The sequence below is a fragment of the Anomaloglossus baeobatrachus genome, chromosome 2, assembly GCF_048569485.1.
Source record: "Anomaloglossus baeobatrachus isolate aAnoBae1 chromosome 2, aAnoBae1.hap1, whole genome shotgun sequence".
Lineage (NCBI taxonomy): Eukaryota > Metazoa > Chordata > Amphibia > Anura > Aromobatidae > Anomaloglossus > Anomaloglossus baeobatrachus.
Genome location: NC_134354.1, coordinates 250,871,371 through 251,015,549, shown reverse-complemented (window position 1 = coordinate 251,015,549; position 144,179 = coordinate 250,871,371). Strand labels below are relative to the sequence as shown.

General features: G+C 49.7%; 1 protein-coding gene across 3 annotated transcripts; it reads left to right on the top strand.

Annotated features, from left to right (window-relative positions):
* Nucleotides 1-59,315: 59,315 nt before the first annotated feature.
* Nucleotides 59,316-131,674, top strand: LOC142289785 (histone H3-like centromeric protein A). Of its 3 annotated transcripts, XM_075333715.1 has the most exons (7): nt 59,316-59,383; nt 70,019-70,150; nt 70,431-70,484; nt 95,163-95,321; nt 95,633-95,760; nt 95,851-95,928; nt 130,591-131,674. In XM_075333715.1, the coding sequence occupies exons 4-7, from the start codon at nt 95,174-95,176 to the stop codon at nt 130,723-130,725; spliced, it is 489 nt and encodes a 162-aa protein (XP_075189830.1). In that variant the 5' UTR covers nt 59,316-59,383; nt 70,019-70,150; nt 70,431-70,484; nt 95,163-95,173; the 3' UTR covers nt 130,726-131,674. The 3 variants fall into 3 exon arrangements, with proteins under 3 accessions (XP_075189830.1, XP_075189831.1, XP_075189832.1); XM_075333716.1 differs by lacking the exon at nt 70,431-70,484; XM_075333717.1 differs by lacking the exons at nt 59,316-59,383; nt 70,431-70,484 and having other exon boundaries at nt 70,024-70,045; nt 70,088-70,150.
* The last annotated feature ends 12,505 nt before the right edge of the window (nt 131,675-144,179 follow it).

The following is a 144,179-nucleotide window of genomic DNA, read 5'->3' as shown; positions in this document are numbered from 1 at the left end:
CGTGCACACAGGGAGTACTCGGTCCCTGAAGCCAGGACCGGCACAAACGAACTAGCTTATTAACTGATTGAGGGCAGGATCAGAGGTCCTGTCACAACCTAAGTCCCGAAAAGAGACAACCACCCACAGGGAGGGATAGGGCATCTGCCAGGGCCCAGGAGATCCCACGGGTCAGCGGGCACGGCTCCCATCAGTAGTACCGGGAGCGGACTCCCACGTTCCAGACTGGGAAGTTCAACACACACAACACATTGCAGAGGAAGGAGCCAGAGACCAGCAGCCCGGGTGGGGGAAACGGAGTACACCCGGCCGCGGCGGCCGGCCACCAGCACCTTGGTTAATTACTGGACTTGTCTGATTTCTTTAACCGTGAGTAAGCTGAGACTCCCTGGTCTGACCAGGCTCTCTGGCCCCTGCCATTACTGTCCCCTGCACCAAGTCCCGGGGCAACTATCCCTACCCACAAAGGGGTTAACAACCAGCTGCCATCCCATCGCCCCGGGTGTCCCGCATCAGCAGCGGTGGTGCCACGTCTCACCACACACCGTGGGTGGGGTCACGGACAATTCACTACAACCCCCGTACAAATACGTCCCCCCTTTCATTCGGAGTGTCCACGCAACCCCCGGGTCCGGAGGATCCCTCGAGCCACACACCGGGTCCGGATCCGAGCAGCCCGGCTGCTACTGACGTGGGGGCGGCACATAGACATGTTCATTTCATCGTACTCCCGACGCGATAGCATCGGTCCTATTTATAGTATACAGTGGAACCTTGGTTAACGAGAACAATCCATTCAGGGAGTGTGCTTGTTAACCAAGTTACTTGTTCAGCAAAGCAAGATTTCCCATAGGAAATCATTGCAATGCAGACAATTCGTTCCAAAACTCCTTAAATGTCCCATCCTGGTGCCCTATAGTGCCACACACGTACAAACAAACACACACAAACATGCACAAACACACAAACACACACAGATTATGCTCACCTTACCTTCCGTTCCCTCGCCGGTCTCCTAGAACTTGCAGTTCGCCCGTAGAAGACGTATATCGGGTAACCAAGGCGACCGATGCCTGACCTTCCGCACTCAGCGCGCTGACGTCAAAGGCAGGAGCCGCTTGCCTCTGATTGGCCAGCGCGCTGCCTTTGAGTAGCGCCTGTGTGACGCCCTGGACTAGCCAGGTTGTCACAAGTAGGCCTTTACACACACACCCCCCCTAGTAAGGTCACAGCAGGCAAACTACAAAACCCTTGTCACCTCCCTCCGGGTTTGATCTTCACACCAGGGGGGCAGAGCCAGGCGGTTGGCTCCACCAACCGAGGAGTTCACAGGCCCTGAGGCAGGAAAAACAGTTCAGTTCCCGGTGGGGAGCAGAGTAGTTGAAGTTGAGCTTTGACAGTGGAGTGAAGTGGAGTCAAGTTCAAGGGCAGACCTGTGTCCAGGCCTGCCATAGTCTACACCAGGTGTCTGGGTTGGAGCCCAGTCACCTCTGGCAAGGAGGCAAATGGTGGTGGCCGCCTGCAGGAGCTAGGATTACAGCCGGTGGAACCGTAAGGACCGGGGACGGGCGGTGGCCCACCGGTACCGAACCGGGGAACCGATTGGATGGAAACCGGAGCACCAGGAGGTGTACTCAGACCCAGTACGAGTCCCAGAACCAACCGGGCTGAGTCAATCAACTGATTGAGGACTGGACGTTAAGACCTTTCCCACCTAAGGCCTGACTGAAGACAACAGCCCAACCATTAGGGTAACGCCACCGCCCAGGCATAGAGACCCAAGGGGCCAGCGTCTGCGGGCAAAAAGGGCTCACCCGGCACAAACCAAGCTGGGGAGCGGACTACCGTTGCTCAGGCATAAGAGTCAACAGTTTCTACATAAGCGAGGTGCAGGAGAAAGACGGAAACCACCAACCTGTTAAGGGGAAAACTGCAGCCGGCTGCGGGCACTGTTCACCATCTTGTTTGGTTTACCAGAGACTACAGCGTGTTTGTAATGGTGAGTACAACAGTGCCTTCGGGCCGCGCACCGCACCGTGACGCACCGCACCGACACCCCAGCACGCTCCCAATTCCCCGCCTCAGCACCTCCCTCGGGCCCCCGGACCATTATTCCCCTACCCACGGAGGGGTCAACACCAAGCTGCGCAACACCATCCCCGGGAGCCTAGTCAATGGCAGCGGTGGTGTCCATCCATTCACCACAACGACGAGCACGGGTCCAAGCGGCTCGGCAGCCGGCCGAGCCCCGGGGCGGTACACCTGACAGGGGAAGTTCCTCCCTCATCGCGATGGTTACCAGATACACATCCTGTGGAGGGAGGACCTTCCCCTGTCAGCCGCTACTCAAAGACAGCACGCTGGCCAATCAGAGGCAAGCGGCTCCTGCCCTTGACGTCAGCGCGCTGGGAGCTGAAGGTCCAGCATCGGTCGCCTTGGTTACCCTATACATGCAAATTCCAGGAAGCCAGCGAGGGAACGGAAGGTAAGGTGAGCATAATATGTGTGTGTGCGTGCGTGTTTGTTTGTGTCTGTTTGTGCGTGCTTGTGTTTGTATGCATGGACTGCAAGAGTGGGTTAGAGCGCAGTGGATGTACGGAACCGGAAGTGTGTGCAGTGAGTATTTTGCTCGTACAGCGAGGTGTTCTCGTAAACCGAGTTTCAAATTTACAGAATGCCTTGCTCGTTAGGTGAAATACTCAGTAACTGGGTTACTCATTAAGCGAGGTTCCACTGTATATAAATACATTTTATATATATATATATAGTCATGGCCAAAAGTTTTGAGAATGACACCAAAATTATAATTTCACATGATCTGTTGCCCTCTGGTTTTTAATTGTGTTTGTCTGATGTTTACATCACATACAGAAATATAATTGCAATCATATTATGAGTACCAAAAGGTTATATTGACAGAATGAGTTAATGCAGCAAGTCAATATTTGCAGTGTTGATCCTTCTTCTTCAGGACCTCTGCAATTCTCCCTGGCATGCTCTCAATCAACTTCTGGACCAAATCCTGACTGATAGCTGTCCATTCTTGCATAAGCAATGCTTGCATTTTGCCAGAATTTGTTGATTTTTGTTTGTCCACCCGTCTTTTGATGATTGCCCACAAGTTCTCAATGGGATTAAGATCTGGGGAGTTTCCAGGCCATGGACCCAAAATCTCTATGTTTTGTTCCATGAGCCATTTAGTGATCACCTTTGCTTTATGGCAAGGTGCTCTATCATGCTGGAAAAGGCATTGTTGGGCGCCAAACTGCTCTTGGACAGTTGGGAGAAGTTGCTCTTGGAGGACATTCTGGTACCATTCTTTATTCATGGCTGTGTTTTTAGGCAAGACTGTGAGTGAGCCGATTCCCTTGGCTGAGAAGCAACCCCACAAATGAATCGTTTCAGGATGCTTAACAGTTGGCATGAGACAAGACTGATGGTAGCGCTCACCTCTTCTTCTCCTAATAAGCTGTTTTCCAGATGTCCCAAACAATCGAAAAGGGGATTCATCTGAGAAAATGACTTTACCCCAGTCCTCAGCAGTCCACTCTCTGTACCTTTTGCAGAATATCAGTCGGTCCCTGATGTTTTTTCTGGAGAGAAGTGGCTTCTTTGCTGCCCTCCTTGAAACCAGGCCTTGCTCAAGCAGTCTCCGCCTCACAGTGCGTGCAGAAGCACTCACACCAGCCTGCTGCCATTGCTGAGCTAGCTCGGCACTGCTGGTAGTCCCGCAGCTGAAACAGTTTTAAGATACAGTCCTGGCGTTTGCTGGTCCTTCTTGGGCGCCCTGGAGCCTTTTTGGCAACAATGGAAGCTCTCTCCTTGAAGTTCTTGATGATGCGATAATTGTTGACTGAGGTGCAATCTTTGTAGCTGCGATACTCTTCCCTGTTAGGCCATTTTTGTGCAGAGCAATGATGGCTGCACGTGTTTCTTTAGAGATAACCATGGTTAACTGAAGAGAAACAATGATACCAAGCACCAGCCTCCTTTTAACCCCATAGCGACGGCCTAACATCTGAAGACGTCGGAAAAACAGGGTACTTATTCTGTTCCGACGTCTTGAGACGTCAGGCCGGAAAAAGCTTGTAGCGCCCCCAGTGACGGAAAATCTCGGGGGTTTCAGCTACCGGAGGTAGCTGAGACCCCCAAGATTATGAATCGGGGTGTTTTTTTTGGACCCCGATAATGTGATCGCCGGTATACACCGTATACCGCCGGTCACATTAAAAAAAAAAAATGGCAAATAATACTAATTTCTTTCTCATCTGACATGATCAAACATGTCGGATGATAAAGAAATATAAGCCCCTAGTGCCCCCAAAGCCCCCGGTACCGGAGAAATCAACCCCCACCCCCCCCACCCCCACCGGACATCCAAGATGGCGCCGACGCGCGCTGAAAACTGCTGCTGCCGCCGCCGGTGCATTCATTTCCCTCCGATCTGAAATGATCAATCATTTCAGATCGGAGGGAAATGTCCTACCCCTGACCCCTCCACCGGTACACCGGAGCTGTCTGGTCCCCCGGAGCCCCCTCCGGTTCTCCAGAGCCCTCCCTCCGGTCCACCGGGGTCTGATCCGCTATATCTCGGTATCTCCCACCCGATCTGGGATCCCCCATTCCCCCACCGCCCCCGCACAGTACTTCAATAAAGAATCGTTGGGCCCCCCTTCTCCGGGAAAATGGCGGGCGCATGCGCAGTGTGCTTGGCATAATCTGCCTCCTGCACCCGGCAACAAAAAAAAAAAATCTGATTTGCTGTTGTGATTTGAATACTGTGATAGATCCTATCACAGTAGTCAAAATGCCAATATTTGATAAATATGGCAGCACTTAGGTCTGCCTTTCTCCTCTCTCCCTTGTAGTTGATCTGGGAGAGAAGAGAGAGAGACTACGTGCTGCCATATAGAGAGAAAAAGTTATCAATTCACAAAGATCATCATAATCAATTCCCAATTTTTCTGATCACCCCCCTGTGATCATTCCCCCTCCATCAATCCGTCATCCTTCGCTGCGTCATTCCCCTAAATATTTTTTTTTATAATCTTTATAAAAAAATTTAGGGTTTATATATTAAAAAAAAAAAAAAAAAAAATACTAGTGTTAGGTTTAGGTTTATTTTTTGTTAGCAAGGGATAAAAACAAAAACCATGGCCCGCAGAATGTTTACGGCAGAGCAAGCGTACTCGCTGCTTGCCTCCGGCAGTTCTGGGTCAGTGAGCGAATCGGCCTCAGAAAGAGAGTTTTCGGATAGCGGTGACGATTCGGCTTCCTCCACGGGGTCCCACACCCCGCCAGTCGCCACTGCTGAAGCGTCAGGGGCAGGACCTAGTTCTGCAGTCCCCCATGCTCTCTGGTACCCCGACCCGTCTTTTACCCCACAAATTCCCCCTTTCATAGGAGACCCTGGCATCAAAATAAATGTCACCAATTTTGCCCCACTGGATTTTTTCCAAATTTTTGTTACCCAGCAAGTACTTGAGCTCATCACCCACCACACCAACTTATACGCCCGCCAATATATTGCCCAAAAGCTAACATCTGTCCATTCCCGTTCCTGGATCCCCACAAGCGTCCCGGAAATAAAAAAAATTTTAGGCATTACCCTCAACATGGAAATAGTGAAAAAACCCAGTTTACGCTCCTATTGGGCAACTAAATCTGTCCACGCCACCCCTGTATTTGCAGCCATAATGTCCCGAACCCGATATGAGACCCTATTGAGATTCCTCCATTTTAGTGATAATTCCCAAGTCCCCCCAAGAACTGACCCCAATTATGACCGCCTTAATAAATTGAAACCCCTAATATCCCTCCTGAAAGAGTCCTTCCTAACTTCCTACAGCCCAGAGGAGAATGTTTCGGTTGACGAGTCTCTAATGAGCTACAAGGGCCGCCTCTCATTCCGTCAGTTTATTCCCTCCAAAAGAGCCAAGTATGGCATCAAATTATATAAAGTGTGTGAAAGCACCAGCGGGTACACGTGTAACTTTATCATTTATGAGGGTAGGGACCGCCAAATAAGCCCACCCAACTGTCCCCAGACAATTAGCATCCCAGGAAAAATTGTCTGGGAGCTAATGACGCCATTTCTTGGTAAAGGTTACCACGTGTACACCGACAACTACTACACCAGTATCCCCCTATACCAATCCCTCCATGCTGCAAATACAGGGGCCTGTGGGACAATAAGGAAAAACCGTGTTGGTTTGCCGGCACAGTTAGTGTCCAGACGTGTAGAGAAGGGGGCGTCATTCGCACTGGCAAGTGACAAACTGCTTGCCGTAAAGTGGAATGACCGCAAGGACGTCTACATGCTCACCACCCTGCATGAGGACACCACTGTGTCGGTCAGAGAGAGGGGAGCCACCAGGGACAAACAAAAACCCTTCTGTGTGACACAATACAACAGGTTTATGGGTGGCGTGGACCTGTCTGACCAGGTGCTCCAACCATACCTGGTAAAGCGGAAAACGAGGGCCTGGTACAAAAAGGTAGCAATCTACCTGATACATATTGCTACCTACAACAGTTTTGTACTGTATAAAAAATCACAAGGGGCCCTCACATTTGCAATACCAGGAAAAAATTATTGAGTCCCTCATGTTTGACTCAGCGGCACCAGAGGCAGCCTTCGAGTCAGAGAATGCCCGGAGACTAACGGAACGGCATTTTATGCGTCTCATGCCTCCTACTCCCACCCAAAACCGTCCTAAAAAAAGGTGCCGGGTCTGCAGCAAACAGGGCAATAGGAGCGAATCTAGATATTACTGTCCCATGTGCCCTTCCCAGCCAGGACTTTGTGTTACCCCTTGCTTCGAAATCTACCACACATCCCACAATTATTAGACATCATACACTATTCCCAAATTGTGTGGTAGGGTTTTTCTTTCACATTTATATTTTCTGTGTCGTGAGCCCCTGTGTTACTTGTCAAATAAAATTTACTATTTTCATCAGTAAAACACATTTTACCCCATTTCACAAATAATTCCAGGACTTGATCACTCACATACCGAAGTGTTATGCAGACAAATTCTCGTTATATGCCCACGTATGCGTACTCCAGAATGTGGACCCCGCAAATGTTCTTGAAACATCTGATCATCTAACAAATAATTCCAAGATTTGATCACTCAAAGTTTTAGCACCAGTCATCTTAGTCTGGCTGCATTACAACTATGTCTTGGTGATACGGGCATGATAATTTTATTGGAGGATCTGAAGCTGTTCTGTAATATTACACCTTGGGCTTTACTGCATGGTTCTTGCCGAACCTTCTGTACTGGACAATACTTTTATAACCCTGTAGGGGACTGGTTGTTTTGTGCATATAGCGGTTCCGACCTTGGCAGGTAGGAGCCTGTTATGATGTACCATGTCGGCTGGCACAATTGTCCCTCATATAGGGATTGATGGTGCTAAACAGACATTGTACGACCAGTCTCTGAAAAATTAACATGTCCTTCTAGCCCTCCTGGTGTTCCTTCATCTCTGGAACAAGCACAAGTCTGCCATATAATTGGCGGTATTTTCCTCCACATTTTGCCCTTCACTCCAAGATAAAATGTATAAAAAATCCATTTATGTTGGTTTTCAGTTGTTCTGATAACACATAGGCTCTGCAAATCAAATAATCCAAAATTTGAAAAGTGCACCTTCCCTTCCAAGTCCTGCCGTTTGCCCAAACAGACGTTTTTGACTACATGTTGGGTATCGCTGGACTCGTAAGAAAGTGGGTAACAAAATGAGGGGTCCACGTTTTGGTGTTACATTTTGTAAAAGTGGAAAATTTGGTGCTAAAGCATCACTTTTGTGAAAAAGAAGAAAATTTTCAATATGACAACCTATTGTTATAAAATTCTGTGAAGTACCTGTGGGTTCAAAATGCACACTATACCCCTAGATAAAATCCTTGAGGGGTATAGATTCCAGAATGGGCTCAGTTGTGGGGGAGCTCTACTGTTTAGCCACTTCAGGGGGTCTCCAAACACAACATGGTGTGCGCTCATGATTCCTGCCAATTTTGCAGTCAAATGGCGCTCCTTTCATTCCGCACCCTGCCGTGTACCCAGACAGTTGATTTCCGCCACATATGATGTATCGGCGAACTCAGGAGAAATTGCACAATACATTTTATGGTGTTTTTTTTCCTTTTACCCTTGTGAAAAAAAGCTACATGGTTGAAGTAACAATTTTGTGTTAAAATTTAATTTTTTTATTTTCATGGCTCAACGCTATAAAATTCTGTGAAGCCCCTGGGGGTTCAGGGTACTCACCAAACATCTAAATAAATTCCTTGAGGGGCCTAGTTTCCAAAATGGGGTCAGTTGTGGGGGGTTCTGCTGTTTAGGTACCTTAGGGGCCCTACAAATGCAACATGGTGCCCACAATCTATTTCAGCCAAATTTGCTTTCCAAACTTCAAATATTGCTCCTTGTGTTCCCAGCCCTCCCATTTGTCCAAACAGAGGTTTCTGACCACTTATGGGGTATCACCGCGCTCATACGAAAGTGGGTAACAAACGTTGGGGTCCAATTTTTGGAATTACCTCTTGAAAAAGTAAGAAAATTAATGATAAAGCAACATTTTTGAGAAAAAAATGAAAATGTTCAATATGACAACGTAACGTTATCAAAATCTGTGAAGTACCTGTGGGTCCAAAATGCTCACTATACCCCTAGATAGAAGCCTTGAGGGGTCTAGTTTCCAGAATGGCGTCACTTGTGAGGGGTTTCTGCTGTTTAGGTACCTTAGCGGACATGTAAATGCAACATGGTGCCCACAATCTATTTCAGCCAAATTTGCTTTCCAAACTTCAAATATTGCTCCTTGTGTTCCCAGCCCTCCCATTTGTCCAAACAGAGGTTTCTGACCACTTATGGGGTATCACCGCGCTCATAAGAAAGTGGGTAACAAACATTGGGGTCCAATTTTTGGAATTACCTCTTGAAAAAGTAAGAAAATTAATGCTAAAGCAACATTTTTGAGAAAAAAGTGAAAATGTTCAATATGACAACGTAACGTTATCAAAATCTGTGAAGTACCTGTGGGTCCAAAATGCTCACTATACCCCTAGATAGAAGCCTTGAGGGGTCTAGTTTCCAGAATGGTGTCACTTGTGAGGGGTTTCTGCTGTTTAGGTACCTTAGCGGACATGTAAATGCAACATGGTGCCCACAATCTATTTCAGCCAAATTTGCTTTCCAAACTTCAAATATTGCTCCTTGTGTTCCCAGCCCTCCCATTTGTCCAAACAGAGGTTTCTGACCACTTATGGGGAATCACCGCGCTCATATGAAAGTGGGTAACAAACGTTGGGGTCCAATTTTTGGAATTACCTCTTGAAAAAGTAAGAAAATTAATGATAAAGCAACATTTTTGAGAAAAAAATGAAAATGTTCAATATGACAACGTAACGTTATCAAAATCTGTGAAGTACCTGTGGGTCCAAAATGCTCATTTGTCCAAACAGAGGTTTCTGACCACATGTGGGGTATCACCGCGCTCATAAGAAAGTGGGTAACAAGTTTTGGGGTCCATTTTGTTGTGTTATTTCTTCTAAAATTGATTACATTTGGGGTAAAGCAACATTTTTAGGTAAAATTTTATGCTTTTTTCATTCCACATTGCTTTAGTTCCTGTGAAGCACCTAAAGGGTTAATAAACTTCTTTAATGTGGTTTTGAGTACTTTGAGGGGTGCAGTTTTTAGAATGGTGTCACTTTTGGGTATTTTCTGTCATCTAGGCCTCTCAAAATCACTTCAAATGTGATGTGGTCCCTAAAAAAATGGTTTTGTAAATTTTGATGTAAAAATGAGAAATTGCTGATGAACTTTGAACCCTTCTAACTTCCTAACAAAAAATATTTTTTTTTCCAAAATTGTGCTGATGTAAAGTAGACAAGTGGGAAATGTTGTTATTTATTAACTATTTTGTGTCACAGATCTCTCTGGTTTAACGGAAAAAAAATTCAAAAGTTGAAAATTTCAAAATTTTCAAAAATTTTGCCAAAATTCATATTTTTTCACAAATAAACGCAAAAAATTTTGTCCAAAATTTGGTACTAAAATGAAGTCCAATATGTCACGAAAAAACAATCTCAGAATCAGTGGGATCCGTTGAAGCGTTCCAGAGCTATAACCTGATAAAGTGACACTGGTCAGAATTGCAAAATTTGGTCTGGTCATTAAGGTGAAAATTAGCTCCGTCACTAAGGGGTTAAAGTGTCCAGTGGTGTCATTCTTACTTAATCATGACTGATTGATCGCCAGCCCTGTCCTCATCAACACCCACACCTGTGTTAATGGAACAATCACTAAAACAATGTTAGCTGCTCCTTTTAAGGCAGGAATGCAATGATATTGAAATGTGTTTTGGGAGTTGAAGTTCATTTTCTTAGCCAATATTGACTTTGCAAGTAATTGCTGTTAAGCTGATCACTCTTTATGACATTCTGGAGTATATGCAAATTGCCATTAGAAAAACTTAAGCAGTAGACTTTTTGTAAAAATTAATATTTGTAGTATTCTCAAAACTTTTGGCCATGACTGTATATGTGTATATATATATATATATATATATATATATATATAAAAAAGGTTTTAAAAACATAAAAAATAAACAAACAAACCTAAAAGTTCACCTTACCCCCCTTTCGCCCCATTGAAAATAAAACACTTAAAATAATAAAGTATATACAAATATTTGTTATTGCTGTTTTCAGAAATGCCCTATCTATCAAAATATAAAATAAATTGATCTGATTGGTACACAGCATTTCGAGGAAAAAAAATTCCAAACGCCAAAATTACGATTTTTGGTTGCCGCAAAAATGTTTAAAAATGCAATAACAGGCGATCAAAACATAGCAGCTACAGAAAGCTATATAATAAAAATGTCAGCTCAAGATGCAGAAAATAAGTAGTCACTGAGCCCCAGATCCGAAAAAATGAGAACGCTACGGGTCACGGAAAATGGCGACAAAAGCGCTTATTTTGGACAAACTTCAGAATTTTGTTCACCCCTTAGATAAAAGTAAAGGTATACATATTGAGTATCTACGAACTCGTACTGACCTGAGACATCACACCGACACATCAGTTTTACCACATAGCGAACATTATGAATAAAAGACCCCAAACACAATTGTGCAATTGCACTTTTTTGCAATTTCAGCGCACTTGGAATTTTTTTTTTTGTTTTCCGGTACACTATATGGTAAAACTAATCATTTCATTCAAAAGTACAACTTGTCCTGCAAAAAATAAGCCCTCATATGGCAATTTTGACAGAAAAATAACAAATTATGGCTCTTGGAGTAAGAAGAGGGAAAAAACAAGTATGAAAAGCAGACAATCGCCTGAGGGTGATGGAGGTTAAAGCACCACTCTAGTGCTGAAAAAACACGCAAACAAAAAACTCACTGAAATGATGCATTAATTAATGTTTTTTGACAGATATGCATGTCCTGGAATGTATACCGAAATAGTCCTCAATATAGTCAAAAGCACTGAACATGTAATAAACTTCACAATTTTCAACCTTACTAAGTCGAAAAATAAACCAGTGACTACCTCAATAAATTAAAATGAAATATTTTTATTAAATACAATTAAAAACCAATTAATTCCGGTCTTTCTATCAATCCACACTCGACAGTAAGGGGTACTTTGCACACTACGACATCGCAGCTGCGATGTCGGTGGGGTCAAATCGAAAGTGACGCACATCCGGCCTTGCTGTCGATATCGTAGTGTGTATATCCTTTTTGATACGATTAATGAGCGCAAAAGCGTCGTAATCGTATCATCGGTGTAGTGTCTGACATTTTCATAATGTCGCGGCAGCGATAGGTACGATGTTGTTCCTGGTTCCTGCGGCAGCACACATCGCTGTGTGAGAAGCCGCAGGAGCGAGGAACATCAGCTTACCTGCGTCCTGCGGCTCACGCCGGCAATGCGGAAGGACGGAGGTGGGCGGGATGTTTACGTCCCGCTCATCTCCGCCCCTCCGCTTCTATTGGCTGCCTGCCGTGTGACGTCGCTGTGACGCCGCACGACCTGCCCCCTTAGGAAGGAGGCGGTTCACCGGCCAGAGCGACGTCGCAGGGCAGGTAAGTCCATGTGAAGCTGCCGTAGTGATAATGTTCGCTATGGCAATGGGGGCGGGGACTATCGTGCTCAGCTTCGCATGCATCGCCTTGCGATGTCAAAGTGTGCAAAGTACCCCTTAGAAAAGGAAGCTACCTCTCATGCCCTAGACGAAATTATTGGCCAATGTACCCAGATGGTGAGCATTTCCTCACTGTACGGTAACATAAGACACAAATTTTTGAAAGCAAGACAGAGTAAACTGTTCAGGACATGGGAGAGGTGGACTGGAGATCTGGGGATAGCTGAGACAATATTGCAAGGGTGGGAACGGGTGAGAAAATCCATCTTGTGTGAGAGATGTAGGGAGACTAAAGGGGGCTTTGCAAGCTACGATATCGTTAATGTTTTATCGTCGGGGTCACGTCGTTAGTGACGCACATCCGGCGTCATTAACGGTATCGCAGCGTGTAACACTTACCAGCGACCTTAAACGTCCTCCAAAGTGGTGAAAATCGTTCACTATGGAGAGGTCGTCCTAAAACCAAAATTTGTTAATGGTTGTTTATAGAGGTTGTTCATCGTTCCTGCGGCAGCACACATCGCTGTGTGTGACACCGCAGGAGCAAGGAACCTCACCTTACCTTCGTCCCGCCCGCAATGAGAAAGGAAGGAAGTGGGCGGGAAGTTCGTCCCACTCATCTCCACCCCTCCGCTTTGATTGGTCGGCCGCTTAGTGACGTTGCGGTGACGTCGCCGTGACGCCGAACGCACCTCCCCCTTGAGGGAGGGATTGTTCGGTAGTCACAGCAACGATGATCAGGTAAGTGCATGTGACGCTGCCGTAGCGACAATGTTCGCTGCGGCAGCAATCACACGATATCGCATGCACGACGGGGGCGGGTACTTTTCTGTACGATATCTCTAACAATTGCTAGAAATATCGTAGCGTGTAAAGCCCGCTTTATTTTAAACTCATGCACACAGCGCTGTATGGATTTAACATCCCGCCTTCCCTTAGTTGTCCTGACAGAATTACAGCGTATCCTAAATGTAGAGTGCCCTTTACAAATCTTTGGCAGGGGGTGTGGGAATGCACAGCAGTAGTAACATACTGGAAGCAAGTAAGAGACCAGATCCAGGCAGGTTAGGGAACAAAACTTCCACAATCGCCACAGGCTTTGCTTTTCCATCAGCTTCGTCCCCCTGAATCTGAATCTCAACTTGGGATAGACAAAGTGAAGATCCTTAGAAATATTCACACATTTTTAATAGTGGCTTTACAAAATCTTTTTAGCGAGTGGCTTAAACCAAATATTCCAAAGTACAAGATAGTATAGATATAAATATAGATTGCACAATGAGGCCAAACTAACACTGTAGGGAAAATTCACAGCCGTATAGAGATACTAGATCAATAAATAGTAAATGCAACGAAGGGTAAAATACCCACACTCAGTATATCAATAACAGATAAAGGTAAGGTAACCTATATCCCTAGGGTCTAAATCTATCAACATAGTAAGATCCCATTCACAAAATGTTAAAATGCATGCAAGTACATGTTCTGCTTGTGCTTAAAAAACATAAGTCAGGATTGTATTACCTGAATCAGTGGTGGTAGTGGGAATCAGAGCAGTCGCGCGCCTACACCCCAACACATGTTTTGCAGTAGCATCCTCAGGAGGCATGCTTAGACCCTAAGGATAAAGGTTATGTGGCGCCCCTGACTGTCAGTTGCCACAGGGTACTACATCTAGCACCGGATTCCTGGAAGTCCAGTGCTGGTAATAACAACACACACATCCACACCCTGTTCCCCAGACTAGGTAACAGACTAGAGATGGAACTGACGGGTGTCACCTATTGGCTGGGATGCATCCCATCCACTAGTTAGAAACCTGGGAGGAGGGGCTAGTCAGTGGAGTGGACGAACGACAGACATCTTGTCACTTGAACAGTGAAAAGACAGACAGTCAGTCAGAAGTAGATGTGCTGATGGAAAAATGTAAAGTGACTACTGAGTCAAAGAAGTACGGTTGCCAGGGAGAGTACAGTACAAGTACTCACTGCACCGAGCACCGACGGGGTACAGAGCCCTACTTCAGGATGACGCTTCAGGCTCATCTGATAACAATCTGCCCGGTGAGGGGACCATCAAGGACCTTACCGACGTTAGTGTCCGGGGCACAGCAGCAGAGAGGGAACCTTGGAACGGGGACAGAGGTCTGACCCAAGAGAGGTTCAAGCTGCCTGCCATACGGGCCAGGACGGAGACAACAGGAAAGGACTCCAAAAACGCTCCAAGCCACGGGGACCCACTAACTACTACGGGGGTGCATGGAAGTAAAGCTCACCAGTTCACTACAGCAGCACTGGAACAAAGCGAATACCGGATTAGTAAAGACCAACACAAACTGGGTAGCAGCAACTTCAAACCTGTGAGTAAAGTACAAGGTAAACCGAAGCACCTGTGTTGTCTGAATTCTTCCTACACCTCTGAACCAATATACTAGAACCACCATCATTCTCCCCTGGGGCCTAGCTCTACTTGCAGAGAGCCATCACACCTAAGCTGCCCAATACCGCCAGCCCCAGCAGTCAGAGACTTTGTAGCGGCGGCTTCTCCCATATAGCCGTATACCGCAAGTGGTGTCACGAGAAACCTTTTATTTTTACTTTTCCCCTGTACAAAACCCCTTTTAAGCGACCCCCAGGGTCACGGAACCGGGCAACAGCCACCCAGTGACAGCAGTAATAGTGCCGATCACTGCTAAAAGCTTTTAAAAGCCATTGTTCAGACAATGAAGGATAAAACATCTGATGCATCATGTTATATATAGTGTAATAGCTGCTGCCCTGTTTAGTTACATGTGCTGCCCCAGGGCTATGGGGGAGTCGGACCCGATGCGTATTTGTACGGACATACTGTGTCACGGGTGTGCTATGGCCGTTGTCCGGTTCTGTGACCCTGGGAGTCGCTTTAAAAGGGGTTTATATACAGTGGAGATGAACGAGTTTATGTCGTGATGCCACTTGTGTGTTGCGGCTAAGTAGTTGGAGCCACCGCTGCACAGTTTATGGCCACTGGGGCTGGTGGTGATGGCAGCTTGGATGTTGGGCCCTCCACAAGTAGGGCTGATGATGGGTTGCGGTGTGGAAAGAACAGAGACCACACGATGGGGATGCAGTGCAACTGTTGTTTTTACTTACAGCGATGGTAGTGCTGGACGGCTGGTTCAGACCCCTGGTCCCTGTAGTCCCAATGCCTGTGTGGTAACCTGGTGCTTCTTTCCCCTGCACCTCTCTGTAGTTTTGTGGATCCCCTTGGCTTGGAGCGTCTGGGAGTTCCCTCCTGTTTGTCTTCAGGCTTTGGTCCGTACAGTGGGCAGTGTGAACCCTGTAGGGTCGGTGTTCTGTTCCGGTCCCTGGCTCTATCGTTACTGCTAGTGCCCCCGGATTCTTGGGTCAGTGAGGTCCGTGAAGGTTCCCTCACTGTGCAGGTATTTGTAAGTCATTTTGAAGCATTCACCTGGCCTAGGGCCCTGTGCCCCGTAGGTGCTTTGGTTCCAGATGTACTTGGCTGTACCCTCCCTGTCAACCACTCTCCTGCGCCAACTGGGTCACTGTTACACGGCCCCATCCAGAGACACGTCCATCCCCTACTACTGTCACTACAGACTCCCTCCACTTTTTGTCTAATCACCCTGGTTGTTGGCTAGTGGACCCCAGGTGACCATCTGTTGGGTCCCCAACTAGTCAGTCATTTCTGATTGGGCGAGGGAAACTGGAGATGTTATGTGTTTTGGTTGGTACCGGCACTGAGCTTCCAGGTCCCTAGTAGTGCCCTGAGGAGTTCAGGGGCGCTACATTTCCCCTTGGTTAAACACAGCACGTTCGCGGGCTGCAAAAAGTGACACAATTTACATTTTAACTTTTCTACTTTAAAATCATCAACATTCTTCCCGTGCAGGGATTGCATTGCTTAAATGTGGCAAACTGGAGTACCCTCCCCATCAACCATCACCCAAAGATCCTGGTCCCCAAAACCTCTAGGAGGAATCTCACCAGTTTCCATGGTGACCGTAATTCGGCCGACTCTACCGCAGACCCTCTCTGCAACCTTTTCCTCTCCATATTGGTGGTGTCGATGAGGGTCCTTTTTGGCAAAGTTGTACTTTGGTATTGGCACAACTGGTGCAACTATTTACACTGCGAGAGTTCAGGTCATTCAGAGTCCAATGACCAGTGGTCCATTTTTATCAAAAATCATGCAGTATTATTATTCAAATATTTTTCACATTATTTGCAATTTATAATTCTGTTTACATAAAGACATTGGCTTACACATTTTTGTGTGAACACCTATTCTCTGTATCTGAGTGGGGGCTGACCCAAGTTGCTACAGGTTGATCTGCGTAACCCTGGTGTCTCGGCTTATTCCCTGTTGTGTTCTAGTTTCTACTGCAAGTGTCTCGCTACTGGTTGTAGGTGGACTAGGCAGTTGTCTGCGTCTTCTTGTTGAACTAGAAGATGTACTATTTGGAGGTTCCTCTTGACCTGGAACTGGTTCTTTCACGGATTGTGGGAACGTGATTGCTGGCACAATTAAACGCTCCATTGTACTGAGGCCAATTTTCTGGAAAGTCTCCAAATATTGTATGTATTACTCTTTATTTTTCCTCTGATATTGGAGGTGTACAAGGTTCTTTGTCTGAAGGTTTGAATGGTTCTGGACATTTCTTCAATTAATCCCTTGAAACAGTTGATGAAGTTTTACCTTTATCCTTGCTGATTAAGCAGGTTTTCTTGTTGTCTGAGTTAGAAGGTAGTACAGTATAGGATTCTTTTTCCCATTGATCATCAAGTTTCTGCACTCTCCTTTTTCTTTTCAAAACGATTTCTACTCATGTTAAAGAAACAGTGTGTGCATTCTTGTTATAGTCCTTCTCTTGTTTTTCTCTTTTTTGATTTAGGGGTACTTTGCACACTACGACATCGCAAGCCGATGGTGCGATGCCGAGTGCAATAGTCCCCGCCCCTGTCGCAGCAGCGATATGTGGTGATAGCTGGCGTAGCGAAAATTATCGCTACGCCAGCTTCACATGCGCTCACCTTGCCCTGCGACGTCGCTCTGGCCGGCGACCCGCCTCCTTATTAAGGGGGCGGGCCATGCGGCGTCATAGCGACGTCACACAGCAGGCGGCCAATAGGAGCGGAGGGGCGGAGATGAGCGGGATGTAAACATCCCACCCACCTCCTTCCTTCCGCATATCCAACGGGAGCCGCGGTGACACCGGTAGGAGATGTTCCTCGCTCCTGCGACTTCACACACAGCGATGTGTGCTGCCGCAGGAGCGAGGAACAACATCGGACCGTCGCGTTGGCGTAATTATGGAATTCGCCGATGCTGCACTGATGATACGATTACGACGCTTTTTCGCTCGTTAATCGTATCATCTAGGATTTACACACTACGATGTCGAGAGCGATGCAGGAAGTGCGTCACTTTCGACATGACCCCACCGACATCGCACCTGCGATGTCGTAGTGTGCAAAGCCCGCCTTAGACTCTGCTCGACATATTCTTGTATTCTTTTGTACTGTGCTTGACGATTAGAGTCCCAGTCAGAATTTGGTGAATTAGGGGGGCTTTACACGTTGCGACATCGCTACCAATATATTGTCGTGGTCACGGTTGTTGTGACGCACAACCGGCGCCGGTAGCGACATCGCAATGTGTAAATCCTAGGTGCGACGATGAACGAGCGCATAAGTGACAAAAATTGCTGATCTGTGTCACGTCGTTCATTTTCATAATGTCGTTACCTCTGCAGATACGATGTTGTTTGTCGTTCCTGCAGCTCCACACATCGCTGTGTGTAAAACCGCAGGAACGACAAACATCTCCTTACCCGCGTCCACCGTCAATGCGGAAGGAAGAAGGTGGGCGGGATGTTATATCCCGCTCATCTCCGCCCCTCCGCTTCTATTGGCTGGCCGTTTAGTGACGTTGCGGTGACGTCGCTGTGATGCCGAACGCACCTCCCCCTTGGAGGAGGGATTGTTCGGCGGTCACAGCGACGTCGACGACCAGGTATGTGTGTGTGAAGCTGCCGTAGCGATAATGTTTGCTACGGCAGCAAACACTAGATATCGCATGTGCGACGGGGGCGGGTGCTATCGCGCTCGACATCGCTAGCAATTGCTAGCAATGTCGCAACGTGTAAAGCCCGCCTTAGTTTCTGGAATCTCAACTCCCATTTCAAGATCTACTGGAAATATTCCAGGTCTTGCTCGCATTAGATATGCTGGTGTACATTTTGTTGAACTCACTGCAATGTTATTATACGTATCCACTAAGTCAGGTAACTTTACTGACAATATGTTCCTTTCTTCTAGTGGTAGAGTTTTCAATAAGTTGATTACTAGGTGGTTCATTTTCTCGCACATTCCATTGTTTGGGGATGGTAAGGTGTAGTGCGGATCTTTTTACAGCCATATAGGTTGCAAAATTCTTGGGATATTCTGGCTTCAAAAGCGGGACCTTGATCTGTCAATACCTGTTCTGGGGATCTGTGAGGTCTACAAAAGTGAGCCTAAGGCTATGTGCCCACGGGACTCTGTATCTGCGGATTTTTCTGCATCAAAATCCGCAGCTTTCCCCCGGAATTCGCACCTTTTCATAGGTGCGGATTTTGTGCGGATTTGATGCAGATTTGATGCGGATTTGACGCGGATTTTGTTGCGGATTTCGCGATTTTTTTAAATTCAATTGAATAGGCAAAATCCGCACGAAAATCCGCAACAATAATTGACATGCTGCAGATTTTTCCGCACGAAAATCCGCACGATTTCCGCTGCGGAAAAATCCGCAGCGTGGGCACAGCATTTCCCAAATGCCATAGAAATGGCTGGGGAGTAGCTGTGCTGCAGATTTTTGGAAAATCCACGGCTTTTCCGCGAGAAATCCGCGGCAAAATCCGCGCATTTTCCGCAGCCTGGGCACATAGCCTAAAAGGCTTTTGCTGCAGTGCTTGCTGTTAGGTCCTTTACAGGTACGACCACTAAGAATCTGGAGTAGTGATCCACCATAGTGAGAGCGTAGGTATAGCCTGTTCGACTGGATGTTAATTTCAGATGGTCCAGGGCGACAATCTCCAATGGATGCTTAGTGACAATAAGTTGCAGTGGTGCTTTTTGATTGTTATGGTCTTTCCTCCTCAAAGCACAAGGACCACAGTTTCTGCACCATTCTTATATAATGGCTCTCATTTTAATGCAATAGAATCAGTCACATAGCAACGCTTCCAACTTCTTCCACCCGAAGTGACCTGCTCAATCATGGTACGCTTCCAAGTCTAACTGGACATGTGCTTTAGGTATCACCACTTGACATACCCTTTCATGTGTTATAAGCTGGAGTCACACACAACGACAGCGACAACGACGTCGCTGTTAGGTCACCATTTTCTGTGACGTAACAACGACCTTACATGATTGCTAGTGAGCTGTCAAACATGTTGTTTTAAGCAACGACGCAGCAGCGATAATCACGACCTCGACGGTCTTCAGCCCATGTCACTGCCTTCAGCGTCGTCGTGATCGTCGTTGCTACGGTGTCAAACACAAGGATTCATGTGGCGCAGCGGGATAGCAGCGATCAAAAAATGAACTGGGACATTCAAGTACGAGCAGCGATCTCGCAGCAGGGGTCTGATCATTGTTAGATGTCACACATAGCGAAGACGACGGCAAGGTCGCTGCTACGTCACAGAAAATGGCGATTGAGCAGCGACGTCGTCGTTGTTGTCGCTGTGTGTGACATGGCCTTTAGGGTTAGTAAGACTTCGGCACAATTTACCTCGATGGCTAAATAGCCTGCTTCTCTCCTTCCACAACCGTTGGGCTTCTGGTGGAGCTTCAGGACCCAGGTACGAATCTGGTTGGGCGATCAACTCTTTGATCAGTTTCACTGCAGGGTCATTGTCCTGTGCTTCCTTTAAACCATGATGAGGTAGTGGATCCAAGGTAGTTTCTTGGCGCATGCTGTAAGGCTGTTGGTTCTGTAGAACACTGGGCCGGTGAAATGCTGGCAACTCCAGTTCGTATTCCTCCTTTCCCTTATCAGATAGGTGGGGCATTCTGGATAATGCATCCGCGTTGGCGTTCTTGCGGCCAGCCTGATACTTGATGGAGAAGTCATAATTCACCAGCCGGGCCACCCAACATTGTTCCTATGCACGAAGCTTCGCTGTATGTAAGATGGGTCAGGAGGTTGTTGTCCGTGTAGATGGTGAACTTTATGGCTGCAAGATAGTGTTTGAACGGCTCAGTCACTGGCCAGACCAATGCCAGAAACTCCTTTCAGTTGGACGGAGCTTCCTGCTTGCGTAGGCAATCATTCTTTCTTTGCCATTCTCTACTTGAGATAGTACAGCTCCCAATCCCACGTTGCTGGCATCGGTATACAGCACAAAGGGGAGGTGATAGTCAGGATATGCCAGAATCTCATCTCCTGTCAGGGCCAACTTCATCTGTCTGAAGGAATTTTCTTCTCCTTCACCCAATTCAAATGGAGGACCAGAAGTCTTGCCCTTATTGGCCTGGCCTACCAGGAGTTCTTGCTAGGGTGCTGCCATTTTGTGTAGCCCTTTATGAATCTCCTGTAGTATCCTACCAGGCCCAGGAACTGACGTACCTCTTTGACGGTGAACGGTCTTGGTCAGTTTTTTATGGCAGTAACCTTTTCTGGGTCCGGTGCCACTCCTTCTGCGCTGACCACGTTCCCGAAATACTGGACCTTGGGTTTCAACAGGTGACACTTAGACGGCTTTAACTTCATCATGTTCTTCGACAATGTTTCAAATACCACTGCTAGATGTTCCAGATGTTCCTCGTAGGTCTTCGAGTATATGATCATGTCCCTGAAGCGGGAGGGGCAGACAGTGGACAGTCAGTCAGAGTAGTGAGTCGGAGGGAGACAGTGAAGGTGGACGTGAGGAGATGCACTGACTTGGAGTAAACAGTAAACTGGTGCCCAGGAGGGTAGTTGCCGGTGGAGTACGGTGGAGTACTCCCGGAAACTACGCACCAACGGGGTAAAGGACCCTAGGTCAGGCAAAAGCTCTAGGCGGGCCTGATAACACCTGCACAGTGAGGGGACCATCAAGGACCTCGCTGCTGTGAACACATTTGGACTGGACTCTGGTTTGGGGCTCCCTCTTGTGGCCAGTGCTGGTAGTAGAGTTGGTCTGCTTAACAGAGGCCAGACAGCTGATGATGATTGCTCAGACTGGGCCCAGATAACTGAGTAGTGTTCTCTTGTTCTGGGCCGGTGGTCAATGTTATCTCATGTGGTGCTGTGGACATTCTGGAGCCTACCCTGTCTTCTGTTTCCACCTGGACTCCTTAGGCTGCTTTCACACATCAGTTTTTTGCCATCAGGCACAATCCGGCAAAAACATGAAAAAACAGATCCGGCGTTTGTTGCCGCCTGACCCGTTTTTTTCCCCATAGATATCTATTAGTGCCGGATTGTGGCGGATGGCCTTGCTTGTCCGGTGGCCGGATGGAACGTTGAATGTAACGTTTTTTGTCTCCGGCGAAAAACCGTATTGCACCGGATCCAGTGCCGTACGGCGTGTTTTATAATGGAAGCCTATGGACGCCGGTGTAATACGGCATATGACAGAATCCACGACAGGTCCGGTTTTTGTTTCTGGGCATGCCTAAAGTCTCTCTCATTCTCTCTATCGGTCTCTCTCTCTGTTGGTCTGTCGGTCTCTTTCTCGGTCGGTCGGTCTCTCTCTGTCGATGGTGGTCGGTCTCTCTCTCTCTCTCTGTCGGTCAGTCGGTCGGTCTCTCTCTCTCTCTCTGTCGGTAAGTCGGTCTCTCCCTCCTTCATACTCACCGATCACCGGAGTGGTACTGCACAGCTGTCACACTACTCCGGCGGCTTCTCCAGCTTTTCAAAATGCCGGCTGCTCATTATTCCATCTCGTATTCCCTGCTTCCCCCGCCCACCGGCACCTATGATTGGTTGCAGTCAGACACGCCCCCACGCTGAGTGACAGCTGTCTCACTGCAACCAATAACATCCAATGGGCAGGTCAATGTAGTGCAGTAAAATAAATAAATAATTAAAAAAAACGACGTGCGGTGCCACCAAAGTAATGCCACACGGCTTATGGCTGGTGTTCTCAGGATGGGGAGCCCCACATTATGTGGAGCCCCCAGCCTAAAAATATCAGCCACCGGCCACCCGGAATTGCCGCATCCATTAGATGCGACAGTCCCGGGACTCTACCAGGCTCATCCCGAATTGCCCTGGTGCGGTGGCAATCAGGGTAATAAGGAGTTAATGGCAGCCCATAGCTACCACTAAGTCCTAGGTTAATCATGGCACACCCCCAATGATTAACCTGTAAGTTAAAGAAAATAAAAACAATCCCAGAAAAATCCTTTATTTGAAGTAAAGGCCCCATCACACACAGAGATAAATCTTTGGCAGATCTGTGGTTTCAGTGAAATCATGGACATATTGTTCCATTCGTACACAGCCACAAACCTGGCACTGATTGTCCATAATTTCACTGCAACCACTGATCTGCCGCAGATTTATCTCTGTGTGTGACAGGGCCTTAAGACATAACAACACCCTTTTTCACCACTTTATTAACCCCCAAATACCCTTCCAGGTCCGACGTAATCCACACGAGGTCCCACGAAGCTTTCAGCTCTGCTACATCGGAAGATGACAGGAGCAGCAGTAGAACACCGCCGCTCCTGTGAGCTCCATGCAGCAACTGAGGTGAGTCGTGCTGTCAGCGATGACATCACTCAGGTAGTGCCGGTGTGTCTGCGGTGATAATGGGGCGGTAGTGCCTGTGTGCGGAGATGATGGTTGCGGTAGTACCGGTGTGTGCGGTGATGATGGGGGCGGTAGTGCCTGGGTGTGTGCTGTGATGATGGGGGTGGTAGTGCCTGCATGTGTGCGGTGATGATGGAGGCGATAGTGCCTGCATGTGTGCGGTGATTGGGACGTGGTCCTTCTCCCATATCACACAATCAGCAGAGCGAGAGATGGCTGTACAATCCAAAGAGCATGTATTCCAAGCAAATCAAATGGTCCATAACATAATCCACAAAACAGAGGGTAAAATTAGTCCAGATATATGAATATAATCCAATAAATGATAAATGTCCAGGTCTCTCTGAGAAGTCCCAGCTTCTCCCAGAAGTTCAATCCTTCTGCCTTCAAGTTCTCCAAACACACTGACTGAATCTCCCAGGTAAGCAGAGAGTTTACAGTAGGTGGTCTCTAGCCCTACCTCCCCCCACACCCAGGGATGGAAGCGCCTCAAGAGGCTATAACTTTGCACTATTGGAGGTGATTACTTACAAACAATACAATGTACAGAGAAGCAGTACAAATAATGGACAGTGAACCAAGTTTAAAATAGGAATCTGTTGTCAGTGTCCCGGGGTTTCCAGGTTGCTTTTGAATGATCTTGCCCTTTGTTAAAATGCAGTTTCTGTGCTGTGTGACCTACTTCCGGTTCATCTGCTTAAAACCCCGCCCATAAGCTTAGTTTCATTGCTTGAGTATACTGCTTCCTGTCTGCTCTTGCTCAGCTGCACTCGTTACCTGGTTGCCTTTCTGGATCCTTTTGATTTACCCGTGGCTTCCTTGTCAGGCTGGTCTCAGGTGAACTTCCGTCAGTATTGCTTCTACCAGCGGCTGGACGTCCCAAGTGTATGTAAGCGATACTTCCGGATAGCTATATTGTGACTGTCTTTCCGGAACTTTAACCGTATCTACCCTTTCTGCTAAGGATTTGCTTGGACTTATTGAACTTGGCCAGGACTATTTGATAACTTATTCGTGTGGACCAAAACCAGGGACTTATCACCCGGTCACATCGTTGTGAGGACTTGTGCCATGAACTTTGTTCATTCGGATCTAGGTTACCTGGACTACTTATTTATTGGACCATATTCGTAAGGACTGTGCTCAGCGATATATACCGTGCTTGTTTCTGTGTGTTATATACTGGGTACATATTGTTGGCTGTGTATTATATAAATTCCTTGCACCAAGAACCTGCCTCTGCTCTTCATTGCCCTAAGCGATTAGAATCCTCACATTCATACAATAGTATTACATCTGTACAGCAAGATACACCTCCCCCATATCACAACCTCTCCTTCCTTCTGAATAAGTGAGTATGCCATGAGGTCTACACAGACCTCTGGCCATCTCACTTAAGTCCATGTTGCTCAGCTGTGGATAGTGTATGGTTCTTCTTGCCAGGACAGTCCATTAGCATTCTGGTGTTGGCTTCCACGCTTGTATTGGATGGAGAAGCTGTAGGGTTGTAAGGACAAGCTCCACCTTTGTGTCCTCCTTCACTCAAACTGTGTTTCCTGCATCCAAAAATCGGCATTGTAGATCTCCCACATCATTTTCAAAAAAGGCCAGGCAACGGAACCGGGCAACGGTCACCAAAGTGACATTCCCCAGATATACACTGCCCAGACCGAGTACCCCATAACCCTGGGCGTTACAATTGTGATGCCCCTGGACTATCAGGTCGTCACAGGGTATTGCGCAATCTACCCTCCCGTGCAGTATCCACCTCCCTGTTGGTTATGGGTCCCTAACCAAATGGTGTTGCCTACAACAGCAAATCAAATCCTAGATACACGCTGCACCACACCCACCTGACACACCAGTGGATGGCTTGAGTGGAATAGAGTCGCCCACCTGAGGGGTCAGGGAGGGGAGGTGTAGTGTAGTCAGTTAGTAGTTAGTAGGGAGTAGGAGTTAATGAGTGTTCGTGGAGAGAGCAGTCCTCGAGCTGTGAGGAGCTCTGAGGAGGTAGGGAGCGGGGACTCCCATAAGGAAACTGTCTAGGTTGCAGATGGTGGTCTGGACCTAGACGAGTCGGACCCCCGGTCGCAGGAGATCATGGCAAGGGGCTCGGGTCTGTCGAGCAGGACAGCCGGCAGCCTTGCACCATCACTGGGCCGGGACAGAGGCACAACGGAGTACGTGGATCCTAGGTCGGGGAGTAGCTGCATGCAACCCAATAATTTACCCGTGGAGAATGGAGCCTTCAAGATTTGTTCCCAACCGCTCCAAAATCGGGGCACTAGCGCAACGAGGGGGATAGGACTTTCCAACCAAAATCCCAAGCATGTGCCCTGAGAGCAAGCTCCCACACTTAGCCACAGTGGGGAGCAAGACCCGGCAAGTTTCACACTACCGGGACCATCAGAGAAGTAAACTTACTGCCAAGAGGCGGGTCATGGATCACCAGGCAGCACCATTGGGGACGGGACCTGAACTAGCTCCCCTCAGCGAAAGCGGTGTCCAGAGATTTGGTTTACCCGGTTGTCGGTGTCTGCTTAATGGACTGAGTGAGTACAAGAGTGATCCCTGCATCCCACGGCCTTATCTTCCCCACCGAGTCCCGGGGCATCCCCCCTACCCGTGGAAGGCCACAACACCTGGTTGCCCCCGTGATCACCCCGGGTACTCCCCAACGGCAGCGGCAGTATTCACCCCAGTTACCGTGCACCACGGATGGGGTCACAAACTCTATAATCCCTTGTAAATACCCCCTTCATTTGAGTGGCCGCATGACTCCCGGGTCCGGAGACCCTTGAGCCACTGAGAACCCGGATCCGAGCAGCTCGGCTGCTTCCACGGGGGCGGCACACCCCAAATTCCTGGCGTCACGAACAGGATACGAGCAGGTCCCACTTACCTGGGTGATGTGTGCCTTAGAAATCGAAACCGCAAATCAAAAATCCCGTTTCCTGCCATTCCCGCCATCTTCCGACATCCTTTGGCGCCAAAACGCCGTCTTCCCCACAAAATCACGCGAAGTGGAGGCTCCGCCCCTCGTCCTGAGAGTGAGTCCGGAATCGGAAGTTCCCAGAGGGCCACAGCATCGAAGTGAGTGCTGGGCGAAAACCGAGGGGGTGTAACTGCATGTAGCAGCGAAAGAGAAGCAGGGATGCCAGGACTCTGCCATAGTGTTCCTGGACGCCGCAGATGAAAGATGGTGGCTGTGCGAGACTGGTCACTGGAGCGTGCTGTTCCAGGGATTGCTACCTGGATCGAGGAGGAGATAGAGCAGCTCTGTCGGAGGATGCGGACGCAATTCCTCTTCATATTAGACCACTGGAGGGAAGAGATGAGGAGCCTGGCTGTAGCGGTACGAGCCCGTGAGATCGAAATCCCAGGTGAAGAGCGGGTAAGCTGTTGCCCAGTCCCAGTTGATTACCCTAATCCGGCCAATGCGGCTGTGGGATCCGGTCCGTCCCCGCTCCCGGCAAGCACTCCACCGCCACTAACCCCGTCCTCGGCGGACGCCGAGCTCCCTATCTCCACCATGGCAGCGGAACCTTCAGCCCCAATTTATGAAGAGCCAGTTTATGAAGAGCACCCGGTCCCGTCACCGACCAGGTCACGACAGCAGTTACCCTAACACCGGCCCGATTAGACCCGGCTGCATCACCGGGCCCCGTCCTTAGAGGCAGAGCACCCAGACTCTGCAACCCCGGCTGCGGAGCAGTCGGTATGTCTACCCAGAAAAGCGGAGGTGGAACCTGAAGGGATGCCAATCCGCCACCGAGCAGAAACCCAATGGCTGTTGGAGCTGCGAGAATACAGCTAAAACCCATGCCAGCTAGGGAGCCGAGGCCAGACGCTGATGCCCCCTACTGGGAACAACAACAGCGAAAGCTGCAACAGGAGATGACAACACGAGACCGGCGTTGACGGGAGCTTGCCACCCGTAACAGAGAAGAGAAGGAGCAGGTGAGGAGTGCTGCTTCCCGAGTTCGAGGGCCGAGGTGCCATGGCCTTGTGGACCATTTTGACTCCGTTCAGGGGTGGGAGTTTATTCGGGAGACAGGCCTCACAGCCGGGGTGTTTGTGTCCCGGCAGGATGTGGCACAGCACCTTCCCAGGGGATACCCCGAGCGAAATCTGGAGCCGGAGGATATGGTCACGTATACCTGGCATTGTGGAGAGCAGGGCTGGTATGCCCTGGAAGTGATCAAATACATAATGTTGAAGGAAGAGTTTGTGCCGGCGTCTGTGGTACGTAGCCGCAAGGAAGCATGGGTACGGGACCTGGCCATTGAATGTCATTTGAAGTTAAAAAAAGTACTAGGTATCTGTGTTTTCTTTTATTATGATTCATAGTTTGTTATTTTTCATAAAGAGTAATGTTATGAAAAGAAAAAGTTTTGATCAACCGGTTTAATCAACAGAGAATGTCACCTGATTAAGAAGAAGATGATTTAATGTGTGCACCAGGTGCATGGACCTTGTTACTTTTATTATGCATCTATATTTTAGTAGTAGAAATGGACCATGGCTGTGGGACTGGTTGCGGCCAACACAGACTTGTGTTATTATAAATAGTTGCACCTCCTGTGTCTACCAGAGTCGTCTTTACAACACCCGGGACATTAACCTGGTCACGGACCCACAGATAGGAATGCAGTGGGTCAGGTTGTTTGGGTGGCGGGTTGATGGGATCTGGGACGTTAGGACTGGACTTTTGCAGGAAGAGGATGCAACGGAGTAGGTTGAGCATCCACAACTAACATAACCGGTAGCGTTCCATGGTTGGAAATGAACTCAAAAGTTACCGTAACGTTTAAGTATATGCCTCCCTAATGTGGGATGAAACTTGTTAATAAAAATGTTCTTCTTTTTCTATTTTTCAGTTTAAAAAAAAAATAAAAATAAACTTCTGATGTCCTGTAGCTTGAGGACGAGCTACGTTTAACCAAGGGGGAATGTGACGCCCCTGGATTATCAGGTCGTCATAGGGTATTGCACAATCTACCCTCCCGTGCAGTATCCACCTCCCTCTTGGTTATGGGTCCCTAATAGAGATGAGCGAACTGGTCCCGGTTCGGCTCGAGGCGGTTCGCCGAACGGAGGTCCCGTTCGAGTTCAGTTCGTCGAACGTTCGACGAACCGAACTCGAACGTATAGGCTATAATGGGAGGCAATCACAAACATATAAAAATGCATGATAAATGTACACAAACAGTTAATAAACATTGCCATAACACTTACCGGTCCCCGCGATCCCTTCTACACTCTGTCTCCTGCCGCTATTCCATCCGATGATCGCTGAATCCTCCCGGCGACCGGCACTGCCAGCAGAGATGCAGGACCTATCGTGACGTCAAAATAGCCATGTGACCAGTCACGTGGCTATTATCTCATTGGCTACAGACTGGTCACATGACTATGACACGTCATGTAGGACCTGCGAGTGCATCTCTCCGGTACACGGTGCACATATGTGTATCGCCGTGTACCGGCGACATGCTCTACCACACGGTCGACTCCCCGTTCCGTTAGGGACCGGCTGACACAGCCGGTCATTAACGGAGATCACCGTTGCCATAGCAACGCAGTTAGCGGTGACGTCACCGCTAACCGCGGCTCCGAGAGCACCATTGCTATGGTAACGCGTCTGTCAGCGGTACCGCTGTTACCGCTGACAGCCAGCACTGATCACTCACGGAGTGAAGGCTGCACGATGGTAGTGAGCATTGTAGTGAGGATGAGGTTCCCCAGCCCCAAGTGATGAGCTGGTGCACATCATCCTTCCTCACTACAATCGTCACTACAACTACACTAGAAAGAAGACAGAAGAGCAGGATCGTGGAGGGCTGACAGGGGGTAATAAAGATGGAGTCTCTAATGTGTCTGTGTATTTATTTCTATTAAAGTATTTTTTCTCTGTGTGGTGTTTTTTTTTAACCCTTTATTGGAGATTCTTAATGGCCGGGTCAAACGTGCCTGACATTAAGAATCTCTGGCTTAATACTGGCTAGTAAAACAAAGCCAGTATTAACTCATGATTACCCAACAAGCCACCCGGCTCCAGGGCTGTTGGAAGAGTTGGATACAGCGCCAGATGATGGCGCTTCTATGAGAGCGCCATTTTCTGGGACGGCTGCGGACTGAAATCCGCAGCAGAGGCGCCCAGAAACCTCGGGTTAGCCTGTGCTGCGGATTCCAATCCCCAGCTGCCTAGTTGTACCCGGCTGGACACAAAAATGGGGCGAAGCCCACGTCATTTGTTTTTTAATTATTTCATGAAATAAGTGAAATAATTAAAAAAAAAACGGGTTTCCCTATATTTTTGGTTCCCAGCCGGGTACAAATAGGCAACTGGGGGTTGGAGGCAGCCCGTGGCTGCCTGCTGTACCTGGCTAGCATACAAAAATATGGCGAAGCCCACGTCATTTTTTTGGTGGGCAAAAAAATTCTGCATACAGTCCTGGATGGAGTATGCAGAAGTTTTTTGCCCCCTGAAAAAATTATGTGGGCTTCGCCATATTTTTGTATGCTAGCCAGGTACAGCAGGCAGGTACGGCTGCCCCCAACCCCCAGTTGCCTATTTGTACCCGGCTGGGAACCAAAAATAAAGGGAAGCCCTTTTTTTATTATTTCATGAATTTCACAACTAGGCAGCTGGGGATTGGAATCCGCAGCACAGGTTGGCCTGAGCTTTCTGGGCCCCACTGCTGCGAATTGCAGTCTGCAGCCGCCTCAGAAAATGGCATTTTCATAGAAGCGCCATCTTCTGGCGCTGTATCCAACTCTTCCAGCACCTGCCTGCTATACCTGGCTAGCATACAAAAATATGGCGAAGCTCACGTCCTTTTTTTGTAGTTTTTTGGCAAAAAAAATAAAAATGCTTCCCTGGATTTTCCATTGCCAGTGAAGGTAACATCAAGCAGTGGGGGTTAGCAGCCAGTAGCTGCTTGGATTACCCTTAGCTAGCAATACAAAAAATGCAGCAGGAGCCCATATATATTTTTTTTAATTATTTATTTAAATAACTAAAAACAAAATGGGCTTCCCTGTATTTTGATTGCTGGACATCACAGTGCTGTAAAAATAAATCTTTAAAAAAATGACGTAGCGCTCCGCGGTATTTTTGATTCTCAGCGCAGATAAAGCAGACAGCTATGGGTTGCCACCCCCATCTGCCTGCCGTTACCTTGGTTGGCAATCAAAATACAGGGAAGCCCATTAATTTTTTCTATTTAAAAAATAGTTAAAAAAAAAATGACGTTGGGTCCCCCCATTTTTGATAGCCAGCTAGGGTAAAGCAGACGGCTGTAGCCTGAAAATCACAGCTGGCAGCTTTACCATGGTTGGGGATCCAATGTGGAGGTCCCCTCAGGCTCTTTTTTATAATTATTTTATAAATATTAATAATTACACAATAAAAGTAGGGTCCCCCCCAAATTGGATCACCAGCCAAGGTAAAGCGGACAGCTGTGGTCTGGTATTCTAAAAATAGCAGGCCGCAGGCACCCCAGAAGTGGCGCATCCACTAGATGCGCCAATCCTGGCGCTTCACCCCAGCTCATCCCGTGCCCTGGTGCAGTGGCAAACGGGGTAATAAATCGGGTTGATACTAGCTGTAAAGTCACCTGAGATCAAGCCCAGCAGTTTGTGATGTCATGGCGTCTATTAGATACCCAACATCATAAACTGTCAGTACTAACAAAAAAAAAAAAATCGACAAAAGAAATTTATTTGAAAAAACAGTCCCCAAAACATTTCCTCTTTCACCAATTTATTGTAAGAAAAAAAATAAAGGGGTCCCACGACGACTCTGGACCGTCTAGAATATGGGGGGGAGACACTCAGGGAACGTATCCCCCATTTTCTAGGAGTGCGGACCCTTCATGTGAGGAGTGTGGGTGCAATGAATCTGCACTCACTCTTCTCGGGTCCACAGCAGCAGAGTCCATGTCTTAATGGTTGCTACCAAAGCTGCAATGCCCTGCTCATGAGGTAAGGGCATGCCTAATCAGGAGAACTACTGTAGAGGAAGCTCTGCTCACTGGTATATAGGTGCTCAGAGGTAATAATAGATAAAATTAGTGCGTAACCTCGGCACTCTAAATCTCCCAGACTAAGTCAGTAAGTCACAACGGATAGTAATGCAAAATCACTCTTTATTGGTCTGTATTAAGAAAAACATTTTTTTTCATAAGCATATATGTTTTTGTCCAAAACAAGTTACAAATGACGTTTCGGCCAGAGCCTTCGTCAGATTGGACTTATCTGCATGTAATCATGAAAAATGACAATAATCAGTATCACATAAGAGTGAGAGAACAATAACATAAACTCGAACAATGTAGAGGTACAATTGGGATGCAGCAAAAAAATTGCAACACAGCAAGAAATGAAACACATGATACAAATGTCATAATACAGTACAAGGACAATATAGTAATGACAAATATGGGGTCAGAGTAGGCTTAGACAGCTCTGGTACGAAAGAGATGTCAATCATAAAGTAACATGTGCAGTAGGTGTAGAGCTACAGTATGCATGGCAGAGCTAATGGGTAGACCGACCATAGAAAAAGTAGAGAAAAAGTGGAGAAAAAATGTAGAAAAAGTGGAGAAAAAGTGGAGAATAAGTGGAGAATAAGTGGAGAAAAAATGGAGAAAAAAATGGAGAAAAAGTGGAGAAAAAGTGGAGAAAAAGTGGAGAAAAAGTGGAGAAAAAATGGAGAAAAAGTGGAGAAAAAGTGAAGAAAAAGTGGAGAAAAAGTGGAGAATAAGTGGAGAAAAAAATGGAGAAAAAAATTGAGAAAAAATGGAGAAAAAGTGGAGAAAAAGTGGAGAAAAAGTGGAGAAAAAGTGGAGAATAAGTGGAGAAAACAATGGAGAAAAAGTGGAGAAAAAGTGGAGAAAAAGTGGAGAAAAAGTGGAGAAAAAGTGGAGAAAAAATGGATAAAAAGTGGAGAAAAAGTGAAGAAAAAGTGGAGAAAAAATGGAGAAAAAAATGTAGAAAAAGTGGAGAAAAAATGTAGAAAAAGTAGAGAAAAAGTGGAGAAAAAATGGAGAAAAAGTGGAGAAAAAGTGGAGCACCCTTTGGTGCCTTTCATGTGGCACTAAGGGGTGCTTAGCTTTGTATTTAGCCAAAAAAATGAAAAAAAAAATGACGTAGGATTCCCCCTAGTTTTGTAGCCAGCTAGGGTAAAGCAGACGGCTGCAGCCTGCAGACCACAGCTGGCAACCTCACCTTGGCTGGTACTCCAAAACTGAGGGCACCCCACGCTGTTATTTTAAATTAAATAAATAATTTAAAAAAAAAACACGTAGGGGTCCCCCCAAAATTGGATCACCAGCCAAGGTAAAGCAGACAGCTGGGGCCTGATATTCTCAGACTAGTGAGGTCCATGGTTCTTGGACTCTCCCCAGCCTAAAAATAGCAGGCCGCAGCCGCCCCAGAAGTGGCGCATCCATTAGATGCGCCAATCCTTGTGCTTCGCCCCAGCTCATCCCGCGCCCTGGTGCGGTGGCAAACGGGGTAATATATGGGGTTAATACCAGATGTGTAAGTCACCTGGCATCAAGCCCTGGGGTTGGTGAGGTCAGGCGTCTATCAGATACCCGACATCACCAACCCAGTCAGTAATAAAAAAAAATAGACGACAAACATTTTTATTTGAAAAAACACTCCCCAAAACATTCCCTCTTTAACCAATTTATTAGAATGAAAAACAAATCCAGGTCTGCTGTAATCCAAGGGGTTACCATGACGATCCACACTGTCCCAGTCAATGAAGAGCAGGATGTTCCCCATTGGCTGGGAGAGCAATGCAGTGACCTGAGCTAACATCAATGGGTCAGTCCAGGTCACTGCAGGGGATGACAAGTGCTGCTGTCAGCGAGGTACATTACCTGCACTGATCTCCAGCACACTGACAGCCCCTGTCACTGAGTTCAATGACCGGCACCTTCACAGCAAGTCTCGCGAGAGGTCCGTGACGTTACCGCTAGTCAGTCTCGGGTCGGAAGCGAGAGGTGATGTGACAAGCGGTGGCCATGGAGGACAGTGACAGCGCTGAGGTCGGGATGGCGGGACTTCATCACCGCAGGTAAGCCGAGCGGGACCATGTGTGTATGTGTATGTGTACGTGTGTATGTGAGTGTGTGTGTGTGTGTATGTGAGTGTGTACATGCCGCGGGCAGGAGGGGGCGGAGCGAGCTGAGCGGGGAAGTGTGGGCTTCCTGCACGTAACTAGGATAAATATCGGGTTACTAACCAAAGCGCTTTGCTTGGATATCCGATGTTTATCTTGGTTACCAGCTTCTGGCAGGCTGCCAGCGATGGCTCCTGCACACTGTAGCTGTAAAAAGCCCTGCTTTTTGCTGCTAGAACCGTTCTCGAACGTTTCTAGAACTACCGAGCTTTTGCAAAAAAGCTCGAGTTCTAGTTCGATCTAGAACACCCCCAAAAATCACTCGAGCCCCGAACTGGAGAACCTCGAACCACGAACCGCGCTCAACTCTAGTCCCTAACCAAATGGTGTTGCCTACAATAGCAAATCAAATCCTAGATACACCCTGCACCACACCCACCTAACACACCAGTGGACGGCTTGAGTGGAATAGAGTCGCCCACTTGAGAGGTCAGGGAGGTGAGGAGTGTAGTCAGTTAGTAGTTAGTAGGGAGTAGGAGTTAATGAGTGTTCATGGAGAGAGCAGCCCTCGAGCTGTGAGGAGCTCTGAGGAGGTAGGGAGCGGGGACTCCCATAAGGTCCCGGGCCGGGACCGAGGCACAATGGCGAACGTGGACCCTAGGTCGGGGAGTAGCTGCATGCGATTCCCAAACCGCCCCAAAATCGGGGCACTAGCGCAACGAGGGGGATAGGACTTTCCACCCAAAACGATCCAGAAAATCCCAAGCATGAGCCCTGAGAGCAAGCTCCCACACTTAGCCACAGTGGGAAGCAAGACCCGGCAAGTTTCACACTACCTGGACCATCAGAGAAGTAAACTTAGTACCAGGAGGCGGGTCACGGATCACCAGGCAGCACCATTGGGGACGGGACCCGAACTAGCTCCCCTCAGCGAAAGCGGTGTCCAGAGAGTTGGTTTACCCGGTTGTCGGTGTCTGCTTAATGGACTGACTGAGTACAAGGGTGATCCCTGCATCCCACGGCCTTATCTTCCCCACCGAATCCTGGGGCATCCCCCCTACCCATGGAGGGCCACAACACCTGGCTGCCCCCCGTAATCACCCCGGGTACTCCCCAACGGCAGTGGCGGTATTCACCCCAGTTACAGTGTACCACCGGTGGCGTCCCAAACTCTATAATCCCTTGTAAATACCCCCTTCATTTGAGTGGCCGCACGACCCCCGGGTCCGGAGACCCTCGAGCCACTGAGAACCCGGATCCGAGCAGCTCGGCTGCTTCCACGGGGACGGCACACAATCAAATCATCCAGGTAGAGCAGTATGGTCTCGAAGTTGCGGTGTCCTAGGCATCATTCCATTAGCCTCTGGAACGTTTCTGGTGCATTACACAGTCCAAACAGCATGCTGTTGAATTCACACAGGCCCATGGGTGCGGCGAATACAGTCGTCTCCCTATCTTCTTTGGCGACGGAGACCTGCCAATAGCCACTGGTAAGATCTAGGTTAGAGAAGTAGTTAGCAGCCTTCAGTGCAGCCAGCGACTTTTCTATACTGGGTAGCGGATAAGCATCCTTGGGGGTGATGCATTGATTTGCTTATAGTCCAAACACATCCTCATGGTGCCATCCTTCTTCTTGACCAGAACCAGTGGAGCTGCCCAGGGGCTACAACTATCTCTAATAACCCCAGCCTCCTTCATGTTCCTCAACGTCTCCTTGGCACACTGATATTGAGTGGGTGGTATTGTAGGTAGGGCCCTTGAAGACATCAGGGTGCTACAAGGTTCTGCATCCCCACAAGGATGCAGGGCCTACCCCCTTAGGTAACCAGAACCCCAGTGCCGGTACCAACAAAAACCCAAAGAATCCCAGTTTTCCCCCAACAATCCCCCATACAATAGTACTTAGCTAGGTAGGGACTGTGGATGACCGCCTAGAGGTGGAGCCACTCTAGTCCACTAGTTGACCAGGTGGGAGGAGCAGACTGTGGACAGTAGTCAGTTGAGAGTTGACAGTGGTGGTGTGAAGTTGTGACTGAGCAACGTCCTGACTCGGGTTAACGGTGACCGACCTGGTACCAAGGAGAGGTGGTTTCCGGTGGAGTACTGTGGAGTACTCCCGGAACTACGCACCGACGGGGTACAGGACACTAGCACAGGAAAGAGCTTCAAGCTGACCTGTTAACACCTGAACAGCAAAGGGGACCATCAAGGACCTTGCTGACCTTAAAGAATCCGAAGACTCAGTAGCAACGAGAGAACTGGGGACAGGACCAGAGACTCCAACCCCGCAGGGTTTAAGCTACCATCAGGCGGACAGAAGTGGCAAACCACAGAACGGAGACCCCCAGTGTTCCATACCACAGGGACCCACTTACCAGAGACAGGTGCAGGGGAAGAAGGTACCAGAGAACCAGACTGGCACTTTGACGAAGAGGACCTGGAGGTGAAACCAGCCTGCCTCGGGCAACCAGATAACATCTAAAGTGAGTAAACCAGTTGCACTGAATACCTGTCTGGACTCCTTCTTCCGAGGCCCACCGCACCATACACCCGCTGGTGCAATACCCTACTTGCGGAGGGACTACTAAACTAGCTGGTAATACCATCAGCCCCCAGTAGAGACATTCAGTAGCGGCGGCTCCGTACATTTAGCTGCAACATCGCAAGTGGCGTCACGAATAACTTTATTCACAAATCCCCTGTAAATACCCCCATTAAATATCCCCATTACAAAAAGACCTACACTGCGCGGAACTGAGTACCCCATATCCCTAAGTGCTACAGTATAGGTTTGTATCTCTCTTTGATGGGTGGATGATTACCTGTGGGTATGTGATGTTGTACCCCTTTTATCCTCCCAAAGTCTAGTGGATGCTTACTGAAAACTTGTTCGTATTCCTGTACTACCTGGTGGACTCTATGTTTCTGATATGAAGGGGTGGAATCAGTACCTACATGCAGTTCCTGACACCAACCTTCTAATTGGTCTTGGGGACAGTCATCTTTTGCCTGTTCTGGTGGGGACTGGGGTTCCACTGCCTGGATAGACTCTTCCGTGACAGTGAACAATTTGGCAATGGTGGCATACTTGGGCAATTTGGTTTCCTCCTCCCCATAGTTTAACACTTGTACGGGCACTCTCCCTTTGTGAACATCAACTACCCCCGCAGCTGTCAGGACCGTGGGCCAATCTTCAGAGTGAATGGGTTCTACCACTGCCTGGTAATCTTGCCCATTGAGGCCTATGGCCGCCCGACACCATATCATCATTTCACTTTGCGGGGGTATCACAATAGGGCCAGAACCTTTTCTACAGAACATACGGGATGTTTGTTACCTGCCAGTCGGTGTCCAACAATGTAGAAGTGGGGATTCCGTCCAGGGTAATGGACAGAATAGGTCATCCTCTTACATACCGGTCACGCCAATCAGATGGGCCTTGTCATCTTATTCCTGGGGATTGTCCCTTGGCCCCAGGGGTTGCCAGTTTAAAGGACACCTTCTTGCGAATTTGCCAGCTTTGTGGCACCTACAGCAGATGAGTTGCCCAAACGAATCGTAGCGATCGCTGCTCCTTCCTCTGGACGTTGGGATCCTTCCTCCTCGCATCCATGGGACGTCCTCAGGGCAGTCGGCTAACTGAATCTTCTGAGCCACTTTGGATTCTGGTTGGCTGGAGCAGTCCACTTTCAGGATCATAGCGACATCCTTGCTCAGCTGCTGCACCTGGAAACACAAGTCATTTGGAGCACCAGGGGGCACTGCCTGGGTTTTAGCCTCTGACACCGTTAAGGAAGGGGGCTCCACCCACAGGGGTAAGGTGCTGGCTTGCCAGGACTGAGGGACAGAGTCTGTAGTCTCAGGGGATTGCAGTGCTTTTATGGCTCGGTCGTTTAAAACAACAAAGTCCACATTTGGGTGTTCCAGGGCCCACAGACGCAGCTGCTTGCGGTCCTCCACTGATCGTAACCCCTGCAAGAACTGTTCAATCATCATCTTGTTCCGTTTCGGATCACCGATGGGGTCTACATGCCTCAATGTCTGCAGCGCTGCTTGCAATCTTAGGGCATAGTCTCCGATACTGTTCTGGGACCGCTGCCTACAGTTATAAAATCCCATTCTCAGCTCTGCCTCTGTACGGGTTTCAAAAGCAACTTTGAGCTTTTCGAAGATGGTGTTCACTGAGCCCCGATTGTCATCTGACTAGGTTTCCACATCCAACTCTGCTGCACCCATTAACTGTCCCAACACCACAGACGTTCTTTGCCGGTCATCGCATTCATGTCCAATACAGTGCAGATTTTCTTTTTAAATCTCAGTAAGGTGTCCAGTTTGCCATCATATTGGGGCAGCCACGCGGCTCCCGGGACATATGGCAGGGTGATCGGCATGATCGGTGCCACCGCTTTAGCTCCAGGCGCGGCCGCTTGTGCTACCGGAGCAGGTCCCGCTGCACTCCCGTCACTCGGCGCTACCGAGGAAGGCCCCGCTGCACTCCCATCGTCCGGTGCCTGCATTTTTCCCATCCCCCTTGGTTATTCTAACCAAACTCGCGGGAACTGGAGCACTTCGGGAGCTTCCGGGTCAGGGCACTGCCTCCTTCCGCCCGTGCTTGCAGGAGTTGTTGGCGGGATCCCCTTTCGCGCCTTTTTCACCACAGTGATGGCGCAGTTGTTTTTTTACAAAAATAAAACGGCGGTAGTTTGCACACAAATACAGTCCATAAGGCACACGTCACCTGTGTTAACAGGTCCAGTCCATATCCTGTTCGTAACGCCAGGAAAAGCTGTGTTGACCAGGGCTATGGGGTACTCAGTCCCGAGCCGTATATCTACGGGGATGCTGTGTCACGGTTGTATAATGGCCGATGCCCAGTTCTGTGAGCCTGGGGATGCTTTTTCATGGGGAATATATACAGGGGAGTGAAAGAGTTTGTATTGTGACACCACTTGCAGGTTGCAGTTATGGTGATGGAACAGCCGCTGCACAGTTTGTTACCTCTGGGGCTGATGGTGGTGGCAGCCTGGATGGTAGGCCCTCCGCAAGTAGGGCTGGGCCCCAAGGAATGAATGGAGGTGTCCGTCACAGAAAGAAGGGAGACCACACGATGGGGATGCAGTGCAACTTCTGTTTACTCACAGTTTGGTGGAGCTGTGACGCTTAGGATGGCTGGTTCAGACCCATGGTCCCCTTTGTCCCAGTGCCAGTGTGGTGACCTGGTAGTCTCTTTTCCCGGCACCTCTCGCTTGTTGGTGGAACCCCATAGCCTGGAGCGTTTGTGGGTCCCTTACTGTCTTTTGGCAGTCTCTCGTCCTTACGGCGGGCAGTGCGAACTCTGTAGGGTCGGTGTTCTGTTCCGGTCCGTGGCTCAACCTTTACTGCTGGCTCCCGGATTCTTGGATCAGTGAGTTCCGTGAAGGTCCCCTCACTGTGCAGGTATTTGATGGGGAATTTAGATTGTGAGCCCCAGTGGGGACATACGTCTAGTCGTATAGAAGTAGGTAAAATAGATCTATACTCTCCAGGGTACGAGGATTATGTGCAGTGATCCCAACACTTACACACTTTCACTACTGATGAGCAGACCCACAGATAACCGGGATTGGTGGCTTCTACCGGGTTTGAAAAAAAAGAAAACAAAGAAAAAAACAGATTCCAGTCTGGAATTGAGTAAAGTTCCGGGATGGTCATATCTAATCAATGTTAAAATCCTGGGTTGCTGCAGGCTGCTATTTTTAGGTTGAGGAGGCCGCCAAATACCCATGGGTCTCCCCAGTCTGAGAATACCAGCCCCCAGCTGTCAGCTTTATCATGGCTGGGTATCAAAATTGGAGGGAACCACAGGCCATTTTTTTTTAATTATTTAAAAAAGAAAAGCCACATGCGGTCCCTCTTATTTTAATACACAGCCAAGATAAGTACATGGCTGGGGGCTGCAGCCATATGCTTTATCTATGGGGGGACCCTACGCCAATTTTTTTATTTATTTTTACCAATATAGACACATACACAGCGTCTGTCATTAAAAGCAGTCACGCATTGTCATACAGGTTGGGGGTGCTGTCTGACTGCAACTAATAAGTGACACTGGGGCTGCCGGTTGGCGGGGGAAGCAGTGCATGTGTATTAAGGATAATGAGCAGCCCTGGAAGTAGTGTTAGAATCGCGCAGAAGACTGGTAAGTATAACACGCTTACTTTACCCTTTTTGTTATTTATTTTGCTTTATTTTTTATCTACTACCCGAGTTGCCGGACACAGTTAGGTACCCAAAGTTTGCTTAGAATTCCTGGCCCGGGGTTGCTGCATGGGTACTTTTGAACCCGCGTGGATCCAGACTTTAACAGTCTGGGTCCGCCCATCACTAGTCTTGACTAGAGATGAGCGATGTTCGAGGTTCGGCAATTTCATGTTCGAGTGATTTTGGGTAGGTGTTCAAGTTGTTCGACAAACTCGAACAATTTGCTAAAAGTTCGGTAGTTCGAGTTACGTTCGAGAATGGTTTGATCACCAAAAAGCATACCTAGTTATTAGCTGGCTTTTCACTGTGAAAGTGTGAGTCACTGTGAATCATGATATTCTCAAAATTCAGCGTATAGTGTGCGGGGGGACGGGGTTTAGATCAGTGCTGCTGCTGAGTGCTGAAAGAATGCCGATCGACATTTTTTTTTTCCTAACCGCGCGTACAGTGGGGCGGGCCAGGCTGTCAGCAAATCACAGACACACACACAGCAAAGTGGATTTTTGCCAGACAAGCAAGGGCATGTGTCATAGGCTGTGCATGTCAAATGTCCTTGCCCTATAAAGCCTGCTTTACACCTTTCAATTAAGCATACGATATCGTATGCGATGTGACACGCCCCCATCGTATGTGCGGCATGTTCAATTTGCCGATCGTGTCGCACAATCGATTAAAAGTTGTCACACGTACTTACCCCTCCATACGACCTCGATGTGGGCAGCGAACATCCACTTCCTGGAGTGGGAGGGACGTTCGGCGTAACACCGACGTCACACGGCAGCCAGCCAATAGAAGCGGAGGGGCGGAGATGAGCGGGACGTAAATATCCCGCCCACTTCCTTCCTTTCGCATAGCCGGCGGGACGCAGGTAAGATCTGTTCACCGTTCCCGGGGTGTCACACACTGCGATGTGTGCTGCCTCGGGAACATTGAACTACCCGACGTGCAATTTTTAGGAAATGAACGACGTGTATGCGATAAACGGTTTTACGTTCAATCGCAGTCGCACGTAGCTGTCACACGCTATAACACCACTAACGATGCCGGATGTGTGTCACTTACGACGTGACCCCGCCGAGACATCATTAGATATGTTGTAGCATGTAAAGCCCGCTTAAGACACGGCCATTTTCCCCGTCGCCGCCATTATCTCTCTGCTGCGGGTGGGTGACAGTTACCGCTCCTGCTCCCGCTACTGCTGTGTGCGCTATAGACATACAGGTCAAGCTACACAGTGCTTTAGGGATTAGGGACTACTTGTAATTTCAGCCCTTTTCAGGGCTGCATTACAGTCGTTCATAGGCATTGTTGCTAGGCAGGTCCGTGCCAATGCTGTGCAGGGCTTTATATAACAGCGGCTGGCTACATCAGCTCAGGCAATTCCTTGGTGCATTTTTTCATTGGCAGGGATAGAAAGTGAGGCTTCCTTTGCTGTCCAGCTACCTACCGCACCTGTGTATTCGACACACCTGCCCATTTTTGCTACGCAATTTTAATAGCAAACAGTGCTGACACTTAGTGGCATACTAAAAGTGTCTGGGTTACTAAGTTAGTGTTCCTTTGCTGTCCGGCTACCTACAGCACCTGTGCATTCTACACACCTGCCCATTTTTGCTACGCAATTTTCATTGGAAACAGTGCTGACACTTTTAGTGGCATACTAAAAGTGTCTGGGATACTAAGCTAGTGTGCCTTTGCTGTCCAGCTACCTACAGCACCTGTGCATTCTACACACCTGCCCATTTTTGCTACGCAATTTTCACTGCAAACAGTGCTGACACTTGTAGTGGCATACTAAAAGTATACTTAACAAAAGAACCCTAGGGTAAGACTACCTGGGTATATACATGAAAATACGCTATAGAAAATCATCAACAATTCAGAATAAATTCAAAATATTTTTATTGTGACATATTTTTATTCAGAGAAACACACCACAGAGGAGTCGGTATTACATCTATAAGGAACGCTCAGGTTGCATAAACGCTATTAGTTCGTCCCAAAAATTACAAAAAAAAATAATTTTTTTCATTGGATATAGAAAAATAAAAAAAATTTACTCACTCATCTCATAATTGAGGAGATATAAACACTTATAATTCTATTGAAAAAATGCCAAGTCTGCAACCAAAAATTCGCAGAATGAAAAAATATCCAAAAATCAGTGATATTGGTCCCATCAGCCAGTAAATGAGTACGGTCCAAGAAATTCCCCTAATTGGGTTGAATTTAAAATGTATATTTCACAAATGAAAGATACACCAGTTCCAACTCACTGATCAGCTGATGGATTCGTACACCAAAATAATTCACTGACATTAGTAGCGGATCAAAGGTTGCCGTCACGGCAGTAACCCGCAATAGCAGGAGGCTGGTGGCACACACTAAACCAATGAAAAAATGTGACAGTTCAAAACTTAAGTAAAATTACTTCAAAAAGACGACACATTACCTGGGCGGTGAATGAACCTCTCCTCTTCCCCGATGTACGTTTCGCGCCTGCTTTTTCAAGAGGGGCGTGTCAGGTAGGGAGGATGTTGCCGCTAATATACAGGTCTGCGACCAATAGTTTCATCATATTGTGACAGGGGGTCGTATTGTTATACGCCAGTATTACAATGGAGGCGTGTAATTACACGTCACTTTTGTATTAGGGCTCCTACAGCGCATGACTGTGTTACCGCCTACCTCCTAAATGAACTTCCTAACTGCACGCGCTGAGACGCATACGTGGAACACACGCGAACCCGTAATGCATGCACGTCGAAAGTCCGAGGAGCGGGAATCACGCATGCGCATCACCCACATACAAATTGATATGAAGACGTAGCTGATGATTCTCACTATTATATAGACAAATATATAAAAAAATTACCGGAATATATAGGAAGTTTGTAACATGCACAAAATATATTTAAATAGAGGCAAATTCATAAAGGATTATCATATCATCCAAAGTATCGATCAATTCACCCGCATGCCTGCCGGTATTGTCACATATTTTCATACCACATGGTAATGACCATCATATTAGAACTGAGGGCATAAATGCAGAATAATATTCAGAACTGTCACAAAATTATATGCTGCCCTAAATCAAAATTGATTATATAAAATGTCAAATTGCCAGTGCAGTAACATCCCATAAACATATGAGCCAACCAGTGTCAAAACATCGCCGGTGAGCCACCCGCGACACGCGAGGCCACAGAAGCGATCCATAAGGTCTGCACATAAGTCGCTTTTAAAGCGGCTATTAGGTGTGCGATCCCGCAGGTCGCATCAGTGACCGAGCATATCACACCGTCCGCTGGACCACCAGCGACATCAAACAGGCATGAAGCAGTTTCTATTCGCCAGATGTTAACACAGATTAAATATAAATACACATATAAATATATAAATATGAATAAAATAACACTATTATTCCAGAGTCTTCATTTCTTTCCATGATTTAAGGAATTTCTGGCCCAAATGCCACGGAATTTCTTCATAATAGTGTGACGATTTTATAATCACGAACCTTTTCTTCACTAATCCTCTCATCATCCCTTTAACTAGTTGGTGACTACAGACCCGATATTAGAAAATTTTCTAGGAATAAAAATAATTGATATTAGTGCTCATAAAAAACAAGACAAACAACAAATAATTAAAATCAACCCACCCATAAAAAACTTCCTAAATCTACAAGATCTATCAAATATTAATGAAACTGAGTTTATTTAGAGAACAAAACTGTGAAGGATATTGACTGCCATCTTCAATCCTTCAGAAAAGACCCATACCCATGGCTTTCATTTAAGCCGAATGGGGACATTGAACCAAGATGGTAAATCCACTTACATTCCACCTTTGCTAAGGCCTGACCCATATTGCCCCCTTTTGGTCCTAAATTGACCTGATGAATTGCCTTAAATTTCAGGCCATTAGGGTTGCACTGATGAAACATTTTAAAATGTCTAGGTATACTTTTAAGAAAGGTGTTATCCTCTACAGTGCTAGCATTTTTGATGTCCCTAAGATGTTCAAGGAGTCGTACCTTCATCTCCCGTGTCGTAAGGCCCACATAGATTTTAGAACAGGGGCATTCGGCCACATATACAATCCCCATGGAGGAACAGGTGAGAGTTTTACGGATGTCATATGTCACAGATCCATCAAAATGTTTGAAAGTTTTAGCCTTAATGCAATTACCACATGCCTTGCAAAGGCCACACGGAAAAAATCCCCAAGGCATGGGATTAGATTTTTTAAGGCATTGTTTTCTAGAGTCTTTTTCCCTACTGTTTTTCATGCCAAAAAGGAGATCATCCCTATTAGATTGTTGGGCTCTTTTATAGCCACGTTTAATACAGCTACGGCTGTATCCACGGTCCTCAAATCTACGAGCAATATCCCTGGCCTGCACCTGAAAATCTTCATCTTGTGTACATATCCTCCTGGATCTTAAAAATTGGCCAATAGGGATCCTGTTAATTGTTGATGGTAAATGGGACGAGGTTGCGTGAAGCAAGGAATTTGTTGCCGTAGATTTTCGGAACATGTCTGTAGCTATATCGCCATTGTCCAAAGCTGTGATCTTAACATCCAAAAAATCGAGTTGCTTACCAAACTTATATGTAAGCTTGATATTGAACTCATTATTATTCAGGTCAGCCATTAATTTCTCCAATTCAATCAAGGACCCTGACCACAAAAACCAAATATCATCTATGTACCGCATCCACTCCTGGACTCCCGACATTGCTGGTAAAAAATCACCCAAAAAATATCTGTCGCTTCCAATAACCCAAAAATAAATTAGCATATGAGGGGTCACACGCCGCCCCCATTGCTGTACCCAGTTGCTGTAAATAAATTCGACCATTAAATGTGAAAAAATTATGATACAAAATGTATTCCACCAATGTTAGCAGGAGACCAGAAGTGGATGCGTCCATATCACTAGCATTTAAAAACCAAGACACAGTCCGTAGACCGTCCTCATGCCTGATTGAGGTGTGCATACTAAAAGTGTCTGGGATACTAAGTTAGTGTGTCTTTGCTGTCCAGCTACCTACAGCACCTGTGCATTTAACACACCTGCCCATTTTTGCTACTCAATTTTAATTGCAAACAGTGCTGACACTTTAATTGGCATACTAAAATGGTCTGGGATACTAACTTAGTGTTCCTCTGCTGTCCAGCTACCTACAGCACCTGTGCATTCTACACACCTGCCAATTTTTGCTACTCAATTTTAATTGCAAACAGTGCTGACACTTTAATTGGCATACTAAAATGGTCTAAGATACTAACTTAGTGTTCCTCTGCTGTCCAGCTACCTACAGCACCTGTGCATTCTACACACCTGCCCATTTTTGCTACGCAATTTTAATTGCCAAAAGTGCTGCCAGTTTTAGGGCCATAGTTTCATTGTCAGGGATATTTCCTCTTTTCCCTGAAGAAGGAGACGGTCCTTGTCTCTGAAACGCGTTGTAATGCTGAAATAAAAGAGATTTTTTATTAATATCCTGACAACAGTGTTTTTTTAGCGCGGCTAAAACCCGTTCTCCTATATATATATATTTTTTTTACTACGTCTCCACGGGGCCGCTGCTTGAACCACGCGGGCACTCACATGCTCAATAAGGGGTTGTGACTGGCACAACCTCACCAGGTGAGTGTACCTATCTATATCTTCATACGGTTATTACCGGGTAAGACCATATTGCACCTTTTGTTTACCCTTCTCCAGCATTGTCAGGGATAGTCAGTGTTGGTTCTTCAGCTGTCAATAATGCTAGACCACCTCTGCATTATACACCACATCTCCATTTTTGCTACGCTATTTTAAATTGCAAATAGTGCTGCCATTTTTAGGGCCATAGTTTCATTGTCAGGGATAGTCAGTGTTGGTTCTTCAGCTGTCAATAAAGCTAGACCACCTCTGCATTGTACACCACCTCTCCATTTTTGCTACGACATATTAAGTGTCCAATTTGGTCACAAACAAAATGAGTGGCAAAAGGACAGATGCTGGTGGAAAGGGAAACAGGCGTGTTGGAAAGGGGGTAGGTGGTAAAGCTACAGTAACATCTACTCAAGAAAGGCCATCTTCCAGCAAAAGTAAGATGTCTACTACTTTCCGTGGACAATCTGACAGGATCCCTGTTTAACGGAACCGAACAACTCTAACAAAGGTAGATGATGCACAAAAAAAGAACATGCTTGAATGGCTCTCAAGTGCTCCAACAAGTGCCCTTTCCTCCACCTCAACTTCAACATCCAAAAAACAACAGTCCTCTGAGTTGTCACCCCAATCGCACTTGCTTTCTTCCAGCTCTCAAGTCTCCAGCCACCCTCCAGAGTATGGTGTAACAGAGATGGCTGAGTCTGCAGAGCTGTTCAGTCACACTATAGCCTGGGAATCAGAGGTCTGCTCCCAAGCTACAGTAAGTACAGACCAGGAATTGGTCTGCAGTGATGCCCAGAAGCTTTTTGAGTCAGATTCAGGCCCTGATGACCAGGTTTCTGAGCATAGTGTAGACCCTCATTGCCAAACTGTAACACCTGTTGGTGGAGACAATGAGGAACATACTGATGACGATGAGACGCAGATACCAGATTGGGATGACAACTTAGCTATTCAGTCAGGGCAGGAAGAGGTTAGGTCTGAGGGCGAGGGGAGTGCAAACACAATGCTTGATGATGAAGTTCTAGATCCCACTTACTGTCAACCCACAGTCAGGCACTCGAGGAGGTCACCAGAGGCGGTGGAGTAGGATGCAACTGACGACGAAGTTACCATGTGCCTTCCTGGACAGAGTCGGAGTACTGGAAGCACGTCTACAACTGCATCCTCAGCCACAACTCTGTCTCTGAGCACAAGTCAGGGTGGCTCTGCAGGTCGCATGGCCTGTAAGCCTTGCCTAGCCTGGTCCTTTTTTGACCTTGCAAAGGATCTCCAAATCATGTGATCTGTAAAATTTGTCGGCAATCTATAAGTAGAGGCCAAAACCTCACCATTTTGACAACTTCTTCCATGAATCGTCACATGAATAACAAGCATAAGTCCCAATGGGAAGCTCACCGTGCTGCAATGTGGCCTAGCGGAGCGGGCCAAACACCGTCTGCCCCTTCAAGTTCTTCCGCGTGATCTTCATCTTCTATGACTGTGGGGACAGCTGTCACACCTGTTTTTCCACGCAGACCTTCCACCACTTTAACCACAACAGGCAGTTTGCTTGGCAGGTCATCAGTTGGTTTGTAAGGGGAAACAAGTGCTGGTGTAGAGCTCTCTCAGACATCGAGAGCACCAACTTTGGATGAAGGCAACATCATGTCTCTGCCTGCACTTTCCTCACAGACCTGCAGTTTTCGAGGGACACCCTACTCAACACCGTCTCCACACAGCAGCCAGATCTCTGTCCCTCAGATGTGGACAAATAAAAGGCCATTTCCTGAGCCATGACAAAGCTAAGAGTTTGACTTTATCCCTCTGTAAGCTCTTGGCTACCGAAATGCTGCCTTTCCGCCTGGTAGACACAGAGGATTTTCGAGACCTTATGTCTGTCGCAGTGTGGTGGTGGATAAAAAGAAAATTGGAAAAATGAGCAGACATGGTAGAAAAAAATGATATGTAAATCTGTATGTGAGTGTTTATAAGATAAAGGAAAAATAATAAAATAATGAAATAAACGATCGAGTGAAAAAGCAAGGTTTTGTGGTTATTTGTATTATGGATATTTATATTACCCTGCTAGAAATAAAAACAAGGAAAGGGATTTTAATTAAATACAATTAAACCCTTGCCATAATATGGAAGGAAGCAAGGGAAGTGTGGAAATAATGTGATAAATGAAAAAATGCAGACATGTAGTGAACAAACACGATGGGAAAAAGGGCACAGAGCGGGAGCTGTGACACGGCTTTCATCTCAAGTTCACCCCTCGCGCAGGCGCACACTCCTTTTTCCCACGCTGTCAACCTCCAATAACCCTCCCTGCCGGTTGTCACCGCTCCCGCTCTGTTCCCTTTTTCCCATCGTGTTTGTTCACTACATGTCTGCATTTTTTCATTTATCACATTATTTCCACACTTCCCTTGCTTCCTTCCATATTATGGCAAGGGTTTAATTGTATTTAATTAAAATCCCTTTCTTGTTTCTATTTCTAGCAGGGTGATATAAATATCCATAATACAAATAACCAACAAACCTTGCTTTTTCACTCGATCGTTTATTTCATTATTTTTCCTTTATCTTATAAAAACTCACATACAGATTTACATATCATTTTTTTCTACCATGTCTGCTCATTTTTACAATTTTCTTTTTATCCACCACCACATATTTATATATTTTTCCTCAACCTTGCCCATTTTGCTTTAAAATCCCTTTTTCCCATTGTTTTCTAAATTTTTACACTTCTAATTACATCTACTTCCCCAGCCGTTGACACGGCCTTATTCCCCTTGCACGCTAGCATTTTGACATTTTTTTCGCACGGTAGCAACCTCCAGTTACCCACTTGCGCAGGCGCGTTTCACTCTGGTCTGACACAGCATTCACCTTAGATCACCCCTCGCGCAGGCGCACACACTTTTTTCCCATGCTGTCAACCTCCAATAACCCTCCCTGCGGGTTGTCACCACTCCCGCTATATACCCTTTTTTCCCCATCATGTTTCTTCACTACATGTCTGCATCTGTCCATTTATCACAGCATTTCCACACTTCCTTTGCCTCCACCAATATTATGGCAAGGGTTCAATTGAATCTAAATAAAATTCCTTTCTTTGTTTCTATTTCAAGCAGGACAATACAAATATCCATAATATAAATAATCACCAAACTTTGTTTATTTAGTCGATCGTTCATTTTATTTTATTACTTTATTTCATTTTATAAACACTCACATACATATTTACATATTATCCTTTTCTACCATGTCTGTTCATTTTTCCAATTTCCTTGCATCTACCACCACATATATATATTTTTTTGCCTTTATATCAGTACAATCCCATCACGGCGTTTTTTTTTCCCTTTTCTTGTCTTTCTCCCTTTTTTTCTCCTTTTTCCTTTTTTTATCCTTTTTTTCTCCTTTTTCCTTTTTTTCAACATTCAGAACTTTATCCACTCCTCACGTGTTCGTGAGTCACGAGGAGGATGATGACGCAAGTAGTGAATACGTGGCTTGTTTGTAACATATATATGGGAGCCTGCGGCCCCCCTCTCTGCTATAGTATTCTCTGTACATTGTCCTGAAGAAGAGGACGGACATGTCCTCGAAACGCGTAGACCTGTGAAAATAAAGGGAAGAATTTTACTAACACCATCTGGACTCCTGTGGTTTGGCGCGGTATTTAAACCTGCTTTTCTCCTGCTGTCTGATATACAGTTAGGTCCAGAAATATTTGGACAGTAACACAATTTTCGCGAGTTGGGCTCTGCATGCCACTACATTGGATTTGAAATGAAACCTCTACAACAGAATTCAAGTGCAGATTGTAACGTTTAATTTGAAGGTTTGAACAAAAATATCTGATAGAAATTGTAGGAATTGTACACATTTCTTTACAAACACTCCACATTTTAGGAGGTCAAAAGTAATTGGACAAATAAACCAAACCCAAACAAAATATTTTTATTTTCAATATTTTGTTGCGAATCCTTTGGAGGCAATCACTGCCTTAAGTCTAGAACCCATGGACATCACCAAACGCTGGGTTTCCTCCTTCTTAATGCTTTGCCAGGCCTTTACAGCCGCAGCCTTCAGGTCTTGCTTGTTTGTGGGTCTTTCCGTCTTAAGTCTGGATTTGAGCAAGTGAAATGCATGCTCAATTGGGTTAAGATCTGGTGATTGACTTGGCCATTGCAGAATGTTCCACTTTTTTGCACTCATGAACTCCTGGGTAGCTTTGGCTGTATGCTTGGGGTCATTGTCCATCTGTACTATGAAGCGCCGTCCGATCAACTTTGCGGCATTTGGCTGAATCTGGGCTGAAAGTATATCCCGGTACACTTCAGAATTCATCCGGCTACTCTTGTCTGCTGTTACGTCATCAATAAACACAAGTGACCCAGTTCCATTGAAAGCCATGCATGCCCATGCCATCACGTTGCCTTCAACATGTTTTACAGAGGATGTGGTGTGCCTTGGATCATGTGCCGTTCCCTTTCTTCTCCAAACTTTTTTCTTCCCATCATTCTGGTACAGGTTGATCTTTGTCTCATCTGTCCATAGAATACTTTTCCAGAACTGAGCTGGCTTCATGAGGTGTTTTTCAGCAAATTTAACTCTGGCCTGTCTATTTTTGGAATTGATGAATGGTTTGCATCTAGATGTGAACCCTTTGTATTTACTTTCATGGAGTCTTCTCTTTACTGTTGACTTAGAGACAGATACACCTACTTCACTGAGAGTGTTCTGGACTTCAGTTGATGTTGTGAACGGGTTCTTCTTCACCAAAGAAAGTATGCGGCGATCATCCACCACTGTTGTCATCCGTGGACGCCCAGGTCTTTTTGAGTTCCCAAGCTCACCAGTCAATTCCTTTTTTCTCAGAATGTACCCGACTGTTGATTTTGCTACTCCAAGCATGTCTGCTATCTCTCTGATGGATTTTTTCTTTTTTTTCAGCCTCAGGATGTTCTGCTTCACCTCAATTGAGAGTTCCTTAGACCGCATGTTGTCTGGTCACAGCAACAGCTTCCAAATGCAAAACCACACACCTGTAATCAACCCCAGACCTTTTAACTACTTCATTGATTACAGGTTAACGAGGGAGACGCCTTCAGAGTTAATTGCAACCCTTAGAGTCCCTTGTCCAATTACTTTTGGTCCCTTGAAAAAGAGGAGGCTATGCATTACAGAGCTATGATTCCTAAACCCTTTCTCCGATTTGGATGTGAAAACTCTCATATTGCAGCTGGGAGTGTGCACTTTCAGCCCATATTATATATATAATTGTATTTCTGAACATGTTTTTGTAAACAGCTAAAATAACAAAACTTGTGTCACTGTCCAAATATTTCTGGCCCTGACTGTACCTCCTCGTTGCGGGACCGCTGCCTTCCACGCTACATATATGCTTGCTAAGGGGTTGTGACTGGCACAACCCTACCAGGTGAGTGCTTCTACTTGCATTCACCCCTTGTGTCATACCTATTGCGCCTTTTCTCTCCACAGCTAAGTTTGCAACTGGGGCACAAGTGATGCCACTGAAGTGGTGTTTGTGTGGCCCAATTTTTGGAGAAAAGGGAGACTCTGCTTGGAGTCCCCTTGCTGTGATTTACATGATTTTAGAAGGGCATGACATGCCTATATCTGTATATATATGTCTCCTCCTCCTTTTACTCGTCTAGCACTTTTGTTTTCGCATGAGTATATGTCCTTGTCACTTTCCCATGTGTTTCTGGTGTCTTGGGAGTTGTTTGTCACCTTTTGGGCACCCTAGAAGGTGTTTTCTATGTGTTTCTATATGTTGGTTCGTCGACGGTTTGTCGAACGCTCGACGAACTTTTCCTCCGAACTCGAACGCTAGGGGGGTGGCTCATCTCTAGTCTTGAAATGTTATTAATGGTCTGAGGAGTGCACTCGGACGAATAAATCATCAAGATCTGCTGCTGGCAACTCCCTTTTGAATTGCCAACTAATGACAGCCCAGATAAGCTCAATGGGAGACAAGTCCGGAGACGCTGCAGACCAATGCAGCATGTTCAGGCCTTGAAACCTTGCGTTATGTTGAAAATTGTCTACTCAGAAACTTTAGTGAAATGGCCATACCACTGGTTCCACAACCAAATCAATGTAACGCTGAGCTATTAGTTACTTAAAATGAAAACTAAAGAGGTCCACTTACTGAACATTATGCCACCACACACCATAATCCCGGGAATAGGACCAGTGGGACCTTCCTCTCATGAAATCCTCTTCATGCGATAGCCACATGCTCATTGATATCATTCCACCGCTCTCAATTGTTATCCAAAGCAAGATGACAGCGGAGGGCTATCCTCTTCAGTGATGAGTCCCGGTTTGGTCTTGGACGGAATGATAGTTCGAGACTGGCCTGGAGACTGAGATGTGGGCAATGCCATAAAGAGGCCTTCATCATGGAACGTGAAATTGTCCCAGGAGCGTTTTTTCAACACAATGCCAGGCCACATTATTCATCCTACAGTGAGCTGACCAAGTGATCTAAACGGCCTGCAGCACCTCCAGACTTGTCTCACATCTGGGATGTCCTTGGTCGGCAATTGCACAGGGAACTGCCAGTAGCGGATCTTGATGATTTATCCAAGAGCATTCAGCATGGCAGAACATTCCTCAGACAATCATTAATACCAGCTAAGGCTTAACTGCAGGGTTTCACTGTTGAGAGTATCGTATAAGATAAATTACAACGTTTTTCCATATACACTGGTATTTTTGGTTTATGCAAATTTAGTTGAAATTACCACGACATAACGGATTTTTTCATTTTGTTGCTGATAAAATGATCAAACATCAATTCTGCAATTTTTTCATTATGTAGTAAAAATGACCAGCAACATGATTATATTGGTCAGTATGATTACCGAATGCCAGTAGTGGCAGGAGGCAGAGCCTTGAAGGGAACCTGTTACATGGAGACTTCTATTACCCTGCAGATATAGGGTTAATCTGCAGGATAATAGCACTTGGAACCGGTACATCGAACTTCAATCCTCCCAGTAGCGTTCGGGTTTCAGTCATGGGGGCAGCACTGGAGCGGCAATCGTGCCCCCCACAGTGACTGACACCTGCTCATCATTAGAACTGGCTGTCAGGGGCACAGTTACAGCCACCACTCTCGATACACAGAGCGGTGGCTGAAGCCGCAGCGGCGTCACCCCCGTGACTGAAATCCAATTGCTGCTGGAAGGATTGAAACTCATTTGTTCCCAACAGCAGGGTTTGATGTGGAAGTGTCGGGCAGGTTCCAAACGCTATTAAGCTATGTGCGCATGTTGCCTTTTTTGTGACCACAAAGATGCAGCGTTTTTGTGCATTTTTGGGCAATAAAAAAATGCACAAAAACGCACCTGCGGTAAAAATACATAAAAAAAATGCATGCATTTTTGCGTGTTTTACCGCATTTTTGCTGCATTTCTGTTGCTGCGTTTATTCCAATGCATTGCATGGGTAAAAAACGCTGGCAAAAACGCAGAAAGTATTGACATGTTGCATTGTTGTGGTCACCACAAAAACGCACCTAAAACAAAACTCCACTGTGCGGACAGCAAAAATGAAAACTCATAGATTAGGCTGGGGAAGCAAAGTCATGCAGTTTTAAGACCAAAAACGCACCTGAAACGTGCAAAAATGCCCCGAAAAATGCACCGTGCGCACATAGCCTTAGGCTACATGCGCACGCTGCGTTGTCACGTTTTGTGGTGCAGTTTTGTTGCCAGAACCTTCTGCCATTTGACTTCCCAGCAAAGTCCATAAGAAGTCAGATTTGCTACGCACACGTTGCAGTTTATTTGTCAGCGGTTTTTTTACAAAAGTTTGTGACAAAAAGGAAGCAGCATGTCCATTCTTTCTTGTGTTTTTGTCAACATTTGTCACCCATTGAAATCAATGAGGGCATCAAAAACGGATGCTGTCCAATCGGTGCGTTTTGCATGCGTTTTATCTGCAGTTTTGTCAACAAAAACACAGCTCACCAACCTAGTTCCAAAATGACAAAATCAATGCTGGAGTGATTTTGGCATGTCGGTGTCTCTCTCTCCGCTTCATACTCACCGATCACCGACGCGCACGGCTGTTGCACTGCTCCCACGGCCTCTCATTCTTCTTCCCTACCACTCATTAGCCTCATAACATATTCACTGCACCCGCTTATTAGGCTCATACTATTCACTCCTCCCACCGTCTGTGATTAGTTGCAGTCAGACACGCCCCCATGTTGAGTGACAGCTGTCTGACTGTAACTTATCACAGCCGCCGGTGGGCTTGTCTAGATCGTACAGCACAACTGAAGTAAGTGGCTCTATCAGCACTGACGTCACTAAGGTTAGCCGCTGTCACAGCTGGAGTCCTTCACCTGTGACAGCAAATCACCCGAGTGACTGAAGTGAGCTGGACGATCAGCGGTGCAGTCACTCAAGTGATTTGCGGTCACAGCTGGAGACCTCCACCTGTGTGCACAATTCAGGCCGTGACTGAAGTGAGCCGCAGCTGGAGGACTCACGTGCGTTACAGCACCGCCAATTGCGTGGCTCACTTCAGTAGTGGCCTAAACCTCAAAGCGGTGAACCCGTGACGTCACTGCTGCGACACACGCCGTACTGCGGGACACATAGTTGTGACGTCAGGGATTCACCCGAGTTCATTCTGATCGCTGTTCTCTATCTGCACTCTCAGCTGGCAGTCATATTCTATGACGTTCACTGTGACAGGACAGGGATGTAGTAGAGCTGAATCGCCGTGGGACCTCATGTGGATTACTTCGGACCTGGTAAGGTGTTTGAGGGTTAATAAAGTGGTGAAAGAGAGGGCTTATTTTATTTCAAATAAAGGATTTTTTTTGGGAGTTTGTGTTTATTTACTTTCACTTACAGATTAGTAGTGGGGGGTATCTCATAGACGCCTGACATCACTAACTTAGGGCTTAGTGGCAGCTATGGGCTGCCATTAACCCCTTATTGCCCCGATTGCAACCACACCAGGGCAATCGGGAAGAGCTGGGTCCAGTGACAGAATTGGCGCATCTTATGGATGCGCCACTTCTGGGGAGACTTTGGGCTGCTATTGTTAGGCTGGAAAGGGCCAAATAACGATGGGCCTTCCCACCCTAATAATATCAGCCCCCAATTGTCTGCTGTACCTTGGCTGGTATTAGAAAAACAGATGGGACCCCACATCATATATATTTATATTTTTTTTTCTAAATAAATCAAATCATTAAAATAAAAAAAGCGTGGAATCTCCACTAATTTTCATAACCAGCCAAGGTACAGCAGAGAGCTGAATGTTGCAGCCTGCAGCTGTTCTTGTGGTGGATATGAAAAAGGGGGGACCCCTCGTTATTTTTTTTTACCCTCCAAAAATTAAAAATAAAAACGGCTAGCCAAGCTAGATATAGCTTTATCAAGCTATTCTGTTATTTCTTTCTATGCATTCTGTTCTTTTTTTATTATCTAATCTATATGTTCGTTCTATCTATCTATCTATCCATCTATCTTTCTGTTTTTTTTCTATCATCTATTCTAGCTGTCTATCCATTATTCTATCCTATCGTATTTTGATTTACCTTTAAAAAAACGCATTAACAAAAACGAACCAAAAACGCACGAAAAACGCATCAAAAATGCACCAAAAATGCACCTACATTACAAGCATTTTTTTTACAGTTCCAGGCTCTCTCTGATAACATGCAGTGTTGGTTACAGTTTGTGTGCAGAAAAAAGCGGCAGCGTACGCATGTAGCCTTAGCCTGCAGATTAATCCCATTTCTGCAGGTCAATAACGCTGTTTTAACGCGACAGGTTCCATTTAAAAGGATTAATTAATTACATAAATAAATAAATAAATAATGGAATTGTGTGTTCCCATTTTTTGACATCTGGGATTTATTTTTAATTCGATTGCGCTGAGTGAGGACTTACTTTTTAAGTGACGAGCGCGTCTTCTTATTGGTACCACGTTGGGGCGCATTACTTTAATTTTCAGCTTATGACTCCTGTCGCTGTCATAACGAATTTCCTGAGCGCCGGCATTCACAGATCATCAGCATTTCTGCTGTTCAGAGGGACACTGAAGCACCGCTCTGAACAGCAGAAACGATCAGACAGTGCGGGCTTCAAGTCCCCTAAAAGTGCTATAGAGAAAAACAAAACCGTATGTGCAGGAGCTTTAATGCGGATTGCATCGTTTGCAGAATTCCATTTTAAAGTTTTTGAGAAATTCAGCAATGGAAATTATATGCAAATGACCTGCAAGTGCTTTGGGATGGGACGTGCACTTGCAGCTCTCCTGCCTCCCTCCATGTTCCCTGCCGGGCTCCTGTGTGTGACTGATAGGTCTCTCAGTGACTTTCCTACCAAGATCTTGTGACAACAGTCAGTGTCTGAGTTTAGATCCATCCTGGGGCCCTCACTGCGCACGCTCCGCTCCAGGCACTGACCGTGCTGGTGAGAGATCTCGGTCAGGTGAGGCTGGTGGATTTCTCAGGAAAGCAATTAGTTTGAGGGATACAATTTTCATGATAGGCTCTCTATAAGAATTTGTGCGGTTCTCTTTTATGTATACATATTCTGCTGCTTAATAGACTTACAAACAGACGCTGAAAATACACCTGCACGCTCACACACACTGGAAAGTATACACGCACGCTCACACACACTGGAAAATACAGACGCAAACAGAGCGGCACACTCACACGTTAGGTTCTGTAAGGACGGCGGAGCTTGGACGCTGTGAGAGGAAATGAGACTCCAGCATCCTCGTACAGCCATGATTACAGAGCCCTGCAGAGGCCGATTCTCCACACCGCCCGCGCTCTGCTCCTCACTGTTTATAGAGAGAGGAGGAGCAGAGAGCGGCTGCCCGGAGGTGACATCACGCCGGCATTTGGAACCGGATCAGTGCACCGCTTCTTCCTAGTTCGGTGAAGCCGCTACTATTTTAACAAGAAATGGCTGAATCCCACCCCTGCTCATCGGCTCGAGGTATAAGGCAGAGGCAGAAGCGCCGTGCACTGACGGGGCCCACAGAAGGCCTCAGTCACACATCAGGACTTTTGGTCAGTATTTCATCAGTGACAGCCGTCAGTCTGCCAATTATAGTTTTTCTCTGTAAGGCTAAGTGCACACATCAGTTTTTTCCAATCAGGCACAATCTGGTTTGTGCCTGACGCAACGGATCCGTCTCAGATTGTGTAAAAACTGATACGACAGATCCGGTAAAAAAACTGATCCGTTTTTGTTTTTTTTTATGCTGAGACACCCCATCATCACCGCACAAACACCGTCACTACCGCCCCCACCATCACTGCACACGCAGGCACTACCGCACGCATCATCACCGCACACGCAGGCACTACTGCACGCATCATCACCGCACAAGCAGGCACTATCGCACGCATCATCACCCCACAAGCAGGCACTACAGCCCCCAACATCACCGCACAAGCAGGCACTCTCGCACGCATCACCGCACACACCCCGACACTACCGCACGCATCATCACCACACACGCAGGCACTCCCGCACGCATCATCACCGCACACGCAGGCACTCTCGCACGCATCATCACCGCACACGTAGGCACTCTCGCATGCATCATCACTGCACAAGCAGGCACTACAGCCCCCATCATCACCGCACAAGCAGGCACTATCGCACGCATCATCACCGCACACGCAGGCACTCTCGCATGCATCATTACCGCACACACCCCGGCACTACCACATGGATGATCACCGCACAAGCAGGCACTACAGCCCCCATCATCACCGCACAAGCAGGCATTCTCGCACGCATCATCACTGCACACACCCCGGCACTACCGCACGCATCATCACCGCACAAGCAGGCACTACAGCCCCCATCATCACCGCACAAGCAGGCACTCCCGCACCCATCATCACTGCACAAGCAGGCACTCTTGCACGCATCATCACCGCACAAGCAGGCACTCTTGCACGCATCATCACCGCACACATCATCACCGCACAAGCAGGCACTATCGCACGCATCATCATCGCACATGCAGGCACTACAGCCACCATCATCACCGCACAAGGAGGCACTCTCGCATGCATCATCACCGCACATGTCCCGGCACTACCTCAGTGACGTCTCCACTGACAGCGCGATTCACTTCAGTTGCTCCATGGAGCTCACAGTGAGCAGCGTTGTTCTACTGCCGCTCCTGTCATCTTCATGTAGCAGAGCTGAAATCGTCGTGGGACCTCTGTGGATTACGTCGGACCTGGAGGGGTATTTGGGGATTTTAATAAAATGGTGAAAGAGGGTGTTTTTTTGTCTTTTATTCCAAATAAAGTATTTTTTTGGGTGTATGTGTTTATTTACTTTCACTTACAGGTTAATCATTGGGGGTGTTTTATAGACGCCTGCCATGATTAATCCCTTATTACCCCGATTACCAATGCACCAGGGCAATTCGGGATGAGACGAGTAGAGTCCCGGGACTGTCGCATCTAATGGATGCGGCAATTTCGGGCGGCTGCTGGCTGATATTGTTAGGCTGGGGGGCTCCCCATAACGTGGGGCTCCCCATCCTGAGAATACCAGCCTTCAGCCGTGTGGCTTTATCTTGGCTGGTATCAAAGTTGGTATCAAAGTTTTGGTATCAAAAAAACGCTGTTTTTTTAAATTATTTATTTATTTATTTTACTGCACGATATAGACCCGCCCACCGGCAGCTGTGATTGGTTGCAGTGACACAGCTGTCACTCAGCATGGGGGCGTGTCTGACTGCAACCAATCATAGGCACCGGTGGGCGGGGAAAGCAGTGAATACAAGATTGAATAATGGGCGGCCGGCATTTTCAAATCAGGAGAAGCCGCCAGAGCTTTGTGAAAGCCGTGCAGCACCGCGCCCGAGATCGGTGAGTGGGTGAGGGTGAGTGAGTCAGTGAGTGAGTGAGTTTGAGGCCTCCGACAGACATCCGTGCCGCCGGTACGTGTTTGCCATTTTTGCACGTACCTGCGGCATGGAGACACGTTCAGCAATGCTACCCTATTGTAGCAGGCACACACACGTTAAACCACACGGAACGTGTGTCCGTGTGCGTTTGTACGTGTGTTCGTTTTTCTACACGCTGACATGTCCACGTTTTCTCCGGCAGCACGGGTGTCACACGGCCCGCACCCGTACCACACGGATGTAGTGTGGATGCGGTCCCGTGTGACACGCGCCGGAGAAAACACACGTGTCAGTGAAAAAAACCCAAAACATTTACTCACCTTCTCCAGCCCTCCTGTCTCTGCCGCTGCTGCCGACCGCCGCTCATTATGCTCATTTAATATTCACTTCACTGCGGCCGGCAGCAGCAGCAGCGGGGAGACGGCAGGACTGGAGACCAAAGATCAGCACCACGGACAGCAGCACGGAACACGTGAGTATGCAAATTATTGGTTCTACGTGTGCTATCGCGGATAGCACATGTAGAACACACGTGGACCGCATGTACCCGAGACACGTACTTACTACACGCAACACGTAGGGTAAATACGTGTCTCGCGGCACGTGCGTGTTTTTAACGGAAGTGTGTTTTAGGCCTGAGAGTGAGTGAGTGATTGATTGATTTTCTGACAAGCAATAACTTTATATCACTTCTGGGCACGCTCAGAAGTAAAACCCGGATCAGGTACATGCTTCCGGCGTTTGATGCATGCCACCGGATCCGGGGCGCATAGACTTTCATTATGCACCATGCCGCACAGCGCCGCACCCGGCGCTATGCAGTTTTTAGCCGCTGGCAAAAAATGTTCCTCTCTGCGTCCTGTGCGGACGCCAGACTGACGATTTTTGCCGCATCCGACAAAAAACGGATCAAACGCAAGTACATGCGGCACAATCCGGCGCTAATAAAAGTCTATGAGGAAAAAACACACCCGGCGGAAAAAAAAGATGCGTTTTTCCCGCAAATCACCGGATTGTGCCGCACAGCAAAAACCTGATGTGTGAACATACCCTAAGCCCAACTCCTTTCTTTAACATACAAACACTGATGCAAAATACTGACCAAATACTGATGTGTGAATGAGGCCTAATACAGTGGCAGCAGCTGGAACCTTCCTGCCCCCACTCCCCTGAGCAGCATCACATCCTCCACAAACATGGCGTCCTACATCATAGTGACCATATTACTTGTAGTCTCTCAATGTACTAGGTCCTGTACAATAAAGTTTATTAATACTTGAAAAAAAAAGAAAAGAATCCATCGCCCATTGGCTGGCAGTAATGCCCGCCCAGTTTCCTAGGTGACAGCAGTGGAAACCGTTGGATTGTTCAGACTAAAAGCGCGGAGCCGAGGAGAGTAGACGCGTTCTGAGGTAACGGGGATTCCCGGGAGGGGCGGCCTGTAGGTGCCCGACACGGTCCGCAGCTGCTGGGGCCACAACTGCCACCGAGAAGTGGCGCTGAGCGAGGATTCCTCCGCAGCTCCGGTAACCGAGAGGGATATCTCGGTTACCGGAGCTGCGGAGGAATCCTCGCTCAGTGTAGCAGCCGTCACTGTAGCGCTGCCCTCCCCAGCGGCACTTCCAGACCCGTGTCCGCTCCCCCTGCACCGAGCACGGGCTGCTCCGCAGGATATTCCCTGTGAGTGGAGCTGTGCCGCGTCCTAACGGCTGAGGGGAGATGTCTGCTGAGGGGTTTCCACAGGAAAATGGCGCCAAAATCTTCCTGCAGGTCTTTGGTGCCGTTTCCTGGGTGACATCCCGCACACTGCATCAGGCCTGTGCCACACTCACGTGAAAATCACGCACGTGCCGCGAGACACGTATTTTCCCCGCGTGTTGCGTGTAGGTAAATACGTGTCTCTGGTACGTGCGGGCTACGTGTGTTCTCCGTGTGCTGTCCGCGATAACACACGGAGAATCGGTAATTTGCATACTCACGTGGTCCTTCCTGCTGTCCGTGGAGCTGATCTTTGGTCTCCAGCCCTGCCGTCTCCTGCTGCCGCCGCAGTGAAGTGAATATTAAGGCTACTTTCACACATCCGGTTTTTGCTCTGCGGCACAATACGGCGTTCTGCAGAAAAACCGCAACCGGTTTTTGTGACACCGGTTGCGTTTTTTTTTGCATAGACTTACATTAGTGCCGTATTGTGCCGCAGGGGCTTGCGTTCGGTCCGGTTTTTGCCGCATGCGGCAGATTTAGCCGATGCCGCGGCCGGATAGAACGTTCCCTGCAACGTTTTTTGCTCCGGCAAAAAAAAACGCATTGCGCCGCATCTGGCCGCTGCGGCGCATTTTCAATGCATGCCTATGGACGCCGGATGCGGCGCGATGCGGAAAAAAACGCATCCGGCCGCCGCATGCGGTTTTTTCCACTGCGCATGCTCAGTAGCGTGCCGCAACCGGAAAAAAACTGACCGGCCGCATGTAAAAACTTATGCAAAGGATGCGGTGTTTTCGCCGCATCCGTTGCATAGGTTTCACAGCCGGATTGAGCCGCACGGCTCAAACCGGATGTGTGAAAGTAGCCTAAATGAGTATAATGAGCGGTGGTCGGCAGCAAGTGACAGCAGCGGCAGAGACAGGAGGGCTGGAGAAGGTGAGTAAGGATTTTTTTTTTTTACTCTGACGTGTGTTTTCTCCGGCGCGTGTCACACGGGACCGCATCCACACTACATCCGTGTGGTACGGGTGCGGGCCGTGTGACACCCGTGCTGCCGGAGCAACACGGACATGTCAACGTTTTTAACACACGGCGACACGTAAGTACGGAACGGACACACGTTCCGTTCCAAAATACTTACGTGTCTCCTAACCATAGGGATTACCTAGGTCCCTGTGTCTCCGGTCCGTGTAAAAAATGGCACACACGGACCGGCGGCACGTGAGTATGTCGGAGGCCTCAGGGTGCACGGGGAGTGATGGCGTTGTGTGGAGGAGACTCCCATTCTTGTCAGTTTAGCTGCGCGTGATTCCACATGGAATATCTCGTCAGACACCACCGTGTGCGGTCACCGGAGTCTGGTGCTTCCCGGCTCAGTGTAAGGACTCTTTCACACATTTGTGAAAAACCACGCACATTTTTACGGACATGTCAGAGGCAGGGCTGTGGAGTCGGAGTCGTGGAGTCGGAGTCGGAGCTCATTTTGGTGGAGTCGGAGTCGGAGTCGGTATAAAATGCACCGACTCCGACTCCTAAAATATATAATAAATTGGGGACAGGAGTGCAATGCAGAATGTGCTGAATATTTTACTAAATAACAACATTTAGTATAATGCTTATATTTAAGTGAAAAATTTATTGTAGTACAATGTGAACATCAGACATTTAATTGTTTTTATGATACAATAATCAAGATATTTGGATAGAACATAAAATATTTATTGGAATACAACTTTAGAACACAAAAAAACTAATAAATTGTAAATATGTAATATATATAATATATATATACAGTGTATATACACACACACAAGATATATATGTAATCTACTGTATATTACATAGTGTATTACATATTTACAATTTATTACAGTTTTTTGTGTTCTAAAGTTGTATTCCAATAAATATATTTTATGTTCTATCCAAATATCTTGATTATTGTATCATAAAAATTATTAAATGTCTGATGGTCACATACACATATTCATGTACTACAATAAATTTTTCACCTAACTATAAGCAATATATGTAGGAGTCGGAGCCGGAGTCGGAGCCGGAGTCGGAGTCGGTGCAAGAGAATTTGAGGAGTCGGAGTCGGAGTCGAAGGTTTGGCTTACCGACTCCACAGCCCTGGTCAGAGGTGCGTTTTGCCCTCCGTGAGCCGTGTTTATGGGCTACGTGTGTTCTCCGTGTGTTATCCGTGATAACACACGGAGAACGGGAACTTTCTACTCACATGTCCGTGGTGCTGATCTTCGGTCTCGGTCCTGCAAGACTCCCCGCTACTGCTGCTTCCGCCGCAGTGAAGTGAATATTCAATGAGCATAATGAGCGGCGGTCGGCAGCAAGTGACAGCAGCGGCAGAGACAAGAGGGCTGGAGAAGGTGAGTAAAGGTTTGGGTTTTTTTTTCTCACAGACACATGGCTACTCTCCGGTGCGTGTCACACGGAACACATCCGTGTGGTCCGTTTGCATTACGTGTGACACGTTTGCGTTCCGTGTGACACCCGTGATGCCAAGAGAAAACGGACATGTCGGCGTGAGAAACACAAGTAAGTACGGAACGGACACACGTTCTGTGCGCAAATACTTACGTGTGTCCAAAACCATAGGAATACCTAGGTCTACGTGTGTACGTGTCTCCGGTACGTGACAAAACTGCCAAAGACGTACCGGAGGCACGTACGTGTGAAAGAGGCCTATGGCTGGTTTCAGACGTCCGTGTTTAATCAGGTACCACTCACACGCATGGTTATGGTCATACATGTGTCATACGTGTGTCTCACGTGTGACATCCGTGTTTGCATGCGTGTGACAGGTACCGGAGAAAACACGGGTCTATGAACTTAAAAGATTTTTCATATTTGCCTGCTTTCTCCGGCTCTGCTGCCTGCCGCTCCTGACTGCCGCTCATTATTTTCATCATTATTCGCCGCACTCAGGATCAGGAAGCCGAGCATCGCGGGTATAGCGCTGGGTACAGCCCCACGAGGACAGCACCGCGGGGACAGGTGAGTATTTACAAAGCAGAGTGACATCCAGGAGGTCATCGGAGTTCCCAATGAACTCTGATGACATCCTGATGACCCCCGCGACACCCGTGCTACAGCTTCACGGGTTCATCAGAGTTCATTGGGAACTGTGACGAGTCCCCGATGCTGTCCCCGCAATGTTCCGGCTTCTATGTTCTGATCACACACCTGTAAACTCACTCAGCGATGCGGTCCCCGGCACTGACGTCTCCAGCGCTGTCTCTTCCAGCTCCAAAGGGCACTGAATATTCAGTGAGTATAATGAGCGGCGATAAGGAGCGTGAGGCAGCAGAGCCGGAGACAGCAGCGCTGGAGAGAGGTAAATATAGAAAATCTTTTTATTAAAAAGACCCATTTCTTTGTCGCTCCTAATTGGGAGACCCAGACAATTGGGTGTATAGCTATGCCTCCGGAGGCCACACAAAGTATTACACTAAAAGTGTAAAGCCCCTCCCCTTCAGCCTATACACCCCCCGTGCTGCCACGGGCTCATCAGTTTTTATGCTTTGTGCGAAGGAGGCACACATGCACGCATAGCTCCACAGCTTAGTCAGCAGCAGCTGCTGACTATGTCGGATGGAAGAAAAGAGGGCCCATAACAGGGCCCCCAGCATGCTCCCTTCTCACCCCACTCTTGTCGGCGGTGTTGTTAAGGTTGAGGTATCCATTGCGGGTACGGAGGCTGGAGCCCACATGCTGTTGTCCTTCCCCATCCCCCTTAGGGCTCTGGGTGAAGTGGGATCCTATCGGTCTCCAGGCACAGGAGACCGTGCTCCATCCACAGCTCCTGAGGATCCTGCTGGATAGGAGCCGAGTATCGTTCAGGGACATGGCCCTGCTACTTTGAGGTACTCTGTGTCCCCGTGGGGACCGCGCACAGCAACACTCCAGCATTGCTGGGTGTGCTAGTGCACCGGGGACCGCAGCGCTGACTGCGTTTGTGCCATTACACACTTCAGCGTCGCTGAGTGTGTTCGTGTAGGGGGACTCCCGCGCTTACCGCCGCTGCCATGGTTATCACTGGTCCCCGGCACTGACGTCTCCAGCGCTGTCTCTTCCAGCTCCAAAGGGCACTGAATATTCAGTGAGTATAATGAGCGGCGATAAGGAGCGTGAGGCAGCAGAGCCGGAGACAGCAGCGCTGGAGAGAGGTAAATATAGAAAATCTTTTTATTAAAAAGACCCATTTTTTCTCCGGTATGTTTTACACTGATGTCACATGGATCACATCAGTGTGCGATCCGTGTGACATCCGTGCTGCCGGAGATGCCTGCGTGTGTGCGTGCGGGGTCATGAAAGGTCACACGGTCCATGTGCAAACACGGACGTGTGAGGCACATCATAGAATAACATGGGTACGTGTGACATCCGTGTTAAAAACGGATGTCACACGTACCTAAGGCCTCCGACACACATCCGTGCCGCCGGTACGTGTTTGCCATTTTTTGCACGTACCGGCGGCACGGAGACACGTTCAGCAATGCTACCCTATTGTAGCAGGCACACACACGTAAAACCACATGGAACGTGTGTCCGTGTGCGTTTGTATGTGTGTGCGTTTTTCTACACGCTGACATGTCAGTGTTTGCTTCGGCAGCACGGGTGTCACACGGCCCGTACCACACGGGTGAAGTGTGGATGCGGTCCCGTGTGACACACGCTGGAGAAAACACACTTGTCAGAGAAAGAAAAAAAAACCTTAACTCACCTTCTCCAGCCCTCCTGTCTCTGCCGCTGCTGTCACTTGCTGCCGTCCGCCGCTCATTATTCTCATTTAATATTCACTTCACTGCCTGGCAGCAGCGGGAGAGGGGAGGGCTGGAGACCGAAGATCAGCACCACGGACAGCAGCAAGGACCACATGAGTATGTAAATAACCTGTTCTCCTTATGTTATCACGGATAGCATGCGGAGAACACACATTGCCCGCATGTACCACAGACACGTACTTACCTACACGCAGGGGAAATACGTGTCTCTCGGCTCGTGCGTGATTTTCACGTGAGTGTGTCGTAGGCCTAAAACACGGACGTCTGAAACCAGCCTAATGTGGGGTCCAGTGATGCAGACTCTGCTCCAGAGACATTTCTGGTAGTCGACGCCCACTGTTAACACCATAAATGGTTCTCCTGTCTATATATCCACAAGTCTCCTGTCCGTGTTTGTGTGTGTGTGTGTGTGTGGTGCGCTCTGCTGTGTGTGTATGCGTGTGTGTGGTGCGCTCTGTTGTGTGTGTGAGGCGCGCTCTGCAGTGTGTGTGTGATGCGCTCTGCTGTGTGTGTGGTGCGCTCTGCTGTTTGTGTGGTGCGCTCTGTTGTGTGTGGTGCGCTCTGTTGTGTGTGTGTGTGGTGCGCTCTGCTGTGTGTAGTGCGCTCTGTTGTGTGTGTTGCGCTCTGCTGTGTGTGTGTGTGGTGCGCTCTGTTGTGTGTGTGTGTGTGTGGTGCGCTCTGTTGTGTGTGTGTGTGTGGTGTGCTCTGCTGTGTGTGTGGTGCGCTCTGCTGTGTGTGTGTGGTGCGCTCTGCTGTGTGTGTGTGGTGCGCTCTGCTGTGTGTGTGGTGCGCGCTGCTGTGTGTGTGGTGCGCTCTGCTGTGTGTGTGGTGCGCTCTGCTGTGTGTGTATGCGTGTGTGTGGTGCGCTCTGTTGTGTGTGTGAGGCGCGCTCTGCAGTGTGTGTGTGATGCGCTCTGTTGTGTGTGTGGTGCGCTCTGTTGTGTGTGTGGTGCGCTCTGTTGTGTGTGTGTGTGGTGCGCTCTGCTGTGTGTAGTGCGCTCTGTTGTGTGTGTTGCGCTCTGCTGAGTGTGTGTGTGTGGTGCGCTCTGTTGTGTGTGTGTGGTGCGCTCTGTTTTGTGTGTGTGTGTGGTGCGCTCTGCTGTGTGTGTGGTGCGCTCTGCTGTGTGTGTGTGGTGTGCTCTGCTGTGTGTGTGGTGCGCTCTGCTGTGTGTGTGGTGCGCGCTACTGTGTGTGTGGTGCGCTCTGCTGTGTGTGTGTGGTGCGCTCTGCTGTGTGTGTGTGTGGTGCGCAATGCTGTGTATGTGTGTGGTGCACTCTGCTGTGTGTGTGTGTGTGTGGTGCGCTCTTCTGTGTGTGTGTGTGGTGCGCTCTGCTGTGTGTGTGGTGCGCTCTGCTCTGTGTGTGTGTGTGTGTGTGTGGTGCGCTCTGCTGTGTGTGTGTGGTGCGCACTGCTGTGTTTATGTGTGTGTGGTGCGCTCGTGTGTGTGTGTGTGTGTGTGTGGCGCGCTCATGTGTGTGGCGCGCTCGTGTGTGTGTGTGGTGCGCTCGTGTGTGTGTGTGGTGCGCTCTGCTGTGTGTGTGTGTGTGTGGTGCGCTCGTGTGTGTGGTGCGCTCTGCTGTGTGTGTGTGTGGTGCGCTCGTGTGTGTGTGGTGCGCTGTGTGTGTGTGTGGCGCGCGCGCTCTGCTGTGTGTGTGGGGGGGGCGCTGTGTGTGTGGTGCGCTCGTGTGTGTGGTGCGCTCGTGTGTGTGTGGTGCGCTCGTGTGTGTGGGGTGCGCTCTACTGTGTGTGTGTGGCGCGCGCGCTCTGCTGTGTGTGTGGTGCGCTCTGCTGTGTGTGTGGTCTGCTGTGTGTGTGGGGGGTTTGCTGTGTGTTGCGGTGCGGTGCGCTCTGTCACTGCAGACTTATGAATCCTGGGCACTGTGAGAACTTGTCCGTTTCAGAGCTAGGAATGATGGTCACAAGTATGCAATATACAGACTCCCCGCTAGAATCTGACTAGAGGGTGTCAGCCTCGCTCAGTGCACGGATTCTGGTCAGGAGTCTGCATATTGGATACTTAAGTCAGGACTTATGGTGTGCACACTGCTAAAAATAGGGAAAATTTCTGAGGTGCCAGTGAGGGGACCAAGGTCCAAACAGTATACTAATTCAGACACTGCACTCTCATTCTTGAATAAAGTAGAAAAAAGAGACTGAACAGATTTGTTTTTTTCTTTTGCAAAAATCTTAGTATATTTTTATTTATTGTGCAACAGGGAAGGACTAGGGACGTTTCGGCCCAAATATAGGCCTTTTTCACGCCAAGTCATTAGAAAAGGATGAGAAAACAGTAATCACTATTTTACAATATTTTACAAGATTGACATATTTACAAGTAATATACACATAAAATTAAAAAAGATCCCATGTTGAAATTTAGTATATAGATACGTAGCTACAACAGCAAAAAGTACAGGCAACCACAGTGGGGGTATCTCTCTGAGGAACACATGAACAGCAGCAGCAACATAAAAATAAGATGTACATAGAAATAGCATACCTTCACAGAAGAAAATCTATTTTCTCAAGAGAATTTTTCATATAGGTTTCTGCAATTTCTATCTCTGCAATTGCAGAAACCTATATGAAAAATTCTCTTGAGAAAATAGATTTTCTTCTGTGAAGGTATGCTATTTCTATGTGCATCTTATTTTTATGTTGCTGCTGCTGTTCATGTGTTCCTCAGAGAGATACCCCCACTGTGGTTGCCTGTACTTTTTGCTGTTGTAGCTACGTATCTATATACCAAATATCAACATGGGATCTTTTTTAATTTTATGTGTATATTTCTTATAAATATGTCAATCTTGTAAAATATTGTAAAATAGTGATTACTGTTTTCTCATCCTTTTCTAGTGACTTGGCGTGAAAAATGCCTATATTTGGGCCGAAACGTCCCTAGTCCTTCCCTGTTGCACAATAAATAAAAATATACTAAGATTTTTGCAAAAGAAAAAAACAAGTCTGTTCAGTCTCTTTTTTTCTACTTTATTCAAGAATGAAAGTGCAGCGTTTGAATTAGTATATTGGATACTTAATGCCACGTTCCAGCCTCTGATACCGGAGAATCCTCAAAGTGCAAGGGATGTGAGGACTCACAAGTCTGCAGTCGCCGAGTAGACATAGGGGGACTGCAGACTTGAGAATTTAGACCGGACAACCCCTTGAAGTGAACCTGTCAGGTGCAATATGGACCCAGAACCACGAGCAGTTCTAGGAGCATATGAGTAATCCCTGCGTCTAGTCGCATAGATAAAGAGATCTTTAGAAGATGTATGCTAATGAGGCCAGGGACTAGTCGCAAACAGGACTGTGGAGTCAGCCAAACCTCTGATAACGACTCCTCAATTTCCCTGATTCTGACTGACTGAATGACTCCCTCATACAGTTAAAACCAGAGGTTTCCCTTCGCTCTCTATAAAGACACATCTGCATGTTTTTATCACTATCTGACATGAAATCAGAATAAATCCCGTTTTAGGTCAATTAGGAACCAAAATTATTTATATTTGACAAATGCCAGAATAATGAGAGAGAGAATGTTTTAAGGCTTTTTTTGTTAGGCTACCGTCTCACTAAACGACGTACCAGCGATTCCAACCACAATGTGACCTGGTCAGGATCGCTGGTGCGTCGCTACATGGTCGCTGGTGAGCAGTCAATCAGGCAGATCTCACCAGTGACCAGCCAGCAGCGACTCGTGGAAACGATGCTGCGCTTGGTAACCAAGGTAAATATCGGGTAACTAAGCAAAATTCTTTGCTTGGTTAACCAATATTTACCCTGGTTACCAGTGCACACCGCTTAGCACTGGCTCCATGCACTCGTAGCCAGGGTACACATCAGGTTAATTAGCACAGCGCTTCGCTTAGTTACCCGATGTGTACTCTGGCTACATGTGCAGGGAGCCAGGACTGGCAGCCTGAGAGTGGCGTACGCTAGTAACCAAGATAAATATCGGGTAACCAAGCAAAGCGCTTCGCTTGGTTCCCTGATGTGTACCTTGGTTACCAGCGTCCGCAGCTTCCAGACGCCGGCTTCCTGCACATTCAGATCGTTGCTCTCTCGCTGTCAAACACAGCGATGTGTGCTTCACAGCGTGAGAGCAACGTCCAAAAAATGAACCAGCACTGTGTGTAACGATCAGCGATTTCACAGCAGGGGCCAGATCGCTGCTTTGTATCACACACAGCGAGATCGCTAATGAGGTCACTGCTGCGTCACAAAAACCGTGACTCAGCAACGATCTCGCTAGCGATGTCGCTATGTGTGAAGTACCCCTTACTTTCTGCAGAGTAAAAAGTTTACATTTCATTAGTATTTGGTACCATTGCTGATTTGGGTCAAACGTTTTGGATCTCCTTCCACAAGCTTCTAACAATAGTATTTGGGCCCATTCCTTCTGGCAGAACTAGTGTAACTGAGCCATGTTTGTAGGTCTCCTTGCTTGCATCGGCCTTTCCGCTTTGCCCATACATTTTCAATTGGCTTGAGATCAGGGCATTATGATGGCCACTCCAAAACATTGACTTTGTTATCCTTAAAGGGAACCTGTCAGGTCCAATATGCACCCAGAACCACGCGCTGTTCTGGGTGCATATTGCTAATCCCTGCCTAATTGTCCCTGTATACACCAGCATAGATAAATCTTTAGAAAAAGTATTTCTAAAGATCTTTTATTGTATGCTAATGAGTGCAGGGACTAGTCCCCTGGACGTTAGTTCACCTGGCTAGTCGGCTCCATTAGCATGTTAGTACGCCACAGTGGGGGTGCGCTAACATGCTAATGAATGTGCAGCGTCAGAGGATGATCTCACTCACCTCTTCGCCGGCATCTAAGGCTTCTTTCACATTGCGTTTTGCCTTATGCTCACAGGTCCCGTCGGGGCATCCGTCCGAACCGCCCCTCCCCCACCCCGCAAAGCATGTTTCGGAAGCATGCGCTGGCATGGCCATTCACTGTAATTGAGCACACTACGTTAGCGTGTGTCCGAAACACGCTTTGCGGAGGGGCGGTTTGGACGGATGCCCCGACCGGACCTGTGAACGTAAGGCAAAATGCAATGTGAAAGGAGCCTTATCCTATCCTGTGTGATACCCCGTCTGTCCTTGGTGACTCTTTAGACATTTCTGGTCACCAACAAAATGGCTCTGCACTGTGATCCTAAACTTCATTCTCTTTTATCCTTTATGGAAACCCCCAGATTGGGAGGGGGAGGGGGAGGTGACATCACACACAGGATAGCAGATTCTGCCCACTTTACTGCAGTTGTAATGCAAGCTAGTTCTACAGTAGGATTTCAGTGTGATTTCAACAGCTGCTCCCCCTAGTGTTTAACGGTGTAAAAAATATCAAACTTTTAAAAATGTTTTATATTTTGCTCAATTAAAAAAAATCAATATTTAAACAAAACATTAAAACATTAATACTCTACATTTTTTCAGTTATTGATTTTTTTTTTTTTTTTTTAATGACCCCTTCCCTTTAAATGCCGCTGTCAATATCAAGTGCTTGATCTAAGGAGTATTTTGTTTTTATGCAGGTCTATGAGATTGTCTAGTCTCATTCGGAGACTTGGCGACTTACATTGTCAGGCGTAACTGCCACTACACATACTGCTCCGACCGCTTATAGAGCGTGGCTGAAACCGGAAGAAGACGGCACAAAATATTCTGTAAGCAGCAATGATTAAAATGTCTTATCTGCCCAAAAATGGCGTTAATGAAAACATGAGCTCGCCACACAAACTACAAGCCCTCTCACTGCGCCAGCCGAAAAATGAAAACCTTTCAGGTCTTTGAAAATGTTGACAAAGCTAATTTTTGTTTTCTTTCACAAGTTCAATAGAGAAAAAAAAATATATATAAAAGTCTGATTATATATCGCCATAATCCTATTGACCTGCAGTACTTATACAGCACAAGGCTCACAGATGATCTCTCTATACTTGGCAGGTAACGGCTGGGTGACAGTGAGGATCTGCCTCTAACAATTGTGGGTGGCATCTGGTAAGTGTCATTGTCAACCTCTGACAGAGCATTATACACTCGCTGGCATGGGGGGGCACCATTCCATGCGCTGGTCTGGGCGCTGTGACGTGATTGTAGGGCACTGATGGATTGCTTATGACAACTTGGGGTCTGCTGAAGACCTGTGTCAGAATTGCATTTTTTTTTCTTTGTCACAATTTCACTACACTTTGAATTTTTTCCCAGATTTCTAGTTCACAATGTGACAAAATGAATGGCACCTTTCAAAAGTACATCTCACCCCACAAAAATAAGCCCTGATATGTCTGTGGACAGGAAAATAAGAGTAATGGCTCTGGGAAGAAAGGAAGGTGCACACGGAATTGGCTGTGAGGGGGTTAATACGCTTATTAAAGGGTTACAGCATCGCCCTTTATTCTCCTTAGCATTTTTGTAGTATTCATCTTGGGAATATGTAGAACTAGCTGTAGTACCCGGCGTTACCTGGGATAGTAACTGTCTCTGTCTCTCTCCCAGTCCCTGTCTGTGTGTCGCTGTCTGTCTCTGTGTCTATCTTTGTCTGTCTCTATCTCTCTGGCCTCCAACACACATCCGTTAAAAACACGCACGTGCCGCGAAACACGTTTTTCTTCAGCGCTCTATTGGGAGACCCAGACGATTGGGGTATAGCTACTGCCCTCCGGAGGCCACACAAAGCACTACACTAAAAAGTGCAAGGCCCCTCCCCTTCTGGCTATACCCCCCCGTGATATCACGGGTTCTCCAGTTTTAGCTTTGTGTGCGAAGGAGGTCAGACATTCATGCATAGCTCCACAGATTTTAGTCAGCAGCAGCTGCTGACTATGTCGGATGGAAGAAAAGAGGGCCCATGTAGGGCCCCCAGCATGCTCCCTTCTCACCCGTGGATGGTGTTGTAAGGTTGAGGTACTTATTGCTAGTACAGAGGCCAGAGCCCACATGCTGTTTTCCTTCCCCATCCCCATGAGGGGCTCTGGGTGAAGTGGGATCTTACCGGTCTCCAGGCACAGAGACCGAGCTCCATCCACAGACCCAAAAGAACCTGCTGGATATGGAGCTGAGTATCGTCAGGGACAGGGCCCTGCTACATCAAGGTACTCTGTGTTCCCATGCACATCGCGCCCACACACACCAGCATTGCTGGGAGTGTTAGTGCGCCGGGGACAACAGCGCGGAGCGCTGGTGCTATTATTCACTGCAGCTTTGCTGAGTGAATTTATGTATTGAAAACGGCCGCGCCGGCCGCTGCTGGTTGTTTTTTACATTGTGGCGCGGCTGGGACTTGTGGTGCGCCGGGGGACTTCGGCGTCGGCCGTGCACATAGGACGGCCGCGCTTATTACTAGAGTCCCCGGCTTTGCGGCCTAGTTTTCGTTTCGTTCCCGCCCCAGCCCTGCCAGTCAGAGGAGGGGCGGGACGCTGTACAGTAGCTCAGCGCAGGGAGCCGGAGTCTGCTTTGCATTCTCCAGCCCCCTCTCACTGAACACAGTGAGACGCCGGGTTCCCGCTCTTGGCTGGGGCTCGCCCACGGCCCGCCCCTCTGCACAGGACGGGGAAGAGAAGCCGGCAGCCATTATGGTTTCCACTCTGGGAGAACGGAACCAGTCACAGGTTTTTGGGCGACCTCGCACCCGCTCTTGTGCGGGCGGTAAGCAACTGACACCACTAATGCTGAAGTGGGCTTTTGGGCTGTGTGCTGATATGCTATGCACTGTACTGTACTGTCGCTATTCTGGGCAACAGCAGCAAATAAGCAATGCTGCTGAGGCACAAGCTTTCAATGCTTCTTCGTTTGCATGTGCTGCAGTGTTTACTCTCAGATTGGGCAACAGCAGCAGTAGAGCAATTTGTGCTAAGGCACAAGCTTTCAATGCTGCTTCGCTTGCATGTGCTGCACGGTTTATTGTTATGATATACATTCACTGTATGTCGCTATTCTTGGCTAATGCGCCCAGATAAACAGACAAAAGCAGCAGTAGAGCAATGGTGCTACGGCACAAGTTTTCAATGCTGCTTGACTTGCATTGGCTGCAGTGTTTACTGTCATGCTTGTATGCTATACATTCACTGTATGTCGCTATCCTTGGCTAATGTTCCTGGATAAATAGACAACAGCAGCAGAAAGGCTAGGGTGCTAACGCGCAAGCTTTCAATGCTGCTTGGATTGCATGGGCTGCAGTGTTTACTGTCATGCTGTATGCTATACATTCACTGTATGTCGCTATCCTTGTCTCATGCTCCTAGATAAATAGACAACAGCAGCAGAAGAGCAAATGTGCCAAGCCACAAGTTTTCAATGCTGCGTGTACTACATGTGCTGAAGTGTTTATTTGTACTTCATGCTTGTATGACTATTCACTGTACGGTCGCTATCCTCGGCTAGGCTCTTAGATAGCTAGACAACAACAGCAGAAAAAGACAAGTTGCCAATGCACGGGCTTTCTATGCTGCTTGTACTGCATGTCATACGGTTTCAGGACCCCCAGTGCGTGCAATTGCTCAACCGGGGTCTCTGCTATATGTGGCCAAAGGAACCACCTGTGATCTCTGTCCAGAGACAGGGACGAAGTTGCAGTTTTTCCGCTGATATATTGTCTGTGACTATGACTGACATCTTACAGACTTTGCACCCCAAGCAGACCGGGGGCAATATGGTTGCAATGACCCTGGCCGCCCTGATCTGGAGCATCTCAAGGCGCCAGAGTGATTCCAGGCATCCCAGAGAGCAGGCATCCGACACGGTCGACAGTCCCAGATGGCCTAAGCGGGCTCGCTGGCATTAGCCCTCGACTACATCACTGGGCAAGGTCCCAGCTGGAGTACTCTCTGTACGATGAGGCAGACGTAGCTGTTCAGGACTCTGTTCCTGAGACCGCTCTCAATCCGGATACACCGGATGGTGACGCTATAGTGAATAATCTTATTGCGTCCATCAACGAAAGGTTGGGTATTTCTCCCTCAACTCCTCCAGTGGAGGGGTCAGCTTCACAGCAAGAGAAATCTCTATATATTGAGTACTTGTTTAGCACTCTGACTCCAGAGACGCAGTCCAGAAACGACACGCTTATCAAGATAAGCGTTTCTCCGACCGTATTAATGAGACACGTGTCGCTCCCCCTGACGTGGTCAAGCGCTAGACCCAGTATCCAAATGTGGATCCCCCAATCTCCATGCTTGCAGCTAGATCTATAGTTGTAGTGGTGGATAGGACTTCACTTCAAAATGCCATTGACAGGCAGATTGGCCTCTGGTTGCAATCTGTCTATGAAGCTATCGGCAGGTCGGCTGCTCCGGCAGTCGCAGCCGTGAAGGCACTCCAAGCTATTTCAGCTAGTATTGCGCAGAGGGTCGCTGTCACAGGTACTCTCGGTCCCAGCAGCGTCTTTAACTCGCAATGTCGGCATGGCGAATCATGCTGTTATTGCTGTCCGAGACTCTACGAGCCGGACGTCAGTGGCATCCGCCAACTCCGTGTTTTTACGCAGAGGCTAGTAGTTGAGAGATTGGAACAGAGGCTGCTTCCAACGAAGTGCTTAACCAGGTTGCCTTTATCTAGTGATAGTCTGTTGGTAAGGGTTGAATGAAATCATTCAACTATCCAAGACGACTCAAAAAGCCCAGAAGGGCATAGATTCCTAGCGGGCTCAATTCACGCCCGGGGAAGGCAGCCGGAGGATCCGCTACCAAAGCGTTTTCCTCATAATTTTCAGCCCTCTCACTCCGCAACCGCGGGGGGGCAGACTCCCCCGCTTTAGCGGCATTTACCTACCGCAGGTTGAGGGCCTGTGAGTGAGAGTCAGTTTGTTTTCAAACTACCGCACCGACCGAGCCGAGGCTCTTCTGCAGGCGGAAAGAGCGGTAATCCCTGTTCCTCTTCAGGAACCAGATACGCATTTTGCCCCGACCTGGTCGTGGTGCCAAAATAGGACGGCTCCTTCCGTCCCGTTCTGGACTTTATACTGCTTAACGAGCACGTGAAAACCAGGCGGTTCCGGATGGCATCACTCCGCTCCGTCATTGCCTCTCTGTCTCAAGGAGTTTTCCTAGCTTCAATAGACATCAGGATGCTTATCTACACGTGCCGATTGCTCCGAGGCACCGGCGTTGGCTACGATTCGTTATTAAAGACGAGAATATTTCGTTTCGTAACCATACCCTTTGGCTGGCGACAGCCCCACGGGTGTTCACCAAGTTCGTGGCAGCAGAGGGAGCAGTCCCGCGCTCTCACGGTCACTCTGTGATCCTTTACTTGGGCAATCTACTGGTCAAGGCACTCTCCTTTACAAGCATGCCAACACAACCTGAACATGGCGCTGGACCCTTCCCAGAGTTTCGGGTGGGTCTTCAACTTTTCAAGGTTGAACCCAATCGCTGGCATCTCCTGGAGAGTTTTCACACTCTCTCAGCGATAGTGAAGCTTCCGCTGGACAAACAGCGTTCACTACAGACGAGGGGACAGTCTCTCCTTCAAGGAGGCGCCTCATCCAGAGGCGAGTTTTAGCTTTTCCAGACGGTCAAAGACCATCTTCAGAGGAGTCCACTCTTCAACTCAGTGGTCTGGAGCTCTGGGCAGTGTATCTTGCACTGCAAGCCTTCCTGCAGTGGCTGGAATGCAAATAGATCCGAATTCAGTCGGACTATCCACAGCGGTGGCATACACCAACCACCAAGGCGGACTACGCAGTCGACAAGACTCCCAAGAGGTCCGGCGGATTCTGCTATGGGTAGAAGACAGAGCATACACCATATCAGCTGTTCACATCCCGGGCGTACGACACTAGGAAGCAGACTTCCTCAGTCGCCAGGGCGTGGACGCAGGGGAATGGGCTCTGCACCCGTTTGTTTGCAAGAATTCTGTAGGCGCAGGATGAAGACGGACGTCGACGTCATGGCTTCTCGGCAACAACAAGGTCCCGATTTTCATGACGCGGTCTTACGATCAAAGAGCTCTGGCGACAGGCGCCTTGGCTCAGGATTGGTCACAGTTCCAGCTACCGATTGCTGCCACACCATCCTCGTCGCCCCAGACTGGCCGGGGAGGTCGTGGTACCGTGATCTGTGGCATCTCACCGTCGGTCGACCGTGAGCACGACGTCATTGCCACCATGAGACGGGCTAGCCAGCCGCGGTCTGCCAAGATCTACCACAACTCGTGGAAGATATTCTTATCTTAGTGTTCTGCTCAGGGAGGGTCTCCCTGGCCATCGGCATTGCCTACTTTGCCTTCCCTCCTGCAATCTGGTTGGGAAAGAGGTTGGTCGCTCGGCTCCCTTTAAGGGCAAGTCTCGGCACTATCCGTGTTCTTTTCAGAAGCGTCTAGCACGTCTTCCTAAGGTGCGCACGTTACTACAGGGGGTTTGTCATATTGTGCCCCCGTACAAGCGGCCGTTAGATCCATGGGATCTGAACAGGGTACTAGTTGCTCTCCAGAAGCCGCATTTCGAGCCTCTGAGGGAAGTTTCCCTTTCGCGCCTGTCACAGAAAGTGGCCTTTCTGGTTGCGATCACGTCGCTTCGGCGAGTGTCTAAGCTGGCGGCTCTGTCATTCAAGGCTCCCTTCCTAGTGTTCCACCAAGACAAGGTAGTGCTGCGCCCTATTCAGGAGTTTCTCCCTAAGGTTGTATCCGCGTTTCTTCTTAATCGGGATATACCCTTTCCTTCCTTTTGTTCTCATCCGGTTCTCCGGTATGAAAAGGATTTACAGTTGTTAGTTCTGTTGAGAGCACTCAGAATCTACATTTCCCGCACGGCGCCCATGCGCCGCTCTGATGCATTTTTTGTCCTTGTCGCTGGTACGCGCAAGGGGTTGCAGGTTTCTAAAGCCACCATGGCTCGATGGATCAAAGAACCAATTCTTGAAGACTACCGTTCTGCGGGGCTTCCGGTTCCTTCAGGGCTGAAGGTCCATTCTACCAGAGACGTAGGTGCGTTTTGGGCATTACGACACCAGGCTACGGCTCAACAGGTGTGCCAGGCAGCTACCTGGTCGAGCCTGCACATTTTTCACCAAACATTATCAGGTGCATACCTATGCTTCGGCGGACGCCAGCCTAGGTAGAAGAGCCCTGCAGGTGGCAGTGGCTTCCCCATAGGGGAGGGCTGTCTTGCAGCTCTAACATGAGGTATTTCTTTACCCACCCAGGGACAGCTTTTGGACGTCCCAATCGTCTGGGTCTCCCAATAGAGCGCTGAAGAAGAAGGGAATTTTGTTACTTACCGTAAATTCCTTTTCTTCTAGCTCTTATTGGGAGACCCAGCACCCGCCCTGTTGTCCTTCGGGATTTTTTTGTTGTTTGCGGGTACACATGTTGTTCATGTTGAACGGTTTTTCAGTTCTCCGATGTTACTCGGAGTTAATTTGTTTAAACCAGTTATTGGCTTTCCTCCTTCTTGCTTTGGCACTAAAACTGGAGAACCCGTGATATCACGGGGGGGTATAGCCAGAAGGGGAGGGGCCTTGCACTTTTTAGTGTAGTGCTTTGTGTGGCCTCCGGAGGGCAGTAGCTATACCCCAATCGTCTGGGTCTCCCAATAAGAGCTAGAAGAAAAGGAATTTACGGTAAGTAACAAAATTCCCTTCTTCTTTGTCGCTCCATTGGGAGACCCAGACAATTGGGTGTATAGCTTCTGCCTCTGGAGGCCACACAAAGTATTACACTTTAAAAAGTGTAACCCCTCCCCTCTGCCTATACACCCTCCCGTGGATCACAGGCTCCTCAGTTTTATGCTTTGTGTCTGGAGGGCAGGCAGATCCGTATCCAGTCGGACAACGCCACTGCCGTCGCCTACATCAACCACCAAGGCGGCACTCGCAGTCGTCTAGCCTTCCAGGAAGGCCGACGGATTCTGCAGTGGGTGGAAGCCACAGCCTCCACCATCTCCGCAGTTCACATCCCGGGCGTGGAAAACTGGGAAGCAGATTTTCTCAGTCGTCAGGGCATGGACGCGGGGGAATGGTCTCTGCACCCAGACGTGTTTCGAGAGATCTGTCGCCGCTGGGGAACGCCGGACGTCGATCTCATGGCGTCACGGCACAACAACAAGGTCCCGGCATTCATGGCACGGTCTCAGGATCACAGAGCTCTGGCGGCGGACGCGTTAGTCCAGGATTGGTCGCAGTTTCGACTGCCTTATGTGTTTCCCCCTCTGGTGATGCTGCCCAGAGTACTACGCAAGATCAGGTCCGACTGCCGTCGCGCCATTCTCGTCGCTCCAGACTGGCCGAGGCGGTCGTGGTATCCGGATCTGTGGCATCTCACGGTGGGTCAACCGTGGGCGCTTCCAGACCGCCCAGACTTGCTGTCACAAGGCCCGTTTTTCCATCTGAATTCTGTGGCCCTCAACCTGACTGTGTGGCCATTGAGTCCTGGCTCCTAGCGTCTTCAGGGTTATCTCAGGATGTCATTGCCACCATGAGACAGGCCAGGAAGCCAACGTCCGCCAAGATCTATTACAGGTCTTGGCAAATCTTCCTATCCTGGTGCGCTAATAACGGTTTTCCCCCATGGCCGTTTGCCTTACCCACTTTTCTTTCATTCCTTCAATCTGGAATGGACAAGGGTTTGTCCCTCGGCTCTCTCAAGGGCCAAGTATCGGCGCTCTCCGTGTTTTTTCAAAAGCGTCTAGCCAGGCTTCCGCAGGTCCGCACGTTCCTTCAGGGAGTTTGCCACATGGTCCCACCTTACAAACGTCCACTGGAACCCTGGGATCTTAACAGGGTTCTAACGGCTCTTCAAAAACCACCTTTTGAGCCGCTGCGGGATGTCTCTCTATCACGTCTTTCGCAGAAGGTGGCCTTCCTAGTGGCAGTCACATCACTTCGGAGAGTGTCTGAGCTCGCAGCGCTGTCATGCAAAGCCCCCTTCCTGGTGTTTCACCAGGATAAGGTGGTTCTGCGTCCTGTCCCGGAATTTCTCCCTAAGGTGGTATCCCGTTTTCATCTCAATCAGGATATCTCCTTCCTTTCATTTTGCCCTAATCCAATTCACCAGTGTGAAAAGGATTTGCACTCTTTGGATCTTGTGAGAGCACTCCGGTTCTACGTGTCTCGCACGGCGCCCCTGCGTCGTTCAGATGCGCTCTTTGTCCTTGTCGCTGGCCAGCGTAAGGGCTCTCAGGGTTCCAAGTCAACCTTGGCTCGGTGGATCAAGGAACCGATTCTCGAGGCCTACCGTTCTTCCGGGCTGAAAGCCCATTCTACCAGAGCCGTGGGTGCGTCCTGGGCATTGCGGCACCGGGCGACGGCTCAGCAGGTGTGTCAGGCAGCTACGTGGTCTAGTCTGCACACTTTCACGAAACACTATCAAGTGCATACCTATGCTTTGGCAGACGCCAGTCTAGGTAGGCGAGTCCTTCAGGCGGCGGTTGCCCACCTGTAAGAGGGGGCCGTTGTTCGGCTCTTTTTATCGAGGTATTCTTTTACCCACCCAGGGACTGCTCTTGGACGTCCCAATTGTCTGGGTCTCCCAATGGAGCGACAAAGAAAAAGGGAATTTTGTTTACTTACCGTAAATTCCTTTTCTTCTAGCTCCTATTGGGAGACCCAGCACCCGCCCCTGTGCCCTTCGGGCTGTTTGTTCTTTTGTGTACACATGTTGTTCATGTTGAATTGTTCTTTTGGTTCATGGTTTCAGTTCTCCGAACATCCTTCGGATTGAATTTACCCTAGACCAATTTATAAGTTTCCTCCTTCCTGCTTTTGCACCAAAACTGAGGAGCCCGTGATCCACGGGAGGGTGTATAGGCAGAGGGGAGGGGTTACACTTTTTAAAGTGTAATACTTTGTGTGGCCTCCAGAGGCAGAAGCTATACACCCAATTGTCTGGGTCTCCCAATAGGAGCTAGAAGAAAAGGAATTTACGGTAAGTAAACAAAATTCCCTTTTTTCCCTGTGTGTTGCGTGTGGTAAGTACGTGTCTCGGGTACGTGCGGTCCACGTGTGTTCCAGGGCTGTGGAGTCGGAGTCGGAGCTCATTTTGGTGGAGTCGGAGTTGGTATAAAATGCACCGACTCCTAAAATATATAATAAATTGGGGACAGTAGTGCAATGCAGAATGTGCTGAATATTTTACTAAATAATAACATTTAGTATAATGCTTATATTTAAGTGAAAAATTTATTGTAGTACAATGTGAACATCAGACATTTAATAATTGTTATGATACAATAATCAAGATATTTAGATAGAACATAAAATATACTTATTAGAATACAACTCTAGAACACAAAAAACTAATAAATTGTTAATATGTAATGCAATATATATATATATACACAAGATAAATACACACACAAGATATATATGTAATCTACTGTATATTACATAGTGTATTACATATTTACAATTTATTACAGTTTTTCTTTTTCGCTCCTAATTGGGAGACCCAGACAGTGGGTGTATAGCTACTGCCTCTGGAGGCCGCACAAAGAACTACACTTAAAAGTGTAAGGCCCCTCCCCTTCTGGCTATACACCCTCCCGTAGGAGTACGGATTCCTCAGTTTTAGCTTTGTGCGCAGGAGGTCAGACACGCACGCATAGCTCCATTGTTTTTAGTCAGCAGCAGCTGCTGACTATGTCGGATGGAAGAAAAGAGGGCCCATACAGGGCTCCCAGCATGCTCCCTTCTCACCCCACTGTATGTCGGAGGTGTTTGTAAGGTTGAGGTACCCATTGCGGGTACGGCGGCTGGAGCCCACATGCTGATTCCTTCCCCATCCCTTTTTACAGGGCTCTGGGTGAAGTGGGATTACTGGTCTCCAGGCACTGAGACCGTGCTCCATCTACAGCCCCTGGAGAAGATGCTGGATGGAGCGGAGTACATCAGGGACATGGCCCTGCTTCCTCAAGGTACTCTGTGTCCCCGTGCATTTGGCGCTCACACCGCAGCATGCTGGGTGTTGTAGTGCGCCGGGGACATCAGCGCTGCGGCGCTTGTGCCATAGCCTCATTCAGCTTCGCTGAAGCAGGCACACTTTTGGGAAAAGGTCGCGCCGGCCGCTGGGACTGCGGCGCGGCTGGCACTTGTGGTGCGCCGGGGACTTCAGCGCGGGCCGCGCTTTTACGGCGGCCGCGCTGATAACTCGAGTCCCCGGCTTTTGCGGCCTATTTCCGTTCGTTCCCGCCCCCGGACCTGCCAGTCAGGAGAGGGGCGGGACGCTGGTCAGTGCATCAGCGCTGAGGGCTGGAGTCGTTTTTACATACTCCAGCCCTCACAATAGGCACAGAGGGGACACTGTTTCCCGCACTTTTGTTTGGGAACTCCCACGGACCGCCCCTCTCCACAGACGCCGGCAGCCATTCCTGCTGACACGCTGAGCTGCAGAGGGGAGCCGGGGAGACCCAGACAAGGAATTCTGCGCCTCTTACCCGCTATTCAGCGGGCGGTAAGCAGCCCTTTGGGCTCACCCCCTCTTGTGCCAGTAGTAATCTTAGTATTTTGTTCCTGCAAATACTTTGTACTGCATAACGCTTGTCGCCCTTTGGCTATAGACTCTCTCACATTGCAGAGAGCCAACAGCATGTCGTCCGCAAAACGCAAGGGTGCCAAGGCACAGACATTATATGCTTCCTGTACCGCATGTGGGATTTTTCTACCGGCAGGCTCCACTGACCCCCATTGTGTGCAGTGCTCGGCCCCTGCGGCGCTTGCACAGTCGGGACCTCTGCTGGACGTGACCCAGGGTGTACCACCTGTGAATGCTGTCCAGGTGACAGGAACTGAGTTTACAGCTTTTGCTGACAGAATGTCTCTCACTATGTCACAAATTCTTGACGCATTGCGAGCTAGGCCTGTACTTCAGGCCACGGACACTGTGCAATCATTGCCCCCTGGTCCCCCTCAGCTGAATTACCTCCAAGCTCCGGGACGGGCACATACACCTCAGGGTGAAGACTCTGACTCGGACGATGGCCCCAGGCAACCTAAGCGGGCTCGCTATGAGGGGCCTTCACATTCATCTCAATGGTCAGGATCCCAGCGAGATGAATCTATGGGTGATGAAGCGGACGTCACTGATCAGGATTCTGATCCTGGGACCGCTCTCAATCTAGATACACCAGATGGTGACGCCATAGTTAATGATCTTATAGCGTCCATCAATAAGATGTTAAATATTTCCCCACCAGCTCCTCCTGTAGAGGAGTCAGCTTCGCAGCACGAGAAAATCCATTTCAGATATCCTAAGCGTACATTAAGCACTTTTCTGGACCACGCTGACTTTAGAGACGCAATCCAGAAACCCCACGCTTATCCGGAAAGGCGTTTTTCTAAACGGCTTAAAGATACACGCTATCCTTTTCCCCCTGAGGTGGTCAAGGGTTGGACCCAGTGTCCAAAAGTGGATCCTCCAATTTCCAGGCTTGCAGCTAGATCCTTGGTTGCAGTTGAAGATGGAGCGGCACTTAAAGATGCCACTGACAGGCAGATGGAGCTCTGGCTGAAATCCATCTATGAAGCGATTGGAGCGTCGTTAGCGCCATCTTTTGCTGCCGTATGGGCACTCCAAGCTATCTCAGCCGGGCTTGTGCAAGTCGACTCAGTCACACGTGCATTTGCCCCGCAGGTAGCACCATTGACCTCGCAAATGTCGGCATTCGCGTCGTACGCGATTAATGCTGTTCTTGACGCTACAAGCCGCACGGCAGTGGCGTCAGCCAACTCCGTTGTTTTGCGTAGGGCCCTGTGGTTGAGACATTGGAAAGCAGATTCTCATTCCAAGAAGTGCTTAACCAATTTGCCTTTTTCTCGTGACCGATTGTTTGGAGAGCGTTTGGATGAAATCATCAAACACTCCAAGGGTAAGGACTCATCCTTACCGCAACACAGACAAAACAAACCCCAACAGAGGAAGGGTCAGTCTGGTTATCGGTCCTTTCGAGGACCGGGCAGGTCCCAATTCGCCTCGTCAAAAAAGACTCAAAAAGACCAGAGACGCTCAGATTCTTGGAGGTCTCAGTCACGCCCAAAAAGGACAGCCGGAGGAACCGTTGCCAAGACGGCGTCCTCCTGACTTGCAGTCTCCGATTCCCACACCCTCGGTCGGTGGGAGGCTTTCCCACTTTGGCGACATTTGGCTGTCACGCGTCAAAGACCATTGGGTGAGGGATATTCTGTCTCACGGGTACAGGATAGAGTTCAGTTCTCGTCCGCCAACTCGTTTCTTCACAACTTCTCCACCACCAGACCGAGCCGATGCTCTGTTGCAGGCGGTGGCCGCTCTAAAGGCGGAAGGAGTGGTGATCTCCGTCCCTCTTCAGGAACAAGGTCACGGTTTTTACTCCAATCTGTTTGTAGTCCCAAAAAAGGACGGATCGTATCGACCCGTCCTGGATCTAAAGTTGCTCAACAGACACGTAAAAGTCAGGAGGTTCCGGATGGAATCCCTACGCTCCGTCATAGCCTCAATGTCTCAAGGAGATTTTCTAGCATCAATAGATATCAAAGATGCGTATCTCCACGTGCCGATTGCGCCAGAGCATCAGCGTTTCCTACGCTTCGTCATACACGACGAACACCTGCAGTTCGTAGCGTTACCTTTCGGTCTGGCAACAGCCCCCCGGGTCTTCACCAAGGTCATGGCAGCAGTAGTAGCTGTTCTGCACTCGCAGGGCCACTCGGTCATCCCGTATCTAGACGACCTGCTTATAAAGGCACCCTCTCAAGAGGCATGCCAACACAGTCTGAAGGTGGCACTAGACACTCTCCAGAGTTTCGGGTGGATTATCAACTTTCCAAAGTCGCATCTCATCCCGACCCAATCTCTGACTTATCTTGGCATGGAGTTTCATACTCTCTCAGCGATAGTGAAGCTTCCACTGGACAAGCAGTGTTCGCTAAGGACAGGAGTGCAATCTCTCCTTCAGAGCCAGTCGCACTCACTGAGGCGCCTCATGCATTTCCTAGGAAAGATGGTAGCAGCAATGGAGGCGGTCCCGTTCGCGCAGTTTCATCTGCGTCCTCTACAATGGGACATTCTCCGCCAATGGGACGGGAAGTCGACGTCCCTCGACAGGACTGTCTCCCTCTCTCAGACTGCCAAGGACTCTCTGCGTTGGTGGCTTCTCCCCACCTCATTGTCACAGGGAAAGTCGTTCCTTCCTCCGTCCTGGGCAGTGGTCACGACGGATGCGAGCCTATCAGGGTGAGGAGCGGTGTTTCTCCACCACAGGGCTCAGGGGACGTGGACTCAGGAAGAGTCCACCCTGCAGATCAATGTTCTGGAAAGCAGAGCAATCTACCTTGCTCTGCGAGCCTTCCAACAATGGCTGGAAGGCAAGCAGATTCGGATTCAGTCGGACAATTCCACGGCGGTGGCGTACATCAACCACCAAGGGGGAACACGCAGTCGCCAAGCCTTTCAGGAAGTCCGGCGGATTTTGACGTGGGTGGAAAGCAAAGCGTCCACCATATCCGCAGTTCACATCCCAGGCGTGGAAAACTGGGAAGCAGACTTTCTCAGTCGCCAGGGCATGGACGCAGGAGAATGGTCCCTTCACCCGGACGTGTTTCAGCAGATCTGTTGCCGCTGGGGGACGCCGGACGTCGATCTGATGGCGTCACGGCACAACAACAAGGTCCCAGTTTTCATGGCACGGTCTCACGATCACCGAGCGCTGGCGGCAGACGCCTTGGTTCAGGATTGGTCGCAATTCCGACTCCCCTATGTGTTCCCACCTCTAGCATTGTTACCCAGAGTTCTCCGGAAAATCAGGTCCGACTGCCATCGAGCCATTCTCGTCGCTCCAGACTGGCCAAGAAGGTCGTGGTACCCGGATCTGTGGCATCTCACGGTAGGCCAACCGTGGGCACTACCAGACCGTCCAGATTTGCTGTCTCAAGGGCCGTTTTTCCATCTGAATTCTGCGGCCCTGAACCTGACTGTGTGGCCATTGAGTCCTGGATCCTAGCGGCCTCCGGTTTATCTCATGAAGTTGTTGCCACAATGAGACAGGCTAGAAAACCATCCTCAGCTAAGATCTATCACAGGACGTGGAAGATATTCTTAGCTTGGTGCTTGGCTCAAGGGTTTTCTCCCTGGCCATTTGCATTGCCAATTTTTCTTTCCTTCCTGCAGTCTGGGTTGGAAAAAGGTTTGTCGCTTAGCTCTCTTAAGGGTCAAGTCTCCGCGCTATCCGTATTCTTTCAGAAGCGCTTGGCACGACTTTCTAAAGTACGCACGTTTCTCCAAGGAGTTTGTCATATCGTTCCTCCTTACAGACGGCCATTGGAACCCTGGGATCTGAACAAGGTTCTCATTGCTCTCCAGAAGCCGCCTTTCGAGCCTTTGAAAGAGGTTTCCCTTTCTCGGCTTTCACAAAAAGTAGTTTTTCTTGTGGCGGTCACGTCTCTTCGAAGAGTGTCCGAGCTAGCGGCGTTATCTTGCAAATCTCCCTTCCTGGTGTTTCACCAAGACAAGGTAGTACTGCGTCCAATTCCAGAGTTTTCTCCCAAGGTGGTTTCTTCCTTTCATCTCAATCAGGATATCACTTTGCCATCTTTGTGTCCGCATCCAGTTCACCAATTTGAAAAAGGTTTACATCTGTTGGACCTGGTGAGAGCACTCAGGATTTACATTTCTCGCACGGCGTCTCTACGCCGTTCTGATGCGCTCTTTGTCCTAGTCGCTGGTCAGCATAAGGGATCGCAAGCTTCCAAATCCACCCTGGCGCGGTGGATCAAGGAACCAATTCTTCACACATACCGTTCTGCTGGGCTTCCGATTCCATCTGGACTGAAGGCCCATTCTACCAGAGCCGTTGGTGCGTCCTGGGCATTGCGGCATCAGGCTACGGCTCAGCAGGTGTGCCAGGCGGCTACCTGGTCGAGTCTGCACACGTTTACCAAACACTATCAAGTGCATACCTACGCTTCGGCAGATGCCAGCCTAGGTAGACAGGTCCTTCAGGCGGCGGTGGCCCACCTGTAGGAAAGGGCTGTCTGACAGCCCGTTCATGTGGTATCTTTTTACCCACCCAGGGACTGCTTTTGGACGTCCCACTGTCTGGGTCTCCCAATTAGGAGCGAAAAAGAAGAAGGGAATTTTGTTTACTTACCGTAAATTCCTTTTCTTCTAGCTCCAATTGGGAGACCCAGCACCCGCCCTATTTGTTCTTAGGGTTTCGTTTTTCGGGTGCACATGTTGTTCATGTTGTTTCTTAAGTTCTCCGATCTTGTTATCGGATTGAATTTGTTTTTGAAACTGTTATTGGCTTTCCTCCTCCTTGCTTTGGTACTAAAACTGAGGAATCCGTACTCCTACGGGAGGGTGTATAGCCAGAAGGGGAGGGGCCTTACACTTTTAAGTGTAGTTCTTTGTGCGGCCTCCAGAGGCAGTAGCTATACACCCACTGTCTGGGTCTCCCAATTGGAGCTAGAAGAAAAGGAATTTACGGTAAGTAAACAAAATTCCCTTCTTTGTGTTCTAAAGTTGTATCCAATAAATATATTTCTTCGGCGCTCCATTGGGAGACCCAGACGATTGGGTGTATAGCTACTGCCTCCGGAGGCCACACAAAGCATTACACTAAAAAGTGTAAGGCCCCTCCCCTTCTGGCTATACACCCCCAGTGGGATCACTGGCTCACCAGTTTTCTGCTTTGTGCGAAGGAGGTCAGACATCCACGCATAGCTCCACTGTTTAGTCAGCAGTAGCTGCTGACTATATCGGATGGAAGAAAAGAGGGCCCATATAGGGCCCCCAGCATGCTCCCTTCTCACCCCGCTTGTGGTTTGTAAGGTTGAGGTACCTATTGCTGGTACGGAGGCTGGAGCCCACATGCTGTTTTCCTTCCACATCCCCCTGAGGGGCTCTGAGGAAGTGGGATCTTACCGGCCCCAAAGCCCTGAGGCCGGGCTCCATCCACAGACCCATTGAACCTGCTGGATACGGAGCTGGGTACCGTTCAGGGACATGGCCCTGCACCATTCAGGTACTCTGTGTCCCCGTACACACAGGCACAGCACACTCCAGACTTGCTGGGTGTGCTAGTGCGCCGGGGACAGTAAAGGGTTACAGTCACTGCAGCCTAGCTGAGTGACTTTATGTATTGGGAATACCGCGCCGGACGCTCCGGGAGCGTCGGCGCGGCTGGGACTTGTAGTGCGCCGGGGACTTAGCGCCGACCGCGCTTTTACGGCGGCGGCGCTTATAAATCCAGTCCCCGGCTTTTGCGGCCTAGCTCCGCTTCGTTCCCGCCCCCACCCTGTCATTCAGGGTAGGGGAGAGACGCTGTACAATCAGCAGCGCCGAGGGCTGGAGCCTTATTTACATGCTCCAGCCCTCTCACTGGACACTGTGGGACGCTGGTTTCCCGCTCTGACTTGGGGCACGCCCACGGCCCGCCCCTACTCACACGAGCTGGAGAAGGACGCCGGCAGCCATTACTGCAGTCCGAGCTGAGAGAACGGACTCTGGGCAACCAGGCACAGGACTAGGGCGACCACACACCCGCTTATAGGCGGGCGGTAAGCGGCACCTGAAGTGCTGACACTAAATACCGCATTTGTCCTTTGTATTTTATGCTTACACTGCATAGGTCGCTATTTTTGGCTATATGCCCTCTTAGATGGCGACACATCAGCAGCAGGAAAGCAGGGGTGCTAAGGCACAGGCTTTCTATGCTGCTTGTATTGCACGTACTGAAGTGTTCATGTGTATTATGCTTGTATGCTATACACTCCACTGTACGGTCGCTAGTCTTGGCTATATTCCCCATAGAATGGCTAGACTACAGCAGCAGAAAAGCAAGGGTGCTGAGGCACAGGTTTTTTTCTATGCTGCTTGTACTGCAGGTGTTGCAGTGTTCATTTGTACTTATGCTTGTATGCTATACATTGCACTGTATGGTCGCTATTCTGGGCGATATTCCCCTAGATGGCTAGTCTACAGCAGCAGAAAAGCAGGGGTGCCAAGGCACAGGCTTTCTATGCTGCTTGTATTACATGTGCTGCAGTGTTCATTTGTACTTTATGCTTGTATGCTATACATTGCACTGTACGGTCGCCATTCTTGGCTCTATACTCCTAGATGGCTAGTCGGCAGCAACATATAAGCAACACAGGCTTTCGTTGCTGTTTCTACTGCAGATACTGTTCCACGGCACTGAACCCCATTGTGTGCAATGCTCCCCTGTAGCACTTGGTCAGCCGGGGTCTCTACTTGACGTGGCCAAAGGAACCACCTCTCAACCCTGTCCAAGGACAGGGACGGAGTTGCATTGGGATAGAGACTTGCAGTCCGGACAGGCCATGGGCAATCTGGATCATTGCTCCCTGGCCACCCTCATCTGGAATAAAATCGGTGCTCCGGGGGGGTCCCAGGGAGACTCTCTGTATGATGAGGCAGACGTAGCTCATCAGGACTTTGATCCTGACACCGCTCTCAATCCGGATACACCGGATGGTGACGCCATAAGGGATGATCCTATAGCGTCCATCAATGGAATGTTGGATCTTTCTCCCTCAGCTCAAACAGCAGGAGAAGTCCCATTTCAGTAGCTCAAACGTATATTGAGTATTGTTCTGGCCACGCTGACTTCAGAGAAGCAGTCCAGGAACACCACGCTTCCCAGAAAAGCGTTTTCTCCAAACGTATTAATGATACACGTTATCCCTTCCCCCCTGACGTGGTAAAGCGCTGGACCCAGGGTCCAAAGGTGGATTCTCCAATCTCCAGGCTTGCAGCTAGAGCCATAGTTGCAGTGGAGATGGGACTTCACTTCAAGATGCCATTGACAGACAGAGGGACTCTGGTTGAAATCTGTCTATGAGGCTATCGGCGGGTCGGTTGCTCCGGCATTCACAGCCGTATGGGCACCCTAAGCTTTTCAGCTGTTCTTGCGCAGCTGGTCTTGAGCACATGTACTTCTGTGCCGCAGGGGCGTCCGTAACCTCGCAATGTCTGCATTGCGACTTACCCTATTAATGCTGTCCTGGAAGGACAGTCGAGGTTTCGGTCCTTCCCAGGCTCGGGCAGGTCCCAATTGTCCTCGTCCAAAAGGGCTGAAAAGCCTCAGAGGGGCTCAGCTTCCGGCCGGGCTCAATCACGCCCAAGGAAGGCAGCCGGAGGAACCGCTACCAAGGCGGTCTCCTCATGACTCTCAGCTCTCTCATCTCTCCGCATCCGCGGTTGATGGCAGACTCGCTCGCCTTTGGCGACATTTAGCTGCCACAGGTCCCAGACCGGTGGGTGAGGGACAGTGTGCCCACGTGCACAGGACAGAGTTCTGTTCTCGTCCTCCGACTCGATTCTTCAGAACCTCCCCACCGAGCTGATGCTCTTCTGCAGGCAGAAGGAGTGGTAATCCCTGTTCCTCTTCAGGAACAAGACACGGTTTTCCTCCAATCTGGTTGTGGTGCCAAAAAAGGATGGCTCTTTCCGTTCCGTTCTGGACCTAAAACTGCTCAACAAGCACGTGGAGGCCAGGCGGTTCCGGATGATATCCTCCGCTCCGTCATTGCCTCAATGTCTCAAGGAAATTTCCTAGCATCAATAGACATCAAAGATGCTTATCTCCACGTGCCGATTGCTACAGAGCACCAATGTTTCGTCTACGTTTCGTGATAGTAGACGACCATCTTCAGTTCGTAGCTCTGCCATTTGGTCTGGCGACAGCCCCACGGGTGTTCACCAAGATCATGGCGGCAGTGGTAGCAGTCTTGCGCTCACAGGGACACTCTGTGATCCCTTACTTGGACGATCTACTTGTCAAGGCACCCTCTCAAGAGGCATGCCAACTCAGACTGAATGTTGCGCTGGAGACTCTCCAGACGTTCGGGTGGATCATCAACTTCTCAAAGTCAAACCTGTTACGACCCAATCACTAACGTATCTTGGCATGGAGTTTCATACCCTCTCAGCGATAGTGAAGCTTCCGCTGGACAAGCAGCGGTCACTACAGACAGGGGTGCAGACTCTCCTTCTAGGTCAGTCGCACTCCTTAAGACGCCTCATGCACTTCCTCGGGAAGATGGTGGCGGCAATGGAAGCGGTTCCGTTTGCGCAGTTTCATCTGCGTCCACTTCAATGGGACATTCTCCGCCAATGGGACGGGAAGTCAACATCCCTGATCAGGAAAGTATCCCTTTCACAGACGGCAAGGACTCTCTGCAATGGTGGCTTCTTCCCACCTCATTATCACAGGGAAGATCCTTCCTACCACCGTCTTGGGCGGTGGTCACGACAGACGCGAGTCTGTCAGGGTGGGGAGCAGTTTTCCTCCACCACAGGGCTCAGGGTACGTGGACTCAGCAGGAGTCCACCCTTCAGATCAATGTTCTGGTAATCAGAGCAGTGTATCTTGCCCTACTAGCCTTCCAGCAGTGGCTGGAAGGAAGGCAGATCCGAATTCAATCGGACACCTCCACAGCGGTGGCATACATCAACCACCAAGGGGGGACACGCAGTCGGCAAGCCTTCCAGGAAGTCCGGCGGATTCTGATGTGGGTGGAAGCCACGGCCTCCACCATATCCGCAGTTCACATCCCCGGCGTAGAAAACTAGGAAGCAGACTTCCTCAGTCGCCAGGGCATGGACGCAGGGGAATGGTCCCTTCACCCGGACGTGTTTCAGGAAATCTGTCACCGTTGGGGAAGGCCGGACGTCGACCTAATGGCGTCCCGGCACAACCACAAGGTCCCAACCTTCATGGCACGGTCTCGCGATCACAGAGCTCTGGCGGCAGACGCCTTAGTGCAAGATTGGTCGCAGTTCCGGCTCCCTTATGTGTTTCCACCTCTGGCACTCTTGCCCAGAGTGCTACGCAAGATCAGATCCGACTGCAGCCGCGTCATACTCGTCGCTCCAGACTGGCCAAGGAGGGCGTGGTATCCGGATCTGTGGCATCTCACGGTCGGCCAACCGTGGGCACTACCAGATCGACCAGACTTACTGTCCCAAGGGCCGTTTTTTCCATCGGAATTTCTGCGGCCCTGAACCTGACTGTGTGGCCATTGAGTCCTGGATCCTAGCGTCTTCAGGAGTATCCCAAGGGGTCGTTGCCACCATGAGACAGGCTAGGAAGCCCACGTCCGCTAACATCTACCACAGAACGTGGAGGATATTCTTATCCTGGTGCTCTGCTCAGGGAGTGTCTCCCTGGCCATTTGCATTGCCTACCTTTCTTTCTTCCTGCAATCTGGGTTAGAAAAAGGTTTGTCGCTCGGCTCCCTTAAAGGACAGGTCTCGGCGCTATCCGTCTTTTTTCAGAAGCGTCTGGCACAACTTACTAAAGTGCGTACGTTCCTACAGGGGGTTTGCCATATCGTACCCCCGTACAAGCGGCCGTTAGATCCATGGGATCTGAACAGGGTACTAGTTGCCCTCCAGAAGCCGCCCTTCGAGCCTCTGAGGGAGGTTTCACTTTCTAGACTATCACAGAAAGTGGTTTTTCTGGTAGCAATCACATCTCTTCGGAGAGTGTCTGAGCTAGCAGCGCTGTCATCCAAGGCTCCTTTCCTGGTCTTCCACCAGGACAAGGTAGTGCTGCGTCCCATTCAGGAGTTTCTCCCGAAGGTGGTATCCTCTTTTCATCTTAATCAGGATATCTCTTTGCCTTCGTTTTGTCCTCATGCAGTTCATCGGTATGAGAAGGATTTACATTTGTTAGATCTGGTGAGAGCACTCAGAGTCTACATTTCCCGCACGGCGCCCTTGCGCCGTTCGGATGCACTCTTTGTCCTTGTCGCTGGTAAGCGCAAAGGGTCGCAGGCTTCTAAGGCCACCCTGGCTCGATGGATCAAAGAACCAATTCTTGAAGCCTACCGTTCTGCTGGGCTTCCGGTTCCATCAGGGCTGAAGGCCCATTCTACCAGAGCCGTGGGTGCGTCCTGGGCATTGCGACACCAGGCTACGGCTCAACAGGTGTGCCAGGCAGCTACCTGGTCGAGTCTGCACACTTTCACCAAACATTATCAGGTGCATACCTATGCTTCGGCGGACGCCAGCCTAGGTAGAAGAGTCCTGCAGGTGGCAGTTGCCTCCCCGTAGGGAAGGGCTGTCTTCGCAGCTCTAACATGAGGTATTCTTTACCCACCCAGGGACAGCTTTTGGACGTCCCAATCGTCTGGGTCTCCCAATGGAGCGCCGAAGAAGAAGGGAATTTTGTTACTTACCGTAAATTCCTTTTCTTCTAGCTCCTATTGGGAGACCCAGCACCCGCCCTGTTGTCCTTCGGGATTTTTGGGTTTTTCTCGGGTACACATGTTGTTCATGTTGAACGGTTTTTCAGTTCTCCGATGTTACTCGGAGTGAATTTGTTTAAACCAGTTATTGGCTTTCCTCCTTCTTGCTTTTGCACTAAAACTGGTGAGCCAGTGATCCCACTGGGGGTGTATAGCCAGAAGGGGAGGGGCCTTACACTTTTTAGTGTAATGCTTTGTGTGGCCTCCGGAGGCAGTAGCTATACACCCAATCGTCTGGGTCTCCCAATAGGAGCTAGAAGAAAAGGAATTTACGGTAAGTAACAAAATTCCCTTCTTTATGTTCTATCCAAATATCTTGATTATTGTATCATTAAAATTATTAAATGTCTGATGTTCACATACACATGTTCATGTACTACAATACATTTTTCACCTAACTATAAGCAATATATGTAGGAGTTGGAGTCGGAGTCGGTGCAAGAGAAATTGAGGAGTCGGAGTCGAAGGTTTGGCTTACCGACTCCACAGCCCTGGTGTGTTCTCCGTGTGCTATCCGCGATAACACACGGAGAACCGGTGATTTGCATACTCACGAAGTCCGCGCTGCTGTCCAGGGTTCTGATCTTCGGCTCCAGCGCCGCCCACTCCCAGCTGACGCTGCTTCCGGCCGAGCGGAGGGGCGGAGATTAGCGCCCGTGACAGCACGCCCTCCTTTACACGCTCATAACGAGCGTCGGCCGGCAGGAACATTATGCAGCGGAAGAATCTGCGGGGCTGGTGGAGGTGAGTATGTGTTTTTTTATTTTAAAATTAATGACATGTGTTCTCCGGCGCGTTTCACACGGAACCGCATCCACACTACATCCGAGTGGTACGGGTGCGGGCCGTGTGACACCCGCGCTGCCGGAGAATACGTGGACATGTCAGCGTGAGAAAATCACGGACGCACGTATGTACGGAACGGACACATGTTCCGTTCCAATATACTTACATGTGTCCAAACAATAATGAAAACAGGTCCACGTGTCTCCGTGCCGCCGGTACGTGAAAAAACTGCCAAACGCGTACCGGAGGCACGGATGGGGGCGGGCTGTGTGGTGTCCGTTACTGTCCCTACTGCCGATTTACGCCGTCCCCCAACACTCCATTTCATACTTCAGGATGCCGCCGAGTGCTCCCGTGGTCCCGCGCATGCGCCGTGCGACTGTACCGGGACTGTGCAATGTGTGCAGTGTGACCGCTGGTGACGTGTTGCGCAAGCACGAGATTATGGGCGGCGCTGTGATTGTCATCAGCAAGTGCCCGCCCATAATCTCATGCCCGCCCTTTCCCCTCTGCCTCCAGCGTTCTGCGCAAGCGCTGGCCAGATGACCCGACGTCACCTCTCGTAAACGGTGGTGTCCTGCTCCGCTCCTCCCATCTATTTCCTGCTCCAGGGCAAGATGGGAAAGAGGTGACGTCGGGTCATCTGGCCAGCGCTTGCGCAGAATGCTGGAGGCAGAGGGGAAAGGGCGGGCACCGCCCATAATCTCGTGCCTGCACAACACGTCACCAGCGGTCACACTGTGCACACAGTGCACAGTTCCGGTACAGTCGCACAGCGCATGCGCGGGATCACGGGCGCACTAGGCGGCGTCCTGAAGTATGAAATGGAGCGTTGGGGGACGGCGTAAATCGGCAGGAGGGACAGTAACGGACACCAGACATCCCGCCCCCATGGATAATTTAGAAGATTTGCATACCAAAAGGTACAACTTTATAAAGTATTTAATTTGGTCTAAAAGGGGGCACAAAAACTATAGGAACCTTGCTAGAATGCAGCCCAGGAGCTGCAGAAGGGGAAACTTTTAGGTTTAAAGCAAAATTTCTGCTGACAGGTTCCCTTTAATATCATCATCACAGTCAGACATGTGTAGTGCTTGAACTACTGTATTTCTTGGATGTGGCGGCTTCAGATTTCTGTGGTGATCTTCAAATAAGTTTCCTCTGACATTACTGTAGTTTCCTGCATATTCGCATGGTCTCCTGACCTGGTCTGATACCTCACCGCTTCTGTAGCCTCAAGGGTAACCAGAACTGCAGCTGCATCCCCCTCCTCCTTGTGATATTTAGGGTAAGTTCCCACAGTGCGTTTTTCGCGGCGTTTTTGCGTGTTTTCCGGGTGCGTTTTTGGCTTCAAAACTGCATGACTTTGCTTCCCCAGCACAGTCTATGAGTTTTCATTTTTGCTGTCTGCACACAACTTTTTTTTTAAGCTGCGTTTTTGAGCTAAAAAATAAAAATATGGACATGTCAATTCTTTCCTGCGTTTTCCTGCGTTTTCCCCCCATTCAATGCATTGGAAAACGCAGAAAACCGCAGAGATCAAAAACGCAGCAAAACGTAGCCAAAAACGCACCAAATCGCGGTAAAAACGCATGCGTGTTTTGCTGCGTTTTTTTTGCCGCGGGTGCGTTTTTAGCGGCCAAAAACACAGCGTCAAAAAAACGCAGTGTGTGCACATAGCCTTACTATATTTCTCCATTTAGCCTCCTAGGCTCCCAGGTATTAGAATCGCACATTCACTTCATGTTCTCTATTAGGCCTAAGCCACACGGCATGAAAATCGGTGCGAGTGGATTGCGATAAAAAAATCGCATTCCACTCGGACCAATATTACCCTATGTGTCAGCACACATGTGCGATTATTTTCTGAGCCCTAATCGGACCGAGAAAACAATCGCAGCATGCAGCGGGTGCAATGTGATCATTGTTTCACTCACACCCATTCAAGTGTATGGGGCAAGAGAAAAATCGCACTGCACTCGCAGTACACCGGTGTACCACAAGTGCAGGGCGAGAATGGCAATAGCTGGCTACGGAGGAGAAAGGGAGATAAATCCCTCCTCTCCTCAGCGCTGGCCCGCCCCTCCACAGAGCCGGCCTGCCCCCGCAGCTGAGGTCTGCTCGCACGATCGGACCTCAGTCGCAATGACACTCGGCTCTGCTGTACTGCCAGCGTGAGCAGAGTGTCATGCGAGGGGATCGCAGTAATCCCCGTGTGGCCCCAACATTACAGTGAGGGAATTCCATGTGACATTGCCCTGAGTTCCTCTCTCTTCTTCTGTGCTTGCCATTAGAGGACCAACTGGAAATCCAAAGATTTTCGACAACTTCTCCAGACAGGAGAACGGAAAACTTGTGCAAAGGTACATGAGCCTGACGTTCTGGAGAGATTCACGGTACCCTGGTCCAGAGGCCACAATAGTGAGCACCAGGGCGCAGCAAACCTTCTATTACTCATGACATTCCTGACAACCCCTCATTGTCACATGTACTTTACACCATAATGTAATGATATCACAGGGCAGAGTAATCAGGAGAGAGAGTCACATGTAGGAGAGAATTCGCAGGGCTATGGTCCAGAGGCCGCTATGGATAAAGCCACTGGACAGGGCCCTGCAAATCTTTTTGCTGAGCTCCAGTAGACATAGTAATATACGTCATTCATGATCCTGCTGAGTTGTCTCTCGTTTGAAGCTCTGATTTTGTCACTCAGCGTTTATCATCATGGGGAAGCCACAGACCTCTCAACATCGCAGGAAGACTAAGCAGCCACAAAAGAAGCCTTCATCTTCTCAACCATCGCAAAACCCACAGCCTTCAACTTCAAAATCTCCTGGAAGCACAGGAGCAGGTCCTTCTCGGTCTCCTCAGGGTAAGATGCGTACGTCATTCCATACATCAGGTAAATTTGAAGAGCCATCAACTTATTTTACCTGGGGAGGATTGAAAAATGTGCACATTTGTATTAAATCCCAATGTGTTTACAGGCAAATACACCCATTTCTGCAGCCCTGTCCAGCCACTAGGGGGAGCACAGTGTATGCTGATGTATACAGGATGACTGAGCTCCTGCATGACTTTTTATACATTTTTATTTTATTTTTTTTGTGCCTAGTGGTCATGGCTGGTAGGTTCATTTAAGCTGTGATGTATTATTTATTACTTTTTTCCCAAACAAACTAGATAAGAAGAAGACACCGGAGGAACCAAAGAGAAAACGCTACCGGCCAGGAACAGCAGCATTGAGAGAAATCCGGAAATATCAAAAGTCAACAGAGCTCTTGATAAAGAAGGCCCCATTTGCTAGACTTGTGAGTGGATTTAGTTGTGACGACTGTTTCTCTGGGATTTCTGTTTTTAGCAACCAGTAGGAAAAATCTTATATCCTTTCATTCTTGTAGGTCCGAGAAGTATGTATGAAATATACTAGGGGCGTGCCGTATTCGTGGCAGAGCTCGGCCATCATGGCCTTACAGGAGGTCAGTATCCTATCTTAATATTAGGACATGCTAAGTAATGGGGGGCTGAGTGGGACACATCTCTATTTCTTCGGCGCTCTATTGGGAGACCCAGACGATTGGGTGTATAGCACTGCCTCGGGAGGCCACACAAAGCAATTACACTAAAAAGTGTAAGGCCCCTCCCCTTCTGGCTATACACCCCCAGTGGGATCACTGGCTCACCAGTTTTCTGCTTTGTGCGAAAGAGGTCAGACATCCACGCATAGCTCCACTGTTTGTAGTCAGCAGTAGCTGCTGGCTATATCGGATGGAAGAAAAGAGGGCCCATATGGGGCCCCCAGCATGCTCCCTTCTCACCCGCAGTGGTGCTTGTAAGGTTGAGGTACCTATTGCTGGTACAGAGGCTGGAGCCCACATGCTGTTTTCCTTCCACATCCCCTGGAGGGCTCTGTGGAAGTGGGATCTTACCGGCCTCCAAGCCCTGGGGCCGGGCTCCATCCACAGACCCAGAGAACCTGCTGGATTTGGAGCGGGAGTGCCGTTCAGGGACAAGGCCCTGCAACTTTCAGGTACTCTGTGTCCCCGGCAGGCACGGACACTCTCAAGGCTTGCTGAGCGTTATAGTGCGCCGGGGACAGTAGCGCTGTGCGCTGGGGTTAGGTCACTGCAGCTTTGCTGAGTGACGTTACATGTTGGGAACTACTGCGCCGACCGCTACTGGAGCGGCGGCGCAGCTGCGACTTGTGGTGCGCCGGGGACTTTGCGCCGACCGCGCTTTTACGGCGGCGGCGCTTCTAACTTTAGCCCCCGGCTTCTGCGGCCTAGCGCCGCTTCGTTCCCGCCCCCACCCTGTCAATCAGGGTAGGGGAGAGACGCTGCTCAATTGGCAGCGCCGAGGGCTGGAGCTTATTTACATGCTCCAGCCCTCTCACTAGGCACAGTGGGAAGCAGGCTTCCCGCTTTTCGTCTGTATACGCCCAGGGCCCGCCCCCCCTCTCCACAAGGACGCCGGCAGCCATTACACATGCGGTCTGGCTGGGGAAAGGCAGCAGGCTCTGGGAGACCCAGACTAAAGGGATTTCGGCGACCACACACCCGCTCCTAAGCGGGCGGTAAGCTGCACTTTAGTGCTGGCCCCCTAGTGCCTCAGTGTTATATTAGTGTACTTTTTTCTTGGTACCATATACATATATATTTGCACTGTAAGGTCGCTTCTTGGCTGGACACCCTGTACTGCTCTGAGGAGGCAGCAACATGTCATCCGCAAAACGCAAGGGTGCCAAGGCACAGGCTGTGTACACTGTTTGTACTGCATGTGGGGCTGATCTACCGGCAGGCTCCAAAGACTCACATTGTATGCAATGTTCAGTCCCAGTGGCACTTCGTCAGCCAGAGCCTAATGTGGTGGTAGCCCAGGCTGAGACGCCTGTGAACCCTGCCCCGGTGACGGGGACAGACTTTGCAGTTTTTGCTGATAAAATGTCTGTGACTATGGCAAAAATCCTGGAGACCTTGCAGTCCAGGCCAGTTGCTCAGGCCATGGACACTGCTGTGTCTATGCTCTCCGGTCCCCCTCAGTTGGAACTAATCCGTACTTCAGGGGGGTCTCAAGCATCACAGGCTGAAGTCTCTGACTCAGATGACAGTCCCAGGCAGCCTAAGCGAGCTCGCTGGGAAAGACCCTCCACGTCTTCACACTGTTCAGGGTCTCAGCGACAAGAGTCTCTCTGTGATGAGACTGAGGACGGTGACCAGGATTCTAATCCTGAGGCCCCTCTCAATCTGGATGCCCCTGATGGTGACGCCATGGTTAATGACCTTATATCGGCAATTAATAGACTGTTGGATATTTCTCCCCCAGCCCCTTCTGCAGAGGAGGCAGCTGCACAGCAGGAGAAGTTCCATTTCCTGTATCCCAAGCGTAAATTAAGTGCTTTTTTGGACCACTCTGATTTCAGAGAATCGATCCAGAAACACGACGCTCATCCAGACAAGCGTTTCTCTAAACGTTCTAAGGATACCCGTTATCCTTTTCCCTCTGAGGTGGCCAAACGCTGGACCCAGTGTCCAAAGGTGGATCCCCCAATTTCCAAGCTTGCGGCTAGATCCATAGTCGCAGTAGAGGATGGCGCTTCACTTAAAGATGCCAACGACAGACAGATGGACCTTTGGTTGAAATCTGTCTATGAATCTATCGGCGCGTCGTTTGCTCCAGCATTCGCGGCCGTGTGGGCACTCCAAGCTATTTCAGCTGGTTTAGCACAGGTGGATGCTTTCATACATCCAGCAGTGCCGCAAGTGGCGTCCCTAACTTCGCAAATGTCTGCGTTTGCGACCTATGCTCAATGCTGTCCTAGAATCTACGAGCCGTACCGCTATGGCGTCCGCCAATTCTGTGGTTTTGCGCAGAGCCTTGTGGTTAAAGGACTGGAAAGCAGATGCTGGTTCCAAAAAATGCTTAACCAGCTTGCCATTATCTAGAGACAGACTGTTTGGTGAGCCATTGGCTGAAATCATAAAACAGTCCAAGGGTAAGGACTCTTCCTTACCACAGCCCAGAGCAAGTAAACCTCAACAGAAAAAGTGGCAGTCGAGGTTTCGGTCCTTTCGAGGCTCGGGCAAGGCCCAATTCTCCTCGTCCAAAAGGACTCAGAAAGAACAAGGGAGCTCAGATTCCTGGCGGGCTCACTCACGCCCCAGGAAAGCAAATGGAGGAACCGCTTCCAAAGCGGCTACCTCATGACTTTCGGCCTCCTCCCTCCGCATCCTCGGTCGGTGGCAGGCTCTCCCGCTTTTGCGACACTTGGCTGTCACAGGTCAAAGACCGGTGGGTAACAGACATTCTGTCTCGCGGGTACAGAATCGAGTTCAGTTCTCGGCCTCCACTTCGGTTCTTCAGAACCTCCCCACACCCCAACCGAGCAGATGCCCTGCTGCAGGCGGTGGACTCTCTAAGAGCAGAAGGAGTCGTGATCCCTGTCCCTCCTCTCGAACGGGGGCGAGGATTTTACTCCAATCTCTTTGTGGTTCCAAAAAAGGACGGCTCCTTCCGTCCTGTTCTGGACCTAAAACTGCTCAACAAGCATGTGAACGCCAGGCGGTTCCGGATGGAATCCCTCCGCTCAGTCATTGCCTCTATGTCTCAAGGAGATTTCCTAGCATCAATAGACATCAAAGATGCTTATCTCCACGTGCCGATTGCTACAGAGCACCAATGCTTTCTACGCTTCGTGATAGGAGACGACCATCTTCAGTTCGTAGCTCTGCCATTTGGTCTGGCGACAGCCCCTCGGGTGTTCACCAAGATCATGGCGGCAGTGGTAGCAGTCTTGCACTCTCACGGACACTCTGTGATCCCTTACTTGGACGATCTACTGGTCAAGGCACCCTCTCAAGAGGCATGCCGACTCAGCCTGAATGTTGCACTGGAGTCTCTCCAGGCGTTCGGGTGGATCATCAACTTCCCAAAGTCAAATCTGTCACCGACCCAATCACTAACGTATCTTGGCATGGAGTTTCATACTCTCTCAGCGATAGTGAAGCTTCCGCTGGACAAGCAGCGGTCTCTACAGACTGGGGTGCAGGCTCTCCTTCAAAGTCAGCCGCACTCCTTAAGACGCCTCATGCACTTCCTCGGGAAGATGGTGGCGGCAATAGAGGCGGTTCCGTTTGCGCAGTTTCATCTGCGTCCACTTCAATGGGACATTCTCCGCCAATGGGACGGGAAGTCAACATCCCTGGACAGGAAGGTATCCCTTTCCCAGACGGCCAAAGACTCTCTGCAGTGGTGGCTTCTTCCCACCTCATTATCACAGGGAAGATCCTTCCTACCACCGTCTTGGGCGGTGGTCACGACAGATGCGAGTCTGTCAGGGTGGGGAGCAGTCTTTCTCCACCACAGGGCTCAGGGTACGTGGTCTCAGCAGGAGTCCACCCTTCAGATCAATGTTCTGGAAATCAGAGCAGTGTATCTTGCCCTACTAGCCTTCCAGCAGTGGCTGGAAGGAAGGCAGATCCGAATTCAGTCGGACAACTCCACAGCGGTGGCATACATCAACCACCAAGGGGGGACACGCAGTCGGCAAGCCTTCCAGGAAGTCCGGCGGATTCTGATGTGGGTGGAAGCCACAGCCTCCACCATATCCGCGGTTCACATCCCCGGCGTAGAAAACTGGGAAGCAGACTTCCTCAGTCGCCAGGGCATGGACGCAGGGGAATGGTCCCTTCACCCAGACGTGTTTCAGGAAATCTGTTGCCGCTGGGGGGTGCCGGACGTCGACCTAATGGCGTCACGGCACAACAACAAGGTCCCGACCTTCATGGCACGGTCTCGCGATCAAAGAGCGCTGGCGGCAGACGCCCTAGTGCAAGATTGGTTGCAGTTCCGGCTCCCTTATGTGTTTCCACCTCTGGCACTCCTGCCCAGAGTGCTACGCAAGATCAGATCCGATTGCAGCCGCGTCATACTTGTCGCCCCAGACTGGCCGAGGAGGGCGTGGTATCCGGATCTGTGGCAGCTCACGGTCGGCCAACCGTGGGCACTCCCAGACCGACCAGACTTACTGTCCCAAGGGCCGTTTTTCCATCGGAATTCTGCGGCCCTGAATCTGACTGTGTGGCCATTGAGTCCTGGATCCTAACGTCTTCAGGATTGTCCCAAGGGGTCGTTGCCACCATGAGACAGGCTAGGAAGCCCACGTCTGCTAACATCTACCACAGAACGTGGAGGATATTTTTATCCTGGTGCTCTGCTCAGGGAGTGTCTCCCTGGCCATTTGCATTGCCTACCTTTCTTTCTTTCCTGCAATCTGGGTTAGAAAAAGGTTTGTCGCTCGGCTCCCTTAAAGGTCAGGTCTCGGCGCTATCCGTCTTTTTTCAGAGGCGTTTGGCACGCCTTCCTAAGGTGCGCACGTTCCTACAGGGGGTTTGCCATATCGTACCCCCGTACAAGCGGCCGTTAGATCCATGGGATCTGAACAGGGTACTAGTTGCCCTCCAGAAGCCGCCCTTCGAGCCTCTGAAGGAGGTTTCACTTTCTAGACTATCACAGAAAGTGGTTTTTCTGGTAGCGATCACATCTCTTCGGAGAGTGTCTGAGCTGGCAGCACTATCATCCAAGGCTCCCTTCCTGGTCTTCCACCAGGACAAGGTTGTGCTGCGTTTTATTCAGGAGTTTCTCCCGAAGGTGGTATCCTCTTTTCATCTTAATCAGGATATCTCTTTGCCTTCGTTTTGTCCTCATGCAGTTCATCGGTATGAGAAGGATTTACATTTGTTAGATCTGGTGAGAGCACTCAGAATCTACATTTCCCGCACGGCGCCCTTGCGCCGTTCGGATGCACTCTTTGTCCTTGTCGCTGGTAAGCGCAAAGGGTCGCAGGCTTCTAAAGCCACCCTGGCTAGATGGATCAAAGAACCAATTCTTGAAGCCTACCGTTCTGCTGGGCTTCCGGTTCCATCAGGGCTGAAGGCCCATTCTACCAGAGCCGTGGGTGCATCCTGGGCATTACGACACCAGGCTACGGCTCAACAGGTGTGCCAGGCAGCTACCTGGTCGAGTCTGCACACTTTCACCAAACATTATCAGGTGCATACCTATGCTTCGGCGGACGCCAGCCTAGGTAGAAGAGTCCTGCAGGCGGCAGTTGCCTCCCCGTAGGGGAGGGCTGTCTTGCAGCTCTAACATGAGGTATTTCTTTACCCACCCAGGGACAGCTTTTGGACGTCCCAATCGTCTGGGTCTCCCAATAGAGCGCCGAAGAAGAAGGGAATTTTGTTACTTACCGTAAATTCCTTTTCTTCTAGCTCTTATTGGGAGACCCAGCACCCGCCCTGTTGTCCTTCGGGATTGTTGGTTTGTTTGCGGGTACACATGTTGTTCATGTTGAACGGTTTTCAGTTCTCCGATGTTACTCGGAGAGAATTTGTTTAAACCAGTTATTGGCTTTCCTCCTTCTTGCTTTTGCACTAAAACTGGTGAGCCAGTGATCCCACTGGGGGTGTATAGCCAGAAGGGGAGGGGCCTTACACTTTTTAGTGTAATTGCTTTGTGTGGCCTCCGGAGGCAGTGCTATACACCCAATCGTCTGGGTCTCCCAATAAGAGCTAGAAGAAAAGGAATTTACGGTAAGTAACAAAATTCCCTTCTTTGCCATCGTGCCTATAGATATGGTTGGGTGTCCAGAGACCAGACCTGCACACACCTGTATAGTGAAAATGAGGAAATATTTAACCCTTTCCTGACATTGGATGTGCTAGTCTGTCCTATATTCGGTGCTGGTGTATGGAGACAGCTTATTAGCTGATTGCTTCATTTAAGGCTTGCGATCCAAGGGGAGGTGGGGACGTGCCATTACGTGCACCGATTGAGCCCTTTGAAGCGGGCTTTACACGCTAGGATATATCTAACGATATGTCGTCGGGGTCAAGTTGTTAGTGACGCACATCCGGCCTCGTTTGACATATCGTAGCATGTAACACAAATGAGCGACTGTGAACGAGCAAAAATACTCACCTTATCGTTGCTCGTTGACACATCGCTTATTTTCTAAAAATCGAACGTCCGTCTGTGCTCCGGTTGTTCATCGTTCCCGTGGCAGCACACGTTGCTCCGTGTGACACTCCGGCAACGATGAACTGCAGCTTACCTGCGGCCGCCGGTAATGCGGAAGGAGGTGGGCGGGATGTTTACGTCCTGCTCATCTCCGCCCCTCCGCTTCTATTGGCCGACTGCTGTTTGACTTCGCTGTGACGCCGAACGTCCCTCCCCCTTCAGGAAGAGGATGTTCTCCACCCACAGCAAGGTCATTCGGGAGGTAAGTACGTGTGACGGGGGTTACAGAGTTTGTGCGACACGGGCAACAAATTGCCCGTATCGCACAAACGATGGGGGCGGGTGCGATTGCACATGCGAACGCACGAGAAATTGAAGCGTGTAATACAGCCTTAAGACACTAATTGACACAGAAGTCGGGTGGCCTGCTGAAAATCCCCATGTCTGCCATCATAGTACTCCTGATAATCCTGGACAGGTTTAAAGGGAATTTGTTAGCAGATTTTTCAATGTAATCTGATGTAGTGCATAACACAAAATTCAGCTATGTGTCTCTTATCAAGGTATCTTGTGGTGTTTACTTGCAATGTTTCTTTTAGCACCTGTTGATTATCATTGCTGTGACTAGATGGTGTGGGGGCACTTTTCCGACTCCGCCCCTTTTGTGATTATCTGCTCACTGTCTATTGACATTGTATACAGAGAGCCTGGTGTGGGCAGGACCGATCTGAGCTCTGCTGGATTGCTAAATCTAAACATCTCTGATTGTGTCAGAAGCGCTGTACCCAGTGAATAAGTGACACATTGTTGGATGCAGGGTCTATTTGTCTACAGTATGCTGCTCTATAATGTGGTAGCAAAAACCTGCTGACAGATTCCCTTTAAGGGGTTCAGTGGCAGCGATTTGTTACTTCATTGGAGATTAATGGTTTTATTATATACTACAATATCTTATGGTAAAAAGAACAAACCATTGCAGGTTCATATCTTCTAAGGGGAATAAAAAAATATATATTTCTTTGTCGCTCCATTGGGAGACCCAGACAATTGGGTGTATAGCTTCTGCCTCCGGAGGCCACACAAAGTATTACACTTAAAAAAGTGTAACCCCTCCCCTCTGCCTATACACCCTCCCATGGATCACGGGCTCCTCAGTTTTATGCTTTGTGTGGAAGGAGGCACACATCCACTCATGCATTCCCATTTTAGTCATATCGGTTGGAAGAAAAGAGGGCCCCCACGGGGCCCCCGGTATGCTCCCTTCTCACCCCACTACGTCGGCGGTGCTGTTAAGGTTGAGGTACCCATTGCGGGTACAAAGGCCGGAGCCTCATGCCGTTTTCCTTCACCATCCCTTAGCGGCTCTGGGAGAAGTGGGATCCTGACCGGTCGTCCATTTACTGGGACCGGGCTCCCTCCGCAGCCCCTGTGGGAATCTGCCGGACAGGAGTCTATGCATCCTCAGGGACCGGGCCCTGCATCTATAAGGTACTCTGTGTCCCCATGGGGACTGTGCATGGAGCGCTTGTTTCCCGGACGCTGCAGCAGCTGCTGATTTGTGAAGACCGGGACTTCCGCGCCGACCGAGCCTGCTTGTCGGCCGCGGTCTTAAATTTAGTCCCCGGCTTCATTGCGGCCTAGTAGCATAACTCCCGCCCCCGGGCCTGCCAGTCAGGGGTAAGGGCGGGACGGCCGGCCTGACGTCGGTGGTGAGGGCTGGAGCATCCTGCATGTTTCCTCCCCCCTCACTGATCACTGTGGGGCCCCAGATTCCCGCACTTTCATAGCGCCGCCCACGGCTCCCTCCTCCCCTGAGAGCTCCAGCAGCCATTTTTACTGCACATTCTGCCGGTGGAGGATTTTCAGATCCATGGCTCAGTCTATGGAAAAATGGTCTGCCAAGCTATTAGAAGCCTTGCAGCCCAGACCGGTCCTTACACAGGCCCCAGGTCCTGTTGGATCGTCGCCTCCAGGTCCCTCTCGGTCCGCGCCGCAGCGCGCTCCCGGGGTGGCCCCTAGGTCTCACGTGGTGGACTCCTGCACGGACCACAGTCCCAGACCGGCTAAGCGGGCTTGCTGGGAATCTTCCCTGACTTCTTCACGCTGCTCGGGTTCCCAGCTTGAGGACTCTCTGGAGGAAGAGGCGGACGTCGCAGCTCAGGGCTCTGACCCTGACGTTGCCCTCAATCTTGATACACCTGAAGGGGACGCCTTAGTAAATGATCTTATATCGTCCATCAACCAGGTGTTAGATCTATCTCCCCCGCCTCCACCTATAGAGGAGTCGGCTTCTCAGCAGGAGAAACACCAGTTTAGGTTTCCCAAACGTACACGGAGTGCGTTTTTCGATCACTCTAACTTCAGAGATGCTGTCCAGAAGCACAGAGCATTTCCGGACAAGCGCTTTACTAAGCGCCTTAATGACACACGTTACCCCTTCCCCTCTGACGTAGTTAAGGGTTGGGCTCAATGTCCCAAGGTGGATCCTCCAGTCTCCAGATTGGCGGCTAGATCTGTGGTATCAGTTGCAGATGGCTCATCGCTCAAGGATGCCACTGACAGGCAGATAGAGCTCCTGGTGAAATCCATCTATGAAGCCACAGGCGCGTCTTTTGCCCCGGCTTTTGCAGCCGTATGGGCACTCCAAGCTATCTCAGCTTGTCTGTCTGAGATTAATGCGGTCACACGTGCCTCTGCTCCACAAGTTGCGTCTTTGACTTCTCAGGCGTCGACTTTTTCGTCCTACGCCATGAACGCCGTCCTGGACTCTGCTAGCCGTACAGCGGTGGCATCCGCTAATTCTGTGGCAGTCCGCAGGGCCATGTGGCTGCGCGAATGGAAGGCAGACTCTGCTTCCAAGAAGTTCTTAACCGGTTTGCCGTTTTCTGGCGACCGATTGTTTGGCGAACGATTGGATGAAATTATTAAGGAATCCAAGGGAAAGGACTCTTCCTTACCCCAGTCCAAACCGAAGAGACCTCAGCAACATCAGGAACATGGTCATGGCTTTTACTCCAACTTGTTCGTGTTGCCAAAGAAGGACGGATCATTCCGTCCCGTTCTGGACCTCAAACTGCTCAACAGACATGTGAACACCAGAAGGTTTCGGATGGAATCTCTCCGCTCGGTCATCGCTTCGATGTCACAAGGAGACTTCCTAGCATCGATCGACATCAAGGATGCTTATCTCCATGTGCCGATCGCACCCGAACATCAATGCTTCCTGCGGTTCGCCATCGGGGACGAACACCTTCAGTTCGTGGCATTGCCTTTCGGCCTGGCGACAGCACCACGGGTTTTCACCAAAGTCATGGCATCCGTTGTGGCGGTCCTACACTCTCAGGGCCACTCGGTGATCCCTTACTTAGACGATCTCCTAGTCAAGGCACCCTCCCGGGTGGCGTGTCAACACAGCCTGACCGTCGCTCTGGCGACTCTCCAGCAGTTCGGGTGGATCATCAACTTCCCAAAATCCAAGTTGACACCGACCCAATCACTGACTTACCTCGGGATGGAGTTTCATACACAGTCAGCGGTAGTCAAGCTACCGCTGGACAAACAGCTTTCTCTGCAGGCAGGGGTGCAATCTCTTCTTCGGGGTCAGTCACACCCCTTAAGGCGCCTCATGCACTTCCTGGGGAAGATGGTGGCAGCAATGGAGGCAGTGCCCTTCGCGCAGTTCCATCTGCGCCCCCTCCAATGGGACATTCTCCGCAAATGGGACAGGAGGTCGACTTCCCTCGACAGGAACGTCTCTCTTTCCCTTGCAGCCAAAACGTCTCTTCAGTGGTGGCTTCTTCCCACTTCTCTATCGCAGGAAAATCCTTCCTGCCCCCGACCTGGGCTGTGGTCACCACGGACGCGAGCCTGTCAGGGTGGGGAGCGGTTTTTCTCCACCACAGGGCTCAGGGAACCTGGACTCCGATAGAGTCTTCCCTTTAGATCAATGTTCTGGAGATAAGGGCAGTGTATCTGGCCCTATTGGCTTTCCATCGGTGGCTGGAGGGCAGACAGATCCGTATACAGTCGGACAACGCCACGGCGGTCGCGTACATCAACCACCAGGGCGGCACGCGCAGTCGTCATGCCTTCCAGGAAGTCAGGCGGATTCTGCAGTGGGTGGAAGCAACAGCTTCCACGATCTCCGCAGTTCACATCCCGGGCGTAGAAAACTGGGAAGCAGATTTTCTCAGTCGTCAGGGCATGGACGCGGGGGAATGGTCTCTTCACCCAGACGTGTTTCGAGAGATCTGTCGCCGCTGGGGAACGCCGGACGTCGATCTCATGGCGTCACGGCACAACAACAAGGTCCCGGCCTTCATGGCACGGTCTCAAGATCACAGAGCTCTGGCGGCGGACGCGTTAGTTCAGGATTGGTCGCAGTTTCGACTTCCTTATGTATTTCCTCCTCTGGCGATGCTGCCCAGAGTGTTACGCAAGATCAGATCCGACTGTCGTCGCGCCATTCTCGTCGCTCCAGATTGGCCGAGGCGGTCGTGGTACCCGGATCTGTGGCATCTCACGGTGGGTCAGCCGTGGGCGCTTCCAGACCGCCCAGACTTGCTGTCACAAGGGCCGTTTTTTCATCTGAATTCTGCGGCCCTCAACCTGACTGTGTGGCCATTGAGTCCTGGCTCCTAGCATCGTCAGGGTTATCTCAGGATGTCATTGCCACTATGAGACAGGCCAGGAAACCGACGTCCGCCAAGATCTATTACAGGTCTTGGCGGATATTCTTGTCCTGGTGCTCTGATAATGGTTTTACTCCCTGGCCTTTTGCCTTACCCATTTTTCTTTCATTCCTTCAATCTGGAATGGACAAGGGTTTGTCACTGGGCTCTCTCAAGGGACAAGTATCGGCGCTCTCAGTATTTTTTCAAAAGCGCCTGGCAAGGCTTCCGCAGGTCCGCACGTTCCTGCAGGGAGTTTGCCACATAGCACCCTGTTAAGGTCCCAGGGTTCCAGCGGACGCTTGTAGGGTGGAACTAACGGCTCTTCAGAAACCACCTTTCGAGCCGCTGCGGGATGTCTCTTTATCACGTCTTTCGCAGAAGGTGGCATTTCTAGTGGCAGTTACCTCACTCCGGAGCTTGCAGCGCTGTCATGCAAAGCCCCCTTCCTGGTTTTTCACCAAGATAAGGTGGTTCTGCGTCCTGTACCGGAATTTCTCCCTAAGGTGGTATCTCCTTTTCATCTCAATCAGGATATCTCCTTACCTTCATTTTGCCCTCATCCAGTTCACCAATGTGAAAAGGATTTGCATTCATTAAATCTAGTGAGAGCACTCCGGCTCTACGTGTCTCGCATGGCGCCCCTGCGCCGTTCAGATGCGCTCTTTGTCCTTGTCGCTGGCCAGCGTAAGGGTTCGCAGGCTTCCAAGTCAACCTTGGCTCGGTGGATCAAGGAACCGATTCTCGAAGCCTACCGTTCTTCTGGGCTTCCGCTTCCTTCAGGGCTGAAAGCCCATTCTACCAGAGCCGTGGGTGTGTCCTGGGCATTGCGGCACCGGGCGACGGCTCAGCAGGTGTGTCAGGCAGCTACGTGGTCTAGTCTGCACACTTTCACGAAGCACTATCAAGTGCATACCTATGCTTCGGCAGACGCCAGTCTAGGTAGGCGAGTCCTTCAGGCGGCGGTGGCCCACCTGTAAGAGGGGGCCTTTTCGGCTCTTTTTATTGAGGTATTCTTTTACCCACCCAGGGACTGCTTTTGGACATCCCAATTGTCTGGGTCTCCCAATGGAGCGACAAAGAAGAAGGGAATTTTGTTTACTTACCGTAAATTCCTTTTCTTCTAGCTCCTATTGGGAGACCCAGCACCCGCCCCTGTTCCCTTCGGGCTGGTTGTTCTTTTGTGTACACATGTTGTTCATGTTGAATTGTTCTTTTGGTTCATGGTTTTCAGTTCTCCGAACATCCTTCGGATTGAATTTACCCTAGACCAATTTATAAGTTTTCTCCTTCCTGCTTTTGCACCAAAACTGAGGAGCCCGTGATCCACGGGAGGGTGTATAGGCAGAGGGGAGGGGTTACACTTTTTTAAGTGTAATACTTTGTGTGGCCTCCAGAGGCAGAAGCTATACACCCAATTGTCTGGGTCTCCCAATAGGAGCTAGAAGAAAAGGAATTTACGGTAAGTAAACAAAATTCCCTTCTTTATTTTTCAAAGATAAAAATTAGAATTTTGAAAAGTTCAGTGTATTAAATATCTTCACATCATGTCTTGTAAAAGTCTGGTCTCTTAAAGGGAACCTGTCAGGTGCAATATGCACCCCGAACCACGTGCATATTGCTAATCCCTGCCTAACCGTCCCTGTATACACTAGGATAGATAAAGGGATCTTTAGAAAAAGTATTTCTAAAGATCTTTTATCTTATGCTAATGAGCACGGGGACTAGTCCTAAGGGCCTTATATCCCCAGACTAGCCGCCCTCTTAGCATGCCCACAGGGGCGTACTAACATGTTATTCAATTCAGTATCACCAGCGGTGTAGCGCGTACCTGTGTTCGCTGTGACCGCGCTTCTGAATGCCCGGCACTTTCAGTCATGTGCAGTACGCGTCCCGCCATCAGAGAGGTCTATTGTGCATGACCGGAAGTGGCCGGCATTCAGAAGAGCGGTCACCGCAAACACAGATACGAGCGGCACCGCTGGTGATGCAGAATTGACTAACATGTTAGTACGCCCCTGTGGGTGTACGAACATGCTAAGAGGGCGGCTAGTCGGGGGATGTAACACCCTTGGTACTAGTCCCCACGCTCATTAGCATATGATAAAGGATCTGTAGAAATACTTGAAAAAAAAAAATGTTATATATATATATATATATATATATTCCCATAAAGAAAAGAAAAAAAAAATGCAGCATTGTCATATTTTGTCACTGTGCCTTCACCAAAGTGGTACCAAGAAGAAGAGCCGTTCACTCACAAAGCAAGTCCTCGCTCAGTGCCATCGAAGTAAGAAAAGCTCTGAAAATGGCAAATGTCATATTTTTCTTTTTTTTTCTTCTTTTAACCCCTTCAGCCCCCAGCCTATTTTGATCCTAAAGACCCGGCCACTTTTTGCAATTTTGACCAGTGTCACTTTATGAGGTTTTAACTCTGGAACACTTCAACGGATCCCGGTGATTCTGAGATTGTTTTTTCGTGACATATTGGGCTTCATGTTAGTGGTAAATTTAGGCCGATATTTTTTGTGTTTCTTTGTGAAAAAAAACAGAAATTTCGCAAAAATGTTGTAATTTTCAAACTTTTAATTTTTATGCTCTAAAACTAACTAGATATATGACACAAAATAATTAATAAATAACATTTCCCACATGTCTACTTTACATCAGAACAATTTTGGGGGGGGGGGAATTTGAGGAAGTTATAGGGGTTCAAAGTTTATGAGCAATTTCTCATTTTTACAACAAAATTTACAAAGCCACTTTTCTTCGTCGCTCCATTGGGAGACCCAGACGATTGGGTGTATAGCTACTGCCTCCGGAGGCCACACAAAGCATTACACTAAAAAGTGTAAGGCCCCTCCCCTTCTGGCTATACACCCCCAGTGGGATCACTGGCTCACCAGTTTTCGGCTTTGTGCGAAGGAGGTCAGACATCCACGCATAGCTCCACTGTTTAGTCAGCAGTAGCTGCTGACTATATCGGATGGAAGAAAAGAGGGCCCATATAGGGCCCCCAGCATGCTCCCTTCTCACCCCACTGGTGGTTTGTAAGGTTGAGGTACCTATTGCTGGTACGGCGGCTGGAGCCCACATGCTGTTTTCCTTCCCCATCCCCCTGAGGGGCTCTGAGGAAGTGGGATCTTACCGGCCCCAAAGCCCTGAGGCCGGGCTCCATCCACAGACCCATTGAACCTGCTGGATGTGGAGCGGGAGTGCCGTTCAGGGACATGGCCCTGCACCATTCAGGTACTCTGTGTCCCCGTACACACAGGCACCGCACACTCCAGACTTGCTGGGTGTGCTAGTGCGCCGGGGACAGTAAAGGGTTACAGTCACTGCAGCCTAGCTGAGTGACTTTATTTATTGGGAACTACCGCGCCGGACGCTCCGGGAGCGGCGGCGCGGCTGGGACTTGTAGTGCGCCGGGGACTTAGCGCCGACCGCGCTTTTACGGCGGCGGCGCTTATAAATCCAGTCCCCGGCTTTTGCGGCCTAGCTCAGCTTCGTTCCCGCCCCCACCCTGTCAATCAGGGTAGGGGAGAGACGCTGTACAATCAGCAGCGCCGAGGGCTGGAGCCTTATTTACATGCTCCAGCCCTCTCACTAGACACTGTGGGACGCCGGTTTCCCGCTCTGACTTGGGGCACGCCCACGGCCCGCCCCTACTCATACGAGCTGGAGAAGGACGCCGGCAGCCATTCCTGCAGCCCGAGCTGAGAGAACGGACTCTGGGCAAACAACAGGACTAGGGCGACCACACACCCGCTTATAGGCGGGCGGTAAGCGGCACCTGGGGTGCTGACACTGAATACCGCAGTTTGTCTATTTGTATTTTAAGTACACTGCATAGGTCGCTATTTTGGGCTATATGCCCTCTTAGATGGCGACACATCAGCAGCAGGAAAGCATGGGTGCTAAGGCACAGGCTTTCTATGCTGCTTGTATTGCACGTACTGAAGTGTTCATGTGTATTTATGCTTGTATGCTATACACTGCACTGTACGGTCGCTAGTCTTGGCTATATTCGCCATAGAATGGCTAGACTACAGCAGCAGAAAAGCAAGGGTGCTGAGGCACAGGTTTTTTTCTATGCTGCTTGTATTGCAGGTGTTGCAGTGTTCATTTGTACTTATGCCTGTATGCTATACATTGCACTGTATGGTCGCTATTCTGGGCTATATTCCCCTAGATGGCTAGTCTACAGCAGCAGAAAAGCAGGCTTTCTATGCTGCTTGTATTGCATGTGCTGCAGTGTTCATTTGTACTTTATGCTGGTATGATATACATTGCACTGTACGGTCGCCATTCTTGGCTCTATAAGTCGGCAGCAGCATATAAGCAACACAGGCTTTCGATGCTGTTTTTGCTGCATGTGATACTGTTCCACGGCACTGCTCCCCATTGGGTGCAATGCTCCCCTGTAGCACTTGGTCAGCGGGGTCTCTACTTGACGTGGCCAAAAGAACCACCTCTCAACCCTGTCCAAGGACAGGGACGGAGTTGCAAGGGGATAGAGACTTGCAGTCCGGACAGGCCATGGGCAATCTGGATCATTGCTCCCTGGCCACCCTCACTTGGAATAAAATCGGTGCTCCGGGGGGGGTCCCAGGAGGCTCTCTGTATGATGAGGCAGACGTAGCTCATCAGGACTTTGATCCTGACACCGCTCTCACTCCGGATACACCGGATGGTGACGCCATAAGGCATGATCCTATAGCGTCCATCAATGGAATGTTGGATCTTTCTCCCTCAGCTCCCCCAGCGGAGGAGTCAGCTTCACAGCAGGAGAAGTCCCATTTCAGTAGCTCAAACGTATATTGAGTATTGTTCCGGCCACGCTGACTTCAGAGAAGCAGTCCAGGAACACCACGCTTCCCAGATAAGCGTTTTCTCCAAACGTATTACGGATACACGTTATCACTTTCCCCCTGATGTGGTCAGGCGTTGGACCCAGGGTCCAAGGGTAGATTCTCCAATCTCCAGGCTTGCGGCTAGAGCCATAGTTGCAGTGGAGATGGGACTTCACTTACAGATGCCATTGACAGACAGATGGACTCTGGTTGAAATCTGTCTATGAGGCTATCGGCGTGTCGGTTGCTCCGGCATTCACAGCCGTATGGGCACCCTAAGCTTTTCAGCTGTTCTTGCGCAGCTGGTCTTGAGCACAGGTACATCTGTGCCGCAGGGGCGCCCGTAACCTCGCAATGTCTGCATTGCGACTTACTCTATTAATGCTGTCCTGGAAGGACAGTCGAGGTTTCGGTCCTTCCCAGGCTCGGGCAGGTCCCAATTGTCCTCGTCCAAAAGGGTTGAAAAGCCTCAGAGGGGCTCAGCTGCCGGCCGGGCTCAATCACGCCCAGGGAAGGCAGCCGGAGGAACCGCTACCAAGGCGGTCTCCTCATGACTCTCAGCTCTCTCATCTTTCCGCATCCGCGGTTGATGGCAGACTCGCTCGCCTTTGGCGACATTTAGCTGCCACAGGTCACAGACCGGTGGGTGAGGGACAGTGTGCCCACGTGCACAGGACAGAGTTCTGTTCTCGTCCTCCGACTCGATTCTTCAGAACGTCCCCACCTCCCCACCGAGCCGATGCTCTTCTGCAGGCATAAGGAGTGATTATCCCGGTTCCTCTTCAGGAACAAGACACGGTTTTCCTCCAATCTGGTTGTGGTGCCAAACAAGGATGGCTCTTTCCGTTCCGTTCTGGGCCTAAAACTGCTCAACAAGCACGTGGAGGCCAGGCGGTTCCGGATGATACCCTCCGCTCCGTCATTGCCTCAATGTCTCAAGGAAATTTCCTAGCATCAATAGACATCAAAGATGCTTATCTCCACGTGCCGATTGCTACAGAGCACCAATGTTTTTCTACATTGCGTGATAGGAAACGACCATCTTCAGTTCGTAGCTCTGCCATTCGGGCTGGCGACAGCCCCACGGGTGTTCGCCAAGGTCATGACGGCAGTGGTAGCAGTCTTGCACTCACAGGGACACTCTGTGATCCCTTACTTGGACGATCTACTTGTCAAGGCACTCTCTCAAGAGGCATGCCAACTCAGCCTGAATGTTGCGCTGGAGACTCTCCAGACGTTCGGGTGGATCATCGACTTTTCAAAGTCAAACCTGTCACTGACCCAATCACTAACGTAGCTTGGCATGGAGTTTTCATACCCTGTCAGCGCTAGTGAAGCTTCCGCTGGACAAGCAGCGGTCACTACAGACTGGGGTGCAGACTCTCCGTCTAGGTCAGTCGCACTCCTTAAGACGCCTCATGCACTTCCTCGGGAAGATGGTGGCGGCAATAGAGGCGGTTCCGTTTGCGCAGTTTCATCTGCGTCCTCTAATTGGGACATTCTCCGCCAATGGGACGGGAAGTCAACATCCCTGAACAGGAAAGTATCCTTTTCGGAAGGACTCTCTGCAATGGTGGCTTCTTCCCGCCTCATTATCACAGGGAAGATCCTTCCTACCACCGTCTTGGGTGGTAGTCACGACAGACGCGAGTCTGTCAGGGTGGGGAGCAGTTTTTCTCCACCACAGGGCTCAGGGTACGTGGACTCAGCAGGAGTCCACCCCTCAGATCCATGTTCTGGAAATCAGAGCAGTGTATCTTGCCCTACTAGCCTTCCAGCAGTGGCTGGAAGGAAAGCAGATCCGAATTCAGTCGGACAACTCCACAGCGGTGGCATACATCAACCACCAAGGAGGGACACGCAGTCGGCAAGCCTTCCAGGAAGTCCGGCGGATTCTGACGTGGGTGGAAGCCACGGCCTCCACCGTATCCGCAGTTCACATCCCCGGCGTAGAAAACTGGGAAGCAGACTTCCTCAGCCGCCAGGGCATGGACGCAGGGGAATGGTCCCTTCACCCGGACGTGTTTCAGGAAATCTGTAGCCGCTGGGGAAGGCCGGACGTCGTCCTAATGGCGTCCAGGCACAACAACAAGGTCCCAACCTTCATAGCACGGTCTCGCGATCACAGAACTCTGGCGGCAGACGCCTTAGTGCAAGATTGGTCGCAGTTCCGGCTCCCTTATGTGTTTCCACCTCTCGCACTCTTGCCCAGAGAGCTACGCAAGATCAGATCCGACTACAGCCGCGTCATACTCGTCGCCCCAGACTGGCCAAGGAGGGCGTGGTATCCGGATCTGTGGCATCTCACGGTCGGCCAACCGTCGGCACTACCAGACCGACCGGACTTACTGTCCCAAGGGCCGTTTTTCCATCGGAATTCTGCGGCCCTGAACCTGACTGTGTGGCCATTGAGTCCTGGATCCTAGGGTCTTCAGGATTATCCCAAGGGGTCGTTGCCACCATGAGACAGGCTAGGAAGCCCACATCCGCTAAGATCTACCACAGAACGTGGAAGATATTCTTATCCTGGTGCTCTGCTCAGGGAGTGTCTCCCTGGCCTTTGGCATTGCCTACCTTTCTTTCTTTCCTGCAATCTGGGTTAGAAAAAGGTTGGTTGCTCGGCTCCCTTAAAGGGCAAGTCTCGGCGCTATCCGTCTTTTTTCAAAAGCGTCTAGCACGGCTTCCTAAGGTGCGCACGTTCCTGCAGGGGGTTTGTCATATTGTACCCCCGTACAAGCGGCCGTTAGATCCATGGGATCTGAACAGGGTACTAGTTGCCCTCCAGAAGCCGCCCTTCGAGCCTCTGAGGGAGGTCTCACTTTCTAGACTATCACAGAAAGTGGCTTTACTGGTAGCGATCACATCTCTTCGGAGAGTGTCTGAGCTAGCAGCGCTGTCATCCAAGGCTCCTTTCCTGGTCTTCCACCAGGACAAGGTAGTGCTGCGCCCCATTCAGGAGTTTCTCCCGAAGGTGGTATCCTCTTTTCATCTTAATCAGGATATCTCTTTGCCTTCTTTTCTTCGGCGCTCTATTGGGAGACCCAGACGATTGGTGTATAGCACTGCCTCCGGAGGCCACACAAAGCAATTACACTAAAAAGTGTAAGGCCCCTCCCCTTCTGGCTATACACCCCCAGTGGGATCACTGGCTCACCAGTTTTCTGCTTTGTGCGAAGGAGGTCAGACATCCACGCATAGCTCCACTGTTTGTAGTCAGCAGTAGCTGCTGGCTCTATCGGATGGAAGAAAAGAGGGCCCATATGGGGCCCCCAGCATGCTCCCTTCTCACCCGCGGTTGGTGCTTGTAAGGTTGAGGTACCTATTGCTGGTACGGAGGCTGGAGCCCACATGCTGTTTTCCTTCCACATCCCCTTAGGGCTCTGTGGAAGTGGGATCTTGCCGGCCCCCAAGCCCTGGGGCCGGGCTCCATCCACAGACCCATAGAACCTGCTGGATGTGGAGCGGGAGTGCCGTTCAGGGACAAGGCCCTGCAACTTTCAGGTACTCTGTGTCCCCGGCAGGCACGGACACTCTCAGGGCCTGCTGAGCGTTGTAGTGCGCCGGGGACAGTGGCGATGTACGCTGGGGGTTAGGTCACTGCAGCTTTGCTGGGTGACGTTGTGTATTGGGAACTACTGCGCCGACCGCTCCTGGAGCGGCGGCGCAGCTGCGACTTATGGTGCGCCGGGGGCTTTGCGCCGACCGCGCTTTTACGGCGGCGGCGCTTCTAACTTTAGCCCCCGGCTTCTGCGGCCTAGCGCCGCTTCGTTCCCGCCCCCACCCTGTCAATCAGGGTAGGGGAGAGACGCTGCTCAATCACAGCGCCGAGGGCTGGAGCTTTATTTACATGCTCCAGCCCTCTCACTAGGCACAAGGGGAAGCAGACTTCCCGCTCTTCGTCGGTGTACGCCCAGGGCCCGCCCCCCCTCTCCACAAGGACGCCGGCAGCCATTACACATGCGATCTGGCTGGGGAGAGGCAGCAGGCTCTGGGAGACCCAGACGATTGGTAAACCTCAACAGAAAAAGTGGCAGTCGAGGTTTCGGTCCTTTCGAGGCTCGGGCAAGCCCCAATTCTCCTCGTCCAAAGGGACTCAGAAAGGACAAGGGAGCTCAGATTCCTGGCGGGCTCACTCACGCCCCAGGAAAGCAAATGGAGGAACCGCTTCCAAGGCGGCTACCTCATGACTTTCGGCCTCCGCCCTCCGCATCCTCGGTCGGTGGCAGGCTCTCCCGCTTTTGCGACATTTGGCTGTCACAGGTCAAAGACCGGTGGGTAACAGACATTTTGTCTCGCGGGTACAGAATCGAGTTCAGTTCTCGGCCTCCACTTCGGTTCTTCAGAACCTCCCCACACCCCAACCGAGCAGATGCCCTGCTGCAGGCGGTGGACTCTCTAAGAGCAGAAGGAGTCGTGATCCCTGTCCCCCCTCTGGAAAGGGGGCGAGGATTTTACTCCAATCTCTTTGTGGTTCCAAAAAAGGACGGCTCCTTCCGTCCTGTTCTGGACCTAAAACTGCTCAACAAGCATGTGAACGCCAGGCGGTTCCGGATGGAATCCCTCCGCTCAGTCATTGCCTCAATGTCCCAAGGAGATTTCCTAGCATCAATAGACATCAAAGATGCTTATCTCCACGTGCCGATTGCTACAGAGCACCAACGCTTTCTACGCTTCGTGATAGGAGACGAACATCTTCAGTTCGTGGCTCTGCCATTTGGTCTGGCGACAGCCCCCCGGGTGTTCACCAAGATCATGGCAGCAGTGGTAGCAGTCTTGCACTCTCACGGACACTCTGTGATCCCTTACTTGGACGATCTACTGGTCAAGGCACCCTCTCAGGAGGAATGCCAACTCAGCCTGAATTTTGCACTGGAGACTCTCCAGGCGTTCGGGTGGATCATCAACTTCCCAAAGTCAAATCTGTCACCGACCCAATCACTAACGTATCTTGGCATGGAGTTTCATACTCTCTCAGCGATAGTGAAGCTTCCGCTGAGCAAGCAGCGGTCACTACAGACAGGGGTGCAGGCTCTCCTTCAAAGTCAGTCGCACTCCTTAAGACGCCTCATGCACTTCCTCGGGAAGATGGTGGCGGCAATAGAGGCGGTTCCGTTTGCGCAGTTTCATCTGCGTCCACTTCAATGGGACATTCTCCGCCAATGGGACGGGAAGTCGACATCCCTGGACAGGAAAGTCTCCCTTTCCCAGACGGCCAAGGACTCTCTGCAGTGGTGGCTCCTGTCCACCTCATTATCACAGGGAAGATCCTTCCTACCACCGTCCTGGGCGGTGGTCACGACAGACGCGAGTCTGTCAGGGTGGGGAGCAGTTTTTCTCCATCACAGGGCTCAGGGTACGTGGACTCAGCAGGAGTCCACCCTTCAGATCAATGTTCTGGAGATCAGGGCAGTGTATCTTGCCCTACTGGCCTTCCAGCAGTGGCTGGAAGGGAAGCAGATCCGAATTCAATCGGACAACTCCACAGCGGTGGCATACATCAATCACCAAGGAGGGACTCGCAGTCGGCAAGCCTTCCAGGAGGTCCGGCGCATTATGATGTGGGTGGAAGCCACGGCCTCCACCATATCCGCAGTTCACATCCCCGGCGTAGAAAACTGGGAAGCAGACTTCCTCAGTCGCCAGGGCATGGACGCAGGGGAATGGTCCCTTCACCCGGACGTGTTTCAGGAAATCTGTCGCCGATGGGGAAGGCCGGACGTCGACCTAATGGCGTCCCGGCACAACAACAAGGTCCCAACATTCATGGCACGGTCTCGCGATCAAAGAGCTCTAGCAGCAGACGCCCTAGTGCAAGATTGGTCGCAGTTCCGGTTCCCTTATGTGTTTCCACCTCTGGCACTCTTGCCCAGAGTGCTACGCAAGATCAGATCCGACTGCAGCCGCGTCATACTCGTCGCTCCAGACTGGCCGAGGAGGGCGTGGTATCCGGATCTGTGGCATCTCACGGTCGGCCAACCGTGGGCACTTCCAGACCGACCAGACTTACTGTCCCAAGGGCCGTTTTTCCATCGGAATTCTGCGGCCCTCAACCTGACTGCGTGGCCATTGAGTCCTGGATCCTAGCGTCTTCAGGCTTATCCCAAGGGGTCGTTGCCACCATGAGACAGGCTAGAAAGCCCACGTCTGCTAGGATCTACCACAGAACGTGGAGGATATTCTTATCCTGGTGCTCTGCTCAGGGAGTGTCTCCCTGGCCATTTGCATTACCTACCCTTCTTTCTTTCCTGCAATCGGGGTTAGAAAAGGGTTTGTCGCTCGGCTCCCTTAAAGGACAGGTCTCGGCGCTATCCGTCTTTTTTCAGAAGCGTCTAGCACGACTTTCTAAGGTGCGCACGTTCCTACAGGGGGTTTGCCATATCGTTCCCCCGTACAAGCGGCCGTTAGATCCATGGGATCTGAACAGGGTACTAGTTGCCCTCCAGAAGCCGCCCTTCGAGCCTCTGAAGGAGGTTTCACTTTCTAGACTATCACAGAAAGTGGCTTTTCTGGTAGCGATCACATCTCTTCGGAGAGTGTCTGAGCTAGCAGCGTTGTCTTCCAAGGCTCCCTTCCTGGTCTTCCACCAGGACAAGGTAGTGCTGCGCCCCATTCAGGAGTTTCTCCCGAAGGTGGTATCCTCTTTTCATCTTAATCAGGATATTTTTTTGCCTTCGTTTTGTCCTCATGCAGTTCATCGGTATGAGAAGGATTTACATTTGTTAGATCTGGTGAGAGCACTCAGAATCTACATTTCCCGCACAGCGCCCCTGCGCCGTTCGGATGCACTCTTTGTCCTTGTCGCTGGTCAGCGCAAAGGGTCGCAGGCTTCTAAGGCCACCCTGGCTCGATGGATCAAAGAACCAATTCTTGAAGCCTACCGTTCTGCGGGGCTTCAGGTTCCATCAGGGCTGAAGGCCCATTCTACCAGAGCCGTGGGTGCGTCCTGGGCATTGCGACACCAGGCTACGGCTCAACAGGTGTGCCAGGCAGCTACCTGGTCGAGTCTGCACACTTTCACCAAACATTATCAGGTGCATACCTATGCTTCGGCGGACGCCAGCCTAGGTAGAAGAGTCCTGCAAGCGGCAGTTGCCTCCCCGTAGGGGAGGGCTGTCTTGCAGCTCTAACATGAGGTATTTCTTTACCCACCCAGGGACAGCTTTTGGACGTCCCAATCGTCTGGGTCTCCCAATAGAGCACCGAAGAAGAAGGGAATTTTGTTACTTACCGTAAATTCCTTTTCTTCTAGCTCTTATTGGGAGACCCAGCACCCGCCCTGTTGTCCTTCGGGATTGTTGGTTTGTTTGCGGGTACACATGTTGTTCATGTTGAACGGTTTTCAGTTCTCCGATGTTACTCGGAGTGAATTTGTTTAAACCAGTTATTGGCTTTCCTCCTTCTTGCTTTTGCACTAAAACTGGTGAGCCAGTGATCCCACTGGGGGTGTATAGCCAGAAGGGGAGGGGCCTTACACTTTTTAGTGTAATTGCTTTGTGTGGCCTCCGGAGGCAGTGCTATACACCAATCGTCTGGGTCTCCCAATAAGAGCTAGAAGAAAAGGAATTTACGGTAAGTAACAAAATTCCCTTCTTTGTCCTCATGCAGTTCATCGGTATGAGATGAATTTACATTTGTTAGATCTGGTGAGAGCACTCAGAATCTACATTTCCCGCACGGCGCCCCTGCGCCGTTCCGATGCACTCTTTGTCCTTGTCGCTGGTAAGCGCAAAGGGTCGCAGGCTTCCAAAGCCACCCTGGCTCGATGGATCAAAGAACCAATTCTTGAAGCCTACCGTTCTGCTGGGCTTCCGGTTCCATCAGGGCTGAAGGCCCATTCTACCAGAGCCGTGGGTGCGTCCTGGGCATTACGACACCAGGCTACGGCTCAACAGGTGTGCCAGGCAGCTACCTGGTCGAGTCTGCACACTTTCACCAAACATTATCAGGTGCATACCTATGCTTCGGCAGACGCCAGCCTAGGTAGAGGAGTCCTGCAGGCGGCGGTTGCCTCCTCGTAGGGGAGAGCTGTTTTGCAGCTCTAACTGGAGGTATTAATTTACCCACCCAGGGACAGCTTTTGGACGTCCCAATCGTCTGGGTCTCCCAATGGAGCGACGAAGAAGAAGGGAATTTTGTTACTTACCGTAAATTCCTTTTCTTCTAGCTCCTATTGGGAGACCCAGCACCCGCCCTGTTGTCCTTCGGGATTTTTGGGTTTTTTCGGGTACACATGTTGTTCATGTTGAACGGTTTTTCAGTTCTCCGATGTTACTCGGAGTGAATTTGTTTAACCAGTTATTGGCTTTCCTCCTTCTTGCTTTTGCACTAAAACTGGTGAGCCAGTGATCCCACTGGGGGTGTATAGCCAGAAGGGGAGGGGCCTTACACTTTTTAGTGTAATGCTTTGTGTGGCCTCCGGAGGCAGTAGCTATACACCCAATCGTCTGGGTCTCCCAATAGGAGCTAGAAGAAAAGGAATTTACGGTAAGTAACAAAATTCCCTTCTTCTTTATCGTTCCTTTGGGAGACCCAGACCATGGGTGTTTTTAGCTTCTGCCACCGGAGGACACACAAAGTACTACACTTAAAAGTGTAGCTCCTCCCTCTGAGCTTATACACCCCCTGGTAGCCAGTCCTAGCCAGTTTATCGCTTTGTGTTCAGGAGGTCATACATCCAAACATGCATTCTCATCTGATTGTTTGACTTTTGGAAAGAGTTTGAAGAAAAGCGGGCCCATGTCTGGACTCCCGGCATGTCCCTTCTCACCCCACTGTGTCGGCGGTGTTGTTAAGGTTGATTTACAAGGCTGAAGCCTTACATGCCGCGCTCCTTCACTATCCCTTCTGGGCTCTGGCTTGAAGTGGGAGCCAGCACGGTCTCCATGCCTGGCAGGAGTCCGGTCTCCATCCACAGCCCCTTGAGGATTCTGTTGGACCGGAGCACTCATCCCCAGGGACATGGCCCTGCGTCTCAGCAGCTAAGTACCTGAGACGTTTATGTTGGGGGTCCCGGTTCTTTATTGTAAGGGGAGAGTATGCTGTATGTGATTGTTTTTAACTTTTCCGGCGGGTTCTCCAGCTTTTGCCCGAGAACCGCGCCGATGGTGCCTGCTTGTCGGCCTCGCCGCTTAAATTTAGGCCCCGACTTCGCCGGAGGCCTAGTTTCGTTTTCCTGCCCTCGCATGTCACTCATGCAGAGGGACAGGTTCGGCTCCTCCCGGCGGCCGTTCTAAACAGGGGAGGGACACTTCCCACTGCTGGGGCGTCCCTCCTTCCCGGCAGGTTTCTATAGCCCTCCAGTTCCCGCTCTTTTATAGGAACGCCCCTAGTCCCGCCCCCTCTTTTCGCTCCGGGGGCCATTTCTAAGGCAGAGTTCACTCTGCTCTGGGACATCCTGCATTCTGCATCTCTGCTGAGGTGCTGCGCTGGGGGACCGGGCTTCGGGATCTGGAGGGCACACAACACCGCGCTCAGCGGTCTGGTAAGCCACAGCCGGTCTCCGGTTGTGGACCTCTGTATATTCTCCCTGGGGTTCATTCTCTGCAAAGCCCCCACTCCAGCAGCATGTCTCACACAAGGAGCAAGGCTCCAAAGCTTTATTCTGCATGCACTGCATGTAAGCTCCTGCTGCCTGAGCCGAGCATTTATCCACACTGTGCTGGTTGCTCTAACTTGGCGGTGCCACAGCCTGGAGTCTCACCCCCAGTGGTCTCTCAGGCTGCTGCTGCACCTGTGATTGAACCCACGGCCTGGGTAGAGTCCTTTTCTAGGTCCATATCCCAGTCATTTGCTGAGTCCATGGGACTTTTGTCCAGGACTTTGATGAATATGCATCAGCCCCCCTCACAGGGTGCCTCTAATACTCTTGACAGAGGACTCCTATCCTCTGACCTCCGTCCATCAGAGCTCACAGAGGATTCATCATCTGATCCCAGACCCCGTCCTTCTAAGAGAAGGCGCAGGCTTTCCTCCCCCTCCCCATCCCACGGCTCTGTCTCAAGAGCTGACTCTCAAGATGAGGTGGATGCCCTCACTGGGGGCTCGGAGGCTATGTATCCCATCGATTTCTCTGAGGGTGACTCAGATCTTAGTGATTTGATTGCTTCTATTAATTCTGTGCTGGATCTCAATCCGCCAGTGTCAGAGGAGCACTCTCTTTGGCAGAAAAACATCAGTTTACCTCGCCTAAGAGAGTGAAGAGTGTGTTCTTTAACCACTCCAGTTTTCAGACCGCTGTGACCAAACCCAGGGCCTGCCCTGACAAACGCTTTCCAAAGCGTGGTTCTGATGACCGGTTTCCATTTCCACCTGAGGTGGTCAAGGAGTGGTCTCACTCCCCAAAGGTAGACCCTCCGGTGTCTAGGCTATCAGCCCGGACCGTTTTGTCGGTGGCTGACGGCACCTCTCTTAAGGATTCCACTGACCGTCAGATTGACCTTCTGGCCAAATCTGTGTATGAAGCTGCGGGGGCCGCGTTTTCCCCGACTTTTGCAGCAGTGTGGGCTCTCAAAGCCATCTCTGCTTCTCTGGAGGAGATGCATTCCCTCACCAAGGAATCTATGCCTGAGATGGTTACCTTAACTGCTCAGGCTTCAGCCTTTTCATCTTATGCCATGTCTGCCATGCTAGAGGCTGCTCACCGCACTGCGGTGGCTTCAGCTAATTCTCTTGTTATCCGCAGGATTTTGTGGCTTCGAGAGTGGAAGGCAGATGCTTCTTCCAAGAAGTTTCTTGCTGGGCTCCCTTTTGCTGGTTCACGGCTGTTTGGTGAACAGCTGGATGAAATCATTAAGGAAGCTACTGGCGGGAAGAGTACTTCCATTCCACAAACCAAGACCAGGAAACCCGCCCAGGGTAGGAATCAATCGAGGTTTCGTTCCTTTCGTTCCTCCAACTGGTCATCCTCTAAGCCTTCCGCCTCGTCCGCTAACTCAGCCAAGGGTCAGAAATCCAACTGGCGCCCAAAAGCGCGTCCGCAGAAGACCGCAGGAGGTTCTGCCACTAAGGCAGCTTCCTCATGACTCTCGGCCCGCTCCAGCCACTTCCTTAGTCGGTGGCAGGCTCTACCACTTTGGCGACGCTTGGTTAAAGCAAGTCTCCGATCAGTTGGTGAGAGACATCATATCTCACGGCTACAGGATAGAATTCTCTTCCAGCCCTCCAAACAGATTTTTTCTCTCAACTCCCCCCTGCTCCAAGGCCGCCGCCTTCTCGCAGGCCGTGGCGTTCTTGCAGGCAAACGGAGTGATTGTCCCAGTTCCCGCTCAGGAACGGTTCAGAGGTTTTTACTCAAATCTCTTCCTAGTTCCAAAAAAGGACGGTACCTTCCAGCCCATCCTGGATCTCAAGCTTCTCAACAAGCATGTCCGGGTGCGGCATTTTCGCATGGAGTCTCTGCGATCAGTCATTGCCTCTATGACCCAAGGGGAGTTCCTGGCGTCCATCGACGTCAGAGATGCCTATCTACATATGCCAATCGCAGTGTCTCATCAGCGTTGGTTACGTTTTGCGATAGGAGAGGATCATTTCCAATTCGTGGCTCTCCCCTTCGGGTTAGCCACGGCCCCTCGGGTATTCACCAAGGTCATGGCGGCAGTGATTGCGGTCCTGCACCTCCAGGGGTTAGCAGTGCTTCCTTATCTGGACGACCTTCTGGTTAAGGGTCCATCCAGCGCAGACTGTCAGCGGAGTGTTTCGCTCACTCTCGCCACCCTAGCCCAATTCGGGTGAATTGTCAATCTTCCCAAATCCACTCTGACTCCGACTCAGAGTCTCACGTACCTAGGGATGCAGTTCGAGACTTTGCCGGCACTTGTGAAGTTGCCCTTAATCAAACAGCAGTCTCTCCGGCTAGCGGTGTGCTCTCTCCTGAGGCCCCGCCGTTATTCCCTCAGGCGCCTGATGCAGGTGCTGGGTCAAATGGTGGCTTCCATGGAGGCGGTTCCCTTTGCCCAGTTCCATCTGCGTCCTCTGCAGCTGGACATTCTCCGCTGTTGGGACAAGCGGCCTTCCTCCTTACAGAGGTTAGTGGCTCTGTCGCCACGGACCAGGACCTCTCTTCAGTGGTGGCTTCGACCCCTCTCCCTGTCCCAAGGGCGCTCCTTCCTGGCTCCGTCCTGGGTGATTCTCACCACGGATGCCAGCCTATCCGGCTGGGGAGCGGTACATCTCCACCACAGAGCTCAGGGCACTTGGACTCCGTCCGAGTCAGCCCTTTCAATCAATGTGCTGGAAACCAGAGCTGTGCTTCTAGCTCTCCTAGCTTTTCACCACCTGTTGGCGGGCAGACACATTCGAGTCCAGTCAGACAACGCGACAGCGGTTGCCTACATCAATCACCAAGGCGGGACACGCAGCCGCCTGGCAATGTTGGAGGTCCAACGCATTCTTCAATGGGCGGAGGACTCCAAGTCCACCATATCCGCAGTCCACATCCCTGGCGTAGAAAACTGGGAGGCAGATTATCTCAGCCGTCAATCCGTGGATGGTGGCGAGTGGTCTCTGCACCCGGCAGTGTTTCAGTCAATCTGCCGCAAGTGGGGCACTCCGGACGTGGACCTAATGGCATCCCGTCACAACAACAAGGTTCCGGTTTACGTGGCTCGCTCCCACGATCCTCAGGCCTTCGCCGCAGACGCTCTGGTTCAAGACTGGTCCCAGTTTCGTCTGTCCTACGTGTTTCCCCCTCTAGCTCTCTTGCCCAGAGTCCAGCGCAAGATCAGAATGGAGGGCCGTCGAGTCATCCTCATTGCACCGGACTGGCCCAGGCGAGCTTGGTATCCGGACTTGTTCCAACTATCCGTGGAGATGCCGTGGCATCTTCTGGACCGTCCAGACCTGCTCTCGCAAGGTCCGTTTTTCCGCCCGAATTCTGCGGCACTCAAATTGACGGCGTGGCTCTTGAGTCCTGGATTTTGACAGCTTCTGGTATTCCTCCTGAAGTCATCTCCACTATGACTCGGGCCCGTAAGTCTTCCTCCGTCAAGATCTATCACAGGACTTGGAAAATTTTCCTGGCCTGGTGTCGCTCTTCCGGCCATTCTCCTTGGCCATTCTCGTTGCCGACCCTTCTGTCTTTTTTACAGTCCGGTCTGCAGCTAGGACTATCCCTCAACTCTCTCAAGGGACAAGTCTCAGCTCTATCAGTGCTGTTCCAGCGGCGTCTCGCCTGGCTGGCTCAGATCCGCACCTTCATGCAAGGTGCGTCTCACATCATTCCGCCTTATCGGCGGCCCTTGGATCCCTGGGACCTTAACTTGGTCCTCACGATATTGCAGAAACCCCCCTTTGAGCCTCTTAGGGAGGTTTCTTTGTATCGTCTTTCTCAAAAGGTGGCCTTTCTAGTTGCCATAACTTCTCTCAGGAGAGTCTCTGATTTGGCTGCGCTCTCCTCGGAGTCACCTTTTTTGGTTTTTCACCAAGACAAGGTAGTTCTCCGTCCGACCCCAGACTTTCTTCCTAAGGTGGTCTCTCCCTTCCACCTTAACCAGGATATTTCCTTGCCTTCCTTCTGTCCGGCCCCTGTTCATCGCTTTGAGAAAGCGCTGCATACTCTAGATCTGGTGCGTGCTCTCCGGATTTATGTGGCTCGCACCGCTGCGCTTAGGCGGTGCACCTATCTTTTTGTGCTAACCACAGGGCGGCGCAAGGGTCTCTCTGCTTCTAAGCCGACCTTGGCCCGTTGGATTAGATCGACCATTTCGGACGCCTACCAGAGTACTCAGGTGCCTCCCCCGCCGGGGATCAAACCACACTCGACCAGAGCTGTCGGTGCCTCTTGGGCTTTTAGGCACCAGGCTACGGCTCAACAAGTCTGTCAGGCTGCCACTTGGACTAGCCTGCATACCTTTTCGAAGCACTACCAAGTGCATGCTCATGCTTCGGCAGATGCGAGCTTGGGCAGACGCATCCTTCAGGCGGCTGTCGCCCACTTGTGAAGTTAGGCTCCGCCTACTTCTTAGTTTTTTCTGTTTATTCCCACCCAGGGACAGCTTTGGAACGTCCCATGGTCTGGGTCTCCCAAAGGAACGATAAAGAAAAAGAGAATTTTGTTACTTACCGTAAATTCTTTTTCTTATAGTTCCGTATTGGGAGACCCAGCTCCCTCCCTGTTGCCTGTTGGCAATTTTCTTGTTCCGTGTGTTATCACCGGCTGTTGTCGTGGACAGAGTCTCCGGTTGTTCCGGTTCTTACTCGGTTCTACTTGTGGGTGGCTATTCTCCTTCCGCTTTTGCACTAAACTGGCTAGTACTGGCTACCAGGGGGTGTATAAGCTCAGAGGGAGGAGCTACACTTTTAAGTGTAGTACTTTGTGTGTCCTCCGGAGGCAGAAGCTAAACACCCATGGTCTGGGTCTCCCAATACGGAACTATAAGGAAAAGAATTTACGGTAAGTAACAAAATTCTCTTTTTTTTTAGGGACCACATCACATTTGAAGCGATTTTGAAAGGTCTACATGACACAAAACACACAAAAGTGACACCATTCCAAAAACTGCACCCCTCAGGCTACTCAAAACTACATTCAAGAAGGTTAACTAAAGCAATGTGGAAGGAAAAAATGAACATTTTATTTTTTGCAACAAAAATGTTAATTTAGCCTCAAATATTGCATTTCACAAGGGTAGCAGGATTAATTGAACCCCCAAAATTTGTTGGGCAATTTCTTCTGAGTACGCAGATACCTCATATGTGGCGAAAAACCACTGTTTGGGCGCGCGGCAGGACTCGGAAGGGAAGGAGCGTCATTTGACTTTTTGAACAGAAAATTAGCTGGAATCGTTAGCCGCACCATGTTGCGTTTGGAGAGCCCCTGAGGTGCTGAAACAGTGGAGCTCCCCCACATGTGACCCCATTTTGAAAACTAGACCCCTCATGGAATTTATCTAGATGTTTATTGAGCACTTTGAACCTCTGGGGGCTTCACAAAAGTTAATAAAGTTGAGCCGTGAAAATATATATATTTTTTTTTTTACCCAAAATTGTTACTTCAACCAGGTAGTTTTTTTTTCACAAGGGTATCAGGAAAAATTGCACCATAAAATGTATGGTGCAATTTCTCCTGAGTACACAGATACGTCAGATGTGATGGAAATCAAATGTTTGGGCGCACAACAGGACTTGGAATGCAAGGAGCGTCATTTGACTTTTCAAACGCAAAATTGTCTGGGATAATTAGCATATTCCATGTTGTGTTTGGAGAGCCCCTGAGGTGCCGAAACAGTGGAGCTCCCCCACATGTGACCCCATTTTGGAAACTAGACCCCCATGGCATAAAAAAAAATCAGGGCGCACGCACGGATGTTATGCAAAAAGGGGGGGGGAGTAGGTGGGATGGAAAAAAGAAGTCCTGTCCAAAGTCGAGTACGACTGCAGGACGATTGCTGATCGGGTACCTAATTGTTCCAGTTTTGTCTTTTTTTTTTTTAATTTGAGGTGCACAAAAAAAAGCAAAAAATCGAGCAACAATTACCTACCTGATCAGCCAATCACGTAGCTGATCAGCATTTGGCGGCAAGGAGGGGGGGTGAGGGAGTGGGAGATGCGTTTGGGACTAGTTAGAAAAGAGTCACGAACAATACTTATAGGATGGATCGGGGGGGGGGGCGGCAGCGGCATATAAAGGGAGCATCTGTGAATGGGAGACGGTGGTGGCGGATGGGTGAGGGCGCAGTGGATGCAGGCGCTGCGGAGGATGGGGGGGGAAGTGGAGGATGGGGGGGGAGGGGGAAATGGGGGGTGAAGGAGAGTGGGAGGTGAGATTGAGGATAGTTACCTTACAGGATGGATCTAGGCAGCAGGATCACAGGAGATGAAGGAGGCAGCAGATCGGGGAGGGTGAGAGGTGGGAGAGGGAGCGCAGATCACGGGGATGACAGGTGAGGGAGCACAGATCATGGGGGTGAGAGGTGGGGGGAGAGCAGACAGCAGATCACGGGAGTGACAGGTGACGGAGCACAGATCACGGGGGTGATAGGTGAGGGAGCACAGATCACGGGGGTGACAGGTGAGGGAGCACAGATCATGGGGGTGAGAGGTGGGGGGAAAGCGGACAGTAGATCACGGGAGTGACAGGTGACGGAGCACAGATCACGGGGGTGATAGGTGAGGGAGCACAGATCACGGGGGTGACAGGTGAGGGAGCACAGATCATGGGGGTGAGAGGTGGGGGGAGAGCGGACAGTAGATCACGGGAGTGACAGGTGACGGAGCACAGATCACGGGGGTGATAGGTGAGGGAGCACAGATCACGGGGGTGACAGGTGAGGGAGCACAGATCATGGGGGTGAGAGGTGGGGGAAGAGCGGACAGCAGATCACGGGGGTGACAGGTGAGGGAGCACAGATCACGGGGGTGACAGGTGAGGGAGCACACATCACGGGGGTGACAGGTGACGGATCACAGATCATGGGGGTGACAGGTGAGGGAGCACACATCATGGGGGTGACAGGTGAGGGAGCACACATCACGGGGGTGACAGGTGGGGGTGCGGGCAGCAGATCGGGGAGAGGGGTGGCAGATGGAGGAGGGCGGTGGCGGGATCGGGAGGCTTTTGCCGGTTTGATACAGTACAATGGCAGCGCAGCAACTTCCGGGTCCCATGCTCTGGTCACATAACAGCATGGGACCGGAGCTTGTCGCCCTGCCATTGCACTGTATACACTCACTGTAATGGCATGCTCAGGACCGAGAAGTGAAGCTGAGGGGGGCGGTCACCGGCAACAGGTCCACGGTGATTGGAGAGATCGGTCACAAGGCCGGTCTCTCCAATCAGAGCTGCTGGAGCAGGGGGAGGGTGATCCAGCTGAGGTCACCCAACTCCAGCCAATGGTCAGGGCTACAGCTGCACTGATCAGGGATGGATTTCAATGTTTCAGCCACTTTCAATGGTTGAAACATTACAGTGGCTGTAATTAACTGAGTGGCGTTCGTCAGCCAATCACAGCCTCCGTAGGTCTGGAGAGGAGGCACCACCCCTCCTGAGGTCAGGCACAGGTCCCCTCCTTCCCGAATCTGCGGTTTGTGTGAACCGATCGCAGTCACCGGGGCTCTGGTGCTGCGATTTCGCCATGGCGGATAGATCCGTCATGGGCCTTTAAGTACCAGGGCACCATGACGGATCCATCCGTCCAAGGTTGTGAAGGGGTTAAAGGGAACCTGTCACCTGAAATAAAATGCTATTGACTTGCTTATATGGGGTTAATCTTCAGGTTAATAGCGCGTGGTACCTGCCCAGCGCTTTCACATCTAACCCTGAGGCCGGGAGGAAATTAACTTCAGTCACGGGGGAAGATGGGGGAACTGGCAGTCACCGTTCTGTTTCCTGAGAGGCAACTGTTTCCCACCACCCGCCCCTCCGCACTGGCTGACAACTGCTCATCATTGGAACTGGCAGTCAGGGGGCACAGTTACAGTCTCCATACACGGAGCGGAGGCTGAAACCACCCCAGTGAATGAAACCTGTACGCTGCTGTGAGGATTGAAGTCCAATGTTCAGGTTCCAAGTGCTATTATCCTGCAGATTTACCCCAGATCTGCAGGGTAATGGCTTTTTCCACATAACGGGTTCCCTTGAAGGTTTCCTGCAACGTGGGTTAAAAAAACAAAAATACAAATTTGGTATTCCAGTAATTGTACTGACACATTGACTCATGTAGCCAGCCATTATAACTATAGAGATAAAAAAAAATGGCAGATTTTTATTTTCATCATTTTATTTCTTGGATTTTTTTTTCTTCAGTACAATAAATGGTAGAGTGAATGGTGTCATTCAAAATTATAATCCATCCCACATAAAAAGAAGCCTTCCTATGGCTATGTTGAAGGAAAAATAAAAAACGTTATATTCCCCCTCCTTTTCTTTCAAGAGTCATAACCGCAACAAATAAAATCCGTTCTGAAATGGTAATTTCAACAACCTTTGCATAAATGTAAAATAACAGTGTATATGGAAAGCTTTGTAATATAACCACTAGACACTCAACCGTGAAACTGTAGCACAAAAAAGAAAAGTCTTGGATTTATGGAAATTGCAGGATAGATAGATCTGTTACAATGTAGAGGTTTAGCACCACCCGCTTACTGAAAACTCCACTTAAGTAACAATGATACTGAAGCATTTAGGACATGACTATGAAGTGATGCGCTGCAACAAGCAAAGATCTATAAAACATCAGAAGAAAAGAAGCAGCCGCACTCACCAGTAATGTCAAAGTGTCCTTTATTGAAGATCCATAAAATCACCGGGAAACGGGGTGCAGGTAAGGTTGGAGCGGGGGGCATCGAGACGACGTCCGTTTCACAAGTGTCAAACTGCAGTTCAACCTTTTGTGCCCCCCTATTTTCCCATGGATTGTATGTTTTTGAGCAGGGCCCTCATTCCTACTGTATCTGCTGAACTATGTGCTATTTTGTTTTTGTCTGTACAAGCCCCCACCTGATTGTAAAGTGCTATGGAATTTGTTGGCGCTATAAAAATCAACTTATTATTATTATTATAATGGCCTGAAATAGTGTTTTTGCTGCACATACACCGGACATGTCATTATTAGCAGTCACGTCTATGGCAGATATTTTAACTCTCATACATTTCCTCTCTCCGCAGTCTGCCGAGGCCTTCCTTGCACGGCTGTTTGAAGACTCCTACTTATGCAGCATCCATGCTAAACGAATAACAATTATTCCAAAGGACATACAGCTTGCCCAAAGAATCCGTGGCTGCAAGGATGGGCTGGGATAAAACATCATAAACCAGACGTTTATGTACACTAACTAAAAAGACACCTCTGCAGGTTTTTCTCACGATCTGACATGAAATCAGAAAAAAACCTTTCCCATTTTCGGTCTATTAGGAACCAAAATGATTTATATTTGCCAGAATAATGAGAGTTTTAAGGCTTTTTTTTCTTTTTTTTTTACTTTCTGCAAAGTCAGATGAACGAGGCCCCTTCAGGTATCTGGAAATTGCACCCAAGGATTATTCAGACTTGTGCAGATTCTCTTCCTGACATCTTGGTCGATTCCTTTTTGACTTTCCCATGATGCTAGACAAAGAAGCAGTGTGTTACAGGAGTGCATTAAAATACATCCACAGGTGTGTCTCAAACTCACATGTTGCCAATAAACCTATTAGAAGCTTCCAAAGACATGACACCATCATATGGACTGTCCCAAATTGTTTAAAAGCATAGTACTCTTAGGGTATGTAAACTTTTGACTTTGCAGAATTTATATATAAATGCCTTTTAAACCTTCTCTCTCATTATTCTGGCATTTTGGCAAATATAAATAATTTTGACCTAAAATAAGAGGTTTATTCTGAATTTCATGTTAGTGAGAAAAACATGCAGATGTGTCTTTTTTAGATAGTGTATGTAAACTTTTGGTTTAAACTGTATTAAGGTCTTATGTTATTTTATGCAACTTGTTAAAAAAAACTTTTGTTAACAGAAAAGCCTAAGTCTGAGGTTATGCCAGCTCTGTCCTAGAGACAAAAGGGGGCACTAAAGCCGGCGTTTCCAGTGTTTAAAATGTGTTCATTGTCAGTAGCAATGAGGAGTTATAGTTTGTGGGCCTCTTATACCCGTTGGAAAGTTGTTTCTTCATAAAAAAATATTTTTTTTATAATTTAATGCTCTCGTTGAGTTTTTTTATATTGATAAAAATAAAGATGTTTTATCACTTTGCAATTTTGTTGTTGGCCTTCTCTCTTTCGACACAGCTGTGATTGACTCGAGCTTAGCTGCATTGTCCAGTGGAGCAGCAGGTAGTCTGAAATCCACCTACTAAGCGATTTCAGGCTTTTGCTCTTTCCATCCCTTATGCTTTACACTGCCTCTTTGCTTTTTCAGATTCTGTTTATTGAGGTCAGTAGCTGCAGAGCTGATTTTGGTTGCAGTAGAGATTATGATTATACAATACAACAAATTTCTACCTCCAGTTCTCCATGAGCCCCATAGTAATGTACAGAAACCTTAAAGACGTACTCCAGGAGATAAAAACAGATGTTGTACTGTCCCTTTGCTCCTGACCTATGAAGTTGCGATGCCTAGTATAGTTCTTTTATTCTTCAGACACTTGTAAGGCTATGTTCACACACAGCATCTTTTGCTGTGTTTTTGGTGCATTTTTGAGGTTGCAAAGATTCACCTAATTAAATGTATTTCTTTACCCCAGCAAAGTCTATCAGATTTCTATTTTGCTGTCCGCACAGTGCATCTTTTTTTGGCTGCGGTTTTGAAGATGCCGCTAAGATGCAGCATGTCAATTCTTTTGTGTTTTTGAGCCCTTCTAGTCAATAGATTTGACTTTAAAAAAAAAAAAACCACAAACAAAAAAAAACCACATTGGGCAAAACGCATAAAAACGCATGCATTTTTTTTTATGCGTTTTTGCGGTGGGTGCATTTTTTTGGGGGCCAAAGACACAGCATCTTTGTGGTTTAAGAAAAGATGCATCATGTGAACATAGCCTAATTAAGTGTGACAGGAGCCGCTCTTTATGCTCCCCCTGCCCTCTGGGACGTTATGTCACAGGAGTGTGACGCTCCCTGCTGTCACTACCAGCCAATCCCCTGATAATAGCTGCTTCTCTGCAGAGAACAGGGAAAGAGGACATGTCCTTTCTCTGACTGTGGGAAGCAGATATCAGGAGTCTGGCTGATAGTGACAGCAGGGAGCTTCACACTGATAAGTGATGTAATGTCCCAGAGGGGAGGGGGAGCAGTGAAGAGCGGCTGCTGTCACACTGAATTACAGGTATTGTGAGGACTATAGAGCTGCACTGGGCATCTCATCTTTATAGTTTGTGTACAGGAACAGTATTAAAATGTCTTCTCTCCCTGGAGTACCCCTTTAATCGATTTTGTTTGTTTTTTTTTTTTTAATTTTTCTCTGACACTTGCAGGGCCATTCCCGGCCTGCACAGGCAGACCTTTCTCTGTGTTGTATTGTATAATTCTACAGTCAATACTGCAGCTAGAATCCGCTCCATACTCTGCATTGTCAAATGAAAAGGCTGGGGAAAAAACGCTTTAGGAAAAGAAAAACTCCAACAGTTTCCTAAAAAAGGAGCATTTCCTAAAACAGTATCTGCTGGAAGACCTCCTAATTTTCAAATGCCTCCAAAAATCCATCTGAACATAATTTTAAATGAGCCCATGTCTTGATTACTGCACTAATCCATCACTACGCTTTTCAGCTCCTGACCAGCTTTACAGGAATACTTTATATAATCTGAAAACGAATATTGTAAAAATGAATTAGAAGCCCGAGCATGCATTATGCAAAATGTCCCCAAGAGGTCATCTGTGCGGGGCCATCCCTGTGAATAGTCATGTAGCCCAGGCTGTAATTATGCCAACATTATTGATGTCCCAATGATTTCACCACATCCAGGGCATGCCCGGTGAGACTGATGGCCATACACTGCGCAGATAAGGCCAGAGATGGTTTTCATAGTATATGTTACATACACTATACTAACAGTAGTCATAAGAGTATGTGCAGGATTTCTGGAGCAGCTCTGGTGACATCATGCCACAAGAGGGAATTATTTAGCGCAGACTGCATGACTATTCACATGAATGGCTCCCACCCAAATGACTTCTCTGTTACTATGACACAGCATGCTTTCTAGCCCTCCATGCTCCCTCTCTCAATTATCAAAGGGATTAATGACTAAGATGATGGGTACCTCGAACCTCAAACATTTGAGCAGGACCCCTGCTCTCAATAGAAAGCTGAGCACCCACTGCAAGTTCAGAGATTACCCGTATTTTTCGGACTATAAGACGCACCCTGGTTTTAGAGAAATAAAATAGGAAAATAAAATTTTAAGCAAAAAATGTGGTCACGACACACTTATGGGGCGAAGATCTGCTGCTGACACTGTTATGAGGGTATTGTCCTAAAATTCTCTACTAAGGTATCCCATCCTGGTAATGATCCTCCTGCCTTGTATATGTACCCCATCCTGGTATAGCCCCCATCCTGCTATATAGCGCCATCCTGGTATATGCCCTTATCCTGCTATATACTGCCATCCTGCTATATACTGCCATCCTGCCTGTATATAGTGTGTGTGTGTGTGTGTGTGTGTGTGTATGTATATATATATAATATATATATAATATTAGAAGGTGGCCCGATTCTAACGCATCAAGTATTCTAAAATTTATTGTGTAGTCAATGTATGATTTCTGATATATGTATGTATGTACAGTGCTGGCCAAAAGTATTGACACCCCCTGCAATTCTGTCAGAGAATACTCAGTTTCTTCCTGAAAATGATTGAAATCACAAATTCTTTGGTATTATTATCTTCATTTAATTTGTCGTCAATGAAAAAAAATAAAACAATCTGTCATAAAGCCAAATTGGATATAATTCCACACCAAACCTAAAACGGGGGTGGACAAAAGTATTGGCACTGTTTGAAAAATCATGTGATGCTTCTCTAATTTGTGTAATTAACAGCACCTGTAACTTACCTGTGGCACCTAACGGGTGTTGGCAATAACTAAATCACACTTGCAGCCAGTTGATATGGATTAAAGTTGACTCAACCTCTGTCCTGTGTCCTTGTGTGTACCACATTGAGCATGGAGAAAAGAAAGAAGACCAAAGAACTTTCTGAGGACTTGAGAATCCAAATTGTAAGGAAGCATGAGCAATCTCAAGGCTACAAGTCCATCTCCAAAGACCTGAAAGTTCCTGTGTGTACGGTGCGCAGTGTCAAGAAGTTTAAAGCCCATGGCACTGTGGTAAACCTCCCTAGATGTGGAAGGAAAAGAAAAATTGACGAGAGATTTCAACGCAAGATTGTGTGGATGGTGAATAAAGAACCTCGACTAACATCCAAACAAGTTCAAACTGCCCTGCAGTCCAAGGGTACAACAATGTCAACCCATACTATCCGTCGACGTCTGAATGAAAAGGGACTGTATGGTAGGATACCCAGGAAGACCCCAATTCTTACCCCGAGACATAAAAAAGCCAGGCTGGTGTTTGCCAAAACTTACCTGATAAAGTCTAAAACGTTTTGGAAGAATGTTCTCTGGTCAGATGAGACAAAAGTAGAGCTTTTTGGGAAAAGCCATCAACATAGAGTTTACAGGAAAAAAAAAAAGAGGCATTCAAAGAAAAGAACACGGTCCCTACAGTCAAACATGGCGGAGGTTCCCTGATGTTGTGGGGTTGCTTTGCTGCCTCTGGCACTGGACTGCTTGACCGTGTGCATGGCGTTATGAAGTCTGAAGACTACCAACAAATTTTGCAGCATAATGTAGGGCCCAGGGTGAGAAAGCTGGGTCTTCCTCAGAGGTCATGGGTCTTCCAGCAGGACAATGACCCAAAATACACTTCAAAAAGCACTAGAAAATGGTTTGCTAGAAAGCACTGGAGACTACTAAAGTGGCCAGCAATGAGTCCAGACCTGAATCCCATAAAATACCTGTGGAGAGATCTCAAAATGGCAGTTTGGAGAAGGCACCCTTCAAATCTCAGGGACCTGGAGCAGTTTGCCAAAGAAGAATGGTCTAAAATTGCAGCAGAGCATTGTAAGAAACTCATTGATGGTTACCGGAAGCGGTTGTTCGCAATTATTTTGGCTAAAAGTTGTGCAACCAAGTATTAGGCTAAGGGTGCCAATACTTTTGTCTGGCCCATTTTTGGAGTTTTGTGTGAAATGATCAATGATTTGATTTTTGTTTCATTCTCTTTTGTGTGTTTTCATTGCAAGCAAAATAAATGAAGGTAATAATACCAAAGAATTTGATTGCAATCATTTTCAGGAAGAAACTAAGTATTCTCTGACAGAATTGCAGGGGTGCCAATACTTTTGGCCAGCACTGTATGTATGTATATGTATGTGTGTGTATATATATATATATATACACTAGAAGGTGGCCCGATTCTAACGCATCGGGTATTCTAGAATTTACGTATTGTGTAGTTAATGTATGATTTTTGTTTTATATATATATATATATATATATATATATATATATATATATATATATATTAATATAATATAATAATATAGATGTTGTTGTGTGTAGTTGCCAGTGTTTGTGTAGGGCGCTGTAAATGTTCTGGGTGTTGTCTGGGTGTGGGGGTGTGTGAGAGCGGTGTTGTATGTGTGTTGCGTTGTGTGTGTGTTGCGTTGTTTGTGGAGCGCTGTGTGTCTGCAGCGTTCTGTGTGTGTGGTGCTGTGTGTGTTGCGCGGTTTGTGTGGGTGTGGAGTGCGTTTGTGTTTTGGGGGAGGTATGTTTTGTGCAGTGTGTGTGTGTTGCGCGGTATGTGCGTATATTTATGTATGCCGCGGTGTTTGTGTGTTGGGTGTTGTGTGGGTGCGGCGTTGTCTGTGTGGCGGTGTGTGTGTTTTGGGGGGAGGTGTGCACCCCTCATCGTGCTCCATCCTCCATGCTGCACACCCCCCATCGTGCTCCATCCCCCATGCTGCGCACCCCTCATTGTGCTCCATCCTCCATGCTGCGCACCCCCCATCGTGATCCATGCCCCATGCTGTGCACCCCCCATCGTGCTCCATCCCCCATGCTGTGCACCCCTCATAAAGCTCCATACCCCATTCTGCGCACCCCCCATCGTGCTCCATCTCCCATGCTGCGCACCCCCCATCGTGCTACATCTCCCATGCTGCGCACCCCTCATCGTGCTACATCTCCCATGCTGCGCACCCCCCATCGTGCTACATCTCCCATGCTGCGCACCCCCCATCGTGCTACATCTCCCATGCTGCGCACCCCCCATCGTGCTACATCTCCCATGCTGCGCACCCCCCATCGTGCTACATCTCCCATGCTGCGCACCCCCCATCGTGCTACATCTCCCATGCTGCGCACTCCCCATCATGCTACATCTCCCATGCTGCGCACCCCCCATCGTGCTCCACCCTCCATGCTGCACACCCCCCATCGTGCTACATCTCCCATGCTGCGCACCCCCCATCGTGCTACATCTCCCATGCTGCGCACCCCCCATCGTGCTCCATGCTGCACACCCCCCATCATACTCCATCCTCCATGCTGCACACCCCCCATCGTGCTCCATCCCCCATGCTGGGGCCGCCGGGGGCGGGTCCGAGCGTGGCAACGTGTGCTGGGGGCGGGGCTGAGTTGGCGAGGCGTCAGCGTATGCCGGCTCCCTGCACATGTGTACCGGGAGCCGGTGTACGCTGGTAACCATGATACACATCGCGTAACTATAGGATCATGGTTACCAGCGTACACCGGCTCCATCATGATCCCAGCATCGCAAGGTTATGTCCGCCGGGGCGGGGCCGAGTGTGCCAACGTGTGGCGGGGGCGAGCGGGCGAGGCGTCAGCGTATGTCGGCTCCCTGCACATGTGTACCGGGAGCCGGTGTACGCTGGAGCGGGGCTGAGCGGGCGAGGCGTCAGCGTATGCCGGCTCCCTGCACATGTGTACCGGGAGCCGGTGTACGCTGGAGCGGGCGATGCGTGCGGAGGGCCGGGGCGAGTGGCTAATCCATGCGGGGGGGCGGGGCCAGGCCGAGGTGAGCGGCCAATCCGGTGGGGGCGGGGGGGCCAGTCCGAGCCCAGCGGCCAGTCCGACAGTTGTCACTGTAAGGACACTGTCACGGTGACACAATTTTGGAGCAAGACAGACACAGACAGACAGACAGACAAGGCAATTATAGATATATATATTAGATGTGTATATATAGATAGATGTCGTTGTGTGTAGTTGCCAAGTGTTTGTGTAGTAGGGCGCTGTAAATGTTCTGTGTGCTGTCTGGGTGTGGTGGTGTGTGAGAGCGGTGTTATTTGTGTGTTGTGTTTCTGGAGCGCTGTGTGTCTGTAGCGTTGTTTGTGTGTGTGTGTGGTGCTGTGTGTGTTGCGCGATTTGTGTGGGGTGTGTGTGTTTTGGGGGAGGTTTGTGTGTGTGTGTGTGTGGGTGGAGTAGTCCTGGGGGGAGAGGAGGATAATAGGAGGAGGAGAAGTCCTGGGCAGAGAGGAGGATAATAGGAGGAGGAGTGCTGGGGAGAGAGGAGGAGGAGTCCTGGGGAGAGAGGAGGATAATGGGAGGAGGAGGAGTCCTGGGGAGTGAGGAGGATAGGAGGAGGAGTCCTGGGGAGAGAGGAGGATAATAGGAGGAGGAGGAATCCTGGGGAGAGAGGAGGATAATAGGAGGAGGAGGAGTCCTGGGGAGAGAGGAGGATAATAGCCAGGGAAAGAGGCAGACAAAGACAGGGTAAGAGACAGACACAGGGAAAGTGACAGAGGGAAAGAGAGAGAAGGACAGGGAAAGAGACAGACAGAGAATGGGAGAGAGACAGTTACTATCCCGGGCAGCGCCGGGTGCTGGACCCCGAGAGCGTCATAGGCTATGTTGTGTGGCGAAATTTTTTCTTCAGCGCTCTATTGGGAGACCCAGACGATTGGGGTATAGCTACTGCCTCCGGAGGCCACACAAAGCACTACACTAAAAAGTGCAAGGCCCCTCCCCTTCTGGCTATACCCCCCCGTGGTATCACGGGTTCTCCAGTTTTCAAGCTTTGTGCGAAGGAGGTCAGACATCCATGCATAGCTCCACAGATTTTAGTCAGCAGTAGCTGCTGACTATTTCGGATGGAAGAAAAGAGGGCCCATATAGGGCCCCCAGCATGCTCCCTTCTCACCCGTTGATGGTGTTGTAAGGTTGAGGTACCTATTGCTGGTACGGAGGCTGGAGCCCACATGCTGCTTTCCTTCCACATCCCCCTGGGGGGCTCTGAGGAAGTGGGATCCTGCCGGCCTCAAAGCTCTGACGCCGGGCTCCATCCACAGACCCATTTGAACCTGCTGGATACGGAGCTGGAGTACCGTTCAGGGACATGGCCCTGCACCATTACAGGTACTCTGTGTCCCCGTACACACAGGCACAGCACACTCCAGACTTGCTGGGTGTGCTAGTGCGCCGGGGACAGTAAAGGGTTACAGTCACTGCAGCTTTGCTGAGTGACTTTGTGTATTGGGAACCACCGCGCCGGACGCTCCGGGAGCGGCGGCGCGGCTGGGACTTGTAGTTCGCCGGGGACTGGGCGCCGACCGCGCTTTTACGGCGGCGGCGCTTATAAATCCAGTCCCCGGCTTCTGCGGCCTAGTGCCGCTTCGTTCCCGCCCCCTCCCTGTCACTCAGGGAAGGGGACAGACGCTGAGCAATCAGCAGCGCCGAGGGCTGGAGCCGTATTTACATGCTCCAGCCCTCTCACTGCACACTGTCGGACGCCGGATTCCCGCTCTGACTTGGGGGCACGCCCACGGCCCGCCCCTCCTCACACGAGCTGGGGAAGACGCCGGCAGCCATTACTGCAGTCCGAGCTCGGACTTTCGGCAACCAGGCAGGACGGTGGCGACCATACACCCGCTTATAGGCGGGCGGTAAGCGGCACACATAGTGCTGACCCCAATATATACTGCAGTGTGTACATGTGTATTTTAACTGCATAGGTCGCTATATGCCCGCTTGGAGAGCGACACATCAGCAGCAGGAAAGCAGGTGTGCTAAGGCACAGGCTTTCTAGGCTGCTTGTATTGCACGTACTGAAGTGTTCATTTGTGTTTATGCTTGTATGCTATACACTGCACTGTACAGTCGCTAGTCTTAGCTATATTCTCCTGGAATGGCTAGACTACAGCAGCAGAAAACCAAGGGTGCTGGGGCACAGGTTTTTTTCTATGCTGCTTGTATTGCATGGGCTGCAGTGTGCATTTGTACTTGTGCTTGTATGCTATACATTGCACTGTATGGTCACTCTTCTGGGCTATATTCCCCTAGATGACTAGTCTACAGCAGCAGAAGAGCAGAGGTGCCAGGGCACAGGCTTCTATGCTGCTTGTATTGCTTGTGCTGCAGTGTTCATTTGTACTTTATGCTTGTATGCTATACATTGCACTGTACGGTCACCAATCTTGGCTATATACTTCTAGATGGCTAGTCGGCAGCGGCAAAAAAGCAACACAGATTTTCAGTGCTGTAGTGTGTAGTAAAAACTACATGGGATGCTGTTCATGACACCGTCCCATTGTGTGCATGCTCCCCTGTAGCACTTCGTCTGCCGGGGTCTCTAGCACTTCGTCTGCCGGGGTCTCTACTAGTCGTGGCCAAAGAAACCACCTGTCATCCCTGTCCAAGGACAGGGACGGAGTTGCAGTTTCGACAGATATATTGTCATAAGATAGAGACTTGCAGTCCAGACAGGCCATGGGCAATCTTCCTGACCAACCTCATTTGGAACGGGGGGGTCCCAGGAGGACTCTCTGTATGATAAGGCAGCTCTCCAGGACTTTGATCCTGACATCGCTATCAATCCGGATACACCGGATGGTAACGCCATACGGAATGATCCTATAGCGTCCATCAATGGAAGGTTGGATCTTTCTCCCTCAGCTCCCCCAGTGGAGGAGTCAGCTTCACAGCAGGAGAAGTCCCTTTTCAGTATCTCAAACGGATATTGAGTATTTTTCTGGCCACGCTGACTTCAGAGAAGCAGTCCAGAAACACCACGCTTACCAGATAAGCGTCTTCTCCAAACGTTTTTAAGATACACGTTATCCCTTTTCCCCTGACGTGGTCAAGCGCTGGACCCAGGGTCCAAAGGTGGATTCTCCAATCTCCAGGCTTGCGTCTAGAGCCATAGTTGCACTGGAGATGGGGCTTCACTTAAAGATGCCATTCACAGACAGATGGACTCTGGTTGAAATCTGTCTAGGAGGCTATCGGCGTGTCGGTTGCTCCGGCATTCACAGCCGTATAGGCAACCTAACCTTTTCAGCTGTTCTTGCGCAGCTGGCCTTGAGCACATGTACATCTGTACCGCAGAGGCGTCCGTAACTCCGCAATGTCTGCACTGCGACTTACCCTATTAATGCTGTCCTAAAAGTACAGTCGAGGTTTCGGTCCTTCCCAAGCTCGGGCAGGTCCCAATTGTCCTCGTGCAAAAGGGCTACAAAACCTCAGACGGGCTCAGATTCCGGCCGGGCTCAATCACGCCCAAGGAAGGCAGCCGGAGGAACCGCTACCAAGGCGGTCTCCTCATGACTCTCAGCTCTCTCTCTCTCTCCGCATCCGCGGTTGATGGCAGACTCCCCCGCCTTTGGCGACATTTAGCTGCCACAGGTCACAGACCGGTGGGTGACGGACATTGTGCTCACGTGCACAGGACAGTGTTCTGTTCTCGTCCTCCGACTCCATTCTTCAGAACGGCCCCACCTCCCCACCGAGCAGATGCCCTGCTGCAGGCGGTGGACGCTCTAAGAGCAGAAGGAGTGGTGATCCCTGTCCCCCCTCAGGAACGAGGGCGAGGGTTTGTACTCCAATCTCTTTGTGGCTCCAAAAAAGGACGGCTCCTTCCGTCCTGTTCTGGACCTAAAACTGCTCAATAAGCATGCGAACGCCAGGCGGTTCCGGATGGAATCCCTCCGATCCGTCATTACCTCAATGTCTCGAGGAGACTTCCTTGCCTCAACAGACATCAAAGATGCCTATCTCCACGTGCCAATTGCTACGGAGCACCAACGTTTTCTACGTTTTGTGATAGGAGACGACCATCTTCAGTTCGTAGCTCTGCCATTCGGTCTGGCGACAGCCCCACGGGTGTTCACCAAGGTCATGGCAGCAGTGGTAGCAGTCTTGCACTCTCAGGGACACCCGGTGATCCCTTACTTGGACGATCTACTCGTCAAAGCACCCTCCCTCGAGGCATGACAACGCAGCCTGAATGTTACGCTGGAGACTCTCCAGACTTTCGGGTGGATCATCAATTTGGCAAGGTCAAATCGGTCACCGACTCAATCACTAACGTATCTCGGCATGGAGTTCACACTCTATCAGCGATAGTGAAGCTTCCGCTGAACAAGCAGCGTTCACTGCAAACAGAGGTGCAGTCTTTCCTTCAAGGCCAGTCGCACCCCTTAAGGCGCCTCATGCACTTCCTAGGGAAGATGGTAGCAGCCATGGAGGCAGTTCCCTTTGCGCAGTTTCATCTGCGCCAACTGCAAGGGGACATTCTCCGCCAATGGGACGGGCAGTCAACCTCCCTGGACAGGAAAGTCTCCCTTTCCCAGACGGCCAAGGACTCTCTGCAATGGTGGCTTATTCCCACCTCATTGTCACAGTGAAGATCCTTCCTACCCCCATCCTGGGCAGTGGTCACGACAGATACGAGTCTGTCAGGGTGGGGAGCAGTTTGTCTCCGCCACAGGGCTCAGGGGACGTGGACTCAGCAGGAGTCCACCCTTCAGATCAATGTTCTGGAAATCGGGGCAGGGTATCTTACCCTACTAGCTTTCCAGCAGTGGCTAGAAAGAGAGCAGATCCGAATCCAGTCGGACAACTCCACAGCGGTGGCATACATCAACCACCAAGGAGGGACGCGCAGTCGGCAAGCCTTCCAGGAAGTCCGGCGAATCCTCATGTGGGTGGAGGACACAGCATCCACCATATCCGCAGTTCACATCCCGGGCGTAGAAAACTGGGAAGCAGACTTCCTCAGTCGCCAGGGTATGGACGCAGGGGAATGGTCCCTTCACCCGGACGTGTTTCAGGAAATCTGTCGCCGCTGGGGGGTGCCGGACGTCGACCTAATGGCGTCTCGGCACAACAACAAGGTCCCGGCATTTATGGCACGATCGCGCGATCACAGAGCTCTGGCGGCAGACGCCTTAGTGCAAGATTGGTCGCAGTTCCGGCTCACATATGTGTTTCCACCTCTGGCACTCTTGCCCAGAGTACTGCGCAAAAAATCAGATCCGATTGCAGCCGCGTCATACTCGTCGCCCCAGACTGGCCGAGGAGATCGTGGTACCCGGATCTGTGGCATCTCACGGTCGGCCGACCGTGGTCACTACCAGGCTGGCCAGACTTACTGTCCCAAGGGCCGTTTTTCCATCGGAATTCTGCGGCCCTGAACCTGACTGTGTGGCCATTGAGTCCTGGATCCTAGCGTCTTCAGGATTATCCCAAGGGGTCGTTGCCACCATGAAACAGGCTAGGAAGTCCACCTCTGCTAAGATCTACCACAGAACGTGGAAGATTTTCTTAACCTGGTGCTCGGCTCAGGGAGTGTCTCCCTGGCCATTTGCATTGCCTACTTTTCTTTCCTTCCTGCAATCGGGGTTAGAAAAGGGCTTGTCGCTCGGCTTCCTTAAGGGGGAAGTCTCGGCACTATCCGTGTTTTTTCAGAAGCGTCTAGCACGTCTTTCTAAGGTGCGCACGTCCCTACAGGGGGTCTGTCATATCGTACCCCCGTACAAGCGGCCGTTAGATCCATGGGATCTCAACAGGGTATTAGTTGCTCTCCAGAAGCCGCCTTTCGAGCCTCTGAAGGAAGTTTCCTTTCTCGCCTGTCACAGAAGGTGGCGTTTCTCGTGGCGATCACATCGCTTCGGCGAGTGTCTGAGCTGGCAGCTCTGTCATCCAAGGCTCCCTTCCTGGTGTTCCACCAGGACAAGGTAGTGCTGCGCCCCATTCCGGAGTTTCTCCCTAAGGTCGTATCCTCATTTCATCTTAATCAGGATATATCCTTGCCTTCCTTTTGTCCTCATCCGGTTCACCGGTATGAAAAGGACTTACGTTTGTTAGATCTGGTGAGAGCACTCAGACTCTACATTTCCCGCACGGCGCCCATGCGCCGTTCCGATGCACTTTTTGTCCTTGTCGCTGGTCCGCGCAAGGGGTTGCAGGCTTCTAAAGCCACCCTGGCTCGATGGATCAAAGAACCAATTCTAGAGGCCTACCGTTCTGCGGGGCTTCCGGTTCCTTCAGGGCTAAAAGCCCACTCAACCAGAGCCGTGGGTGCATCCTGGGCATTACGACACCAGGCTTCGGCTCAACAAGTGTACCAGGCAGCTACCTGGTCCAGTCTGCACACTTTCACCAAGCATTATCAGGTGCATACCTATGCTTCGGCGGATGCCAGCTTAGGTAGAAGAGTCCTGCAGGCGGCAGTGACACCCCCGTAGGGGAGGGCTGTTTTGCAGCCCTAACATGAGGTATTTCTTTACCCACCCAGGGACAGCTTTTGGACGTCCCAATCGTCTGGGTCTCCCAATAGAGCGCTGAAGAAGAAGGGAATTTTGTTACTTACCGTAAATTCCTTTTCTTCTAGCTCTTATTGGGAGACCCAGCACCCGCCCTGTTGTCCTTCGGGATGTTTTTGTTGTTTGCGGGTA

Excerpts from the sequence above, each read along its gene's own strand:
- LOC142289785 (XM_075333716.1), top strand. The coding sequence starts at position 95,174 with ATGGGGAAGCCACAGACCTCTCAACATCGCAGGAAGACTAAGCAGCCA. Across the intron at positions 95,322-95,632 it reads TCCTTCTCGGTCTCCTCAGG|ATAAGAAGAAGACACCGGAG; the intron begins GTAAGATGCGTA and ends CAAACAAACTAG. Across the intron at positions 95,929-130,590 it reads CCATCATGGCCTTACAGGAG|TCTGCCGAGGCCTTCCTTGC; the intron begins GTCAGTATCCTA and ends CTCTCTCCGCAG.